Genomic DNA, 121,896 nt, shown 5'->3' with positions numbered 1-121,896 from the left:
ACGCTCCACTCTGTGGAGGCCCTGCAGAGTGGTGGGCACTAGGTGGCAGTTATCCAGGAATACCCAATAGACCAAACAGGATGTTCAAAGCAAACCTGTGCCGCATTGTAGCAGGCGAGGTTCCCACAGGCACTTTCCCATCTGATGGCAGTGCTCCAGTACCTAGGACACTGAGGGGGCCCGGAGAGTAGTCTACTTTTTCCAGGTTGAGTGACGCTGGATTAAGTGACAACTTAATCCTGTTTACTCACCTCAGATGGATTTTGTTAAGCTCACACGAATCCTGTATGTGAAACACCTGATGTACAGCAGGCATATGGCAAATGTCAGTCCTTCAGTTCCCTGCTCTGACTTTGGATGCATCCCCAGCACACTGCCCTGAAGTCTGCACACAAGAGAGTGCCAGGAGCAGGTCAACTGCCTACCAAATATTTCAACAGGATCCTTTGTCCGTTTTTGTTTTTGAATTAGGATCCTTTCTTAATTTACCATTTCTGAAAAGTTATGTGCAATGATATATTCGGGGGCATTTGCATTGCTGTATGTCTCAGGGAACTCAAATAGGGGCCCTGTATCAACCTACAGGGGTGGGATGGGAAGGGAGATGGGAGGGAGGTTCAAGAGGGAGGGGACATATGTACACCTATGGCTGATTCATGTTGAGGTTTGACAGAAAACACAAAATTCTGTAAAGCAATTATCCTTCAATTAAAAATAAATAAATATATATATATATATAAAGATGCCTATTATCTTGAAAGTAACAGCAACACCTATCAAAGAGACCACAATAAGGCAGCAAATGTCCTAGCACTTGCTGTGCCTGGCTCTGGGTGATTTACATTTATTGATTCATTCAATCCTCACAACACTTTGCCCAAAGCACAGTTACCTCTACTTCATACCTAAGGAAACTGAGGCAGAAAGGTTACATGGCTTGCCGAGGTCACCATGCCAGTGGCAGGGAGAGCCGGTGGGGTGGAGGGGGGCAGGGGAGACGGTCTGGCTCTAAACTCATCATTACTACTTTTTGATTAAGCAATTAGTTACCTTCTACCTTTTGTTTAATGTTTTCAGATATAGGAATGACTTAAAGCAGAATTCCTATGAAATTATTTCATATCAAAGAATCAACCTATGCTGGCCTTCAGCTAGAAAAAGGAAATGTTTGTAACACATTTACATTGGTTTGTAACACCAATGAAGCTTTAACATTCTATATCAAGAATCATTAATTTGTGAGTTAGTTTTATGAGAAAGAATAAACTTTATACCTCCTTGCCCTAAAGTCTAAGGCACACCTGAGGTTCACCATACCTATGGCAGCCTTCTGTCCTGACCATTATACGTGTAGGAATTTTAGGAAACAATTTTACTAGGACATTTATACTGCAGGAATTAGCCATGACTTCACCTCTTTTCAAAGTAATATGCATTACTTATATATATTCCTTATATATTTCAACATATTTCCATGTTGCCTAGCTTAATATTATAGGGTGGTTGGTTAAGAGTGTGAGTTCTAAGACTGATGTGGATTGAAATCCTGGTGCCACCACAAAGGTTAGACTGTGACTGTTTAAGTCATTTAACTTATTTGGGCCTCAGGTGCTTCATCTATAATACAGAAAGCCTTCATAAGGCAACCTGTGAGGATGTTTAGCACATACACAGTACTATTTTCCCCTCCATGCTGGCTTCATTTGTTCTCACTGCTGCTGTAATGGTAAGAGCCCAGTGTTGTCAGTAACACACACATAAAGAACTTGCTCTCTGAAAGGTTCTGTGGCATGGAAAAATGAGCACCAATTTTTGAGTCATTTAATCTTGAATCCTAGGTTTGACTCTGAGCCTTTGTTTCCTCAAATGAATATGAAACAGTGCCACCCTTGTCCCCTAAGGCTGCCATAAGGATAAACTATGTAGGAGGCCCTACACTGGCCCACAAAATGTGCTAATGAGCATTCTTTTTACATGAGTTGTAGGTATTGTTGTTGTTGTTCAGTTGCTAAGTTGTGGTCAACTCTTTGCGACCCCATAGACTGCAGCACGCCAGGCTTCTCTGTCCTTCACTATCTCCCAGAGTTTGCTCAAACTCATATCCATTGAGTCATGATGCCATCCAACCATCTCGTCCCCTGTTGTCCCCTTCTCCTGCCTTCTATCTTTCCCAGCATCAGGGTCTTTTCCAATGAGTGGGCTCTTTGCATCAGGTGACCAAAGTATTGGGAGTTTCAGTTTCAGCAATAGTCCTTCCAGTGAATATTCAGGCTTGATTTCTTTTAGGATTGACTGGTTTGATCTCCTTGCAGTCCAAGGGACTCTCAAGAGTCTTCTCCAACACCACTGTTCAAAAGTATCAATTCTTCACCACTCAGCTTTCTTTATGGTATTGGAATGAAAACTGGCCTTTTCCAGTCCTAAGGCCACTGCTGAGTTTTCCAAATTCACTGCCATACTGAGTGCAGCACTTTAATAGCATCATTTTAAGCATTTTAAATAGTTCAGCTGGAATTCCATCACCTCCGCTAGCTTTGTTCATAGTAATGGTTTCTAAGGCCCATTTGACATCACACTCCAGGATGTCTGGCTCTAGGTAAGTCACCACACTATCGTGGTTAGGTCTAGGTCATTAAGACCTTTTGTGTATAGTTCTGTGTATTCCTGTCATGTCTTCTTAATCTCTTCTGCTTCTGTTAGGTCCTTGCCATTTCTGTCCTTAATTGTGCCCATCTTTGCATAAAATGTTCCCTTGGTATCTCCCAATTTTGGAAGAATTCAAAGGGCAAGGGCAAAATGTTCTTTGTTCACCTTTAGGCAAGGTCCCCTTGAAAACCCAGCCTCAAAGAAATTCACCAGCACAAGGAGGCAGGTAACCAAGGCAGAGCTGGGAAGGGGCTGCTGGGACCAGACAGGAGACAGAACTGATGAGCCCTATTTCCCACTGTCAGACGGAGCCTGAACGTGCTTTTGTGCGTGATGCTTATACTGCCATACTGTGGGATGTAGGAGAAAAGGGCAAATGTGAACTGTGGGTGGGGTTGGGCTGAAAACACCATTTGTTGCCAAGGAAACACCAGGAACAATTCATAAGTTTACAGTACTGACTTCAGGAACTCTTTGAAAATGAAGCCTTTTCTCTCCTTGAGATTCTTTAGCCTCCACGGTGTTTAGACTATTTTTTACACACCAGCTCCACCAATGCAGAAGAAAACGTTTGCACTCATGTCAATACCACTCACTGTAAGAGGCAAGGAAGATACAAGCCATGTGGCTTCCAACCACACAATGCTATGGCACTGTGATTTCACTTGTTGAATAAAGAAACCTAGAAAGCTTGGCCACCCAAGGAAGAGATGTTATAAGAGTGGCAGCCACAGATACTCCTTCTCTTTGAAAAGCTCACTGCTCAAACAGAAGGCTACAATATGCCAGCATTCAACAGCAATCCCAGGACATTGATGAAGATCATCAGACCCTAGTCAGTATGACCATAAGGGTAAAATCCTCAGCTGACATGCTATCTGCACAATTCATTTATAACCCTGGGAGTTGGAAAGGTTTATTCTATTAACTTTGGGCCAGGATATTCCTAAAGCCAATCTAACCCCAAAATTAGATTTGACTTTCTCACAATATTTTTAGAAAGAAAGACTCCATTTCCTTAGAGATATAAAGCAGAAAAATACAAAGGCTTGACCACAGACAAAGAATGAAGCCCTGAAAAGAAAGTGAAGTTGCTCAGTTGTGTTTGACCCTTTGTGACCCCAGGGACTGTAGCCTACCAGGCTCCTCTGTCCATGGAATTTTCCAGGCAACAGTACTGGAGTGGGTTCCATTTCCTTCTCCAGAAGATCTTCCCGACCTAGGGATCAAACCCGGGTCTCTCGTATCGCAGGCAGATGCTTTACCATCTGAGCCACCAGGGAAGCCCTGAAGAGTGACCTATAATATGTAGTAGAGCTAAGTGTTCAATTTGGTCTGAGTGGTGGCTGATTTTGAAATAATTTGTTCTTTTACTACATACTCTATTAAAACTATTTTAAAGTGAATTAAAAGTCTGTTAAAACAACAAAAAGAATAGTGAACACACACATACAATTTGCTTGTCTCTTGGAAATCCAACAGCCTGGAATGGGTTCTTGGGTTACTCAGTAAATCTTGTAATAAAGGCCAAGTGTATGCCTTTTTGGTAGGTCGCTAACCTCAGGAGGAAGCACTTTTGTGACAGGAGGGTTAAAGGTTCATCTGACGAATCTGGTCTCTGTGGAGGCTTGACAAATCAGAATTCTAATGAGATTCCACACACAGTCCAAAAGAAATGGAGCTATGCATTTCTCCAGACTGGATTCCACTGTGAAAAAGACAATATTTAATACAAAACAAATGTGCTAACCCAGAGGTAGCAGATTCACTTTATATAAGTCATAAAATTACAAAACTGGGTAAAGGTTTTCCAAGTGTCAAGGCATTTGTCTTAAATGGATTTTCAAGCTTTAACACGGATACTTGCTTTTAGCTTAGGAGCAGAATTCTTATTGAAACAAAATCCTCTATTAAACACATAAAAAAAAGCCCTGAAATAAAAGCCTTTGAAAGCTGGTACAAAGTTGAGGATCCAAGGCACAATTGTAATATGGAAATGTGTATAAAACAACTGAGGATTTTGTTCTTTTAGCATTTCACAAGACCGCCAAGTGCAAACATTTTTACCTGAATTCATCAGGAAGACATCTTCTCTGAGAAACACATTCTGACTTTGGATATAAATCAAGGCAAAACTTGTTTTCCTTTTTCTAGCCTTGATTTTCAAGAAATTCAAGAATCAAATTTTATACTCAGTAACAGCAATGTGTTCACCCTTCCTTCCAGTCTCATTGGTTTTGCTTTTCTTCCCTTAATGTTCATATTTTATTACCATTATTGTGTATGTCCTTTTTGGATATGCTTCCCAAATTCTTTTGGCAAAGAGGCCAGGTATACTTCAAATACACACCCGAAAAAAGCAAGCAAATATTGCAAATACTTTTAGGATATAAAAGGGAGTGTCTTTGCCCTCATAAAACACCTTAATCAAAAGCAATGTTTCAGAATTACCTTAAGATAATATACACCTAGATACAATAGCGGGCTAAAGCTCATTATTTTAAGAAGTCCCCAGGACTTCAATTTTACCAAGAATAGACATATTTCCTAAATATAATCTTAGTTATCTTCATTAATATAATCTTAGCTACCTTCATTAGCCCAACCCTGGGCTAAGAGATTAGAAACTGTGTGTGCTTTGCTCTTGACCCTAGGTAAGTCCCTAACACCTGGCTATCATAGTGTCCTCTTTCCTATTGGGAAAATAGTACCTCCTCGACAGGAGAAGACTCATTATGATTAGGTAGGTGCTCTTAGAAGTAAAATTGCAATATAAACGCAATGTATCACCATCATACACATTAGAGGCCTAAGTGATTCTTTCTCAAGAGCTTAAAAACTTCTTTACATTCATGGCAAAAATTTATCTTTCTAAATTCATACTTTCTTTGGCAACAACATGACAGAGGCATGAAAGCTGTATAAACACGCAAAGATGCAGGCACCAAATAATGAAAGAAAACATTTCTATACATAAAACATTATTTATACCTGTTTTCATTTTTTACATTAAAATATAAACATCCCCTTATCCAAAATAGCTGGTGAAAAAACTAAATGAAAAACAAATGAAGCTTTTAAAGATAGCTGGTGAGTTTTCAAGTGTCCTTGCTTAATACCAAACATTATGACTCAATAATAAAAAGAACCAAACTGGTAAGAGAGCTATAAAGTATCAATATACAACAAAATCTCGATGAACCAGAATACTCCAATCTCCTGGTTAATCAACAATTTACAAGAAAACTCTTCTTGCTTTAACCGTTAGTTTCTAAAAAACTTTCTCAAGTTTTACTTTCTAAAGTAAAGTGAATCAAGTTAACTTTCTGGCTCGGTAACTACAAAACACCAAACATAAATCAATTTCATTTTGATGATTTAGGATCATGTGGTACCTTGGGATGGGTACATCTGAGAGATGGGTACATCTCTCAGAATATTCATAATTTCTTTGCAGTTTTGTTAGGGGCAGAAAATTGGAGGGAACTGGAGTTTCTTGTATTAAATAAATCCCCAAAATTATAAGTTTCACTGTCTTCTTTTGCCTCATTCTCCTAAAAAGGAGAGTGTAGCAAAAAGGTTGTAGTTAAGCAGGATTTCTCATTATAAGCATACCTATATAAACTGGTTCTGGAAACAATGCAGTTTGGTGACTTTACCCCTCTGGACAATTTTTTCTGCTTAATTAATATACCCAGTAACATGAATCACATGTAATGAGTCCACTGTTTTTCTGGATATCAAATTTCAAACCTTATGAATTCCTTAATTGGAATCTTTCCTCAAGAAAATCACTCATGAGGATGATTTCAAAACCAGAAAGTGAAAGTGTTAGCCTCTCAGTCCTTGTCTGACTCTGTGCAACCCCACGGACTATAACCCACCAGGCTCCTCCGTCCATGGAATTCTCCAGGCAAGAAATACTGGAGTGGGTGTCCACTCTCTTCTCCAGGGAATCTGCCCAACCCAGAGATCAAACGAGGTCTCCTACACTGCAGGCAGATTCTTTATCATCTGAGCCACCGGGAAGCCCTCAAAACCAGAAGAGTAGTAGATTTTGCTAAAAGAACTAAAATGTGCTTCCTCTAATAATTCACAACTGCTTAAACAATCTTTACAAAGTTATCGAAAAGCACCACTTAGACAGTAGGTGCTTAACTCCTCGAAGCCATGAAATAGTAAGAGGAATAATAAGAAGTGCTGAGAGAAGAGCTACCTTCTGATTCTTTTAGAACAACTCAGTGTTTCCACAGGGCAGGACCCAGATCACTTGGTGGCATGTGATATGACTTTAGGCGATACACAACACAGAATTAAATAATGTTGAATCACAGTGTGAATGTCATTCCCTTTGTAATTTTCTTTTACATTTCTGATAATTCCACAGAGAGAGCCCATTTGGGGCTAGGTAACGTCTCTTACCTCAACAAGAAGGAGTAGGCTTCTTGGATTCAGAGCCTTGGCAGTCATCAGCATCCAGTTAGAATCTAACAACATCCTGTTTTATTTTTAATTTATTCTGTAGTTCTCTTTTTTTAATGGCAAACTGATGCTGATTTTTCACTTGGAGTAGAGATTAGTTTCTTTTTAAAATATTTTAAAATTTAAAAGATAAGTATTAAGTAAATAATAGCATATGTAATACTTAAGTGATAGAAGTTTGGCAAATAATGGCTATAGCCCAATGACATATTTTTAAAAAGTGATTTCAAAAGAAGGTGTAAATGTGGTCTAGGAAAGAAACATGTTCACTGTGTTTTCAATACTTATGATGCTCCAGGGATGAGCTCACCACAGCCTTCTCCTACATCAGGTGATTTCCAGAGTTAACATTCAAGCAAAAATATAAAAGGAAAAAGAAACCATTCCACACCAATCTGGACTTCATAAACTCATGGTACAATGAATGTGCAAATGATCTAATATTTAGTAAGTCATTTGTTTTACACATAAGCTTTCCAATTCACTGCAGCATCTTTTATTTGGTCTATACTAATGCCTCACAAAGGCAAACTGGGGTTGTAGAGTTCCTGCTTGGTTCTCAGAGCAAGTCCCACACCTGCTTTTGGATTGAATTCTCCAGCCGTGATTCAGAGCTGTTGGCCCAGTCTTCCCGTGGCATCTGACTGTTCTTCCACTGCCACTGCCCTGTAGAGAGGTGTCCTCATCTTCTGAATGATAATCATGGCCAACATTCTGCTGAGAGGAATTTGCCTACCAGGTATTGCATGCTCACAGGCATGCCACGCTGACTTAAAAAGGGCAGCTGGAGAGAAAGAAAGCAGAGCTTCTCATTTGTGGTGAGCAGTTTCTTCAGCACAGTGGTAGTGTCCTTCCTTTTCCTCTGTAAGGCAAGGCAGTATGTCTGAAGGATGGTGTCAGACATCATAATCAGGAGCTTTGCCCTGGGCTTGCCTTAGCCAGATCTGTAGTGTAACAAATGCTCCCACAGTCACGTGAAAAAAAAGCTGCCAGAGATTGCGCAGTTCATAGAGATACATGTTGCATAGACAGATTAAACCAAAAGTCAAAAAAGATTTGACATTCCGCCAGCTGGTATAGTAGACAAGTAAATAACACTGTTGAAAATACAAAAATGAATGATGATTAGGGTTATAGGAAGAAGAAATAGATGCTGCAACTATAAAACTTTAACAAGCCACAGGGTGAAATATGAAAGTGGAGTAAGGGGATTTTTCAACTACAGATAACACAATGTAATATCTTTAAGACATTCAGCTATGAAAGCTCCAGCTTAAGAGGGAAATAGGTTTCTCCTTTTATGTTTTTCATTTTTCAAAAGGAAAAGCGTTTTGTATCATATTTAAAAGAGATAACTTCCATGCAAACAAGCTAAACAAATTCCTCAAGATGACAGGCAACTAAGAAGCAGTCTTAGGATCTTAAGGGTTCTTATCCCAGAAAAGTTAAAAAAACTCATACAAGTTATTCAGCAAAATGGGCTCATATAACCTGAATCTGTATATTAATGAAATCAGCAAATATTTACTTGAGTGCAAGGGGCTAAACTAGGACCTGAGAGAACACTTGAGGGAGAATTTATTCAATGGAAATTTATTTATCTGTTTAGCATTGTTCTTTGGTTTTAAGTAAACAAAGACCTCACTCAGATGGAGCTTACCTTCTACTAGAAGACAGATTATAAAGTTTATATATAAGTATATATATGTATTTATATATATACAATCAAGTAGTTATGTTCTAGAAAAGATTTTTAAAAATGGGACACAGGACACAATGAGTGGTGATTTAGAAGATAAAGTACTCCCCTGCACCTAAACCCTGGCATTCACCTTTCTGCCTTTATTTTTCTCTATATTACATTTATTAACATACTTCAAAAATATGCTTATTTTATTTGTCATCTGTAGTCTTCCAATGAAATCCAAGTTTCATGAGGGAGAGGTTTTTAACTGCCTTATTCACTCACTTTTCTCCATTGCCCCAAACAGTGCCTGGTATGTATATAATAAGTGCACAATAAAAATCTGTTGAATCAATGAACTGCTTTCCAAGTCTGGGATATATAGGAATTACATATGATCACAAAGTCTTAGGAAAGAGGTGCAGGTCTCTGTGTGACATTATATCCAGACTTCAGAACCAGAAGAACATTAGAGTGTTTGTGACAATACAGAAAGAATGTGATGTTCTGCTTAATGTGTTTAGTTCTTACACAAATCAGGACTGTGTTTGCTATCCAAGCAAAATTTAATTGGAAAAATTTATTTTATTGGAGTGTTTTGAATTTAAAAAGTTGAAAAACAAATATAAATTTTCTTTTGAAATAATTTTAAATGTCAGAAAAGTTGCAAAAGCTTTTTACCCCAACCAAATGTTATCGTCATATAACCACAGTATAATCATCAAAACAAGAAATTAACATTGATTTTAATACTATTAAGTAACCTAAAGACTTCACTTGAGTTTTGCTAGCTGTCCCATAAGACCCTTTTCCTGGTCCAGAATCCAGCCCAGGACTCCATATTTCATTTAGTTGTCAGGTCTCCTTGAATCTTTAACAGCTCAAGTCTTTCTTTGTTTTCCATGACCTTAACAGTTTAAAGAATACTGATAAGTTATTTTGTAAAATGGCCCTTAATTTTGGTTCACCTGATATTGTCTCAAAATTGAATAGAGGATATCCAATTTTGGAAAGAAGAATACCAAAGAGGTAATGTGTGATGTGTCAAATTACTTATTAACTTTGATCTTTTGGTAAGGTGGTATCCAACAGGTTTCTCCACTAGTTACTATTTTTCTCCTTGTAATCAGTATCCTGTAGGAGGATACTTTGAGATTATGTAGATTTCTATCCCATCATATTTTGCCCACTAATTTTAGTATCTATTGATGATTCCTGCCTGCCACAGGTGTTTGCCAAACAGTCGCTTTCAATTTCCATCATTCTCTACATTTATTAACTGGAAATTCTACTATGAAGAAGAGCTAGAGTACCTCGTATTTTTTTTAAATAAATATTTAATTTGTGGTTTTCAAAGGCTTTAAAGATAATGGTCTGTACCCCACAGATTACTTATTAATTACAAAGAGGAAAAAGATAATTTTGCAATGGAGATATCTGTTAGGCATCACTTAATCAAATGATCAAATTTATTACATGCCTCTTGACTTATGAAATTAGAGGTATACAGAATACTATACTACATAGTATGGTCACCAAAATAACTAACCTGAATCTAATCACAAGAGACACATCTAGATTATGGGGCATTCTATAAGGTATTTGCCTGGACTGTTAAAAAATGTCAGGGTTATGAAAGACCAAAACAAAATAGAACAACAAAAAGGCCAGGAGATGGCATTGTAGGTTAAAAGATACACAACAACCAAACACAATGCACAATTTGAAATCAGAGGAAAAGAGCTATAGAAAACATTTTGGAGACAACATAATCTGAATATGAATCCTATGTTAGGTAATATTGTATCAACGTTAAATTTCTTGGGTGTGATAAAGGTATCATGGCTATGTACAACAGAACGATGTCTCTGGTCTCAAAAGACACATGCTAAAGTTTCCAGAGGTGAAATATCTTGATGTTTGTAACTTACTTTAAAAAAAAAAAACTGCAGGAACCTCTGCTTCTGGGAAGATGGAGTCGATGCACTTTCCTCTATTCTTTCCACTAGATACAACTAAAAACCCTGGACATGATATATCAAACAAGTATCAGATGACTCTGGATGATAAAGAGAAGAAGGAAGACAGGCTAAGGACCTTAAGTCTCAAGGAATGACACATTGGTAAATTACCTAAGTTTGTTTGTTTGTTTTGCCTCATATACCCCACACTTGGAGCTGAAGAAGCTGACAAGTAGAAAACCACTGGACGCACACCAACAAAACAAACAAAACTCAATAAAATTTTGCTTTCTCTAGCCAAAAGACCAAGAGTGATGCGATTTTCCACTACAGAAACTTGTACACAACAACTATTCTTCTACAGCCAAATACCACCAGAACCAAACCAAAACAAACCAAAAAGCCAAACATACACACACACAAACTGTGACCACCCACATTCACCCCATCAAAGCCTATGTGGGGAGCCTATCATGCTCTAAGGCTCTAATGCTAATGTTCTAACTCTCCAGGGCTTCAGAGAAGGCAAGTGGGAAGCCAGAACTTTGATTTCCACTGGATGGTAGGAGTCCCTCAACCCCACCCCATGGTGTATCACTAGAGACTAAGAAGGACTGCAGAAATTCACCTCCACTTGGCATTAAAAAGGCAATGGATTTCTCATCAGAAGCTATGAAGTTCAGATAAGAGTGGAACAACGTTTTTCAAGTGTTGAAAGAAAATTAGCTATCAATCCAGAATCCTATATCCAACAAAAATATCCTTTAGGAATGAAGGAAAAATAAAGACATTCTCAGATGACAGAACCCACTCTAGTGTTCTTGCCTGGAGAATCCCAGGGACGGCGGAGCCTGGTGGGCTGCCGTCTATGGGGTCGCACAGAGTCGGACACAACTGAAGCAACTTAGCAGCAGCGGCAGCAGATGACAGAAGACGAAGAGAATTCATCACCTACAAATATACTCTAAAGGAATGGCTAAATGAAGTTCTCTAGACAGAAAGGAAACCAAAAAAAAAGGAACCTTGGAACACTGGATAGAAAAGGAATACAGCAAAAATACATGTTAATGACTAGCTTTGCCTTTTTAAGAATTTTCTAAATTATGTTTGATGATTGAAGTAAAAATTGTAACAGGGTCTGATATGTTTCTAAATATATGTAGAGGAAATATTTAAGACAATTATAAATAGAGGAGGACAAAGAGATATAAAGAGTTACAATTTCTATGCTTCACCTGAACTAGTAAAATGATGACACCAGTAAACTGAGTAAGTAAAATGTAGTACCTTAGAGCAATATTTAAAAAGTCATCCAAAGAAATACATTCAAAAACATTATAGATAAAACAAAATGGAGTTCTAAAAAAAATGTTCAAGTAATCTACAGGAAGACACAAACAATAAAACATAAAAATGAAAAAGCTGAAAACAAAATATAAGAAGGCAGACAAAAGCCTTAACATGTCAATAGCTACATTGGATATAAATGGCTTAAATATAGCAATTAAAAGATAGAGATTGGCAGGATGTATTAAAAAAACATAACAAACTCTATGTTATCTACTAGAAACTCACTTCAAATGATACAGGCAAGTTTAAAGTAAAAGGATTGAAAAAGATGTAGCATGCAAACACTAACCAAAGGTAAGCATGAGTGGCTATCCTACTATTAGATAAATATAAAAATATTTTGGGACTTTCCGGGTGGTCCAGACTCCACATTTCTACTGCAGGGTGCACAAGTTGCATCCCTGGTCGAGAAACTAAGAAACAGAAAGTGTGACCAAAAAATAAAAATGAATAAGTAAAAATATTTCAAAGAAAGCAAAAATAACCAGGGACAGAGAGGGATATAATGATAAACGGATCAATCAATTAAGAAGATGGAGCAATCCTAAATGTGTATGAACCAAACAACAGAGATGCAAAAACTGATAGAACTCAAATAAGAAATACACAAATACACAACTATAGTTGAAAATTTCAATACTCCTCTGAGTGTGCATGTATACTAAGTCGCTTCAGGCATGTCCAGCTCTTTGTGACCCCATGGACCCCATGGATCCCATACAGCCCACCAGGCTCCTCTGTCCATGGGATTCTCTAGGCAAAGATACTGGAATGGGTTGCCATTTCCTCCTCCAGGGATCTTCTTGAACCAGGGATCAAATCCGCATCTCTTATGTCTCCTGCATTGGCAGGTGGATTCTTTACCACTGGTGCCACCTGGGAAGCCCAGCAATTGATAGAACTAGCCAGAAAAATCAGCAAAGACATATAAAAACTGAGCAACACTATCAACCAACAGAAGCTAATCAACATTTACAGAACACTCACTTAACAACAACAGAATACACATTCTATTCAAGTGCCCATGAAATATATACCAAGACAAAACATATTCTGGGCCACAGAACAAACCTCAACAAATGTAAAATAACTGAAATCACACAGACTATGTTATCAAACTACAATGGAATCAAACTACAATAATGGAAAGAAAATGAAAATATCCAAACACCTGGAAACTAAGCAACACAACTCTAAATAATCCACAGGCCAAAGAGGAAACTGCAAGGAAAAAAATTTTAAATACACTGAATTAAATGAAAATACAACATCTCAAAGTATGGAATAGAACTAAAGAAGTACTAAGAGGGAAATCTGTAATATTAAATGTACACATTAAAAAAGAGAAAATTCTCAAATCAAATCATCTAAGCTCTCACCTCAAGAACCCTGGAAAAGAAGAGTCAAATAAACCCAGAGCAAACATGAGGAAAGAAACCAAGGAGGTAGTGCAGAAATCAATAAAATAGAAAATAGGAAAAAAAAACAATAAAACAAGGAACAGGCTCTGTGAGAAGATCAATGAAATTAATAAGAATGATCAAGAAAAGAGAAGATACAAATGATCAATATGAGGACTGAAATAAGAAATATCACTACATATCCTATAGACATCAAAAGGATAGTAAGGGAATACCACAACCATCCAACACACAAATTTGATAACTTAAGTGAAATGGACAATTTCCTCATAAAATGCAAACCATCCATTGTAAACAATTATGTGGATAGCTCTACAACTATTAAGAAAATTGTAAGACTTATTAGGGTTTTCCTGGTGGTCCAGTGGTTAAGAATCCACCTTGCAATGCAGGGGACACTGGTTCAATCCCTGGCCCAGGAAGATCCCACATGCTCTGGAGCAACTAAGCCTGTGTGCCACGACTACCGAGCCCACGTGCTACAGCTACTGAAGTCTGTACACCTAGAGCCTGTGCTCTGCAACAACAGAAGCCATCATAGTGAGAAGCCCACACACCAGTGAAGAGCAGCCCCTGCTCGCGGTAACTAGAGAAAGCCCATGTGCAGCAACAAAGACCCACCACAGCCAAAAAATAAAAATAATCTTTTTTTTTTTTTTTTTAAAGACTTACTAATAGCAGAAGTAATCAAAACTGTATGGTACTGGCAGAGGAACAGACACATAGATCAACAGAACAGAATAGAGGCTCCAGAAACAGATCCACATAAACATGCCCAACAGATTTTTTCAATGCAAAAGCAATTCAGTAGAGGGAAAAAAAGGAAAAACTGATAAATTAAACTTCATAAAAATTTAAAATACTTGAACTACAAAAGACTCTTAAGAGGATGAAAAGATAAGCAAAGACTGGGAGAAGATATTTGCTACATATCTGACAAAGGACTAATATCTAAAATATATAAAGAACTCTCAAACTCAACAGTAAAAGACAACAATCCCATTAGAAAATAGGCGAAAGACATGAACAGACATTTCACCCAAGATGATACATAGGTGGCAAACATGAAACTATTTTCAACATCATTAGCCCCTAGGAAAATGAAAATTAAAACCACAATGAGATTATCACTACACATTTATCAGAATGGCTAAAAAAAAAAAAATACAGACAACACCAAACGCTGACAAGGATGCAGAGAAACTAGGTCATTCACACAGTGCTGAATGTAAAATGGTACACTACTCTGGAAAACTGTTTGTTTCTTAATAAGCATGCAACTACCACGGCCAGTAATTGTCCTCCTGGGCACTGAGCTCAGAGAAATGAAGAATTTTTTCACACAAAATCCCAACCATGAAAGTTTATAGCACCTTTATTTATAATAGCCAAAAACTAGAAACAATTCAGATGTCCTTTAAATGAGTGAAAGATCAAACAAACTGTGGTACAGCCATACCATGGAATACAATTCAGCAATAAAAAGGAACAAACCACTGACACATGCACGGATAAGCCTTCAGAATATTATGCTGAATAAAAAATGCCAACCACAAAAGGTTATATATACTATGTGGGTCCATTCATATAACACATTCAAAATGAGAAAATTATATTAATGGAGAACACAGGAGTGGTTGCCAGAGATTAAAGAGGGGTTGGGGCTGGGGCAGGAGGGAACTATAAAGGGCAACATGAGGAGTCTTTATGGTAAGGACTGTTATATACTTGACAGCATCAATATGCACTGTGATGTTGTATTATAGCTTTCCAAGGTGGTTACATTGCGGGGAAATGGATAAATGTTACGTAAGCACGCTTTATGACTCCAAGTGAGTTTAATTATCTCAAAATAAAGAGTCTAATAAGAAAAACAACTTCACATATTCATTTTATCTGCAACTTACATTGTAAACAATGAGCATATACCCCATATACAAAAACATACAAAAAAAGAATGAGATTAAAGCAAATGTTGTGAAATGTTAACAACTGGTGATTCTAGGTGTACCAGTTTCTCAACTTTTCTATAAGTCTAAAGGTTTCCAAAATAAAACAGAAGGAAAAGCACAATCTCTAGTTTCTTCTGATTTCCTACTTTATGTTTTTGGTCATGCAATGCAGCTTGCAGGATGTTAGTGCCCAGATCAGGAATTGAGTCCATGCCCTCTGCTGTGGAAGCATGGAGTTCTAACCACTGAACTGCCAGGGAATTCCCAGATTTCCTATTGTAAATGTTCCATATCAAGATGATCTCTATCTGACTGAACCCTGTGATTCTGTAAGTATCCAGAGCCTGGAGGAAAAGGCAACAAACCATGCAGTAGCAGTCTTTGAGGTCTGATCTAAAGGAGATTAAAAAATATCCTGAAATTGGAGATACAGCATATCACATGGTAAAAGCTACTTAATTCTTCCTATGGGGAAATTATAGGAATATGCTAATCATATTTGGAAAGCATTCAGTTTCAAGCCTGTCAATATGAAGGACATTGTTTTTTTAATTTTCTTTTTTAAAGTATTTATCTGTTTACTTCTCAAGTTAAAAGAAGACCTGGGTGACATTGCTCCATCATGAGGCTACTCTTAAAACTATCAATACTTTCATCTGTTCTGAGAAAGTTACAGAGGTATGCCTATCCTTGGCAAGAGCACTGGTTCTAAGATCACTTAGCTTCAAGTCACTGACTGACTCTAAGAACGGTCTAGGCTGCTGTGAAAAATGGTGATAATAATAGGATTAGTGTGGGGCTTTCTTTGAGGATCAAATGGCATAAGGAATGTAAAGGGCTTACCACAAAGGAAGAGCTCAACACATTTTTGCATTATTATTAGCATTTAAAATTATTTCATTAAGGTAAAACAGCTAAAAGTATATTTTATAAGGATAATCATTCATGAGACTATTTTAAAGTTAATATTTACCTCACATTGTTTTAGAATATGAAATAGTGCATATGTTATTAAATTATACACTTACAGCATTATAAAAGTTATGCAAATATAGGAATTTTGCTTAGAGATAGCATGATATAGTGGAATGAATATGACATTTAAAATCTGAAGACCCAGTTCAGTTCTGACTCTACCACTTGCTGGCTATGTGATCTCAGGATAGTACTGAAACTGCTTCAGATTTCTCTTTTTCAAAAAAGTGAGGATAATATACCCTCTGTGATAGCCTGTAGAGATTAAAGAACGAAATCTGCACAAGAATATTTCATAAAATTAAAATACTTGTGACATCAATGAAGACAAGCTTTCATATCTCCTGCATGAAATGTCATTCATTATAACTCAATCTGTCAAATTTGACAGAAAAACAATTTCTAAAGCTAATATAAATGATTAAGAAAAACTAGGGGAATTTAAAAAATGGGGCCACTGAAACTAAAATTTCTAATGTCTTCACATAAAAGTCAAACGCATATATTTAATATATTTCCCTAAAGATTTCTTCTGAGTTTTAGGTACCCTTTTATTTGCAGGACTGAATCTAACATTTTTCTATGCAAGACAGAGAAATGTGACACCTATAAGTGTTAAGTCAAAAGGCCTTGCTTGCTCTAACATGTTTCAACAAAAACACTTGAATCTGGGTAATCAGCATGGTTAAATCTCCCTTCTCTAACACATCTGTGCCTCCTCTGGTCTTGGAAATAAGAGTATGTATCTCCCTATGATTCAGGTACAAAACCTCCTCTCTCCTGAAGTCTCAGATCTACCTGGTCTTCGAATCTCAGGGAGTCTTCCTTCTCAGCGTCCTTTCTTTTCCTATCCCTACTGCCATTACTTAGAGAAGGGGTAGGCTACCCACTCCAGTATTCTGGCCTGGAGAATTCCATGGACTGTGTAGTCCATGTGGTTGCAAAGAGCTGGAAACAACTGAGCCACTTTCACTTTCACTGCCATTACCATAGTTTAGGCTTTCATTACCTTCTGCCTCAAAACTAATATCATTACTTGTAGTCTCTCTGCTCTGACAATCTGCCCTATTCATCATTGCTAAATTAAATATCCTAAAATCCCGCTTTTGCTGTTCCCTCTTCACAGACCTCAAAAATACAAAATCCTCAACCTGGAGTAGAAGCAGAGGCTGCAAGTAGAATAATAAGTCACCAGAATATCTAGAAGTAGCCTTTACTGCCACAGGCTGATGACCTGCTGCCAATGAAGCCCCAGCACAGGAAGAGCGCTAACACTGAATTCACTGGGATCTATGTTCATTCAAAAGGGTCACAAAGCTAATAGAGGCTCAAACTGAAAAACGAGGCAAAGAACTCAGACATTATCTTATTTAAAGCGCCCAAGAAGTTAATTAGAAATGACACCTGAAGTGAGCAATAACAGGAAGGTATTTCTTAAAAATGAGAGAGAACCTACCTGGTAAAGGCAGGCTGCTGTTCCAAGAAAAAATGCAACAATGTAATTTAAGTCCTCACCATCACTCTGCAAAAATAAAATAAAAAGTTATTCTTTCTGTGGAAGCCCATTTCCAAAAACAATCCACTGGAATAGGATATGACCTTTATGCACAAATGGTCAAAATTTTCAAAAGTGGAATATAAAAATACTCAAGAGTCCTAAAAGAGAAACATAAAACACATCATAAGAACCTGAGAGTGTGAGGTAGGGGAAGACTACCAGTGTTCTTCGAGGTCTGGGCTTCCCCATCAATTATATCTTACCCAAGAGAAGATGAAAGCCAATGGAAACAAGTTTCCGCGTAACATTAAACGTGTCTCTACTTTCCACTAAAGAAACCATATGAAAATATACAATACCCCAGCAGCCTATAAAGCTAGGCCTGCTTATTGGGATTACTATTTGACTCAAATAAATACTGATAGTTTACATCTAGAACTAGCACATCACCGAACTGTCCAACGAAGTCATTTGACATGATTAAAATTTTTTAAAAAAGACAACTAAAATTGAAAAGCTACTGTCCACTAGAGTGTGCTAAATCCCAATGAGGAAATTCAGTGACATGTATTATGTTAAAATCACTCAGAGGAAAAACAGAGATAGATTATGCATAAGAGTATTTCTTTTAAAAGAAAACTAATAGAGACACGTAAAAACCCATTTTTTTCTACTCCTCTTTGGTTCCTTTTAAATATCTGTATTTCTCATGTCTTTTGATGGAGTAGAACATAAAGCCCAAGCAGGAGCATCAAATTTCTTTTCTTCTAGGTAGAAACATTAAATTTGGCCCTTATTTTAGAAAAAAAAAAAATCTCTCTATACAATAAAAATTTTCAGAAGACATGGGAGTGTCTCTCATGACCATGAGTTTTTGAAATAACATAAAGCGAACAATTCCTTTTCCATTTGCTATTGGGCAACAGAAGTGCCTGTAAGGCAGAGAGAAAATGGCTTATCCTAGTGAGAGGATCTTAAAATAGAAACCATTAATCTGTCTGGGATGGTTAGACCAGTTCTATACCAGAGACAAGGAAGGTCAAGAAAAAGCCCTTCTACTTTAATAATTCTAAGACTTTTAAATAAGTTCTGCTTGATTGTTTTTTCTTCTGTCCTTTCAATGATCTTTTTTGATTATAAAAGTTCATGTTCATTGTAGAGAACCTGAAACAAAATGTTACAAAGAAGAAACTCACATAGTACATAATATCACAATTTTGGGAGAATTACTGCTAACCATTTACGTACTTCCTTCTAATCCTTTCTGTACAAAAATATATGTACTTTGAAAAAATGGAATCATACTTTTATGTATTTTTTAGTACTTCACACTATATCATAAAACATGTTCTTAAGATACTAAATATTTCTCAACCATTTAATTTCTAATGATTACATAACCTTTAACTGTGGGGCTATACAATAATTTCATTATTGTCTTAAAATCGAATATTATATTTTCCCTAAATTTACACTATCACTTTATAACTCTCTTAATTGCCTTTGGAACACTTAACAGCATGTTTCTGGAGTAGATCAGAACTGGGTTCAAATCTTTATTTATTAGCTAGCTGTATGACCATGGACTATTATTAATATTTAACTCCAATTCCCTTTTTTGAAAATAAAAGTTGTACAGAGTCAATGAAATATCAATAATATTTGGAAACACAAAGAACAGTAATGGACACAGTAAGTATTCAAAAACATTCACTAATTTCTCCTTCTCAAAGGTTACTATATGCATCATTTATCAGATAATTAGGATTACCTTTCAATATTGTTTAAATCTCTAATGTGCTAGCCTTGTTTTCTCACTGAGATCCTAACCTTCCTTCAAGAAAGAAAATGAATCTTACTACTTGCAAGAAACTGTGCACAAAGTGGGAATTCAACAAATGAATGCCAAATTGAGTTGTGCTTTGGAAAATCTTTATTTCCACTTAGTAAAGAGAATATTTATAAACATATTCTTCTTTCAAAAAATAGTCATTCATTAAACACAGATGGCCCAAGTACTGTGTTATACAACCAAGGACAGAAAACAAGTCAACACAAAATGAGGAAGCTCAACTCTAATCAGGAAGGCAAATATAGAAAGTAACAATTTACATCCAAAGTGGTAACTGATGGGATAGGTGTATGTATAGGGTACTAAGGGAGCCTACTGGAGACACATTTAATTCTGGAGAAAAAAAGGATCAGGGAAGGTTTGTCACAGAAAGTAAAGCTTAATTTGCATCTTGAAGGATAAACCAGTAGGCAAGGTAGGACAAGAATTCCAGGCAAACGGAGTAGCTTGTACAGTTTTAAGAGGATAGGATGACTCCAAGGTCTCCTATTTAGGCAACATTTGAATGATACCATACACTAAGTTGGCCTTTCCTGGTGGTTCAGGTGCTGCAATGTGGGAGACCTGGGTTCGATTCCTGGGTTGGGAAGATCCCCTGGAGGAGGGCGTAGCAACCCACTCCAGTATTCTTGCCTGGAGAATCCCCATGGACAGAGGAGCCTGGCGGGCTACAGTCCATGGAGTCACAAAAACTCGGACACGACTGAGAGACTAAGCATGCACAAACACTAAGCTGGGAATATAGGAGGAAAAATGGGCTTGAGGGAAGAAAAAATGAGTTCATTCTGGACTCAGGTATTTTGGAGTTGCTCATGAGATATTCAAAAAATAAGTTTAGTAGCCATTTAAGTCAGCTTCAGGGAAGAGTTTAACCTAGAGATCTAGTTTAGTAGTCAAATATTTAAATAGTAGTTAAATGAAATAAAGGAGTATGACAACGAAATGCAAAATATATTTCTTGACTGGCTGATAGACTGTAGAGAGGAAAAAATATAAATATAAAGGATATTTGGGGTCAAATATGAATTGTGAAATCTAAAAATAGATTTTATTATTAGCTAATACTGCATTGGTCTTCTGGAGAAGGCAATGGCACCCCACTCCAGTACTCTGGCCTGGAAAATCCCATGGGCGGAGGAGCCTGGTAGGCTGCAGTCCATGGGGTTGCGAAGAGTCAGACACGACTGAGCGACTTCACTTTCACGCACTGGAGAAGGAAATGGCAACCCACTCCAGTATTCTTGCCTGGAGAATCCCAGGGACAGAGGAGCCTAGTGGGCTGCAGTCCATGGGGTTGCGAAGAGTCAGACACGACTGAGCGACTTCACTTTCACTTTTCACTTTGACGCATTGGAGAAGGAAATGGCAACCCACTCCAGTATTCTTGCCTGGAGAATCCCAGGGACAGAGGAGCCTAGTGGGCTGCCATCTATGGGGTTGCACAGAGTCGGACACGACTGAAGTGACTTAGCAGCAGCAGCAGCATTGGTCTTCAGTTTCTTTGGTTTAATAAAGGTATTGTGATTATGCAGGAGAATGTTCTAGTCCTAAAGACAGACATATTGAATAATTTTGGAATACATCTGTCATAATACTGACAATTTTACTTTCCAATGATTCAGAAAAAAAGAAAATAAAGAGAGAAAGGAAGAAAGAATGGCAGGTACGTAACAGTTCAGTTCAGTCACTCAGTCATGTCTGAATCTTTGTAACCCCATGGACTGCAGCATGCCAAGCTTCCCTGTCCATCAACAACTTCCGGAGCTTACTCAAATTCATGTCCATCAAGTCGGTGATTCCATCCAACTATCTAATCCTCTGTCGTCCCCTTCTTCTCCCGCTTTCAATCTTTCACAGCATCAGGGACTCTTCCAACGAGTCAGTACTTCACATCAGGTAAAGTATTGGAGCCAAAGTGTTGGAGCTTCAGCTTTAGCACCAGTCCTTCCAATGAATATTCAGGACTGATTTCCTTTAGGATGGACTGGTTGGATCTGCTTGCTGTCCAAGGAAGGCTCAAGAGTCTTCAACACCACAGTTTAAAAGCATCAATTCTTCAGTGCTCAGCTTTCTATATAGTCCAACTCTCACATCCATACATGACTACTGGAAAAACCGTAGCTTTGACTAGATAGATCTTTGTTGGCAAAGTAATGTCTTTGCTTTTTAATATGCTGTCTAGGTTGATCATAGCTTTTCTTCCAAGGAGTAAGTGTCTTTTAATTTCATAGCTTTCCTTCCAAGGAGCAAGTGTCTTTTAATTTCATGACTGCAGTCACCATCTGCAGTGAGCCCCCCCAAATTTTTGGAGCCCCCAAAAATAAAGTCTCTCACTGTTTCAACTGTTTCCTCATCTATTTGCCATGAAGTGATGGGACCAGATGCCATGATCTTAGTTTTCTGAATGTTGAGCTTTAAGCCAACATTTTCACTCTCCTCTTTCACTTTCATCAAGAGGCTCTTTAGTTCTTTTTTGCTTTCTGCCATAAGGGTGGTGTCATCTGCATATCTGAGGTTATTGATATTTTTCACAGTAATCTTGATTCCAGCTTATGCTTCATCCAGCCCGGCATTTCTCATGATGTACTCTACATATAAGTTAAATAAGCAGGGTGACAATATACAGCCTTGACATACTCCTTTCCTGATTTGGAACCAATCTGTTGTTCCATGTCCAGTTCTAACTGTTGCTTCTTGACTTGCATACAGATTTCTCAGGAGGCATATTCCATCCCTTTAAGAATTTTCCACAGTTTGTTGTGATCCACACAGTCAAAGGCTTTGGCAAAGTCAATAAAGCAGAAATAGATGTTTTTCTGGAACTCTCTGGCTTTTTCAATGATCCAACATATGTTGGCAATTACATCTCTGGTTCCTCTGCCTTTTCTAAAACCAGCTTGAACATCTGGAAGTTCATGGTTCACGTACTACTGAAGCCTGGCTTGGAGGATTTTGAGCATTACTTGGCTAGTGTGTGAGATGAGGGCAATTGTGGGGTAGCTTGAACATTCTTTGGCATTGCCTTTCTTTGGGATTGGAATGAAAACTGACCTTTTCCAGTCCTGGGGCCACTGCTGAGTTTTCCAAATTTGCTGGCATATTGAGTGCAGCACTTTCACAGCATCATCTTTTAGGATTTGAAATAGCTCAGCTGGAATTCCAACATCTCCACTAGCTTTGTTCGTAGTGATGCTTCCTAAGGCCCACTTGACTTTGCATTCCAGGAAGTCTGGCTATAGGTGAGTGATCACACCATCGTGGTTATCTGGGTCATGAAGATCTTTTTTGTATAATTCTTCTGTGTATTCTTGCCACCTCTTCTTAATATCTTTTGCCTATGTTAGGTCCGTAACATTTCTTTCCTTTATTGTGCCCTTCTTTGCATGAAAATTTTCCCTGGTATCTCTAATTTTCTTAAGAAATCTCTAGTCTTTCCCATTCTATTGTTTTCCTCTATTTCTTTGCATTGATCACTTATCTCTCCTTGCTATTCATTGGAACTCCACATTCGAATGGGTATATCTTTCGTTTTCTCCTTTGCCTTTAGCTTCTCTTCTTTTCTCAGCTATTTGTAAGGCCTCCTCATGCAACCATTTTGCCTTTTTGCATTTCTTTTTCTTGGAGATGGTCTTGATCACTGCCTCTTGTACAATGTCATGAACCTCCATCCATAGTTCTTCAGGCACTGTCTATCAGATCTAAACCCTTGAATCTATTTGTCACTTCCACTGTATAATTGTAAGGCATTTGATTTAGGTCATACCTGAATGGCCTAGTGGTTTTCCTTACTTTCTTCAATTTAAGTCTGAATTTGGCAATAAGAAGTTCATGATCTGAGCCACAGTCAGTTCCCGGTCTTGTTTTTGCTGACTGTATAGATTCTACATCTTTGGCTGAAAAGAATATAATCAATATGATTTCTATATTGACCATCTGCTGATGTCCATGGTAGTCTTCTCTTTCGCTGTTGGAAGAGGGTGTTTGCTATGACAAGTGCATTCTCTTGTCAAAACTCTGTTAGCCTTTGCCCTGCTTCATTCTGTATTCCAAGGCCAAATTTGCCTGTTACTCCAGGTGTTTCTTGACTTCCTACTTTTGCATTCCAGTCCCCTATAATGAAAAGGACATCTTTTCTGGGTGTTAGTTGTAAGTCTTCATAGAACCGTTCAACTCCAGCTTCGTCAGCATTACTGGTTGGGGCACAGACTTGGATTACTGTGGCATTGAATGGTTTGGTAGCTGTTAATTGTATTGCTTTTTAAAACCTTTCTGTAAGTCTGAATTCTTTCAAAATAAAATGGTGTGTGGTGGGGGAAACAGGGATACAAATGAAAAAAAAAATGCTTTTCAGTCACTAACAAGAATCTCTATATACTGCCATGAAATGATTTACATAGTTAGATGGAAAAAGATTCAAATAAATATGAATAATACACTGACATTTACAAAGGAATAATTTTAAAAGAATATATAAGTAAATCTATACATACGTATTAACATATATGGGCTCCCCTGGTGGCTCACTGGTAAAGAATCCACCTGCAATGCAGGAGACCTGGGTTCAATTCCTGGGTTGGGAAGATCCCCTGGAGAAGGGAACGGCTACCCACTCCAGTATTCTGGCCTAGAGAACTCCACGGACTGTATAGTCCATGGGGTTGCAAAGAGTCAGACACAACTGGGCAACTTTCACTTCATTTCACTAACATATGCACATAGTCTCTCTAGAAGGATACACCAGTGGTTGACTCTGGGGAGGAGAAATGGGAAGAGAATTGCCTATTATGAAAATTACAGGCTTGAAATTTACCATGTACATATTTTACTTGTGTATGCATGACTATTGATGTCTGTAAATATACACACATTAACTTTTTAAAAAGTCATTATGAAAATATCCAAGAAGATGTAGACTTAAAAGAATATAAAGCCAAGCACATGACACAAACCCTACAATTTAAAGGACAGGTGGAGGACAAAATTTACCAAATAAACTGAACAACAAGAAGAGAAAGGAAAAAAGATACAATAGGAAAAATTGTTTCATGGAAATGAAGGGATGAGATTATGTCAAGAATAAAGTAAACCATGAAACTATTAACAGTGATCTATTTTATTTGGTTCTAAGTTTTCTAAAATAAACATTATTTTTGAATTTAAACAATGAATTATTTTCAAAAGCAAGCACTGAACAACATGTGTGATAAGACAGGACACGTAAAACAAGACCTCTAGAGCGGCTGCAGTATCTGGTTACCCGAAGGACACAGGTGAACTTAATGGTCACTGAAAGAATTATAAGGGCAGAAAGGGATCATGGTCAACCAAGAGAACAGAGGTAAGGGAAGAGGGGCACAGTGTAGTCTATGTGTTCAAAATATTAGGAGGGAACATACATCTAGAAGTTTTTTAGGGGTGTTTTGTTTGTTTTTTTTAAGATCAGCAGGCTATAACATACTTATGAGCTGAGAGAACAGAGCCAGTAGAGAGGAAGCATATGAAAAACAGATGAATAGCTACAGGCTGGGGAAACATGGGGCAGAGGTTTAGAGAGAGACAAAAGTGGGAGTCAGTGGGGGCAGGGTGGACAGGAGATGGGATTAAGGGTGGGGCAGGGAAGAAAGGGCTGAAGTAAAGAGTTCAAATTTTTTAAAATCATATTCACCTTCAGAGGATGCTAGGATATCAATATACTGCTTGAGAAATAACTAATAAAAGGAAAGAATTTTTTAAAATGAGGATGTCAAGGTAAGCAGAAGCTTCCTATGATAGCCACAAAATGTATTAGAATGATACTATTTAAAGGTCTGTAATAATTGAGAAACATTCACTTTTTAAACTTCAGTGAAAAAAAGGACACAAAGTTACATAATGGTATGATATGTGTGTATATATATGGTAGATATTAATAAAATAAGAGAAAATTGGGAGATTTTTCTTTTCTTCTTTATACTTTTCCTTCCAACTCTTTATGCACAGAGCACATGAAAAATGCATTTATTTTTTTTAAGAAAGCAATCACTGCGTCTTAACATAGATATAATACTACTAAAGAAATAAAAACTTTCATTGAGCTTTAATAGGTACATAATTTGTTTAAAAGGTAGTAACAAATCTATGGGAAATAAAGAACTCCAGGAATAAAAGCAAGTTGACTTTTAGTTATAGTATCCATTACAAACAATTTGGGGTCGCAAAGAGTCGCACACGACTGAGCGACTGAACTGAACTGAACAAACAATTTTAGAATCAGAGCCGTAGTAATGAAGTGATCCTTGAGCCTATGTAGTCTAAAACTTTCCTCTAGCAAAATAGAAAAATGAGATCCAAGAAGGTAAAATAACCCATCCAAGGTCACAAAGTTTGCTATTGGCAAATGTGACCCAGGTATTCTGACTTCTAGGTCAGCATTTCCAATTCTGTATCAGAATACTCGTTTTTTTTTCTAGTGCACCACATGTGAATTACTTCTGGTTGGCATCAGCCTAATTAAGATCATCGTTCCAAGGCTGATCCTTAAAAGCACACAGGAAAAGTAAGCCCAATGTGATAAAAGCTTATGCATTCGTGAGGTGTCAATTCACAATAACATGTCTAAACCCAGAACAAAGTATGGAAATGAGCGAAAATAATCTAATTTACACGTTACTGTGAACACCAAATCAAATTTACCAACTTGAAAAAGAGCTGTACTCATCCTAAACCTCCCCAGTCTGAACTTAGATACCAAAGAAAAACTTCAGTACTGGGCATTGCACCCTAAGAATCAGTTATTAATCCAGAAGAAACAAACTTGTGCTGAACCTTCAAAGACATTAACTACACAGGAATGTTAATTCCTGTGGGTTCTCAAATTTAAATTGCCTCAGGCACCAAGTTACATACTAGAAGATAAATGTGGCAATCAGTTTTAATACTTAAGGAGAGTATTTAGAATTCACAGCCTTAAAAAGTCAAATTTGAAATTAATATCAATATATTGTTCACACTCAGGACACACACTATACATTTTCAGCTAGATCTAAAAATATGGCCCCCAAATAAAACCTTTGCTTTTAAATCAAGTATTAAAGAAATGCTGAGGCCACTTAATCTAGGTACTGTCTTGGCACTTCCTCTGTTACTACTATGATCTGCTGCTGCTAAGTTGCTTCAGTCATGTCCAACTCTGTGCGACCCCATAGACGGCAGCCCACCAGGCTCCCTCGTCCTTGGGATTCTCCAGGCAAGAACACTGGAGTGGGTTGCCATTTCCTTCTCCAATGCATGAAAGTAAAAAGTGAAAGTGAAGTCACTCAGTTGTGTCCAACCCTCAGCGACCCCATGGACTGCAGCCTACCAGGCTCCTCTGTCCATGGGATTTCCCAGGCAAGAGTACTAGAGTGGGTTGCCATTTCCTTCTCCAACTAGCGTGTGAGATGAGTGCAATTGTGCTGTAGTTTGAGCATTCTCTGGCATTGCCTTTCTTAGGGATTGGAATGAAAACTATTTCCAGTTCTGTGATAGCTATGTCTTTTTTTTCTTTAGCATCCTTGCATTTTAACTGGGGGCATGGCTGCTGAGCTTCATGTCCAGCTTCTCTTACAGATAGGTGCGGCCATATGACTAAGTCTGTACCAGTGGGGTGTGATTAGATACAGGTAAGTTCAGAACAGATAAAGGTTTAAGACCCATGTTCGGGACTTTGCACTCAAGTCTACACAGTGGACCACCTCAAAAAGATCTACTTTATTGATCAAAAATAATCTACAGCAACTGTAGAGATTATTCTGAACACAAAGTACAGTGATGAAGGAGAAAAGGCTAAGAAGTATGTCTTAAGTTCAGTGGCTTTAATGAGAATAAAAAGAACATTTTAACCAACACAAGTCACAAACAATGATAAAAGAGATGCTGAGGGAAGAGTAAAAGAGAGAGAACTCAGGTCCCTAATTTTGTATATATTTTCTTTCAGGTTAATTCAAGCTATAAAGGATGTACTGTTGAAGTTAATCTAGTTTGCATGCCTAAACTCATCCTGCTAAGAGCTCTAAGTTTATCACAGTGCTCTCTGCAATCACATTTTTCTCCATTTGTTAGCCTATTGTCCATTCCATCTTTCAGGAATCCAACACTACATAGCACTCCTTCATTATTTTCATAACAAGACAAAGAAACATATCTCCAAGTTCCAGTCACTTACCAGAACATTCTCTCTATACAGATGTAAAAACCCCAATAATTGGAACAATGGGAATCTCTACTTTTGGTCCAGTGAATTTCCAAAAGCAGTAATTCTCATTTAGGTGAGAGGATCAAAATTTGCTGGAAAATACCTTAAAACTACCAACGAGTGACAAAGTACCTGTAGATTACATTCCCCCAACTTTGTACTCTTTTGTTTCCTCACTCCTCTCTTAAAGCATCACTGTTTTAGGAACCTCAACTGTTGATGAGTGTATTTGGGTTATGGCAGAACAAAGACTTAAAACAATGCTAAGAGAGTAACATAACCAGGTGTCCCTAGCCTCCAGATAGCTAAAAACCCTACATGGAACAATTTACAGTTCCCCGGGTCAAGTGAGAAAGCAATGTTGTTGGGGTGAATTTAGTCTAGGACGACAGTGAAAAAGAATTCCATATCAACCATCAGAAAGACACATCTTCAAAGATATAAGCATCCCAAACTATAAAAGACCACTGTAACTTCCCATTCATAATTCACCCCATGCTGCTTTCATACCCCACCACCACAGTTTTAAGGAACCGTTTAAAATAAAAAACCCTGAAGCTCCTAGGGAAACTGTAGACTCTAAGAGACAATAAGAAGCTTCAAAAATGTAGGGAAAATGCTCAGCTTCCTCTTACCCTCCATGAAAACATATACCTTTACTCTGCCTGAAATTTCTGTTTCTTGAAAATCTACCTATTAATTTGGATTAAGAAAAGTGTTTTCCAGATTACATAATAGGTGCTAATAAATATTAATTTTTAGCATTTAAAATCTAAATGTCATATATTTATATGGTTCAAAAAGTAAAAATTAAGAAGATACATATTGTGAAGATTCCCAATCCTACTCTGCTTCTTATCTATCCAGTTCCCACTACATTTATTGATTTCTTATCTTTCCAGACTTTCCTTGTGCAAATTAATGCAAATTACAGTTATTTCCCAGGACATCTTGATGAGGGGAGCTGGGGGCCAAGCTGAGAGAGACTGGTGGGTACAATTTCAGAGAACCTGCTCTGTCTCTCAGTGGCTTTCTCAAAATGGCCATAGTTCTCAGACAGCAAAAATTTGTATATTTGACTATGAAATACAAATCAGACTCCTGAACCCAGGCTCCATTCTGGCTAGGGCTCTGGTGTCCCTACCTGGCCCGTGTGAAGGGGAACACTCTGCCACTCTGTTAGAAAAGAAAGCCCCATCCACCATTTCTTAAGAGCTGGCCAAGTGTAACAAGCTGTACTTTAACTAAGTAGAGCCACACCTAATGAAATATCAAAGTCGGAGAATGTGCCTCCAGTCTTTGCTTTAATTTGGTGGTAGTGGGGAGGTGTGTGTACGGATGAACAGACTGCTATCTTTAGAGCAGTTTCAGGTTTACAGAAAATTTAAGCAGATGGTACAGCGAGTTCCCATATATCCACTCTTTCCCCTACTCACTTTGCTCTATCATTAACATCATGCACTAACATTGCAACTGATGAACCAATAGTGACATACTATTATTAACTGAAGTCCATGGTTTACATTAGGGCCCACTCTTTGTGTTGTACATTCTACTGGTTTTGACAAATGTATAATGACATTGGGCTTCCCTGGCGGCTCAGACAGTAAAGAATCTGCTTGCAATGCAGGAGACCCAGGTTCGATCCCGGGGTTGGGAAGATTCCCTGGAGAAAAGAATGGCTACCCACTCCAGTATTCTTGCCTGGAGAATTCCATGGACAGAGCAGCCTGGTGGGCTACAGTCCTTGGAGTCGCAAATGGGTCAGACACGACTGAGCAACTAACACTATATGTGCACTATAAGGACATAACCACCATTATAATAAGAACAGTTTCACTGCCCGAAAATCCTCATGCTCCCTTCCTCCATCCCTCCAAATCTTTTCACTTATTGTCTTTAGAGTTTTGCCTTTTTCAAAATGTCGTATAGTTAAAATCACTTAGTATATAGTTTTTTTTTTTCAAACTGGCTTCTTTCATTAAGCAATATGAACTTAAGGTTTAGCCATGTCTTTTTGTAGCTTAATAGCTCACTTCTTTTTATTACTGAATAATATTCCACTGTATAGTTTGCTGAAATCTGTTTATCCATTCACCATTCACTTTTTTTTTTTTTAACATGATGGATTTATTTGGATGTGTTTTGCCTTTTTTTTTTTTTGGTTGTGCTGCACACCATGTGGAAACCTTAATTCCCTTACTGGGGATTGAACCCATGTCCCCTGCATTGGAGAGGACAGGGGTTCAATCCCCAGTAAGGAGTCTTATTAACCACTGGACTACCAGGGAAGTCTCCTTCATTTTATAAGAAATGAAACTGAGGAACCAGAAAGTAAGGTGAACAATTCAAGGTCACAGAGCTAATCAGCTCAGCTGGAGTCAACCCTCTCTCTCACTCTTCCACAAACAAAAATCAGCTCTCACACTTCTATGTGACTGTTCTTTCCACTATATCAAGTTTTTTTTTTTTTTTTTTAAGGCAAGAGAAGATCTTATTTATTAGCTTTTTCCAGTCAGCAGTCTCCAAATTGCCTTTGTTTCTTTCTGGCAGGTTGTTTAAGTGGTTTGAAATTGATGCCTTACTAGAATAAAGCTAAACAGCTCAGCAACCAGGGCAGGAATGCCCAGAGACAGCAGCCAGCTGCCCTGTGCCTGAAAGGGAACAGGGGCTTTACCTACAGGCCCGGATGTTCAGGAGAGGAGCTGGGAAGTCATAAGAAGACCCCCAATCCCCCTGGAGGGATAGCTCTGCTGCCTGAAAGCTGTGATGTCCTCTGCTCTTGGCTTCATATGGCTGAGGACTTTCAGAGGGTACTCAAGATGCCACTCTCTTGCGTATTCCCCAAACTAACAGCAACTTTAAAACAGAATATAAAGTGCCTTGACTGGGTTCTTACAAATGATATTTTTAGCATAATACTGGCCAAAAAAAAAAAGAACTAATTTACAATGTGTAAGTGTCAAAAACTCTTCAGAGAATGTGAGTAAAAACAGGGAAAGGAAAAGGGGAGATGTGTGTAACTTCAAGAAAGGAAGTTTCAAAAGTTTACAAAAAGTAAGAGAAAACGTATGTTCTGATAGCTATAGTCTCCGGAAGAAACTCCTCTGGAAAACAAATTAGTTGGCAATATCTGAAAAAATTAGCGATTTCAGAGGTAGCCATCAATAAAAAAGAAAAAAAGGAGATAACTAGGTAGGAAATCCAAAAGCAGGACGAAAACCTGCCTATGAGTGCTCTCCTCTTTCTTCTGCTTATCTCTGTCTACTCAGGTGCTTCCAGGTCCTGCTCACCGCCCCCCTCAGAGCTTCCTGCTCGTATCCTGACTCCTCCTTCAAACTCTCTGTACTTGTCATTTATTTGTGGACTTCTCTGCCTCCCAATTCAATTCCAGGGCCTGAGACTGCAAGGCCCTTGTCACACATATCTTGGTTTCTCCAGAATACCTCTAAGCAGTGCCTCCTGCAGAGCAGATAATAAATAAATATTTGTTAGTTAAGTCGAAGAAGCCAACTAGAAAGTAGTGTTTTTAAGGGGAGAGGAAACTAGAGTAGTATAAAGGATACAAAATCTGAGCACATTAAGTTGTACTAATAACCAAATCTAAATCAATTGTGTAACAAGTGGAATCAAAAGGCACAGTCATCTGAAATTGCAAAAATAGCACAGTACCTGCAGGAGACTTTCTATGGCATGAAAGCCTCGAATTAAATTCAGAGCAGCACATAAAAGACTAAGGATAAATGCCACAATCCCTGAAAGAGTTGCTGGTTCCAGTCTCTGGTGAGCTGAAAAATAAAAAAAAATGATCAGAAATGAACATCAATATCTCACATCAATACCTATACTTATATAAAATGAAATTCACTGCTTAATTTATATGGATCAAATATTGGTGAATCTTCAAAAAATTATTATGCCTTACAAATTACATATTTTTTAAAATGCAAAATGTCTGACATGACAGCTTCATTCCCTTGAACTCAAGTTAACTTTTTTTCTACATTTTTAACAAAGACACCTAATTTGCATTTGAGGTACATAGCGCTAAGGAGTTCTCACATTCGCCAGTAAACCATATAGGAAAAAAATCTTATTGCCTAAATATGTCTACCATTTACAAGTAGCTGCAAATATGTATATTTTTTTAGCTGCAAATATTTGCGAAGGTGACTTTGCTCAGAAATTCACTGCATAATTCCTATTTTTTCTGAAAATGCTTAGGAAACATTTTAAAGGACAAACATAGCTTGCTTTTAAGCAAAGCTCTTCCTTATTTGGGTCCCAGGGCTATAAATACCACAGGGTATATGCGAAAGCTCATCTATAACCACTGATTTGAACTCTGTAATAGAATGGACTCTTACAGTTATGAGGCTCCTGGTCTCTGAAGACCACTTGAAGATAAAACAACAGTTGATGAAGTGACCAGTTTATTTTACAGACACATGCCCTATCCATCGGGACTTTACGGTATAACACATTTAGATATACAATAGCTTCCCTTCATCATTCTGCAGTTAACAAAATTAACTATAGAGTCTAAATGAAAACACAAAACTAAATACATAATCATCTAGACCTCAAAAGGGAGAGAGAGGGAAAAAGAGGACAACAGAACTATATTTAGATCATTTTATTTTAAATCACTGAAGTGTAAAAGCCCTAACAATGAAGTTAATGAGGTAGAACATTAATATAAAGGCTTAAATCTTTGCAACTTATATTCAACCATTACAGCAGAAAAACATCCCTAAATAATTCATAAAAACACAAAAACCCACATGTCAAGAAAAAAAGTTATTCCTCAAATTCAGTAGGAATCCAAATATAGGATATATTTTCTTAAATTTCTTCTGTGCCAAAGCTAACTGCTTGTTCTCCCAGTTAATTTCCTTGAGATTAATATGAAAGCAAAAACTAAATGTCTTTGTAAAGTATTGGTACCAGATTTTCTATCACTAGAGAAAAAAATCGCACAACTTAAGAATCTATCCAATGGTCTAACAATTAGTCCTACTCTGCATCCCTCCTCCATCCTTCTCCACTCCCTCTGGGTAGTAAGGGGGAACTGACCTCCAAGTTAAAAAAAAATCCTTAGCAAGGACCTCAAGCACAAAGCTACTTGATAACTAAACAGGTTACAGAAATAACACTTCTAATGCCCATGGGATTTTCCAGGCAAGAGTACTGGAGTGGTTGCCATTGCCTTCTCCGAAAGTATACAAGTTTATCTTACCAAAAAACCAAACAGTAATCTATACTGTAATTAAGAACCATAGCCTTTTGTGGTCAAGTAAGGAATGGCCGTGCTTGAATGAAAAAATATTACCATTTTAATGTGTTGATTAATACCTATTTAAGAAATAAATAATAATATTTACCAAGTTTCTAAGACTTGCCTCTTAGGCCCTTGGAACACTCTCTTTATAATGATAGTATATGACTTAAAAATTATTTCAAATAACTAGAAACATTTTTAAAGGCATTAAAGCAAATGACAAGCCTCCTTTAACAAGGACAAGGCACAAATTATGCTAAAGGACAGGCTGGAAAGGTGCCAAATCACAAGAAAGAATATTCTCAAGTGGAGATTCCCCCACTCCCACCCCATCCCCTTCCTAAGACCTGTGGGAATGCTTACTAAGAAAAACTCCACCTGCACAGAATGTGAGGCTGACACTTTGTAAGGACACTTTCTCATTTTAATGAATTGAACGAGATATTTAATCACATTTCAATGAATTATATTACATATTTTTTATTTTATAAAACAGATTTTAGATGAATTATTATCCACAAATGCTTACTTCACATTTTAATTTGGCACCATGATACGTACTATTAGGTATAAAGCAGGTTTAGAACAGTAAGAAACAAAGAAATGAGAGGTAATATAGAAAATAATAGTTTTGTTTAATTCAAAATAACACTACCAGGTCACTTTTTATTTGTTTAGCTATTATTGTCTTCTGCTATGATGCTTTTTTTTTAGTCTCCTTGAGCCCAATAACTGCATTTTCACATGAAAATTAAAATTTTAATGTACCAATGATTAAAGGAAAGTTTAAAAAAATTCCTAAAGAAGTAAGAGCAAATCCCTTGGAACAAAAGGGCTATTAGCAGACTCAGTGGAAGAAACCCAGGTTTGATTGAGAATGGAGACATTTTAAACATATCAAACTTGAAGTGATGGTGAGATATGAGATATGTTTAATAAGCAACTGAAGAATGCAAGAAAGGTGAGTTGGAAAAACAGATGAGGTCTGCATCTGATGGGAAGGGCTTGGATGAGATTATACTGAAGGAAGTGAGCCAACAGCAAACCCTTGGTAAACACTGCCTTCACAGAAAGGAAGAGGAGGCAGGGAAGACAGATGTAAAACAAACAGAAGAAGAGGGAGCAACAGAAGCTCAGGAAAGGGAGACCATCAAGAAGACATGGATTACAATGTCTGTAAACAGGCCAAAGACAATGTGAACTGAAAAAGAAAAAAGATTCGATTTACTGACTAAGATGGTTCTGACTCTTCAGAAAGTATTCAATGGTGAAGGCAAAATTCAGACTGCAAGAAGTTAAATAACTAGTAAAGGTAAGAGACAGAAGCAGTAAGTGAACACTTCCGCAGTTACAGGAGAGGAAAACAGAACGACAGCCTGACAGATACAACAGGATTGAAAAATAATTATTTTTCCCCAGTAATGGGGTGGAAGAAAGAGACTTTAATAAATTTATAGGTGGAACAACAAATTCAGAGAAGAAGAAATAGAAGAATCAAGAGAAAAGAAAAATAATTGGTGAAACAGAGTACCAGAACAGTCATAGTGAGTATTCAAAAAGATGGTCCCATTCTAACCTCAAACCTCCTCATAATACTAGTGTCTATGCTGAGTCAAAGACAAAGTTCAGAAGTTGCAGTCATTCAATGATGTCCAAAACACCTGGAGACACAGGTTTTAAAATGCAGAGAAATTTCAAGTCAGTTCTATCTAAATAAGCATACCTTATTACTAAATTATGACTGAGACTAATTGTAAGGTACAAAAACACACTATTTTTTTCACTACAAGACCCTTTCTTATCATTACCACTTGTCAAAAATGTGCTTGTCCTTCAAGTTTCCAAGGTCTAAAAGTGTTACTTCCTTTTTATCTTAGAGCATGTATCACATTCTACCTTGTATTTTATTTATTGACTTTTACTTGCTTTTCCCATCTTGAAACCAGACATGTGCTTATTGTCTTTACAAAATGCCCTACAATATTTAAGCATAATACTTTGGAGGGAAAAAAGCAATAAATATTTGTTAGATTATGAGGGTGTGTGTGTGTGTGTGTGTGTGTATCAGAAAGAGATTGGGAAATCTACATGCATTGTGGGACAACAGCCAAATACAGTCACATTTGTAGGCAACTAATAAATTGTCTAGAAAATTACATAGATTGACAAAATGCTGATTAACCAAGTATTTATGCTAAAAACAGAGGTATTAAAGAAACTGAGAAACGTGTATTAAATTTAGGGTTTCATATATTTGTTTTGAAGGATATAAAATTTAAAAGAATAACAACATTAAATGTTGGTGAGGATAGAGGGCAATCAAAACTCTCATACATTGCTTGTGGGAATGTAAAATGGCACAACTACTTCCAAAAACTGGCAGTTTCATAAAGAGTTAAACATGCACCTAACCCGTGACCTATCAACTTGACTCCTAACACTTACTTGAGAGAAATGAAAACACATAGCAACAAAAGATGAATGTTTATAACAGGTTTATCTACACTAACCAAAAACTGGAAACAAGCTAATGTCCAATGTTTACCCACCCTGGATAAACAAAGTGTGGTATGCCCACACAGTGACTACTACTCAGCGATGGGAACAAACTACAGAGATGCAACATACACATATGACATTGGATTAAGCAAAAGAGGCTGAACACAAGAATTACACTATATAGTCTTGTTTATATAAAGCTCTAGAACAAATAAAACTAATTTAAAGTGAAAAAAATCTCAATAGTGGTTGTCTGGAGTGGGACAGAGATTGAGTGAGAAAGGTCATAAAGAAAACTTTCTAGGAAGATGGAAATGGTCCACACTGTGATAGGCGTATGTATTATCATGGTTTTTTACTCTGTATTTTTGATGCTTTGACATCTTGGGGCCTGGCAGACATCAAAGGACTGCCTCTCCCGGGACTATTTAATTCGTAGAGACGGCAAAAAACTCATCTGCAAGCACGTCTTCCATAAGCAAACCCCATATCCGGAGCCCACATTCCTAACTACAGGGTTCTCATACCGAAGGCCACTATTCCCCTGCCTGAAGCACTTCAGGGGCAGGTATCATACAAGTATTCAAACTAGCCAATCTTAAATGTACTTTCTGGGCCTCTCCCGTTCCTTCCTGGGGAAATCACAGCAAAGACTCTTAGCTCCTAATCTGTTGGCCGTGCCGTGCCATATGTGAATAAGAGTAAAGTCTATATTTTGAAACAGAGTGTGGTTTATACAACTGTATCCATTTGTTGAACCATACAACAAATATCTGTGCATTTTAGTATGTGCAAATTTCCCTTAAAAAAGAAAACTGTGGCAAACTATTGGGTATAAGATAGGCTCAGCAATGTGTTATACAACATGGGGAATATAGCCAATATTTTATAGTAACTGTAAATGGAAAATAACCTTTATAAATCATACAAAAACTTAATTTAAAAAGAAAAAGAGAAAGAACTGTAGAAATTATCAAGTGGATAAGTGGGTAGTGAGGGGAGGTATAGATTAAACAAGAATGTCAAAATATTGATATAGTTATAACAGTTGGATGATGGATACAAAAGTGTTAATTATAATATTCTATTTACTTGATATATGTTTAAATTTTTCTATAATAAAGTGTTTAAAAAAAAAAAAAGTAAAAGTAGGACATAGTATTTAACATATTGACCCCAGCAGAACATCTGTAGAAAAAAGATACCAAAAGCAAGAGAGACAAGGCCTGCAAAATAATGTTTATCAAATAACTATTAATCAGATTCTAAAATAAATTCATTTAGGAAAGACAACTGCAAAACAAGAAAGTATATTTAAACTGGGAGACTATACAGAAAATATTATGCAGGCCTGATCTGAATTAAAAACAAATTTAAAGTTAATATTATGATAATCTCCAACTGCCAATTATTTTAAAATTTTCTCTTTCTTATGATTTTTCTCTCCCTTTCTTAAAATAACAAATTCCAGATTTCTCCCTATTTTCCAAGTATCTCCTATTTGGTGATCCAAGATACCATTGCAATCTACACATCAGAGTAGAGACTTATGGAAGTCAAGTAATACAAGGAGTTTCTAATAAAGTCCTCCTCCTAGTAGGTCAAGTTGAACCCCTACCCCAAATTAAGGTAATTCTCCTGGATCCTGAGTGTATATTTTAATGAACATATATTCTTAGCAAGTGCCAGACCTATGGAATTAAAACTACTGGAGAAGGAAAGACCAATGGAAGTCTTGGAGCTCCCTCAATCCAAATATCATAAAAAAATTAATCCCTAGGCTAACGGCAGAGATTGGTGTGACCACCCGAGGCTTGCTTAAAAAGATGCATTGGTGATGATTCCTATCATACTCCTTTTTAACCTTCCAGTTTGTCTCCAACTAGGTGCATCATAGAGGATGACAACAGATTACTGTAGGTTCCAACAGCACATGCTTTTCCAGATGTGGTCTCCATGTGGAACAAACCAATTAACTCCCTGGCACACAGGTACTAACTTTTGTATACTTTTTTTTAATCTATCCTAAAACAGAAGACCAGAAGCATTTTGCTTTTACTTAATACAGATATCAGTAAATTTATCATATTGCCACTAGGTTTTATCAACTGTGTGCCACTGATTTGTCCATAGCAGGGGTTAGCAAACCATGACCCACGGACCAAATCCGGCCTAGCACCTATTTTTATAAATAAAGTTTTACTGCAAGACAGTGTCAGCTATTCTTTTACATACTGCATATAGCTGTTTTCATACTATACCAGCAGAGTTGAGTAGTTAAGTTGAGTAGGTATGAGAGAGACCACATGGCCTGTAAAATATGAAATATTTACTACCTGGCCTTTTACAGAAAAAGTTTGCTAAATCTTGGCTTACAAGCACTTAACATCTTAACACCTCATAGAATATTATATTAGTCTACTTCATTGAGGATCTCATGCTGACAGGACCTGAAGAACAGACAGTATATGCTTTGGGTTAGATACCTGGAGATGACATATATGCCAGAGGGTAAAAAATAATCTCAAGATTATAAAAGTCTACCACCTCAATCAAGTTTCTGGTGGTTAAAGGTCTAGAGAATATTGAAAGTAAAGATCAAATTGCAGCTTTCCACCCATACCACTAAGAAAACATATATTGCTTAATACGCCTTTCTAGATTTGTGTATGATGCTTCAACATGTTTACTAAATGACAATGGTTGAGGAGGGCCCAAAGCAACAGAAGGATCCAGACTTCAATACAGGACATTTTTCTACTCAGCACTTATGACCCAGGGATCCAATGTTGTTAAAAATATCTGTGGGACTTCCCTAGTGGTACAGAGGATAAGAATCCTCCCTGCTAATACAGGGGACACGGGTTCGACCTCTGGTCCAGGAAGATTCCATTTGCTGTGGAGTAACTAAGTCCACATGCCACAACTATGGAAGCCCACGTGCTCTTGGGCTCTTGAGCCACAACAAGAGCCCCTGTGTCACAACTACTCAAGTCCACATGCCCTAGAGCCCCCATGTCATAAATGCTAAACCCCTGTGCTGAGCTACTGAAGTGTGTGTGCCTAGAGCCTGTGCTCTGCAACAATTTCAAGAAGCCAAAGCAATGAGAAGCCCATGCACCACGACTACAGAGTAGCCCCCACTCTCCACAACTAGAGAAAGCTCATGTGCAGCAGTGAAGATGCAGTGCAGCCAAAAATTAACTAATTAATTACGTAAAATCTGTGGATAAGAGGATGATGTTTTGAGCCTGTAGTAAACCTGGAAAGAAAAATCATAAAAGAGGCTCCAGGTATTCTGAAGCAATGACACGCCCTTAGGCAAAAATTGTTTTCATTTTCAGAACTAGTTTTAGGCTTGCTTATTAGCTACCACAGGACCTAGTGTTCATACCACAAAATATCAGATATATATTAGTAATCTCTCTTCTCTTTTTTTGTCAAATAGGACAGTTAAGGCATGAGAAATTATATTTTCAATGACTGTCTTTTCTCAAGCAGAAGTTACCTTGTCAGCTTATCCATTGGAAAGAAAGACTATAAAACCCAAAAGAACCACAAAAACTGACAAATGAAATAAGGAGGTATAATAAGGCAACAAAGAATAGAAAATAGATCAAAAGTAATCAATACAAAAAGAGGCAGAAAAAGAGACGTGATCAAAATCCGAAAGAACAAAAACAAATAGCCAAGATGACAGGTTTAAACCCAAACATACCAATAAACACACTAAACATCAATGATCTGAATACATAGGTAAACAGGCAGATATTGTCAAATTGGATTTTTTTCCCAAAAGACCCAACTACATACCTAAAAAAAAAAAAAAACACTCTTTAAATATAAAAATACAACAGTCTCCCAAGGCAATATAAATAAAAGCAAAAATAAACAAATGGAATCTAATCAAACTTACAAGCTTTTGTACAGCAAAGGAAATAATAAACAAAACAAACAGGCTACAGAGGGAGAAAATATCTGCAAATGTTTTAACCGACAAAGGCTTAAACTCCAAAAATACACAAATAGTTCACACAACTTAATAATAAGAACAAGGAAAAAACCCAATCAAAAAATGAGCAGAAGATGTTCTCCAAAGAAGACACACAGATGGTCAACAGGCATGTGAAAAATGCTCAACATCATTAATTATTAGAGAAAAGCAAGTCAAAACTATAATGGGGTACCACCTCACACTGGTCAGAACAGCCATCATTAAAAAGTCTATAAATATCAAGTGCTGCAAAGGGTATGAAGAAAAGGGGACCCTTCTACACCTTGGTGGGGATGTAAGTTGGTACAGTCACTATGGAGAACAGTATAGAAGTTCCTCAGAAAACTAGAGTTGGCATATGGTCCAGCAATCCCACTTTGGGGCATATATCCGGACAAAACTATAATTCAAAAATGCTCATTGCAGCACTATTTACTAGACATGGAAGCAACATAAATGTCCATTGACAGATGAATGGATAAAGATGTGGCACATATATACAATGGCATACAACAGCATGGACTTTGAGATTATCATACTAGGTAAGTCAGAAAGAGAAAGACAAATACCATGCAATATCATTTATATGTGGAGTCTAAAATATGACATAAACATATCTATAAAACAGAAACAAACCCACAGACACAGAGAACAGACTTGTAGTGGCCAAGGCGCAAGCAGGGAGGGGAGATGGACTGGGAGCTTGGGATTAGCAGATGCAAACTATTGTATATAAAATGGAAAACAATGTCCTACTGTATAGCACATGGAACTACAGTCAACATCCTGTGATAAACCATAATGGAAAAGACCATGAAAGAGAATGTGTAATATAGATAGATATGTATAACTCAATCACTTTGCTGTAAATAGAAATTAACACAACATTGCAAATCAACTATATTTCATTTAAAAATATATAAGTAAATGTATATATTTTAAATTATATAAATGTATTTATTTAAATTAACTAATTTATTTAAATATTAAAATAAGTATTTTTAAAAATACATTTACCTATTTAAAAATATGTTAAAAACAAATGTTAAAAAAAAAAAAGATGGTAAAATATACACTAATTTTAAAAAAGAAGATTATCATTGCTCTATTAATAAAGTAGACTGCAGAGCCAAGAATATTGCTGGATATAAAGAAAGTAATTTCAAAGGACAAAGGAGTACATAACACCAAGAGAACAATCCTAAATATTTAACAAGATTTAAAATACACAAGATAAAAACAATAGACCTAAAAGGAAAAAAACATAAATTTGAAAATACAGTGAGAGATTTGAACACCCCTTTCTCAATAATTAACAGAAATAGACAGAAAACCAGAAAGGTATAAAAGACTTGAACACCATCAACTAGCTTGACCTAAATGATATTGATCACCAATATTGATATATTATCATCTAGCCAGTAACAGTAGAATACATATTCTTTTCAAATGAACACAGAAAAATTACTAAGATATACTATACTTGGAGAAAATAAAACAAGTTCAATAAATGTAAAAGGATTAAAATTATACAAAATTTGCTATCTGGCTACAATGAAATTAAATTTGAAATCAGTAACAGAAAGGCATCTGAAAAATCTCTATATTTTGAAACATGTAACATATTTCTAACAAATCCATGGATCATGAAAGAAATCAAAAGGGAAATTAAAAAGCATTCTGAATAGAATGAAAGCAAAAATGCAATAGATTATAATTTAAATTCACAAAATATAGCTAAAGCAATATTTAGTGGGAAATACACAGTACTAACTGTCTGTATTAAAAAAGAAAGTTCCGAAGTAAACTACCTCAACTTCTACCTTCAGATCAGATCCGATCAGATCAGTCGCTCAGTCGTGTCTGACTCTTTGCGACCCCATGAATCACAGCACGCCAGGCCTCCCTGTCCATCACCAACTCCTGGAGTTCACTGAGACTCACGTCCATCGAGTCAGTGATGTCATCCAGCCATCTCATCCTCTGTCGTCCCCTTCTCCTCTTGCCCCCAATCCCTCCCAGCACCAGAGTCTTTTCCAATGAGTCAACTCTTCACATGAGGTGGCCAAAGTACTGAAGTTTCAGCTTTAGCATCATTCCTTCCAAAGAAATCCCAGGGCTGATCTCCTTCAGAATGGACTGGTTGGATCTCCTTGCAGTCCAAGGGACTCTCAAGAGTCTTCTCCAACACCACAGTTCAAAAGCATCAATTCTTCAGCACTCAGCCTTCTTCACAGTCCAACTCTCACATCCATACATGACCACAGGAAAAACCATAGCCTTGACTAGATGAACCTTTGTTGGCAAAGTAATGTCTCTGCTCTTGAATATGCTATCTAGGTTGGTCATAACTTTCCTTCCAAGGAGTAAGCTTTTAATTTCATGGCTGCAGTCACCCAACTTCTACCTTAATAACCTACAAAAAGAAAACTCAACTAAACTCTGCTGCTGCTGCTGAGTCGCTTCAGTCGTGTCTGACTCTGTGCGACCCCATAGACGGCAGCCCACCAGGCTGCCCTGTCCCTGGGATTCTCAAGGCAAGAACACTGGAGTGGGCTGCCATTTCCTTCTCCAATGCATAAGAGTGAAAAGTGAAAGTGAAGTCGCTCAGTTGTGTCCGACTCTCAGCGACCCCATGGACTGTAACCCACCAGGCTCCTCCATCCATGGGATTTTCCAGGCAAGAGTACTGGAGTGGGGTGCCATTGCCTTCTGTGAACTAAACTCTAAGGAAGCAAAAGATAGGAAGTAATAAACACCAAAACATAAATCATGAAACAGAAAACAAAACAATAAAAAGTCAAAGTAAGCAAAAGCTAGTTTTTTAAGGAAATTGATAAAAATTATAAACTCTATGGGGGAGAATGGATACATGTATATGTGTGGTTGAGTCCCTTTGCTGTTCACCATGAAACAATCACAACATTGTTATCAGCTATACCCCAATACAAAATATATTCTTTTTTAAAAAAAAGAAAAATTATAAACTCTAAGAAGACTGATGTCAAACTTTATGCCCCAAAATTCAATAACTTAGGTGAAATGGACAGAATTCTTAAAAGGAACAAACTACTAAAACTCACTCAAGAAGATAACTCGAATAACTACATTCACTAAAGAAACTGATCTGTAGATAAAAATCTTATCACAAAAACCAGAAGCTCGAAAGGCTTCACCTACTAAATGCTTAAAGAAATAACTTCTACAGCAACATTTCTCAAATTTTGAAGACGAGAGAATACCTTTCCATTTATTCTCTGAGGCCAGTTTTTTTGTGTTAGCAAAACCAGACAACCCCTCCCCCCAAAAAAAAAATCACAAAAGAGGAAAACTACAAACCAATTCCCTGATGAATACAAGTACAATATCTTAATAAAATTTTAGCAAATTGGATCTGAGTATATAAACAGGATAATACAGGATAAACCTCAGTGGGGTTTATCACAGAACCACCAGATTGATTTAACATTTGAAAAGCTACAATCATCTCAATAAATGCAGACAAAGCACTTGACAGAATACAACTTCAGTTCCTGATAAAAACTGGGAATATAAGGGAATTTTCTCAACCTGGTAAAAAGGCATAAAATATAAACCCTACGTTAATATCGTATTATAAGTATTTAACTGTTTAGACTGAGCTTTTCCTGGTAAGATCAAAATCAGGAACAAAGCTATTTTATTCTTTCAGGATATCTTTGTTAACCACAGAATTCTACATTTGCAGTTATCCTCTTTTTTAAAAGATATTATTAAGTTGCCTTCTGGCCTCCACGGTTTCTGTGAGAGGGACAGAGAGAGAGAGAGAGTGTGTGTGTGTGTCTAATGGTTTGCATTCACATAGTCTAGTCTCCTCAAGGAGTCTGGTTATTTTTGATTGCTGGCCAATCTATTTTCAAAATCGTATTGTAGACATTAAAAGCTTGTGAGACTTTTTCTTAGGAAATTTGTTTGTTTCTGCCAGGATCTTTGGAGCAAAGCACAGTGTAATCAGCTCAATTCAGTTTTAGAGACCAATATGGTTCAAAACTAAGCTGCAGTCCTGATAAAGCCTATCTACTTCATACATAAAGCCTGCCTACTTCATACTCCTTCCTGTCTATCCTTTTCTTAGAGTGCAGACATGCAAAATCCTAACCCAAAGCTGAAGAGTTGCTCATGAGGTTCACCACCTTGGTGGGTTCTGCTCTCTAATCCCTGTCTCCCAAGTCTTGAGAGGTTATCAGTAGTTCCCTCCAGAACTGGAAAAAGCCTCCCCACCGAAAAAGTAGTTCCAAACATTGGGTTCATTTTCCTGAGCCTCCATTTTCCCCTGTAACCTAGTAATTCTTAGTAATCTTGTTGGGTCTCCAAAGACATCAGGAACATTATGTTTTAAAATAAATTCTATATTAGACCTATTATTCTATATAATATATACATTCCATTTAGCTTGTCCACATGTATTTCATGGGACTACTGGTCTGAATGTCTTCCCTGGGGGCTCAGATAGTAAAGAATCCACCAGCAATGCAGGAGACCCAGGTTCAATCCCTGGGTCAGGAAGATGCCCTGGAGAAGGAAATGGCAACCCACTCCATTATTCTTGCCTGGAGAATTCCATGGACAGAGGAGCCTGGCAGGCCATAGTTCATGGGGTCATAAAGAGTCAGACATGACTGAGCAACTCACACGATTGGTCTCAATTACCTATTCCATCATTACTGGAAGTCTTTAAAGTAATAACCCCTTCATTTATTACTGATTTTAATAATTGAATATAATCCAAATATAATAAAATTCATCATTTTAAAGTGTACAATTCAGAAATTTTAATATATTCACAGACTTGTATCATCATTATCAACTAATTCCACAACATTTTTATTACCTTAAAAAGAAACCTCATAACAATTAGTAGTTATTATGCCTATTTCCCTCCAGCTCCTATCAACAGCAAATATACTTTTCTATCTCTGTAGATCTGCCTACTCTGGACATATGGAATAAATGAATTATAAATATGTGACCTTTTGTACCTGGCTTCTCTCAATTAGCATGTTTTAAAGTTCATATGGTACCATGTAACATCAATACTTCATTCTTTTTCTATTACTTAGTAATATTGCAGAAGCTCTATACAGTCAGCAAAAATAAGACCAGGAGCTGACTGTGGCTCAGATCATGAACTCCTTATTGCCAAATTCAGACTGAAATTGAAGAAAGTGGGGAAAACCACCAGACCATTTAGATATGACCTAAATCAAATCCCTTATGATTATACAGTGGAAGTGAGAAATAGATTTAAGGGACTAGATCTGATAGAGTGACTGATGAACTATGGATGGAGGTTCATGACATTGTACAGGAGACAGGGATCAAGACCATCCCCAAGAAAAAGAAATGCAAAAAAGCAAAATGGCTGTCTGAGGAGGCCTTACAAATAGCTGTGAAAAGAAGAGAAGCGAAAAGCAAAGGAGAAAAGGAAAGATATACCCACTTGAATGCAGAGTTCCAAAGAATAGCAAGGAGAGATAAGAAAGCCTTCCTCAGCGATCAATGCAAAGAAATAGAGGAAAACAATAGAATAGGAAAGACTAGAGATCTCTTCAAGAAAATTAGAGATACCAAGGGAACATTTCATGCAAAGATGGGCTCGATAAAGGACAGAAATGCTATGGACCTAACAGAAGCAGAAGATATTAAGAAGAGGTGGCAAGAATACACAGAAAAACTATACAAAAAAGATCTTCATGACCCAGATAAACATGATGGTGTGATCACTCACCTAGAGCCAGATATCCTGGAATGCAAAGTCAAGTGGGCCTTAGGAAGTATCATTACGAACAAAGCTAGTGGAGATGATGGAATTCCAGTTGAACTATTTCAAATCCTAAAAGATGATGCTGTGAAAATGCTGCACTCGATATGTCAGCAAATTTGGAAAACTCAGCAGTGGCCCCAGGACTGGAAAAGGTCAGTTTTCATTCCAATCCCAAAGAAAGGCAATGCCAAAGAATGCTCAAACTACTACATGATTGCATTCATCTCACACGCTAGTCAAGTAATGTTCAAAATTCTTCAACCCAGGCTTCAGCAATATGAACAGTGAACCTCTAGATCTTCAAGCTGGTTTTAGAAAAGGCAGAGGAACCAGAGATCAAATTGCCAATATTCGCTGGATCATCAAAAAAGCAAGAGAGTTCCAGAAAAACAACTATTTTTGCTTTATTGATTATGCCAAAGCTTTTGTGTGGATCATAACAAACTGTGATAAATTCTTAAAGAGATGGGAATACCAGACCACCTGATCTGCCTCTTGAGAAATCTGTATGCAGGTCAGGAAGCAACAGTTAGAACTGGACATGGAACAACAGACTGGTTCCAAATAGGAAAAGGAGTACGTCAAGCCTGTATATTGTCACCCTGCTTATTTAACTTATATGCAGAGTACATCATGAGAAACACTGGGCTGGAAGAAACACAAGCTGGAATCAAGATTGCTGGGAGAAAGATCAATAACCTCAGATATGCAGATGACACCACCTTTATGGCAGAAAGTGAAGAACTAAAGAGCCTCTTGATGAAAGTGAAAGAGGAGAGTGAAAAAGTTGGCTTAAAGCTCAACATTCAGAAAACGAAGATCATGGCATCCGGTCCCACCACTTCATGGGAAATAGATGGGGAAATAGTGGAAACAGTGGCTGACTTTATTTTTGGGGGGCTCCAAAATCACTGCAGATGGTGATTGCAGCCATGAAATTAAAAGACGCTTATTCCTTGGAAGCAAAGTTATGAGCAACCTAGACAGCATATTAAAAAGCAGAACCATTACTTTGTCAACAAAGGTCCATCTAGTCAAGGCTATGGTTTTTCCAGTAGTCATATATGGATGTGAGAGTTGGACTATAAAGAAAGCTGAACGCCGAAGAATTGATGCTTTTGAACAGTGGTGTTGGAGAAGACTTAAGAATCCCTTGGACTGCAAGGAGATCCAACCAGTCAATCCTAAAGGAAGTCAGTCCAGGGTGTTCATTGGAATGACTGATGTTGAGACTGAAACTCCAATATTTTGGCCACCTGATGTGAAGATCTGACTCATTTGAAAAGGCCCTGATGCTGGGAAAGATTGAAGGCAGGAGGAAAAGGGGACAACAGAGGATGAGAGGGTTAGATGGCATCACCAACTTAATGGACATGAGTTTGGGTAAACTCAGGGAGTTGGTGATGGACCGGGAGGCCTGGCATGCTATGGTTCATGGGGTCACAAAGAGTCGGACATGACTGAGAGACTGAACTGAACTGAATATTCTATTGCGTGAATATGCCATACTTTATTCATTCATTAATTGATGGACATTTGGGTTATTTCTACTTTTTAACTGGTATGCATATTCATGTACACATTTTTGTTTAGACATACACTTTCAATTTCTGCGGTTGTACCAAGAACTAGAATTGCTGGGTCATATGATAACTCTGTTTACTCTTCTGAGAACTTTCAAACTATTTTCCAAAGCAGCTGCACCATTTTACAATCCTATTAACAACATAAGAATGCTCCAAATTCTCCACATCCTTGCCAACACTTGTTATTGTCTATGTTGTTATAGTCATCCCAGTGGGTATGAAGTGGTATCTTAACACCTTGCTTTGCTTTTTTCTAATGACTAACAATGTAACAGTGAAAGAGGAGAGTGAAAAAGCTGGCTTGAAACTCAACATTCAAAAAAACTAAGATCATGGCATCGGGCCCCATCAATTCATGGCAAATAGATGAGGAAACAATGGAATTTTCTTTAACAAACAATTTATTTTCTTGGGCTCCAAAATCACTGTAGATGGTGACTGCAGCCATGAAATCAAAAGATGCTTGCTCCTTGGAAGAAAAGCTATGACTAACCTGCTGCTGCTGCTAAGTTGCTTCAGTCATGTCCGACGCTGTGCGACCCCATAGATGGCAGCCCACCAGGCTCCCCTGTCCTTGGGATTCTCCAGGCAAGAATACTGGAGTGGGCTGCCATTTCCTTCTCCAGTCTAGACAGCATATTAAAAAGCAGAGACATTACTTTGTTGACAAAGGTTCATCCAAAGCTATGTTTCTTCCAGTAGTCATGTATGGATATGAGAGTTGGACCATAAAGAAAGTTGAGTGCTGAAGAATTGATGCTTTTGAACTGTGGTGTTGGAGAAGACTCTTGAGAGTCCCTTAGACTGCAAGATCAAACCAGTGAATCTTAAAGGAAATCAGTCCTAAATATTCATTGGAGGACTGATGCTGAAGTTCCAATACTTTGGCCACCTGATATGAAGAACTGACTCACTGGAAAAGATCCTGATGCTGGGAAAGCAGAAGGAGAAGGGGACCACAGAGGAGATGGTCGGATGGCATCACCAACTCGATAGACATGAGTTTGAGGAAGCTCCGGGAACTGGTGATGGACAAGGAAACCTGGAGTGCTGCAGTCCATGCGGTCACAAAGAGTTAGACATGACTGAGCGACTGAAGGATGTTCAGCACTTTTTTACGTGCTAATTAGCCAGCTGCAGATTTTCTTTGTAGAACTGTAAGTTTTCTCCTAAGAATCTCACAGTTTTAGCTGTTAAATTTAGATCTTTGATTCATTCTGAGTCAGTTTCAACACATTTTATAAGGTAGAAGTCTAACTTTATTCTTTTGAAAGTTGGTATCCACTTGTCCCAGAATTATTTGTTGAAAAGACTATTCTTACACCATTGTCTTGGCATTTGTCTTAAAAATGAATTGACTATAAGGATTTCTTTCTGTACTCTCAATTCTAGTCTGTTGATCTGTACTTTACACCAGAACTACAGTCCTGACTATCTAGCCTGGTAGTAAGCTGGGAAGTGTGAGTCCCCCGACTTTATTCTTTTTCAAGATTATTTTGACTATTCTTAGTTCCTTGCATTTCCATACGAATTTTAGGATCAGTTTGTCAATTTCTGCACATACACACAAAAGCTGGAATTTTCATAGAGACTTCACTGAAGCTGTGTATCAATTTAGGAGTATGAAATGAAAACGATACTGTCTTTGAATCCATGAACAAAGGACTACTTTATTTTCCATGAATTTAGGTCTTGTTTAATTTCTTCTTATGTTTGGTACTTTTCAGCATATGGGATTTTCTTTCTAACTGCAAACAGTAAAATACGTACGTGTCTGTCTTGTTTTGGCCAATAGTTGCTAGGATCTTCTTAATGTCCGTTTCAGACTGTCCATTGCTATTATTTAGAACACAAATGACTTTTCTATTTTGGTCTTGTACCCTACAACCTTGCTTGATGCATTAGTTTAACAGTTTTTTGGTGAATTCTTTAGGATTTTCTCTGTTGAGAAATGCATATGTATTTATAACTGTTATACCTTATATTGTTATAAGAATCAATAAAGTATATTGATTCTTTTATCATTATATAATGTCCTTTGTTTCTAGTAGCGGTTTCTATTTAAATTCCATTTTTATCAAAATAGCCATTCCAGCTCTCTTTTGGTTGTCGTTTGCAATATATATATTTTTTCTTCCTTTTACTTTCAATCTACCTGTATCTTTGAATTTTGTTTTTTTAATCCAATTTTAAAATCTCTAACCTTTGAATGGAATGTTTCATCCATTCACATTAAAAAAAATGCATTCACATATGATGTGATTATTGAGACAGAAGATTTACACTTGCCATTTTTACTCATTTTGATATCCCTCATACTTTTTGCTCTATTCCTTATTTACTGCTATACTTACAATAAGTGAATACTGCAGTGTTTTCTTCAATGATATTTCACTATTTGAGTTATTTGCTTAGTGTCTGCTCTAGAATTTACCATATACATCTTAATTTATCAGAAACAGCTTCAGATTTATACTAACCTAATTCAAATGAGCTACAGAAAACATTAGTCTTAATGGCATTATTCCCTTTCTCCTGTTTTTGTGGCATTGCTCTATGTGTATGTCTTTTAAAGACATTAAGAGGAAAAAGGACTGCAATTATATTTTTGCAGGTTTTTGTTAATATGAATTCTTATCATTTCTGGCTTTCTTCATTTACTCCTGTAGAATCAAATTACTACCTGGGGTATCAAATTATCATCTGGGGTCATTTCTTTAACCCAGTGGAGCTTTGCTACCATCTACCTTCTTTGTACTATAAAAACAGAAAATATATTACATTTCTATATGTCATAGGTAGCAAAATACATACATTGTTTTATTTTTTATTAATTTTTATTAGAGTACAGTTGATTTTCAAATTGAGGTACTGGAGAAGACTCTTGAAAGCCCCTTGGTCAGCAAGGAGATCAAACCAATCAATCCTAAAGGAAATTAACCCTGAATAATCATTGGAAAGACTGACACTGAAGCTGAAGCTCCAATACTTTGGCCACCCGATGCGAACAGCCAACTCATTGGAAAAGACCCTGATGCTTGGAAAGATTGAAGGCAAAAGGAGAACAGGGTGGCAGACAATAAGATGATTGGGCAGCATCACTGATTTGAAGGATATGAACTTGGGCAAACTCTAGGAGATAGTGAGGGACAGGGAGGCCTGGGGTGCTGCAGTCCATGGGTTCGCAGAGTTTGACCCAGCTTAGCGACCGAGCAACAACTAGCTGCCTTACAATGTTGTGTTGGTTTCTTACTGTACAGCAAAGTTAATCAGCCATACATATACATATATCCACTCTTTTATAGATTTCCTTCCCATTTAAGTCACCACAGAGCACTGAGGAGAATTCCCTGTGCTCATTAACTATCTATTTTATATATAGTGGTGGTTTAGTGGCTAAGTCGTGTCCAACCCTTGCAAACCCATGGACTGTATGTAGCCTGCCAGGCTCTTCTGTCCATGGGATTATCCCGGCAAGAATACTAGAGTGGGTTGCCATTTCCTACTCCAGATTTTATACATAGTAGTGTACATACGTCAGTCCCAATCACCCAATTCTTCCCACTCTCTCTCTCTCCCATCCCTTGGTGGCCATACATTTGTTCTCTATGTCAGTGTCTTTATTTCTGTTTTGCAAACAGGTTCATCTCTACCATTTTTCTAAATCCACATATAAAGTGCTGGTTACTGCTCCTCTGTCCATGGAATTTTCCAGACAAGAATACTGGAGTGGGTTGCCATTTCCTTCTCCAGGAGATCTTCCCAACCTAGGGATCGAATCCAGGTCTCCTGCATTGCAGGCAGATTCTTTACCATCTGAACCACCAGGAAAGCTGCAATATTATACAATATCTTTTTCTGAGATACTTCACCTGTTATGATAATCTCTAGGTCCATCCACATCTCTGCAAATGGCATTGTTTCATTCCTTTTTATGACCAAGCAATATTCTACTGTGTATACGTACAGGAGCAAGAATAAAGAAGCTATTCTTTATCCGTTCCTCTGTCAATGGACATTTGCATTGCCCGCTGTGCTGCAATGAACAATGGAGTACATGCATCCTTTAGAAATATGGTTTTCTCCAAATATACGCCCAGGAATGGGATTGCTGAGTCATATGATAGCTCTGCTTTTAGTCTTTTAAGAAATCTCCATACTATTCTCCATAGTGGCTGTACCAATTTACACTCCTATCAACAGTGTAGGAAGGTTCCCTTTTCAGCATTTATTGTTTGTAGAATTTTTGATGATGGCCATGCTGACTGGTGTGAGGTGATACCTCATTGTAGTTTTGATTTGCATTTCTCTAATAATAATGTTGAGCATCCTTTTATGTGTCTGTTGGCCATCTGTATGTCTTCTTTGAAGAAATGTCTATTTAGGTCTTCCACACTTCTTTTGATTGGGTTGTTCATTTTCTTTCTATATTGATCTGCATGAGGTGTTTGTATATTTTGGAGATTAATCCCTGCTGTTGCTTCGTTGGCAAATATTTTCTCCCATGTGATGGTTGTCTTTTTGTTTTATGGTTTCCTTTGCCGTGTAAAGCTTTTAAATTTAATTAGGTCCCATTTGTTTATTTTTGTCTTTTTTCCCATCACTCTAGGCAGCAGATCAAAAAATATCTTGCTGTGATTTATGTCAGAGAATATTCTGTCTAATTTTCCTCTAAGAGTTTTATGGTATCCAGCATTTAGGTCTTTAATCCATTTTGAGTTTTGTGTGTGTGTATGGTATTAGGGAATGTTCTAATTTCATTCTTTTACATGCAGTTGTTCAGTTTTACCAGCACCATTTATTGAAGAGACTGTCTTTTTTCCATTGTATATTCTTGCCTCCTTTTTCATAAACAGAAATATCTTGCTTTCCTATACACTAATAATGAAAGATCAGAAATAGAGATTAAGGAAATAATCCCATTTACCATTGCATTAAAAAGAATAAAATACCTAGGAATAAACTGATCTAAGAAAGTAAAAGACCTGTACTCAGAAAACTATAAGATACTGATGAAAGAAGTGCAAGATAACAAAAATAAATGGAAAGATATACTGTGTTCTTGGATTGGCCACAGGTGGCCACAGGTGCATGGGTTTACCTCTGGCCTTTCTATCCTGTTACACTGATCTATATTTCTGTTCTTGTGCCAGTACCATATTGTTTTGATTACTGCAAATTTGTAGTATATTAGGAAGTCAGGGAGCCTGATTCCTCCAGCCCATTCTTCTTTCTCAAGATTGCTTTTGCTATTCAGAGTCTTTTTTGTTTCCATACAAATTGTAAAATTTTTTCTTTTAATTCTTTGAAAAATGCCCTTGAATAGCGATTGCATTAAATCTATAGATTGCTTTTGGGTAGTATAGTCATTTTGCCAATAGTGATTCTTCCAATCCAAGAACACGGTATATCTTTCCATCTATTTTTGTTTATCTTGAGTCTTTTCAAGTGAGTCAGTTCTTTGCATCAGGTGACCAAAGTATTGGAGTTTCAGCTTCAGCACCAGTCCTTCCAATGAATATTCAGGACTGATTTCCTTAAGGATGGACTGGTTGGATCTCCTTGATGGACTGGTTGGATCTCCTTGCAGTCCAAGGGACTCTCAAGAGTCTTCTCCAACACCACAGTTCAAAAGCATCAATTCTTCAGTGCTCAGCTGTCTTTACAGTCCAACTCTCACATCCATACATGACTACTGGAAAAACCATAGCCTTGACTAGATGGACCCTTATTGGCAAAGTAATGTCTCTGCTTTTTAATATGCTATCTAGGTTGGTCATAACTTTCCTTCCAAGGAGTAAGTGTCTTTTAATTTCATGGCTGCAATCACCATCTGCAATGATTTTGGAGCCCCAAAAAATAGTCTGTTGCTGTTTTCACAGTTTCCCCATCTATTTCCCATGAAGTGATGGGACCAGATGCCATGATCTTCATTTTCTGAATGTTGAGTTTTAAGCCAACTTTTTCACTCTCCTCTTTCACTTTCATCAAGAGGCTTTTTAGTTCCTCTTTGCTTTCTGCCATAAGGGTGGTGTCATCTGCATACCTGAGGTTATTGATATTTCTCCTGGCAATCTTGATGCCAGCTTGTGCTTCCTCCAGCCCAGTGTTTCTCATGATGTACTCTGCATATAAGTTAAACAAGCAGGGGGACAATATACAGCCTTGACATATTCCTTTCCCTATTTGAAACCAATCTGTTGTTCCATGTCCAGTTCTAACTGTTGCTTCCTGACCTGCATACAGATTTCTCAGGAGGCAGGTCAGGTGGTCTGGTATTCCTATCTCTTTAAGAATTTTCCACAGTTTGTTGTGATCCACACAGTCAAAGGCTTTGGCATCATCAATAAAGCAGAAATAGATGTTTTTCTGGAACTCTCTTGCTTTTTCAATGATCCAACATATGTTGGCAATTTGATCTCTGGTTCCTCTGCCTCCAGTCCAGGTTCGATGCACAATACTGAATGCTTGGGGCTGGTGCACTGGGATGACCCAGAGGGAGGGTATGGGGAGGGAGGAGTGAGGAGGGTTCAGGATGCGGAACACAGGTATACCTGTGGCGGATTCATTTTGATATTTGGCAAAACTAATACAATATTGTAAGTTTAAAAATAAAATAAAATTTAAAAAAAATAAATAAATAAAATAAAACCAGCTTGAACATCTAGAAGGTCACAGTTCAGGTACTACTGAAGCCTGGCTTGGAGAATTTTGAGCATTACTTTACTAGCGTGTGAGATGAATGCAATTGTGTGGTAGTGTGAGCATTCTTTAGCATTGCCTTTCTTTGGGATTGGAATGAAAACTGACGTTTTCCAGTCCTGTGGCCACTGCTGAGTTTTCCAAATTTGCTGACATATTGAGTGCAGCATTTTCACAGCATCATCTTTTAGCATTTGAAATAGTTCAACTGGAATTCCATCACCTCCACTAGCTTTGTTCGTAGTGATACTTCCTAAGGCCCACTTGACTTTGCATTCCAGGATGTCTGGCTCTAGGTGAGTGATCAAACCACTGTGATTATCTGGGTTGTGAAGATCTTTTTTGTACAGTTCTTTGGTGTATTCTTGCCACCTCTTCTTACTATCTTCTGCTTGTGTTAGCTCCATACCATCTGTCCTTTATTGTGCCCATCTTTGCATGAATAAATGAAGAGATGGAGCCAAAGCAAAACCAACACCCAGTTGTGGATGTGACTGGCGATAGAAGCAAAGACTGATACTGTAAAGAGCAATATTGCGTAGGATCCTGGAATGTTAGTTCCATGAATCAAGGCAAATTGGAAGTGGTCAAACAGGAGATGGCAAGAGTGAATGTCGACATTTTAGGAATCAGTGAACTAAAATGGACGGAATGGGTGAATTTAACTCAGATAACCATTTTATCTATTACTGTAGGCAAGAATCCCTTAGAAGAAATAGAGTAGCCATCATAGTCAACAAAAGATCCCGAAATGCAGTACTTGGATGCAATCTCAAAAACAACAGGATGATCTCTGTTCATTTCCAAGGCAAACCATTCAATATCACGGTAATCCAAGTCTATGCCCCAACCAGTAATGCTGAAGAACCTGAAGTTGAATGGTTCTATGAAGACCTACAAGACCTTCTAGAACTAACACCCAAAAAAGATGTCCTTTTCATTATAGGGGCCTGGAATGCAAAAGTAGGAAGTCAAGAAACACCTGGAGTATCATGCAAATTTGATCTTGGAGTACAGAATGAAGCAGGGCAAAGGCTAATGTAGTTTTGTCAAGAGAATGCACTTGTCATAGCAAACACCCTCTTCCAACAACACAAGAGGTTTGTCATATATGGTTTTTATTATGTTGAGGCAGGTTGCCTCTAAGCCTACTTTCTGGAGAGCTTTCATCACAAATGTTTGTTGAACTTTGTCAAAAGCTTTTTCCACCATCTATTGAGATTATATATATATACATATATAGCTTTATAATATTGCTTTTAACTGACTTAGAAAAGAAGAAAATACATTTTATTGTCTAACTACCTTTATGATTGCTCTTTGCTTTTTTTTCTTTCAGTATGGATTCAAATTATTGTCTGGGTCTTGCTTTCAAATATGAAGAACTTGCATCAGTATTTCTTTAAGGTGAGTCCACCAGTAACAAATTCTCTCATCTTCTGCTTATCTGCAAATATCTTTATTTCACCTTCATTTTTGAAAGACAGCCTTGCTATATATAGGATTCTTGGTTGAGTTTTTGTTTCCCTTTGAGTTTTTTGAGCATATTATCCCATCACCTTCTTGTCCCCACTGTTTCTGTTGAGAAGGCAGTTGTTAATTTTGTTGTGGTTAACCCTGCAAATGACAAATTGTTTTTCTCTTGCTGTTTTAAAATTTTTTCCTTGTCTTTCAGCATTTTTAATGATTCATCTATTTGTGACTCTCTTGCATGTATCCTGTTTGGAATTCCTTGAGCTTCCTGGAGGAGCAGATTAACATATTTGACTAAGTGGAAACTTTTCAGCTTTTATTTCTTCAATGCTTCTTCTGCTCCCCTCTCTCTCCTTTCCTTCTGGTTCTCCCATCATGCATATGTTAGTGTGCTTAATAGGGCCCCATATTTTTCTGAAGTTCTGTTCATTTTTCTTCATTTTTCTCTCTGTTCTTTGGACTACATAATCTCTATTGATCTTTTTTCTGCCTGTTCAAATCTACTGTTGAGCCCAACTAGCAAGTTTTTTATTTCAGCTGTATTTGTCAATTCCAGAATTTCCACTTGGTTCCTTTACTTTAAAATTTCTTTCTTTTATTAATACTGTCTATTTGATGTGACATCACCATCATATTCTTTAATCATGGCCTCCTTTAGTTCTTTGAAGAAAATTATAATGGCCACTTTGAAGTCTTTGTCTGTTAAATCTGACATCAGGTCATTCTCACAGGCAGTTTCTATTGCCTGCCTTCCCTACCATACCCTGTTTCCAGTGTATGAATTATACTTTCCTTTTCTTTTGAATGTCTTGTAATTGTTTTCATTGGAAACTAGGCATTTTAGAAACTATATTTTAACAACTCTGGGTACTGAGCCACCTCCTCTCCCCCAGGGTTTGTTACTATTATTTGTTTGTTTACTTGTTTTCTGACTAGCTGGATTATTTTAGTGAAATCTGCTTCCTCTCTCTCCCATAATTTGTATTAATCAAACCAAACATGAAATGTTGTGTTCAACCTTGAATGCCACATCTGAAGAATACTAACAAACGTAAGCATATAAAGAGGAAGCTTCCAGGATGAGGAGGGTTTCAAAATACAATAGACAAAAAGGGTAAGGAAATTGGGGATATTTCACATGAAGTCAATCAGACTAACAGGATAAAAAGGACACAAAGCTGCTGATTTCAAAGTTGTGGTACAGCCGAAGCCAGGGAGGGAGAGGTCACAGAACTTAGACAAATGTAGGCATTATAGGGAACAGATTTTAGCTCAAAAATACAAGAAAGAATTTTTAAAATAAGCAATTCAACAGTGGCATATACTACCTTATAAAATAACAAGGGTTTTACTTTTAAGCAGAAATTTTCAACATGTCATAACTGTTGAGAATGACACTCCTTGTTTGAGAGGGACGTCTGAGTAGATGATCATATTTCCCATGACAGTCAAGAACCTTGACCTCAAATGTAGTCATTTTTACACAATGCAAAGCACTTTACATGCCTATAGGTATACATTGCAAATAAACATTTTCTTTTCAAGAAAAATGTGTACAAAGAAACCTTCTTAAATGTTTCTCTAGCAAACAGTTCCTTTGAGATTGCTGTTTAAAAGTATTTTTCTGATCAGACATATATCTGAGAGATAACTATATAAAACATTGGGGGAAATGATTAATTACTTTGAGCTTCTACATTCTCTCATGTACTTGCTTTAAAATTTTAGAATAAATTAATTCATTTTTTAAGAGTCCCTCAGTTCTTAGAAAATACTTTTTTAATGAAGTAATTGAGATCCAGAACTCACCAGAAGAAATCTTACCAGCACCTTTATAGTCAACAGAAAATGCAGATGTGACTCCATTGGCTGACCCCAGCTCACCCATGGAAATTTGATAAGGGGGCCTCAGCTTGATTTCCATCTGCATGTCAGACAGATTTATCTTTGTTGAAAGAGACCTGGGATTATTATATCGCTGCTTGGTCCTCTGAATGAAGTTATCTATGTAAAATAAAAAATAAATTTCCTTGCAGTCATTTGTTAATTAAATCATTTGAAAGTGTGATGTTTACAGACAGTAAATTTGGTGATAAACAGTTTGTTATCCTAAATGTCCAACCTGTCATGGAATGCCCTAATATTATTTGTGTTTAATGGTTAATATATCCTGGCATCATCAGTTTTTCTCACTAGAAATTATACTCTAGAAACTAGTAATTATAAATAAACTAAGGATTTAATATCACATGGTTGTGAGAATACTTCTACAATTATATCCACTTCAAGGAATTACTCTGAACCTCTGAAAAAAAAAAAATGAAAACAGCTCCCTTTAAATTTAAACCAAAGCCTTAATTTGTACAGGGATTCAGATCTCATAAAGTATTACCTGTAAGTATTACCAGTTGTAATTACATTAAAACATACACTGTAAATTGCATGTTCATATAAATCTGTTTTCTTATTTATTGCTTATACCATTAGAACATATGCTTTAAAGAACACATTTAATGAAGTCAATAAAAAACATTTCCTAAATTTCTCCCAATTTTATTTCCACTATTTGCATCTTGAATTTACCCTTTTTGCCCCTTCTGCATCAGGAGTCAAGCAAACTAATGTCCACAGGCCAAATCTAGCCTGTTGATTCTATTTGTGAATAAAATGTTACTGGAATATAAGTATACTCATTCATTTATGCATTGCCTATGGCTGTTTTCAAGCTATAATAGCAAGGGCTGAGACTGAGAAAATAATCCTTAAAGCCTAAATTTGTACTATCTGGTCCTTTATAATAAATGTTTGCCAACTTCTGTTCTACATTAAGCAGTCTAAAAATACTATCACATAAACACAAAGCTCTGAATCTCTAGTTTATAAATTTCTCACTGAGAAATTATCTTCTGGGATTAATTCTTTGAGCCAATAATCATGATCCTCTACAGGGTTCAAACAGAACCTTTACCAATTGGCATTCAAGTGAAGAAGTTGCCATAATTTATAGACTGTCAAACTATTCTGTCAAAAGCAAGTTAGTAGAATTTTCTGAGTTTTCTCTCTGTCCCTTAGTATTAGATGAAAAATCATTTATGACTGAATAGAGACAGGATAATGAAAAGGGAAAAAAAAAATCAGGCCCTTACCAAATTCAATGAAACAGTACGGTCTGACAGCAGTATTTGTCTTCATCATGTTATAAGTAGTAATGAACTCCTTCTGAAGCTCATCCAGGAAAGAGAAGGCCAGAACATTTGGGTAATTTTCAGTGCACAACATCATGTAGCTCACTCCCATAGAACTAATAAAACTACAGTGTAAAAAACATCGGATTTAAAATTTCAAATTAAATCAAGGTAATTCGTTACTTCACAAGACTGGCTCTATATACCATACTCTGCTGCTACAGAGGCATTGATGTTACTAATACTTATTAAATATTTTAGCAAAAAATTAAAGGAATTGAAATATAATGCTAGTTTCAGTTGCGGTTTAAAAACAATAGACAAAAAAGTGAATGTATTCACTTTGCTGTATAGCAGAAACTAACACAACATTGTAAATCAACTATACTCAATTAAGATTCATTTTTAAAAAGTGGAGAGGGACATATACTGTGATTCGAACACTTCAGTTACTTATCACTTGGGGTAGAAAGCAGGAAAGACTATGCAAATAAATAAGGGTCACAGATAGTTTAACATTTCAATCGTTCAACCTAGAGGAATTTAACACTATTTGAATCAAGAACTTTTTAGAGGTTCTGATGAAAGTTATGGACACTCTTTGCAGAAACAACACAGAATTTGGCAGACAGTTTCAAGGTGATAACTGACCTCCTAAAGTTATCCACTGACTCCAAAATCAAATCCTCTACTTCACAAAATGAATTATGTATCAGTGGGGGAAAAAGAGAATTTATGAGTTCATAACAACAAATAAAAGGGAAGAAAGGAAGACTCTCGTTCACAGCAGAATGCTGAATACCACCTGGTACATGTGGAGATAGTGGTAGAACTGGAAAACTTAGCACTCTGCAGCCTACACAGTAAAGACTGAATCCATTTATAAACAGTGGATGCTAAATCTAGGTAGGTACTTTGGTAAGGAGAAGGAAATTGTGCATGGCTTTAAAATGTCTTCTCATGGATTGCTTATTGGCTGCAGGGGAATTCTATTGTATTTATAAAACAGTAGAAACTAGACAACACCTTAACCAAGTACTCTAATATGGCCTTGCCATGCCTCCAGATGTGATCCTCAGTCAGACATATCAGTTCTGGCTGAGAATGCATAATCTGAATCTAATCATGAAGGAACACCAGAATAATGAACATTCTATTTCCTTTAAAAGGGTGTGGGGTGGGGAGCTATATTCTTCAGAAAACTCAATGTTGTAAAAAAAAAAGAAAGAAAGAAAGGCTTTGGAAACGTTTCTGATCACAGGAGGTTAAAGAGACACAACTAAATGCAATACCTAACCCTAGTCTGGGAGGCCTGGCATGCTGCTATTCATGGGGTCGCAAAGTCGGACACGACTGAGCGACTGAACTGAACTGAACTGAACCCTAGTCTGGATCCTGTGCTACAGAAGGGGAAAAGTTCTACAGAGGACATTCCTTGGTCAACTGACAAAAACAGAAAACAGGCAGTACAGTAGTTTAGGTAAAACTATGGTATCCGTATTAAATATACTAGATCTGATAACTGTACTATAATTAAGTCTAGGAATATCTCTAACCTTAGAAAATACACTCTGAAGTAGTTAGGAATAAAAGGGTATGGTATTTTTGTTTCTCTCAAATGGTTTGGACAAAAATAAATCAGATAGATGAAACAATAAAGTAAATGGGGTAAAATGTTAACAAAATGTGACTCTGGGTTCAAGTATTATTTGTAATTTTCATACTTGTACAACTTTTCTGAAAGTTTGAAATTATTTCTAAATAAGTTAAAATTTAAAACAAAAATGTTTAAATTAACCATCTTCTATTGGAAAAAAAATTTCTGAAACAAAGTATACATTGCCCTATAACATGCATAGGATGGGACAGAAATTGATGGTTTTTAATGAGTCATTAAACGTTCTTGCATGGTATTGTCAACACAGTTCTGGTCTAGATCAAGGGAAGCAAACAGCGTAGAGGCTGTAACCTCACCACTCCCATGCCAGACACTGCTAATCTGTCACAGCAATTTTTACTACCGAACCCTGATCCACATCAGAGTTCCTCTCTCTCCCTTTTTCTCTACTATTATAGAAGCAGAATTTATTTATTAATATCATTTTAAATTTAACTTTTAAAATATTCACATGACTCAAATTTTAAAAGAATGAAAAATGAAAGGAAATATATACTTGAAGTATTTTATCCCCACCGCTGCTCTCAGATACTCAGTTCTCTGTCCCTCAAGCAACTCATGTTACTATTAATTTCATATGCATCCTTCCAGTGAGAGTTATGCATATGAAAACAAATATACATCTATCTTTTTTAAAAGACCACCCAAGGCAGCCAAATGATGTGGGGTTGGCACCTATTCATCACCTATTATTAACAGTGTGAGATATACTACTAGGGAAACTGTGCTGATCTTGTGCTTCTGGAATAACCTGAAATTCCTTTCTGAAGTTCCACTTAACATAAAGCCATTTGACGCAATGTTTTTCAAGCTGCAAGTTGGCACCCCTCCCCAGTAGACCATAAAATTAATGAATTACACACAGCATTTTCTTAAAAACTGAAATAGAATATTACAGAAAATGCTGGAATGCAATTGTTTCATAAAACTTTGGTTTATCCTATTTGTATGCTAAGTGACAGTCACAAAGTAAAATGTATCTCTTCTTACGGGTCACAGTCAAAAAAGTTTAACCATAATGTACTGTACTTTTCTACAAAATTGTCAAGTAAATTGAAAAATCAAAGTATGATTTTCCCAAATACTTTTCCCTGTCCAAAAAAATCTTCACTGTCACTATCAAAATTCTTCAACATGTTGTTAGCATTCAAATATATCTCACAATAACTTGAATTGCGATAGAACAAAATTGGTGATTAGCTTCTAAACACTTGGAACTTTCAAGTAGCTGCTGAGGCGTTACTTCACTATCCTTCAATAATATGATGGAAGCTTTTACACTCCAGCTTTTGTGCTATAACAGGGTTTTACTATACTTCCATATTAATAACAGAGTGAACCATAGACACCTACATGTGTTTATCCCAAATGGTTTCTCTTCCTTGCACTCAATTTACCTGGCAAATTATTTGTGAAATAAAAAAAGTCCTGTTTTTAAGATGGTATATTAATGTTTTCAAGTCTTTATTACAAAGTCTTTATTTTATTATAAATGCTAGATATTCTCCAAAAATGCTATTGACTTTTCATAGTGAATTTACCCTTACAATGCTATATTTTTTTGAAATGCAAAGCTGGTTTTCCAAAATTAGATACAACTCTGTTATCAAAGGTTCTACTTTTTCATATTACTGGGACAAACTGAGACTCCTACCATGGCACTGAGGACAACTTGCAATGAAATAGTCTAAAGCCACTAGAGGCAAGCAAGTCTGTGCAGGCTTTAGCCTGTCCATCGAGCTCATTTGGCTCACTTGTTACAGACAATCTGGCTGTTGTTCTTCTGCCTTGATGAGGAGGAAGAAGAGAAGTAGTAGTAACAGTAATAGTACGGTTTAATAATAGTAATGGTAATAGCAGGTACGGTTTACTGATCACTTGGAATGAACCAGGCCCTTTGCTAAGTATTTTACATATTTTATCTAATTTAATTCTTACTTTATGTAAATAAAGCACATGTTATCTATCTTCACGTAATTAACCCAGTTTATACTTACCTATTTGTATGTTTGTTCTCATGTCTCTCTCACTAATATTTATGCTCCATGAGAGCAGAGATGATTCTTTACAGTTCACCACTGTATTCTTAATATCTAGAATATTATGTCCAGTACACAATAAGTGCTCAATAAATTTGTAAATAAATAAGTGCATAGATGGCATCATTCATTTATTCATTTATACCTAGTTGGTTTAGATACTATGCACAGATAATTGCACAGCTCAGTGGCATCTACACCAAGAAGCTAAATAAACACCTGACTAATGACAGAAGGGAATAGAACTTCACATACTCTCCCAGGTCATTGTTCCCAGAAGGCCTGAGTTCAAATCACTAAGTCTTCAACATCCCCCTATTTAAAAGACAGCTGTGCTCAGAGATCATGTAGAACTACTCACCTGTGCCCTGAGTACCCCCAGATGGTTATAAAGGGCTAACAAGCTTGTCGGCTTTCCTCTTATCACAGTCATTACTAATCCTCACAACAACAACAAAAAGTCCTCTTTTCTCCACCTTGAGCACAATTCTTAAATTGCCACTGTTTTTTTCCTACTTCACTTTAATTTCCTTTTCCTTTTTTATTTCCTTCCACTTCTGGACTTTGGGATCCATGGGATTTGATCTCTATAGCTATTGCCTTCCTTCTGACCCAGGAATTTATCTAACCTCATTACATCTTTGGTTCCTCTCCATGGCACATATACTAGAAACTTCTTTAGGGAATCCAAGGTCAAGAGTGTCTGGGGCAAGTAAGGCTGGCTGAAGTTCCAACTACAGATAAGGAGGCTTTACCACTTTCAGTCATTTTGTTTAAAAGCTAATTTTAACATGTATCCAAGCAGGCCACACCTCAAGTGATTCCTAAAGTCCAACAAAATGAATAAGTGGTTTTAGACATTAAACTTTTCCTAGTACCTAATTTTATTTATTAAATGCCAAAAAAATTTTTTTAGACATCACCAATTAAACATCAACATTATTAGGACTTGCTGGCTTGTTCTACCAAACTAAAATGATAAGTGAAGACTATGATCTTTCTCACAGCAAATAATAAAGCACCCAGTGCATATCCAGCATTCTACTCTACAAGCTTTAATGTCAAAGACCAAATGCCTGCCCACCAGGAACCTGTAGATAGGTACTGGGAATATACTTAAAATGATATACAAAACAAGATTAAAGAAACAAAACTGAACTTTTTAGCATGCTAAATGAAAAAGTAATTGAAATAGCAATAATATTTGTATTACATATAGTTTTCAGCCACAGGACTGGAGAAGGTCAGTTTTCATTCCAACCCTAAAGAAAGGCAATGCCAAAGAATGTTCAAACTACTGCACAATTGCACTCATCTCACACGCTAGCAAAGTAATGGTCAAAATTCTCCAAGCCAGGCTTCAACAGTACGTGAACCATGAACTTCCAGATGTTCAACATGGATTTAGAAAAGGCAAAGGATCAAATTGCCAACATCTGTTGGATCATAGAAAAAGCAACAGAATTCCAGAAAAATATCTACTTCTGCTTTATTGACTACACTAAAGCCTTTGACTGTGTGGATCACAAGAAACTGTGGAAAATTCTTAAAGAGATGGGAATACCAGACCACCTGACCTGTCTCTTGAGAAATCTGTATGCAGATCAGGAAGCAACAGTTAGAACAGGACATGGAACAACAGACTGGTTCCAAATCGGGAAAGGAGTACATCAAGGCTGTATTTTGTCATCCTGCTTATTTAACTTACATGCAGAGTACATCATGCGAAATACCAGGCTGGATGAAGCACAAGCTGGAATCAAGATTGCCAGGAGAAATATCAATAACCTCAATACGCAGATGACACTACCCTAATGGCAGAAAGCAAAGAAGAACTAAAGAGCCTCTTGATCAAAGTGAAAGAGGAAAGTGAAAAAGTTGGCTTAAAACTCAACATTTAAAAAACTAAGATCATAGCATCTGGTCCAATTACTTCATGGTCAATAGATGGGGAAACAGTGCAAACAGTGACAGACTTTATTTTGAGGGGCTCCAAAATCACTGCAGATGGTGACTGCAGCCATGAAATTAAAAGACGCTTGCTCCTTGGAAGAAAAGCTATGACCAACCTAGACAGCATACTAAAAAGAAGAGACATTACTTTGCCAACAAAGGTTTGTTTAGTCAAAGCTATGGCTTTTTGAGTAGTCACGTATGGATGTGAGAGTTGGACCATAAAGAAAGCTGAGTGCCAAAGAATTGATGCTTTTGAACTATGGTGTTGGAGAAGACTCTCAAGAGTCCCTTGGACTGCAAGGAGATCCAACCAGTCCATCCTAAAGGAAATCAGTCCTGAATATTCATTGGAAGGACTGATGCTGAGGCTGAAACTCCAATAATTTGGCTATCTGATACGAAGAACTGACTCACTGGAAAAGACCCTGACACTGGGAAAGATTGAAGGTAGGAGGAGAAGGGGAAGACAGAGGATGAGATGGTTGGATGGCATCACCAACTTGATGGACATGAGTTTGAGAAAGCTCCAGGAGCTGGTGAGGAACAGGAAAGCCTGGCGTGCTGCGGCCATAGGGTCGCAAAGAGTCATACAGGACTGAGCGACAGAACTGAACTGAACTGATAATTTTCATTCTGCAATTGTACCACTGCACATAGAAAATCTGCTCATCCTTTGTAGCCATGTTTACCAAGTAAACAGCTTTCCTGGGTGAAGAAAAGTTCTCCAGTTGGACATGAAATCTCTAATCTACTCCTAAGAAAAAAAACTTCAAACTGCATTCCATTTCCTAAACTAATGATTTTAAAGTTTTAAACATAAAAAATGGTTTGATGTTATGAAATTGAGTATACCTTATGAATTTGTTATCACCAAATATATATGGTAAGAAACAAAGTGAAAACAAGACTTTACCACCAGAGGGACCGTACAGTGACAGTACAATGACAAGAACCAGAAAGAGAACTAAGTAACAATGAGCGTCTGCCATGCTCCACATTCTATCAGGAATTTCATATTTTATCATTTATTCCTCTCTTACGTAGCCAACCTTTAATTATCCTCCAATGGTGAAGAGCTAAATCATAAATACATTATCCCATAAATAAAAGACCCATTTTCATTACTAACTTAAACCTCATTATATAAGAAAATATGTATTAATATGTAATATGTCAGGTGATAGCAACTTATAACAGTAAGCTAAAGAAGAAGTGGGCTTTCCTGGTGGCTCAGTGGTAAAGAATCCACCTGACAGTGCAGGAGACAGGTTCAATCTCTGGGTCAGGAAGATCCCCTGGAGAAAGTAAGTGAAAGCATTAGACACTCAGTCGTGTCTGACTCTTTGTGATCCTATGGACTGTAAATTGCTAAGCTCCTCTATCCATGGAATTCCCCATGCAAAAATACTGGAGTGGGTTGCTATTCCCTTCTTGGATCTTGCTGATCCAGGGGGTCATCTTGCAAGTCTATGGGGTCACAGAAGAGTTGGACACGACTTAGCAACTAAACAAAAAGAAAAGGAGAATCAGATGATTTTAAGTGACTGAAGATGATTACACCATCAGAACCCTGGATACAAACTTTGCCTTTGACAGCCTTCATTTTCTTTTTCTGCAAAGTTAATCTATCTCCTGATTTACCTGTTCCCATTAACCCTATTCCTTTACACCTTCACATTCCAGGGAATAAAGATCCTAACTTCTTTTAGATAACCAACCATTGACAGCCTCTTATTTGCCTGTTAGCTGTATTTCAGAGGTTTACTACACCTACAAAAACTGCATTGTAAGAATAACTAGATTTCTAGATCAGTTCATAAGAGCCTATTTAACATACATGGAGCTGAAAAGCTGTGGATCTTACCATAATAAACAATAGAAAAGTAATACGATGCTAGTAATGAGACAAAACACAGGTTATCTTCTTCCCCCAAGTGGCCTGGTAACTACTGGTGGGTTGCATTACCCTGGTACATCCCCCGCCCCCACCAAACACCTCGTCTCCAGTGTTTTCTCATCAATTTTAGACTTCATATATACTCTATTCCTCATTGTTTTTCAACCAAAAAGAGGGAGGAGGGATAGTTTCACTTAACACTCTTCCCTAGTTAATTTCATAAAATGAAAAGAATTAGGAAGGCACTTTGTCAGCAAAGAGGCTAAGGGTAAAGAGAGGTAACTCCCTCTTTTACCAGAGATTAACGTGAATAAAAAAAAGAAAAAGAAAGACAGTGAAGTCGCTCAGTAGTGTCCAACTCTTTGTGACTCCATGGACTGTAGCCTACCAGGCTTCTCCGTACATGGGATTTTCCAGGCAAGAGTACTGGAGTGGGTTGCCATTTCCTTCTCCAGGGGATCTTCTTGACCCAGGGATCAAACCTGGGTCTCCCGCATTGCAGGCAGACGCTTTACCCTCTGAACCACCCTACAGACTGTACGTCAGATATACGATTTATTAGCTCTGTGTCTTTGAATAAGTTTCTTTACACCCCTAAGTCTCAGTCCCCTCATCTGTACAATAGGAGTGGTAGTACTATAACAGCTATCTGCCCAGCATCCCTTCACCTCTTTCCTTTGGGGAACTACCTCCAGCCCCACTACCTATTCCATATGGCTTTGATAAAGCTCCCCACCAACTAGATGGGTATGTACCAGGTCAGGACAACTAAGAGTACCTCCAAGCACAAAGTTAGTCCAGAAATGGGCCATGACACAACAAGGCCAATTGAGGTCCTTTTCTTGAAACATGGAGGGGGCAGGGTTGCCCAGCTGTAATGAAGTAAGCCTGAAGCCACCATACAGTGTTTTCCAATATGTGCAGAACATCTATCTGCAAAAGAAAAGACTGAAGAAATGAGAGAAGAATTCCTGGTAACATCTAAGTCCCTGGCTCCACCCAACTAGGAATCTGGCCTATCCTTCAGAATACCCTTTTTTGCTTAAGCAAGTGTGAGTTGTGTTTTTGCCCTTGACAATGGGCAAAGTTCTATTTAATAGCCATTCACAGAGTAGCTGCAAAATTTAATGAAAAGCACAGTAAGTGCCCTACATACAAACCTTCAAGTTGCAAACTTTCAAAGATGCAAACGTGTTTGCATGTCTAATCACGTAAGTTAGTTCACACGTCTGGCACACAATGTCACGTGCATGCATCCTCTACAAGTGGGTCGGCTTCTGTGTAGTTTAGAGTACAGTATTATAGTATCTTTACTTCAAGCTGAGGATGTCCAGAAGCAAGCATAAAAGCAGTGGTATATAGCTGATTGTGTTAGCTGGGTACCTAGGCTAACTTTACTGGACTTACAAACATGCTCTCAGAATGCAACTCATTCACGTGTAGGGGAGCTACTGTAACTAACGCGCCTGGCAACTGCAGGTACTTACTAACTGGTTCATTGATGAAGTTGTTACTCCTATAATCAGAAAGTACAACCAAAGTATGAAAGGAATCCCGGAAATAAAAACAAAAAGGTAGATAAGTCTAAGACAGCATTCCTGGTTGGTAGCAGCAGTTTGGGGACAAATATGAAGAAAGTGACTCCACAGGTAAGGAGAGAACCTATGAAGTTCACAGCCAATATCAGACTTCAAATGAATTTGCTATGAAAGAACTAAGGAATTTCACTTCTTGCACTAAACTCACCTCAGAGTATGACTGACTTTCCAAAGGTTTGTCTTTTCATGAGATCAGTGTCTCAATGTTTAAAGAGATTTCAAAATGTACAACTATACTTTTTAAACATCTAAAGCCAATTTCAAAGTTTCGAGATTTCATAAAATACAACTTAATTTCCATATGGTTAATAATTATTGTGTGAGTCACTGTTGTTCCCTAAGTAGTAATATAAGTTTATCTATTAAACACTATAATTTAAGGAAGGTATCCTTCAATTAATAAAACAGATGAATTCCTTAAAATTTTATACAGAGAATTATACTATCACTATGCAATGGGAAAAGAAATCACAAAACTGGGTTATACACTCCCCACCCCACCCTGATCAGTCAAGTTGAAGAATTAAAAGAAAATGAAGACTTAACTCCACTGCACTCTGACTGCTGCCATACTGCACAACCACCCCTTATGTAGCAGCTACTATGATATATGCATGGCACTGTGTCACCACAAGCCAGGCTCCACAGAACGTGCACCATTAGCTGAACTGCATTATTCAGGTACTACAATCTGTTGAAATTTATCTTTTATCCAATACATAGGGGGAGAAAATTAAAATAATTTTCTCATTTTAAATGTTACTCACCTACTTTTCTTCCTTAAAACTTTGAACTTCCTCTACCTATTCAACTAGAATCTAAGGTGAGGTACCATCTGATTTAGCACATTATTTGACACTTAGTTTGGCTTCTCAGGGGTATTCTGCAAAGAGCACTTCAATTTCTGTACAAATCTAAAAACCACAATGCTTAAAGGTGAGGAATCAAAAATAATACAAGCCAGGGCAGGTCAATTATCTCAGTGAGTTACAACCTAGTTTTAGAGAGTGGATATAGAAATTCTAAAAAATATTAATAAAAAAAATGCTGAAAAGGTCAGTCAACAAGTTCTACAGGCAATCTGTGAAGGGAGTGAGGTTACTAGAGAAATCAAACGGTAGTAATGAGGCAGGTGACTCAAAAGACACAGGCTATAGGCGGAGCTTTGAAAGAAAGAGAAGTATTTAGAAATACGGCTAAGAAACTGCAGAGTGTTGCCAGTTTCACGTTGTGCTGCAACTACTACTATAGATCTTTGGGTTTTACCTGGCAAACTCATGGAGGTTAGAAAAAGAGGTGTCATGTGAGAATTTTAAATATGTCGGGTAACACAGCAATTTCCAATTTTATGTATTTCAGGCTAAATTTGTTGTCATACTGTATAAAAACCTCAATGAACTAGAAACCAACTAACAAGACTTCTAATCAGTGAAAGAAAATATATGAAATCCAGGCTGTTAGGAACTAGAACTAAAAATTCTCTGTTATTAAAACCTTTCTTAAAACTTGGCTATAAAAATACACAAAGAGGTTTTTCTATATGTGGTTCTGGGGGCCATGTAACATATTTATTCCTTTAGACATTTCTAAATTATATTCTTAGATCAGGCTGATTAGACCTCTGCTGATTCACCTGACTCCTAAACTCGCTAATAAATTGCTTTTTGCATCAAGCTATTTGCTTACACTAAGGAATATTATAAGAAAAATCATAGAAAGCTCATGGTATGGCTGCTGGAAGAATACTACCCAAATTCTGTCTCTCTTTATGTACATCAGGTTTCAATAACATGAGAAGCAATGTTTTTACGCAATGGAACCTGTGAATCCCATAAATGACCCATTATCCCCCTTTGTTTTGGCCTCAAAGAAGTTCAGAACAATGTTTGTAGCCTTTTTCTAAAAAAATTAATGGACTATGTAGCTTGCATCTCTAGAAGGATACATTACTTCAGTTTATTACTCTATCTTTATTTTTTCTTTCATATGATTCTTTTACCTGTACTCTTGAATTTTTTTTAATTGCCTCACATCCTTTGTGGAATAACATGGGTGCAAATAAATAATACAAAATCTAGAATTCACAACAATTAAACAGCATTGAGCACTGGAAGAATGCTAAAATTTCACCACATTCTACTCTCCTTTTAAGCCAACAAGGTAGAGGAACAAAAAACATTTGCAAACAAGCCTTTGGTTTCTTTAGAGTCCAGGATATCTGCCAGAATTAATACATATTCAAACCAATCTGTCTTGGCAGTATACAACAACTGGAACTCAGGATGATAAACCCAGGGCACTAAAAGAGCCTATGAAATATTGTAAGGTTTCAGGCTTTTTCTTCAAAATATAGAAGTAGACTAAGATATCATTTTAGATATATTTTAACCACCATGACCACCACATTTTCTAGCTAAAACTCTAAGAAAGACCAAGTAAAGACAATGCTTATTATCCCAGTTAACCCAAGCAAATATGGACCTTCTTTAAGGTTCTCTTCTGGGCCTCTCTGAAACTCAGTGGGCATGTCTACCCTCACAGTTTCAGTTTCTATGTAAATAACAAAAAAAAATCTCTCTACCACTTCAACTGAATGCCTTGTTATAACCTCAAGTAAAATGATCAAAATGGAGCTTTACTGTCTCCCTCTTCTTCCTCACCACATAAGCAACCCTTTTCAAAGATCTCATTTTGTCCTATTCCAAGTCAACTTCGTCCCTTTCTTCTCTTCCTCTCTGATATTCTATCTTATCAGGCTTAACCATTTCTTCTTCTGAAGTATCTTTCTGGTTGGCATTTTCTTTTTCATTTGCACTTTTATGTTACTAGTTCAGGCCCTAATTACAAGTTGACTTCTCTCCTCTGCTCAGACTTTCCATTTCACCCTATATTTCACTGTCTCAGCATTGTTTTTTATAAAGCCATTTTCCTCAAACTTGCAATAAGTTTCCTAAACTTATTACATCATCAAAGTGACATCCCTAGACCTGAACTTTCAGGGAAATCTAGGATATGGCCCCATACTAATTATCTCACATTTCCCGTAACTATCCCTAAATCACCATTCACTATTCCAGGCCAGGTTAATGCACCTACCACACTTTGATCTTCATCCCCAGCATTCATAAGACTGTCGTCTTTCTTGTCTTCTAGATCTCTGTTCAAATGTCACCCTCTCAGAGAGGCCCTTGACCACCAAAAAGTCACTATCCCTCTGCTCATTATTTATTGGGCACTACGTCAATAAATAATAATGATGAGCACTATCTCCTATCACTAGGATATAAATCTTGTAAGTTCTTTGAGGGCTGCTATTGGGTATGATTTTTTTATATTTCCCATGAAAGTTTTCCTGGACATGTAAGAACACCAATAAATACCTAATGATCAGTTTACAAGACAGAATATCTGCAATCTGTAAAAATATAAAATTTACTAAAGCCAGACATAAACACAGAGAAACTACAAAAATGGTAATGACATAATAAATATTATTTAGTATAAGTTCAGAATCACATCATTTTTGACTTGAAAAGTTTTCCTAAACTAATCAAACACTTAATTTCTATTTCAACAACTAAAATTTCATTAAAATGACAACCACTAAGCAAATGATTCTAAGGGAGCAAGCTAAAGTCTTACTTAATGTTATAACGTCCAGTTTTCAGTATACATCTATCAGGAAGCTGAGCCAGTTTTCTTGAGAGCATTTTAAAATACTTTCTGCACTCCTGCATGCCTGTGCCTTGTTCATAGTCAGTAGAAGCAGAAAGTGGCAGTCCATCTCTGACACGAATGACTGAGGCAGATAAAATCATAGACATTTCCACCAGCAGAGAAGATCTGAAACAAATTAACAATTTGGGTTAGGTAAGAAATTAAGCTCAAGGCTGATAAACAGTGCAAAAATATGCAACTCACTAATAATCAAAGACATACTAATTAAAGCAATGACATATCATACTTTCTTTCACAAATTAGTTGTTAAAAAAAAATCACTTGCTTCCTTCTGGAATTTCTGTAAGTATACATGGAAATAAATATTGGAATAAACAGCATTGTGAAAACAATTTGGTGATGCTCAACAAGAGTTTAGAAAGACATGCCCTTTGACCACAATAAATATACATCTCTCTCTCTCTCTCTCTCTCTCTCTCCTTATCCTAAAGAAAATAATCAGATTTAGAAAAAAATTTTAACAGAAAGACATTTTTCTCATAGAAAGAACTGAAAACAACCTAGACATTCAACAACAGGGGGATGGTTAAACAAATTACTAGTACACCCCATAATGGAATATAATGCAACTAAAAGTTATGTTTGTTAAGAACAGTTTAATGATATGGTAAAATGTTTATATGTTAGGTATTAAAAAAGCAGGATCAAAACTGTATATGTTGTTTTCCATAAAGACAAAGAAAAGGAAGAAGGGAGGGATAAATGGCAAAACAGATAATGGAAGGAAACATGACAAAATCAGAATGCTCATTTCCAAGAAACAGTATTATGGGTAACAGTTACTTTATAATTTCCTAAGTCTCCGCAATATTCCACAATGGGAATATATTATTTTTATAATCAGATAAATGTTTTATAAAAATAAGTCTTAAAGCTAAAGGAATACTAATCAATGCTGTTCTCAATCTTTTTACCAGAAAGCAAATCACAATGTATGGATGTGAGAGTGATGTATGGATGTGAGAGTGGACTATAAAGAAAGCTGAGCACTGAAGAATTGATGCTTTTGAACTGTGGTGTTGGAGAAGACTCTTGAGAGTCCCTTGGACTGCAAGGAGATCCAACCAGTCCATCCTAAAGGAGATCAGTCCTGGGTGTTCATTGGAAGGACTGATGCTGAAGCTGAAACTCCAATATTTTCGCGATCTGATTCGAAGAACTGACTCACTTGAAAAGACCCTGATGCTGGGAAAGATGGACGGCGGGAGAAGGGGACGACAGAGGATGAGATGGTTGGATGGCATCACCAACTCAATGGACATGAGTCTGAGTAAACTCCGGGAGTTGGTGATGGACAGGGAGGCCTGGTGTGCTGCAGTCCATGGGGTCACAAAGAGTCGGACACAACTGAGCAACTGAACTGACTAAATCATAATGACCTGTTTTATTATATTCTAATCATGCTTTACAAAAATAAATAAAAGACCATAGGTTTATACAAGTCTGGAAGAAATCAGGTAAACAGTCAAACTTTGATAAAATACACACATACACAGTGGTTCTCAAATTTTAGCCTGTATCAAAACCACTTGAATTTTTATTAGAAATGCAGATTTCTGGGTCCTCCCCTCAAAAAATTCTAATCCACTGGAGTGCAGCTTGAGCATTTTCTATTTTAAGCAAATTTCCCAAGTAATTACTATGCTTATCTAAGGACCATACTTTGAAAAAAATTGAATTACAACATGTTCAGTTCAGTCGCTCAGTCGTGTCTGACTCTTTGCAACCCCATGATCTGCAGCACATAGGCCTCCCTGTCCATCACCAACTCCCAGAGTTCACTCAAACTCACGTTCATCGAGTCGGTGATGCCATTCAACTATCTCATCCTCTGTCGTCCCCTTCTCCTCCTGCCAATCCCTCCTAGCATCAGACTCTTTTCCAATGAGTCAACTCTTCACATGAGGTGGCCAAAGTACGGAAGTTTCAGCTTTAGCATCATTCCTTCCAAAGAACACCCAGGGATGATCTCCTTTAGAATGGACTGGTTGGATCTCCTTGCAGTCCAAGGGACTCTCAAGAGTCTTCTCCAACACCACAGTTCAAAAGCATCAATTCTTCGATGCTCAGCTTTCTTCACAGTCCAACTCTCACATCCTTACATATCCACTGGAAAAACCATAGCCTTGACTAGACAGACCTTTGTTGCCAAATTAATGTCTCTGCTTTTCAATATGCTATCTAGGTTGGTCATAACTTTCCTTCCAAGGAGTAAGCATCTTTTAATTTCATGGCTGCAGTCACCATCTGCAGTGATTTTGGAGCCCAGAAAACTAAAGTCTGACACTGTTTCCACTGTTTCCCCATCTATTTCCCATGAAGTGATGGGACCGGATGCCATGATCTTCGTTTTCTGAATGTTGAGCTTTAAGCCAACTTTTTCACTCTCCTCTTTCACTTTCATCAAGAGGCTTTTGAGTTCCTCTTCACTTTCTGCCATAAGGGTGGTGTCATCTGCATATCTGAGGTTATTGATATTTCTCCTGGCAATTTTGTTTCCAGCTTGTGCTTCCAGCCCAGCGTTTCTCATGATGTACTCTGCATAGAAGTTAAATAAGCAGGCTGACAATATACAGCCTTGACATACTCCTTTTCCTATTTGGAACCAGTCTGTTAGCAGTCTAAAATTAAGTGATAACTCTTTCTTGCCAGGTCATAGAGCATAATGCCACTAAATACGTCTCCTTCACTAGCAGCAGTAAAATTGAAAAATTTGGTAACAATGTCATAGGCTTTTTTCAAGATAATATATCTCAGAGACTAAATTAATCCTTACCTAATCAACTTAGTTCAATATTATCTCGCTCCAAAAATGAAAAACTGAGTTAGTAATATATCAAACAATGACAAAGAAAATCAATTGGTACCAAGTTTGGAAACCAGGGGCCCCTAATTTTTGTCGCTATGTCAAGTCGAAATCTGAGTGCCCAATCATGATGATAATTGATAACAAAACTTAACCCAAATAATAAAGTTAATACATTAAATTTACTTCCCCCTTTACCTCTATTCATGAGGGAATGAGAGGAAAAGCTAGGTATTAATATGTCATTATCCTTTAATATTTTTCTTTTCCATTTATTTGAAAAAAAAAAAAAAAAAACCAGCAGGAATTAAATTAGTCTTTACCATAATGGAATCTTCAAACAAAAGTTCCAACATGACATATCCAAATCATTTTTTGTCTTCCTATTCAACCAGCTCCTTTTTCCTTCTGAAGGCAGTAGCAAAAGAAAGCTGGGATCAAGGGATAATGTCTATACTATCAATCTCTTTTTAAAGTTGTTACATTTATTAAACCACAATTGTAACATTTAGCCTAAGTGTAAGAAATTAGGAAAATGGCTTACTTTATACCCTTACAATTTATGATTTAAACAGAAAATTTCATCTTTCCACAAGTATACTGAAACGCAAGGACCACTCTAGGAGTTAACATGAGGGCAGGATTGTGACTTACAGTTTCCAAACATCCATATTCTTAGTACTGTTTAAAAGAAACTGCATTCTTTATGTTTGCTCTTTCTAGATTCTCAACAGAAATATTAGGAATAAGCTTTACTATACAGTGCCAGGAGAAGGCAATAGCACCCCACTCCAGTACTCTTGCCTGGAAAATCCCATGGACAGAGGAGCCTGATGGGCTGCAGTCCATGGGGTCGCTGAGAGTCGGACACTACTGAGCGACTTCACTTTCACTTTTCACTTTCATGCATTGGAGAAGGAAATGGCAACCCATTCCAGTGTTCTTGCCTGGAGAATCCCAGGGATGGGGGAGCCTGGTGGGCTGCCGTCTCTGGGGTCGCACAGAGTCGGACATGACTGAAGCGACTTAGCAGCAGCAGCATACAGTGCCAACTTTCACATAATCTTCAAAGCTACTCTTTTCTTTTTTATGACTTAAAAGACAAAAATGTATGATTCATACTTCCTAAAAGAATACCAACCTAGTTAAGTTCCATTCATTTAACAAACATTTATTATTTATGCCAGGGGCTATGTTAGACATTAGAAATAGATAGTTCCTACCATGGAGAAGCAGCAGTCCAGAATTAAAGAAATTCAGATGGAAAGAGCAAACATAACAAAAGCTATATTGCCAACTGCCTTACTAACTAGAAAACTACAGTTACACAAACTTGCCTTTCAGATATTCCTAATATACAGTTTTAGGCTTGTAACCAAAAGCACAACAGCAGTGACATTCCCTTTCTAAATTCTTGAAAGGTTTTCAGAGAACTACTTCAATAGATCTACTGATAAGATTTCTCTGAGGAGAAAAAATTAAACCTCTTCCTTAAATTCTTCAAGAGATGGCAATACCAGACAACCTGAGCTGCCTCTTGAGAAAACTATATGCAGATCAGGAAGCAACAGTTAGAACTGGACATGAAACAACAGACTGGTTCCAAATAGGAAAAGGAGTACGTCAAGACTGCTTGAAGTATTTGTCAATATTGTCAGCCTGCTTATTTAACTTCTATGCAGAGTACATCATGAGAAACGCTGGGCTGGAAGAAGCACAAGCTGGAATCAAAATTGCCAGGAGAAATATCAATAACCTCAGATATGCAGATGACACCACCCTTATGGCAGAAAGTGAAGAGGAACTCAAAAGCCTCTTGATGAAAGTGAAAGAGGAGAGTGAAAAAGTTGGCTTAAAGCTCAACATTCAGAAAACGAAGATCATGGCATCCGGTCCCATCACTTCATGGGAAATAGATGGGGAAACAGTGGAAACAGTGTCAGACTTTAGTTTTCTGGGCTCCAAAATCACTGCAGATGGTGACTGCAGCCATGAAATTAAAAGATGCTTACTCCTTGGAAGAAAAGTTATGACCAACCTAGATAGCATATTGAAAAGCAGAGACATTACTTTGCCAACAAAGGTCTGTCTAGTCAAGGCTATGGTTTTTCCAGTGGATATGTAAGGATGTGAGAGTTGGACTGTGAAGAAAGCTGAGCATCGAAGAATTGATGCTTTTGAACTGTGGTGTTGGAGAAGACTCTTGAGAGTCCCTTGGACTGCAAGGAGATCCAACCAGTCCATTCTAAAGGAGATCATCCCTGGGTGTTCTTTGGAAGGAATGATGCTAAAGCTGAAACTCCCGTACTTTGGCCACCTTATGTGAAGAGTTGACTCATTGGAAAAGAGTCTGATGCTGGGAGGGATTGAGGGCAGGAGGAAAAGGGGACGACAGAGGATGAGATGGCTGGATGGCATCACCGACTCGATGGACGTTGAGTTTGAGTGAACTCTGGGAGATGGTGATGGACAGGGAGGCCTGGCGTGCTGCGATTCATGGGGTCACAAAGAGTCAGACACGACTGAGCAACTGAACTGAACTGAACTGAACTTCAGAGTCATTTAACCTAGCATTCAAACCAGCAAACTAACAAAAGAAATTGGGATGACTGTCAGTGAACAATACGAGGCCTGACTAATTTGTAGAGACTTTAGTCACCTTCAGTTCAGTTCAGTCACGTCCAACTCTTTGGATTAGCAATCTTTCCTTTATTACCTCAATAAATACACCCCACCTTTTTTCTTTTTACCTTGAATTCTTAATACAGTTCCTTAAACATACACACACTCCAATCTTAATCTGGACTGTAGCAGTAGAAAAAGGAATCTGTTCACACTAAGGCCAAGCTTGGGTTAGGATACCCTTAAAGTCTAGCAAAGTAGTGACTGGAGAAAACATGGAAAAGCTAGTGGGAACTGAGAAAAGGGAGAGGTTAAGACACTTGCATGGGAAGATTCAAGAGCAGTATTTTAATTGGGGTTATAGATACATTTTTAGGACACTGGTCCATTCTCCCTCACCTTTAACAGGAAAAAAACAAGTATCATATGCCTTTACACCGCATCAGAAAACTGATAGGAAATCTGAGTGCTGGCTTATATATTCTTTGCCCAATAGCAACTGCTAGAGGAAACATTTCCACAATACCAAACTCCTACAGCAGTGGTTAGCAAGCAGCCTTTTAGACCCAAAACAACAAGACACTGGCCTCTCTTCTTTAGAATGTTGTAGGGTAATGACTGTGGGTCCAAGGTTCCAGGAAGGCAATCTCTCAAAAGTAATAAACAAAACCCAACACGTAAGTATATTTTATATCTACTTTCCAGCAAGATGCTTTCAAAATGCCACTTTTAAGGAAAAAAAAAATTTCATAATAGATTAATCACTCATACTTTTAGTCTGTTATTTCCCAAACTTCTGTCATCCAAGTACCATTTTCAGAAGTCATATTACCATATCTGCATCCCACCTGTACTATTTTTTACCTAATACAGGTCTTTCAATTGATTTACTTTTTGCCCTATGCTTAGCAATAGCATCTATGAAATCAGTTTTGAGGTGTTAGGTTTTCCTCCTAATTTAAATTAAAATATATAAAGAACTTTTGTCTCATCAAACATATGTGGGAAAATTTTTACAGAATTTCTTTTATGTTTATCTGCTTATCATTCGAATTATCTTACCTATCTTAACTTACCAAAGTTTGGGAAACACTAATTTGGTACATACTGTTTTATTAAAAGTACTAGCTGAAGATCTGTCTCTCTCCTTTTGACTCCCCCTCTTCTCCTGGTCACCTCTATCTCCTTCCTCCCTCTTCTCTTCTCTATGTAACTGTGTGAACCTCTCTGGGTGTTCCAGGCTGTGGAGAGCACATAGGGAACTGATTACTGGCTAGCTTGCTCTCTCCCCTTTTGATTTCCCCTCTTCTCCTCCTGGTCACCTCTAGCTCCCTCCTCCCTCTTCTCTTCTCCATGTAATTCTGCAAACCTCTCTGGGTGTCCCTCACTGTGGAGAATCTTTTCTCCATTAACCTAGATGTTTTACCATCAGTGTGGTATGGATGGAGAAGTCTTGAGGCTACTGTAAGAATAAGACTGAAAAACCAGAGGCAGAAGGCTTGAATGCAAAACTTGAGAACACCAGAAAACTCCTGACTCCAGGGAACATTAATCGACAAGAGCTCATCCAAAAGCCTCCATGCCTACACTGAAACCAAGCTCCACCCAAGAGCCAACAAGCTTCAGAGCAAGACATACCATGCTAATTCTCCAGCAATGCAGGAACATAGCCCTGAGCATTAATATACAGGCTGCCCAAAGTCACACCAAACCCATAGACACCTCAAAACTCACTACTGGACACTTTATTGCACTCCAGAGAGAAGAAATCCAGCTCCACCCACCAGAACACCGACCCAAGCTTTCCTAATCAGGAAACCTTGACAAGCCACTCGTCCAACCCCACCCACAGGGAGGAACCACAAACTTCCAGCATACAGAAAGGCCACCCCAAACACAGCAATCTAAACAAGACGAAAAGGCAGAGAACTATTCAGCAGGTAAAGGAACATGATAAATGCCCACCAAACCAAACAAAAGAGGAGGAAATAGGGAGTCTACCTGAAAAAGAATTCAGAATAATGATAGTAAAAATGATCCAAATCGTGAAAACAAAATGGAGTTACAGATAAATAGCCTGGAGACAAGGATTCAGATGATGCAAGAAATGTTTAACAAGGACCTAGAAGAAATAAAAAAGAGTCAATCAATAATGAATAATGCAATAACTGAGATCAAAAACACTCTGGAGAGAACCAACAGTAGAATAACTGAGGCAGAAGATAGGATAAGTGAGGTGGAAGATAGAATGGTAGAAATAAATGAAGCAGAGAGGAAAAAAGAATTTTAAAAAATGAGGACAACTTCAGAGACCTCTGGGACAATGTCAAATGCCCCAACATTTGAATTATAGGAATCCCAGAAGAAGAAGACAAAAAGAAAGGCCATGAGAAAGTAGTTGAGGAGATAATAGTTGAAAACTTCCCTAAAATGGGGAAGGAAATAGCCACCCAAGTCCAAGAAACCGAGAGAGTCCCAAACAGGATAAACCCAAGGTGAAACACCCCAAGACACATATTAATCAAATTAATGAAAATCAAACACAATGAACAAATATTAAAAGTGGCAAGGGAAAAACAACAAATAACACACAAAGGGATTCCCATAAGGATAACAGCTGATCTTTCAATAGAAACTCTTCAGGCCAGAAGCGAATGGCAGGACATACTTAAAGTGATGAAAGAAAATAACCTACAACCCAGATTACTGTACCCAGCAAGGACCTCATTCAAATATGAAGGAAAAATCAAAAGTTTTACAGACAACCAAAAGCTGAGAGAATTCAGCACCACCAAACAAGCTCTTCAACAAATGCTAAAGGATCTTATCTAGACAGGAAACACAGAAAAAGTTTATAAACTCAAACCCCAAACAACAAAGTAAATAGCAATGGGATCATACTTATCAAGAATCACCTTAAATGTAAATGGGTTGAATCCCCCAACCAAAAGACAAAGACTGGCTGAATGGATACAAAAACAAGACCCCTATATATGCTGTATACAAGAGACCCACCTCAAAACAAGGGACACATACAGACTGAAAGTGAAGGACTGGAAAAAGATATTTCACACAAATCAAGACCAAAAGAAAGTAGGAGTAGCAATACTCAAAGTAGGAGTAGCAATACTCAGATAAAATAGACTTTGAAATAAAGGCTGTGAAAAGAGACAAAGGACACTACATAATAATCAAAGGGTCAATCCAAGAAGAAGATATAACAATTATAAATATATATGCACCCAACATAGGAGCACTGCACTATGTAAGGAAAATGCTAACAAGTATGAAAGGGGAAATTAACAACAACACAATAATAGTGGGAGACTTTAATACCCCACTCACACCTATGGATAGATCAACTAAACAGAAAATTAGCAAGGAAACACAAACTTTAAATGATATAATAGGCCAGTTAGACCTAATTGATATCTATAGGACATTTCACCCCAAATCAACGAATTTCACCTTTTTCTCAAGTGCACATGAAACCTTCTCCAGGACAGACCACATCCTGGGCCATAAATCTAGCCTTGGTAAATTAAAAAAAATGGAAATCATTCCAAGCATCTTTTCTGATCACAATGCAGTAAGATTAGATGTCAACTACAGGAAAAAAACTATTAAAAATACAACATATGGAGGCTAAACAACACGCTTCTGAAAAAACAACAAATCACAGAAGAAATCAAAATATGCATAGAAACGATGAAAATGAAAACACAACAACCCAAAACCTATGGAACTCAGTAAAAGCAGTGCCAAGGGGAAGGTTCACAGCAATATAAGCCTACCACAAGAAATAAGAGAAAAGTCAAATAAATAACCTAACTCTATCTGGTAGTCATATATGGATGTGAGAGCTGGACTATAAAGAAAGCTGAGCACCAAAGAACTTATGTTTTTCAACTGTGGTGTTGGAGAAGACTCTTGAGAGTCCCTTGGACTGCAAGGAGATCCAACCAGTCCATCCTAAAGGAGATCAGTCTTGGGTGTTCATTGGAAGGACTGATGTTCAAGCTGAAACTCCAATACTTTGGCCATCTGATGCGAACAGCTGACTCATTTGAAAAGGCCCTGATGCTGGGAAAGATTGAGGGCAGGAGGAGAAGGGGATGACAGAGGATGAGATGGTTGGATGGCATCACTGACTTGATGGACATGAATTTGAGTGAACTCCAGGAGTTGGTGATGGACAGGGAGGCCTGGTGTGCTGCGATTCATGGGGTCACAAACAGTCAGACATGACTGAGCGGAGCTGAACACCTAAAGCAACTAGAAAAGGAGGAAATCTGCCTCTTGAGAAATCTGTATGCAGGTCAGGAAGCAACAATTAGAACTGGACATGGAACAACAGATTAGTTCCAAATAGGAAAAGGAGTACGTCAAGACTGTATATTGTCACCCTGTTTATTTAACCTATATGCAGAGTACATCCTGAGAAACGCTGGACTGGAAGAAACACAAGCTGGAATCAAGATTGCCGGGAGAAATATCAATAACCTCAGATATGCAGATGACACCACCCTTATGGCAGAAAGTGAAGAGGAACTAAAAAGCCTCTTGATGAAGGTGAAAGTGGAGAGTGAAAAAGTTGGCTTAAAGCTCAACATTCAGAAAACAAAGATCATGGCATCCGGTCTCATCACTTCATGGGAAATAGATGGGGAAACAGTGGAAACAGTGTCAGACTTTAGTTTTCTGGGCTCCAAAATCACTGCAGATGGTGACTGCAGCCATGAAATTAAAAGACACTTACTCCTTGGGAGGAAAGTTATGACCAACCTAGATAGCATATTCAAAAGCAGAGACATTACTTTGCCAACAAAGGTTCGTCTAGTCAAGGCTATGGTTTTTCCTGTGGTCATGTATGGATGTGAGAGTTGGACTGTGAAGAAGGCTGAGCGCTGTAGAATTGATGCTTGTGAACTGTGGTGTTGGAGAAGACTCTTGAGAGTCCCTTGGACTGCAAGGAGATCCAACCAGTCCATTCTGAAGGAGATCAGCCCTGGGATTTCTTTGGAAGGAATGATGCTAAAGCTGAAACTCCAGTACTTTGGCCACCTCATGCGAAGAGTTGACTCATTGGAAAAGACTCTGATGCTGGGAGGGATTGGGGGCAAGAGGAGAAGGGGACGGCAGAGGATGAGATGGCTGGATGGCATCATTGACTTGATGGACGTGAGTCTGAGTGAACTCCAGGAGTTGGTGATGGACAGGGAGGCCTGGCGTGCTGCGATTCATGGGGTTGCAAAGAGTCGGACATGACTGAGCGACTGATCTGATCCGATCTGATCTGAGTTAGTAAAAGGAAAGAAATCATAAAAATTAGGGCAGAAATAAATGAAAAAGAAACAAAGGCGACCATAGCAAAAATCAACAAAGCTAAAAGCTGGTTATTTGAGAGGATAAATGAAATAGACAAACCATTAGCCAGACTCATCAAGAAAAAAAGGGAGAAGAATCAAATCAATAAAATTAGAAATGAAAATAGAGAAATCACAACAGACAACACAGAAATACAAAGGATCATAAGAGACTATTATCAGCAACTATATACTAATAAAATGGACAACTTGGAAGAAATGGAAAAATTCTTAGAAAAGTATAACTTTCCAAAACTGAACCAGGAAGAAATAGAAAATTTTAAACAGGTCCATCTCAAGCACGGAAATCAAAAGTGTAATCATAAATCTTCAAGCAAACAAAAGCCCAGGACCAGACAGCTTCACAGCTGAATTCTAACAAAAATTTAAAGAAGTGCTAACACCTACCCTATTCAAACTCTTCCAGAAAATTGCAGAGGAAGGTAAACTTCCAAACTCATTCTATGAGGCCACCATCACCCTAATACCAAAACCAGACAAAGAATGCCACAAAAAAAGGAAACTACAGGCCAATATCACTGATGAACATAGATGCAAAAATCCTTAACAAAATTCTAGCAAACAGAATCTAACAACATATTAAAAAGATCATACATCATGACCAAGTGGGGTTTATCCCAGGGATGCAAGGATTCTTTAAAATCCACAAATCAATCAACGTAATACACCACATTAACAAATTGAAAGATAAAAACCATATGATTATCTCAATAGATGCAGAGAAAGCCTTTGACAAAATTCAACATCCATTTATGATAAAAACTCTCCAGAAAGCAGGAATAGAAGGAACATACCTCAAGATAATAAAAGCCATATATGATAAACCCACAGCAAACATTATCCTCAATGGTGAAAAATTGAAAGCATTTCCCCTAAAGTCAGGAACAAGACAAGGGTGCCCACTCTCACCACAGTTTTGGAAGTTTTAGCCACAACAATCAGAGAAGAAAAAGAAATAAAAGGAATCCAGATTGGAAAAGAAGAAGTAAAACTCTCACTGTTTGCAGATGACATGATCCTCTACATAGAAAACCTAAAGACTCCATCAGAAAATTACTAGAGCTAATCAATGACTACAGTAAAGTTTCAAGATATAAAATTAACACAGAGAAATCCCTTGCATTCCTATACACTAACAATGAGAAAACAGAAAGAGGAATTAAGGAAACAATTCCATTCACCATTGTAACGAAAAGAATAAAATACTTAGGAATAAATCTACCTAAAGAAACAAAAGACCTATGCATAGAAAACTATAAACACTGATGAAAGAAATCAAAGGTGACACAAATAGATGGAGAAATATACCATGTTCATGGATCAGAAGAATCAATATAGTGAAAATGAGTATACTACCCAAAGGAATCTATAGATGCAATGCAATACCTATCAAGCTACCAACGGTATTTTTCACGGAGCTAGAACAAATAATTTCACAATTTGTATGGAAATACAAAAACCCTCAAATAGCCAAAGCAATCTTGAGAAAGAAGAATGGAACTGGAGGAATCAACCTCCAGCGGAAGTAGACTTCAGGCTCTACTACAAAGCCACAGTCATCAAGACAGTATGGTACTGGCACAAAGACAGAAATATAGATAAATGGAACAAAATAGAAAGCCCAGAGATAAATCCATGCACCTATGGACACCTCATCTTTGACAAAGGAGGCAAGAATATACACTAGAGAAAAGACAATCTCTTTAACAAGTAGTGCTGGGAAAACTGGTCAACCACTTGTAAAAGAATGAAACTAGAACACTTTCTAATGCCAAACACAAAAATAAACTCAAAATGGATTAAAGAGCTAAATGTAAGACCAGAAACTATAAAACTTTTAGATGAAAACATACAAGAATATACAATGGAGAAAAGACAATCTCTTTAACAAGTGGTGCTGAGCACAAGCTGGAATCCAGATTGCCAGGAGAAATATCAATAATCTCAGATATGCAGATGACACCACCCTTATGGCAGAAAGTGAAGAAGAACTAAAGACCCTCTTGAGAAGAGTGAAAAAGTTGGTTTAAAGCTCAACATTCAGAAAACTAAGACCATGGCAGCCAGTCCCATCACTTCATGGCAAATAGCTGGGGAAATAGTGGAAACAGTGGCTGACTTTATTTTGGGGGGCTCCAAAATCACTGCAGATGGTGAATGCAGCCATGAAATTAAAAGACGCTTGCTCCTTGGAAGGAAAGTTGTGACCAACCTAGATAGCATATTAAAAAGCAGAGATATTACTTTGCCAACAAAGGTCCGTCTAGTCAAGGCTATGGTTTCTCCAGTAGTCATGTATGGATGTGAGAGTTGGACTATAAAGAAAGCTGAGCACCGAAGAATTGATGCTTTTGAACTGTGGTGTTGGAGAAGACTCTTGAGAGTCCCTTGGACTGCAAGGAGATCCAACCAGTCCATCCTAAAGGAGATCAGTCCTGGGTGTTCATTGGAAGGACTGATGTTGAAGCTGAAATTCCAATACCTTGGCCACCTGATGTGAAGAGCTGACTCATTTGAAAAGAACCTGATTCTGGGAAAGATTGAGGGCAGAAGGAGAAGGGGATGACAGAGGATGAGATGGTTGGATGGCATCATCGGCTCAATGGACATGGGTTTGGGTAGACTCCGGGAGTTGGTGATGGATAGCGAGGCATGGCGTGCTGCGGTACATAGCGTTGCAGAGTCAGACACGACTGAGTGACTGAACTGAACTGAACTGAAGAGGAAGACATGGGCAAAACACTCTCTGACATAAATCACAGCAGATCCTTTATGACCCACCTCCCAGAGTAATGGAAATAAAAGCAAAAATAGACAAATGTGACCTAATTAAACTTAAAAGCTTTTGCACAATGAAGGAAACTATTAACAAGGTGAAAAGACAGCCTTAAGAATGGGAGAAAATAATAGCAAATGAAACAACTGACAAAGAATTAATCTCAAAAATATACAAGCAGTTCCTGCAGCTCAATTCCAGAAAAATAAACGACCCAATCAAAAAATGGGCCAAAGAACTAAACAGACATTTCTCCAAAGAAGACATACAGATGGCTAACAAATACATGAAAAGATGCTCAATATCACTCATTATCAGAGAAATGCAAATCAAATCCACTATGAGGTATCATCTCATGCCAGTCAGAATGGCTGCGATCCAAAAGTCTACAAGCAATAAATGCTGGAGAGGGTGTGGAGAAAAGGGAACCCTCTTACACTGTTGGTGGGAATGCAAACTAGTACAGTCACTATGGAGAACAGTGTGGAGATTCCTTAAAAAACTGGAAATAGAACTGCCATACGACCCAGCAATCCCACTGCTGGGCATACACACCAAGGAAACCAGAATTGAAAGAGACACGTGTACCCTACTGTTCATCACAGCACTGTTTACAATAGCCAGGACATGGAAGCAATCTAGATGTCCATCGTCAGACAAATAGATAAGAAAGCTGTGGTACATATACACAATGGAATATTACTCAGCCATTAAAAAGAATACATTTGAATCCATTCTAATGAGATGGATGAAACTGGAGCCTATCATACAGAGTGAAGTAAGCCAGATAGAAAAACACCAATACAGTATACTACTGTATATATATGGAATTTAGAAAGGTGGTAACGACAACCCTATATGCGAGACAGCAAAAGAGACACAGATGTAAAGAGCAGTCTTTTGGACTCTGTGGGAGAAGGCGAGGGTGGGATGATTTGAGAGGGTAGCGCTGAAATGTGTATATTATCATATGTGAAGCTGATCACCGGTCCAGGTTCAATGCATGAGACAGGGTGCTCAGGGCTGGTGCACTGGGATGACCCTGGGGGATGGGATGGGGAGGGAGGTGGGAAGGGGGTTCAGGATGGGGAATACATGTGCGCCCGTGGCTGATTCATGTTGATGTCTGGAAAAAACCACTACAATATTGTAAAGTAATTACCCTCCAATTAAAATAAATAAATTTTTTAAAAAGTACTAGCTGAGATCTGGGAACTGGGCTGTAGCTTTGGAGAAAGCTATACTAATTGTGATGCACTGAGTTGGGGGAAGATTGAGTGAAATGAGAAGGACTTCATGCAGCCATAGGTTAGCAGGAAGGCACTTGGGAGATAGAGCCTGAAAAGAGGTGGAAAGGGTACCAAAAACAACCAGAGTTTATTCTGCAACTTTACCTGTGCCCCCCACCTTATCAACAGCCTTTGGTATTTTTATTATAGGTACTTGTACTGCATAGTATGCATAGATCATACACGCATAGTATGCATAGATTATACACACATCTAGGAAGAAGGCCTTCAATACATACTCAATTGCATCAGTAATTTGTGTAACACCTCACAGTTAACAAAGAGTGAGGGAGGTATAACCTCCATTTTACAGATGAGGAAACCTTCCTCAGCGTCACACTGCTAATGCATGGCAGTATTTAAACCTAAGTCTCTTGTATATCTCTACATCACTGTGCTCCTCCTATAATCAACAAGGGGCAAGGAGCCAGTGATACTGGAATTAGCTACTCATTCTGAAATAACAATTTTTTAAAACCGCTTATATACTATATAGTATAGTATTATAGTTAACAGGGTGTACTATGGAACCAAATTGCCTGGATTCAAAAACTGGCTCTACCATTTAGTAATTGTGTAAACTTGGGCAAACTTTGTCTTTTTATGCTCAATATCCTCATCTATCAATTTTGACTACCAACAGCACCCATCTCATAGGACTGTTTAAAGATACTAATAGTATCTACCACATAAGAACATGTCAAGGACCTTGCAGACTGAAAGTGTAATATTAAGTGCTTGTTATTATTACTGACTGTCCTCTATTTACCACTTTATACACATTACCTCATTTAAGCCTTCCAATAACCTGTGAGGTAGTTATTATCCGTTCCATTTTATCTCTGAGGAAATTCAAGCCCAGAAAAGTAATCTATTCAATCCTGAAACAAGCAAGTGACAGAATTAAACTCAAGCATAATTCTAACCACACTCTGAAATGTTGCCTCTCAACATATTTAAGCTTCTTACTCAACTACATTGGAGAAGGAAATGGCAACCCACTCCAGTGTTCTTGCCTGGAGAATCCCGGGGACGGGGGAGCCTGGTGGGTTGCAGTCTATGGGGTCGCACAGGGTTGGACACAACTGAAGCGACTTAGCAGCAGCAGCAACTCGACTACATGGACAGGAAGGTCAAAAGTACCTGTTTGTTAAGACCTAGACTCATTGGAAAAGAGCCTGATGCTGGGAAAGATTGTAGGCAGGAGGAGAAAGGGACAACAGAGGATGAGATGGTTGGATGGCATCACTGACTCAATGGACATGAGTTTGATCAAGCTCTGGGAGTTGGTGATGGACAGGGAAGCCTGGTGTGCTGCAGTCCATGGAGTTGCAAAGAGTTGGACACAACTAAGCGGCTGAACTGAACTGCAGGCTCCATTAATACACCCAGTATAAAATAAACTAAAGATTTTTAAGAATCAATTACGTACACACGGGCTTTCCTAGTGGCTCAGATGGTAAATAATCTGTCTGCAATACAGGAGACCCAAGTTTGATCCTTGGGTGGGGAAGATCCCCTGAAGGAGGAATTGGCAACCCACTCCAGTATTCTTGCCTGGAGAATCCTATGGAGAGAAGAGCCTGGTGGGCTACAATCTGTGGGATCACAAAGAGTTAGACACGACTAACACTTTATAATCACTTTATACACACACACACACACAGACACACAAGCAGTAAACTAATTATGGTTCTCAATACAGGATGCCTAGATGCCCCTTAAGTTAGGGTTGTGTTGTGTGCTTGGTCGCTCAGTCCTGTCTGACTTTGCAACTCCATGGACTGCAGCCTGCCAGGCTCCTCTGCCTATGGAATTCTCCAGGCAAGAATACTGGAGTGGGTTGCCATTCCCTTCTCCAGGGGATCTTCCTGACCCAGGGACCAAACCCAAGTCTCCCACGTTGCAGGCAGATTCGTTACCATCTGAGCCACCAGGGAAACCATTATCTTAGCACCTGAACAAATGCAGTAACCTGCACAGGGACTCAGAGAGTTTTAAGAAGTGGCTTTTCCACCTGTTAGCTGGGATCCCATCATCTCCCTCCTGGTGGCTGACACTTCACCCCTAGGCTTTGCCTTGGCTGAAGCAAAGCTTAGAAGGAACTGATTCTCAAGCTCTCCCACTGCCCCAGGTAGATGATCCAGGAAAACTAAAAGGGGTGGGGCGGGGTGGGGGGCGGGCCAAAGCTGCTGTTTTCACTGTCAGAGAGATTAAAGGCAGCTGGGGCTCGGCCTCCTATTCCGGAACCCTCATCTACCTGTCGAGCCAATTGCTTAGGTCTCCCTTATGCCACATCGTTTCCTAAGTGCCATTAACAGGACCTTAGGTTTCTGTGAGCCAACGCGGGCAAATCTCTGGGTTCAATGGTTGAATTAGCACTGAGGTTGAATTACCTCACAAAAAAGCTAAATAACCCTGCCTAAAAGAAAATAGGAAGTGCCATGTCAAGCTCTCTGGGCCATCTAAACAGCCTAGGAGGGCCACCGTGTTTCTGACACCTGGGCGCCAGGGAATGCCGCTTAACCGCTGGCAGCTCAGAGCGACTGTCCCTCCCTCCTCGGCCCCCTGCCCAAGCTGCCCGATATCCCGGCAGGTCAGCCGAAGGGCAACCGCCGTTCGCGCGGCCCCAGTGATCCCTTAAGTTGAAGGGAAGGAAGTCCCAGCAATCCCACCCCTCCAAATCTCCACGACTCCGACGACTCCCGCTCCCACGCCACGAACTTAGTTCCCGCCCGGGGTAGGTAGGTCTGTAGTCCCAACGGCGAGAGTCAGGACCGTGGCAGGAGACCAGGAGAGAGAGGGGAGCGGCAGATCAGAGTTCGGGCGACCCCAAGAAGGGAGGAAGGAGGACTGGGAGGGGCCAGGTTGTACCTGTCGAGCCGAGACCCGCCGCTCCGAGTGACGCGCTTCGCAGTGCACTGTGGGGCCGGGGAGTGGCCTCTCCGCGGGGCAGCCCCGCGTGCAACGTGGCTGGCACCCAGCGGGATCAAGCCCCGCCCCCGTTCCTTGCTCAGGCCAATCAGGTTCTGGGGGAAGGACACACTTACCCCCGTCCCCCCGACCCCCGGCCCCGCTCCAGGGGAGATTGACAGCTTTTCACGCTTCTACGCCAAGAGAGTGGCAAGTCCTGGATTGACTGATTATACTGTCCCTGGCAAATTAGGCTGATCTCCCGTCTGCCGCCTGTACCTGCACGTAGTTTGTTTCTTAGCGACCCTGCAGGAAACACTTATCGAAGGAACATGAAAGTCCCCCTCTGAGTGAACAAGAAAAGGACCTGTCCCATTATTACCACGCCCGGGAAGGCATCCAACCTTGACAAAGAAATGCCAGATGCTGTTCCTGCAGTCCATCCCAGCTTTTGCATCGGTCATGCATTATTAAACAAGTACTTACTGACTGCATACTATGTGCCAAGCACAGTGTTAGGCATTGGGTTATAGGAGTGAATATAACTTTCGGTGGATATAATGTGTGATAGGAGCAAGAGATGTTAAAGCATAAACATTACGTAATTATAAATTGTGATCAGTACTATGAAGGAAAATTAGTGAGTGCAACGATAGATTAATCAGGACTATGGGGGAAGAATTCTTTGAAGAAGTGCCTTTGAAGCTCCAGGCACATGAAAGAGGCTTTAAGAATGTTGCAGGCATAGGGAATATTATGTTTGAGATTGTTGCGGCATGAAAGAATTTGATGTGTTCTAGGAACATGTCACTGAAAGGAAGTCAGTGGGGTTGAGGTGTAGGAGCAAACGAGTTGAAATGAATCAGAGGCCAGACTATGTAGGCTCTTCCTGGCCACATTATAAATTTTAGACTGTATTTTGGAATGTATCTTAAGGTCAATGGGCAGCTAACAGAGTGTTAAGTAGGGTCAGATTTATGTATTTATTAATAAACTCTCACTTAGGTTGTTTGTGGGGAATAGTTTGAAAGAGGAGAGAAGGGCTTACTGGAAGTCCAGTTTGGAGGCAGTTACATTAATTAAGGCCAGAGATGACGGTGGCTTGAACTAGGGTAATGACACTAGAGACAGAAAGATTTGGATAATTTTGAAATACTTATTTATAAATTAGAGGTGGAATCCAAAGGATGTAATAAAGAATTGGTTTGCCTAGGATGATAAAGAAAAATGGAGCATTAAGGATGACTTACTAGATGAATTAAGAACCCATTTACTGACTCAGGGAACCTAGAAGGAGGAGCAAATGGTCTTGGACATATTTAGTTGGACATGCTTGTATATGGAGATGTCAAACAGATTTGGAGATGTAAGTCTGAAGTCCAGAAGCAATGTCTGGACTAATTATATAAATTTGCTGGTTGTTGGAGTGGGTTGACCAAGCAATTCCATTCCTAGATATATATGCAACAGAAATGTATTCATATGTTTACCATAAACATATATAAGAATATACCACATATATAAGAATTCTCATAGGATAAATCAACTTTAGAATATTCACATAGTAGAACAGTATACAGGAAAGAGAATGAACAATCAACAACTACATACAAAACATGGATGATTCTCACAACTGTAAAACTGACTGATATAAGCCAGACACAGAAACTGTATACTACTTGATTCTACTTATATAACATTCAAACAGAGACAAAAATAATATATTTGGTAATAGAAGTTAGACTGTTGGTTACCCTTAGGTGGCATTAAGTTTTGGAAAGTGCCCGTAGGGGGCTTCTGGGGTTCTAGTAATGTTTGATCTGGATGTTAATTACACTAGTGTGTTTGATTAATGAAAATTCATGAGGTTGGGAATTCCATGGCAATCCAGTGGGAACTCTCCCTGCTTCTACTGCAGGGGGCACAGGTTCAATCCCTGATCAAGGAACTAAGACCCTGCATGCTACATGGAGCAGGCAAAAAAAAGAAAAGAAAATTCATCAAATTGAACACTTAAGATATACAATTTTTAGTACGCATCTTAGTATTCAGTAGAAATTTTATATTTTTAAAGTGTTATGGTGATCCAGCCATAAATAAGTGACTGGTACCAAACTAAACTAACTTTCCTACCACAAACAATAGAAAACTGAACCAAATCTATAAGACAAGTGTCTCTTCAGACATTGGGCAGTAGGCACAGTAGAACTGTGATCTTAGAAAGAAGGAAAGCAAATAAGATGAGCCCAAAGACGTCCCCAGATTTTCTTTCTGGTGGTATTTTCCAAAGCATAGGATTGAAGAAAGCTAAGCAGAATACAGTACTCTCTCTAACTGAGGAGAGTGAAATTTGAATTATGAGAGATGGAGGCAACTGAAATTTGCAGGGCAGAGAACCAGATTAAGAGTTTCAGAAATATACGTGAGTCTCCTTGAATCTTTGGCATAGCTTTAATGAGACTCCAGGAGGCTGGTTAAATAACAACTACTGTGGGAACTACAAGCTGAACAACTACTAGATCTTAAATAAGGTTTGGAAACATTGACATTCTGACTAACTGGAATGGAAAAACCTCATTAAACAAATAGGGCATTTGATAAGAAAACCTCAGAAAGGTCACAGTTTAGAGATAAGGCTAAATTAGCCCAAAAGTAAAGGCTATTCTAGACTCACTGAAACAAAACAGAAGACTTACATGCAAGTAAATTAAGTGCTTCATTGAATGAAACTTAATAATCTTTAAGGACAACAAAATCCAGGCACTAAACAATGTAGCACCCATAATGTCCAGTATCCAAAAGTCAGTTTTCATTCCAATCCCAAAGAAAAGCAATGCCAAAGAATGCTCAAACTACTGCACAATTGCACTCATCTCACATGCTAGCAAAGTAATGCTCAAAATTCTCCCAGCCAGGCTTCAGCAATACATGAACCGTGAACTTCTAGATGTTCAAGCTGGTTTTAGAAAAGGCCGAGAAACCGGAGATCAAATTGCCAACATCCGCTGGATCATAGAAAAAGCAAGAGAGCTCCAGAAAAACATCTATTTCTGCTTTATTGACTATGCCAAAGCCTTTGACTGTGTGGATCACAACAAACTGTGGAAAATTCTTCAAGAGATGGGAATACCAGACCACCTGACCTGCCTCTTTAGAAATCTGTATGCAGTTCAGGAAGCAATAGTTAGAACTAGACATGGAACAACAGACTGGTTCCAAATAGGAAAAGGAGTGCATCAAGACTGTGTATTGTCACCCTGCTTATTTAACTTATATGCAGAGTACATTATGAGAAACGCCAGGCTGAATGAAGCTGGAATCAAGATTGCCAGAAGAAATATCAATAACCTCAGATATGCAGATGACATCACCCTTAGGACAGAAAGTGAAGAAGCACTAAAAAACCTCTTGATGAAAGTAAAAGAGGAGAGTGAAAAAGTTGGCTTAAAGCTCAACATTCAGAAAACTAAGATCATGGCATCCAGTCCCATCACTTCATGGCAAATAGATGGGGAAACAGTGGCTGACTTTATTTTATTGGGCTCCAAAATCACTGCAGATGGTGACTGCAGCCATGAAATTAAAAGATGCTTGCTCCTTGGAAGAAAAGCTATGACCAACCTAGACAGCATATTAAAAAGCAGAGATATTACTTTGCCAATAAAGGTCCGTCTAGTCAAAGTTATGGTTTTTCCAGTAGTCATATATGGATGTGAGAGTTGGACTATAAAAAAATCTGAGCACCGAAGAAGTGATGCTTTTGAACTGTGGTGTTGGAGAAGACTCTTGAGAGTCCCTTGGACTGCAAGGAGATCCAACCAGTCCATCCTAAGGGAGATCAGTCCTGGGTGTTCATTGGAAGGACTGATGTTGAAGCTGAAACTCCGATACTTTGGCCACCTGATGCAAAGAACTAACTCATTTGAAAAGGCCCTGATGCTGGGAAAGATTGAAGGCATAAGGAGAAGGGGACGACAGAGGATGAGATGGTTGGATGGCATTATCCACTCAATGGACATCAGTTTGGGTAAACTCCGAGAGTTGGTGATGCATAGGGAAGCCTGACATACTGCAGTCCATGGGGCGCAAAGAGTTGGACATGACTGAACTGAACTGAATTATATGAAGAAGCAAGAAAATGGGAGTCATGAACAGGAGAAAAATTAGTCAATGGACCCAGAAATGACAATGATAATGAATTTATCAGAGGACTTAAAACAGCTGTTAAAAATGTAGCCAGGAATTTAAAGGAAAACACAAGAAATGAAAACTATAAAAATAACCAAATAGAACTTTTAGGGCAGAAAAATACAGTATCCAAAATGAAAACTTTACTGGATGGCCTTAAAAACAGCTTAGTTATACAGAAAAAAAGATCTGTGAATGAGAAAATAGTACAAAAAGAATTATCTATACCAGAGCACAAAGAGAATAAAAGTTGAAAAGAAAATGAAAAGAGACTTAGTGACCTACAGGACAATACCAAGTTACCTAGCACATGTATTATCAGAGACCCAGAAAGAGAAGAGAGGTGATTTTAAAATATTTGAAGAAATAACAGCCAAAACTTTTCTAAATTTAATGAAAAATAGAAATCCACAGTATCAAGAAATCAAACCAACCCTAAAGAGGATAAGCACAGAGAATCCTTATCAATGCACATTACACAAAACTGCTGAAAATAAATAATTAAAAGAAAATATTAGAAACAACCAGAGAAAAAGCCACCTTGTATACAGAGGAAAAGATAAGAATTACTACTAAGAATCAGAGAGACTGTAAGCCACAATTTTTTAAAATTTACTTATTTTTAATTGGAGGGTAATTGCTTTACAATGTTGTGTTGATATCTGCCATACATCAACATGGACCAGCCACAGGTATACATATGTCCCCTTCCTCTTGAACCTCCCTCCCACCTACCCCGTCATCCCACCCCTGTAGGTTGTCACAGAGCCCCAGATTGAGCTCCCTGTGTTATACATCAAATTCCTACTGTCTATCTATTTTACATATGGTGATGTATATGTTTCAGTGCTACGCTCTCAATTCACCCCATTCTCTCCTTGCTCGACTGTGTCCACACGTCTGTCCTCTATCGTCTGCATCTCTATTGCCGCCCTACAAATAGGTTCATCAGTACCATTTTTCTAGATTCCATACATATGTGTTAATATACAATATTTGTTTTTCTCTTTCTGACTTACTTCACTCTGTATAACAGGCTCTAGGTTCATCCACCTCACTAGAACTGACTCAGATTTGTTCCTTTTTATGGCTGAGTAATATCCCATTGTATATATATTATATATGTGTGTATGTGTATGTGTCTATCTTCTTTACCCATTCATCTGTTGATGGACATCTAGGTTGCTTCCATGTCCTGGCTATTGTAAATAGTGCTGCAATGAACACCGGGGTGCATGTGTATTTTAGAATTGTGGTTTTCTCAGGGTCTATGCCCAGTAGTAGGATTTCTGGGTCATATGGTAGGTTTATTCTTAGCTTTTAAAGAAATCTCCGTACTGTTCTCCATAGTGGCTGTATTTACACTCCCACCAACAGTGCAAGAGGGTTCCCTTTTTTCTACATCCTCTCCAGAATTTATTGTTTGTAGATTTTTTGATGATGGACATACTGACTGGTGTGAGGTGGTATCTCACTGTAGTTTTGAGTTGCATTTCTCTATTCATAATAAGTGATGTTGAGCACTTTGTAATGTTTATTAACCATCTGTATGTCTTCTTGGAGAAATGTCTGTTCAGGTCTTCTGCCCATTTTTTAATTGGGTTGTTTGTTTCTCTGATATTGAGTTGCCTGAGCTGCTTATAAATTTTGGAGATTAATCCTTTACCAGTTGTTTCATTTGTAATTATTTTCTTCCATTTTGAGGGTGGTCTTTTCATCTTGTTTATGGTTTCCTTTGCTGTGAAAAAACCTTTAAGTTTAATTAGATTCCCTTTGTTTTTATTTCCATTATTCTAGGAGGTGGGTTATAGAGGCTCTTGCTGTGATTTATGTCTAAGTGTGTTCTGCCTATATTTCCCTTTAAGAGTTTTAGAATTTCTGGTCTTACATTTAGGTCTTTAATCCATTTTGAGTTTATCTTTGTGTATGGTGTTAGGATGTGTACTAATTTCATTCTTTTACACATAACTGTCCAATTTTCCAAGCACAGCTTACTGAACAGACTACTTTTCCTCATATATTCTTGCCTCCTTCATCAAAGGTAAGAGGTCCATAGGTGCTTGGGTTTAATCGCTGGTCTTTCTAACTTGTTACATTGGTCTATATTTCTGTTTTTGTGCCACTACCACCCTGTCTTGATGACTGTAGTGTAAGCCAGAATATAATGGAATAAAATCTGAAAGAAAAATCTCTGTTCATCTAGAACTTTATATCCAGCAAAAATTCTTTCAAAGTATGAAGGTGAAATAATGGCAAATAACAGCAGGATATACATTTTTTTGAGTGCACATGTACTATTCATTAAGCTACACCATACTCTGGGGCATAAAAATAAGTTTTAAAATATTAGTGGAGCAAAAGAAACCAAATACTAAAAAGTATATTCTGTATCTTTCCATTTAAATGAGGATCTAAACAAATAAAAATAATATATAGTGAAAAGAAAATCAGAAAAATGCTTGCCTCTAGTGGTTGGGTTGACTAGAAAGCAATAGGAGGGACATTTTAGGGTGGTGATAAGGTTCTGTTATCTTGATAGGGATTTGGTTTTCACAGGCATATGAATTATTCAGAACTCACTAAATGATACACTTAAGATTTTTGCATCTCATTGCATGTAAATTTACCTAAAAAGAAAAAAGTGGCATATAAATATTGAAGTCTAACTAGCAATCTGAAATTATTTTTGTCTTTTCTAGGCTTGAACAAAGAAATCAATACACTGAGAAGGATGGAAAGCAGGTTACTCAAGTCAAGAAAGGGAGTTAAAAATAAGGAGTTATCTAATGTTATTTTAAAATAATGGAATTACCTAAAAATAAGAGAACAAAATGCCATTTCCACTAAAAGAGATCAGAAGTCTTTGGGAAAAGGTTGATCGCAGGCCTACAGCACAGAAAGAAAAATAGGCGCCTGGATCATATTGTGCCAGAAAACAAAGAAGTGTCAAAGAACGACAGAGACATATCCAAGACGTAGGAGCCAGCTTGAAGGATTTCCTTTGATCCGATCTAGGACAATATCATAGTCTCAAGCTAAACAATAGCTGTCATTTTTATATAATTCCCCTTGAGTAGAATAAATATCAGTGAAGCAAATAATCTGTGAATCTATGTGCTTAGTCATGTCTGACTCTTAGCGACCCCATACACTGTAGCCCGCCAGGCTCCTCTGTCCATAGGGATTCTCCAGACAAGAATACTGTAGTGGGTTGCCATGCCCTCCTCCAGGGGATCTTCCCAACCCAGGAATTGAACCAGGTCTCCAATACTGCAGATGGAGTCTTTACCAACTGAGCCACCAGGGAAGCTCAAGAATACTGGAGTGGGTAGCCTATCCCTCCTCCAAGGGATCTTCCTGACCCAGGAGTCAAACCAGGGTCTCCTGCATTGCAGGCAGATTCTTTACCAGCTGAACTACCAGGGATATCCGTGAGTCCATACTGATATAAATTTAAATCATAACTGGTTTTAGAAAAGGCAGAGGAACCAGAGATTAAATTACTAACATCCGCTGGATCATGGAAAAAGCAAGAGAGTTCCAGAAAAACATCTATTTCTGCTTTATTGACAATGCCAAAGCCTTTGACTGTGTGGATCACAACAAACTGTGGAAAATTCTGAAAGAGATGGAAATACCAGACCACCTGATCTGCCTCTTGAGAAATTTGTATGCAGGTCAGGAAGCAACAGTTAGAACTGGACATGGAACAACAGACTGGTTCCAAATAGGAAAAGGAGTTCGTCAAGGCTGTATATTGTCACCTTGTTTATTTAACTTACATGCAGAGTACATCATGAGAAATGCTGGACTGGAAGAAACACAAGCTGGAATCAAGATTGCTGGGAGAAATATCAATAACCTCAGATATGCAGATGACACCACACTTATGGCAGAAAGTGAAGAGGAACTAAAAAGCCTCTTGATGAAGGTGAAAGTGGAGAGTGAAAAAGTTGGCTTAAAGCTCAACATTCAGAAAACGAAGATCATGGCATCTGGTCCCATCACTTCATGGGAAATAGATGGGGAAACAGTGTCAGACTTTATGTTTCTGGGCTCCAAAATCACTGCAGATGGTGACTGCAGCCATGAAATTAAAAGACACTTACTCCTTGGAAGGAAAGTTATGACCAACCTAGATAGCATATTCAAAAGCAGAGACATTACTTTGCCAACAAAGGTTCGTCTAGTCAAGGCTATGGTTTTTCCTGTGGTCATGTATGGATGTGAAAGTTGGACTGTGAAGAAGGCTGAGCGCTGTAGAATTGATGCTTGTGAACTGTGGTGTTGGAGAAGACTCTTGAGAGTCCCTTGGACTGCAAGGAGATCCAACCAGTCCATTCTGAAGGAGATCAGCCCTGGGATTTCTTTGGAGGGAATGATGCTAAAGCTGAAACTCCAGTACTTTGGCCACCTCATGCAAAGAGTTGACTCATTGGAAAAGACTCTGATGCTGGGAGGGATTGGGGGCAAGAGGAGAAGGGGACAGCAGAGGATGAGATGGCTTGATGGCATCACTGACTCGATGGACATGAGTCTGAGTGAACTCCGGGAGTTGGTGATGGACAGGGAGGCCTGGCGTGCTGCGATTCATGGGGTCACAAAGAGTCGGACACGACTGAGCGACTGATCTGATCTAATCTGATATGATAGACAAATGAGGAGGGAAAGCTTTTCCTTACAGTAGAATGCCAAGTAACAAATACAGAAAGAATGAGAGACTTAGAAAATTATTAATGGAAGCCTATCCCAATCTAAGTAGACAGAAGTATAATGAGGAACAAGATATTTATATATCTTAAAACACATCCCCAAATTGCCTACTAAACAAAGGGAAAACCAGGTATTTTATAATGGAGAAACCTGGCAGATGCCACCAAATCACCAAGTGACTTTATATGCTTGCTTCCTAATGTAATGCACTGAAAAGGACACTGTCAGAAAGTGGGTTCTTTGGAGCCAGAGTCTGAAGTGTAAGATGTGTATTAGCGATTAACACCTACGAAGGAAAACAGAGTGGAGACGGGATTAAGAGTTTACACTACAATTCAGACCTAAGAAAGCCTCTCTCGATCCAATGGGTAGCTCTGGAGTGAGTGTTGCTTATCAGAGTGCCCTATGTGGGCCAAAATGACCACTTTTATAGTCCCACCTCGTTCAGGGACCAGAGGCAGGCTGCCCTGGGAAGGGTGTGACCCCAGACGAGGCCGTACTCTTGTAGCTGATGTGGACGCTGAAGGGTCTTCACTCACCAAAGATGGGCAGCGTTTTCTTCTTTGGTCAGGTGGGGAGAGGGGAGGTCTAGGCATCTTAGCTCTGTGTCTATCACAGTCAACACCTTGTTGTCAACCAACCCACTTCTCCAGGAACATGGTGGATCTCTTTCAGAGGGCAAACTTAGAGGAAGGAAGAGAGGGAGACAAGCTACAACTGATACATCACATCATCCCCCTCTGCTTTGCATTCTAATTGTCCTCATCTTCCATTCCAACTCTGCTGGCCTCAGTGCCTTACCAGTAGCATAACCCAGATTTTCATCCCCTGGTCATCATGCCCTGCTCCAGCTGTGGTTTTACAGTCACAGTTGGGCAATGGAGTACTCTGAGGCTCCCAAGTGGGAAGCCTTAATTCCACACACATTCGTCCCTGCCTCAGTTGTGTAAAAAGCAGCCCAACCTCCTCCTGATGCTCTGTGATCCCTTACAAGACAGTGACCCTCTTCTTGCCTGGTCCCTGGACACAGGAGTTCAAAGTGCTCAGGGAGCAGCCATAGTTCATAATCCCCTAGGACTCTTGTATCACCTGCTAAATATGTGGAGACCAAGAACTCAAACCTCTCAGAGCCCAGGGTTATGGAGATAAGAAATATGAAGTCCCTTGATGAGTCATTAAGAGTCATAATAAGAGATGCCAATCTGCTTCTACCCCTTGGTAACCAGACTTGTGTATTTTCCCTACTAGGGATACAAGGAATCATGATATTCATGATCAGGAATCATGAGTTTTTTATGGGATGAGTACACTCAGCCTCTCAGTTTTCTACTAGTGAAAGCTGAGTAGTATTTAGTTGCTGCCCATCTATTTTGCCCCAATGAAGGCCACATTCTATTAACCATTTTTTATAATTCTTTGCCATCAGGCCAGCATACTGCCACTCTAACTTTGCAGACGATTATAGTCATCATATCAATAACTTCAGCTATGCAGATGACACCACCCTTATGGCAGAAAGTGAAGAGGAACTAAAAAGCCTCCTGATGAAAATGAAAGAGGAGAGTGAAAAAGTTGGCTTAAAGCTCAACATTCAGAAAACGAAGATCATGGCATCTGGTCCCATCACTTCATGGGAAATAGATGGGGAAACAGTGGAAACAGTGTCAGACTTTATTTTGGGGGGCTCCAAAATCACTGCAGATGGTGATTGCAGCCATGTAATTAAAAGACGCTTACTCCTTGGAAGGAAAGTTATGACCAACCTAGATAGCATATTCAAAAGAAGAGACATTAATTTGCCAACAAAGGTCTGTCTAGTCAAGGCTATGGTTTTTCCAGTGGTCATGTATGGATGTGAGAGTTGGACTGTGAAGAAAGCTGAGCGCCAAAGAATTGATGCTTTTGAACTGTGGTGTTGGAGAAGACTCTTGAGAGTCCCTTGGACTGCAAGGAGATCCAACCAGTCCATTCTAAAGGAGATCAGTCCTGGGTGTACTTTGGAAGGAATGATGCTAAAGCTGAAACTCCAGTACTTTGGCCACCTCATGTGAAGAGTTGACTCATTGGAAAAGACTCTGATGCTGGGAGGGATTGGGGGCAAGAGGAGAAGGGGACGGCAGAGGATGAGATGGCTGGATGGCATCACCGACTCAATGGATGTGAGTTTGAGTGAACTCCAGGAGTTGGTAATGGACAGGGAGGCCTGGTGTGCTGCAATTCATGGGGTCACAAAGAGTCAGACACGACTGAGCGACTGAACTGAACTGATAGTCATCACAGTCTCACCCTGGCATTTGTCTATTAAACATCAACACTTCGCCTCTGTTTGCTCATATCAGGGAACCAAATTCTATTATGACTTCTGCTGCCATCAACCCTGGCTGACAGAGAGAGACCTGCTGAACCTCTGAACAGTGCCCCACAGCTCATTCCTCTGGGCCTTTCCAAGAACATACCATCTGGCAATTCTTACAGTCACACCTAGTGTAACCATTCCAGCATGCTCACTTCCACTTTCCATCCCGTCCTCTCCTGCCATTCTGGTGTTTCAACTGCACTGTGTGAACCACACTTGAAGGAGCCATCCAAGGGCTAAATGCTCACCTCCTGGCATTCTGGGTTCTTGCTGTGTGTTAAATCCTGAATCTCAGGAAGGTACTCCCGAGTCTAACTCTTCTCTATCCAATTTTATACTCTGACCCCTTAGATTAAGCAGCCTTAGAACCCAGTCACACATGGACTACCCCACTCCTTCGGATAAATGTTGGCTGGATCTTGCAGCTCCCTTAGTGTATAGCTCCTTTCCTTCCTTCCTAGGCTCACCATGTCCTCAGCTGGGCTATACCTTCACTGAAGCCTCATCATAGGCCTGGTGACTGATAGGTTAGGCCCAGGAGCACATATTGCCTTTGAGGGTCAGGTACCAACTCATAATGTGGAGGGTGGTGCACAGCCACTTACACAGGCTCAGAAGGTTCAGAAGAGACAGGAGTGGGATAGGGCTGCAAAAACTTTGGGGTCCTCTACATGTATGACCCCTTTCCCTGTGTCCTGTTTCCCAACCTGTGTTTCCTGACCAGGAATCTGACCTTGGCAAAGCAGTCCTGCCTTTATTGGCTTTTAACTTCTTAAATCCTTGGCTTTCTCCTGGGCTTTCTCTGTAGTCTTGCTAGAGATGAGATTTGTCTCTTTTTACATATGTAATCAAAGTGGTCCTCTAACTTTCACACCTGGTTTTCAATTGCCTGTTATTCAACTTTAGCTGTATATTATATTTCTATGTAGAACCTCAATGGCAGTCAGCAAGAGCCATCCAATGCACTACCCTCATAGCTTTTCTTTCTCCATATCTCTTGAATGTCTCATACATTGTACCTGCTTGTATATATTCCCTTCCACCTATATACCTCTCAATTTAGCACTGCTAAAGACTTTAACAAGTGGTACTGTCAAATTTTCCATCTATTAATATCCCCAGACAGGTGGTAAATGATTCCATTTCAAATACTCTTTATTATTGCCTTTTTTTCATTATCCCATTTCTGTTATCATCATGGGTTGGGTTCTTTGAAAGTAGGCACTAAGTAGAGTTTGGGGTATGAAATGTTTATTAAGGACCAACACCTGTGAAGGTATTATAGCCATGCGTTCCGGGAAACAAACTCACTCAGAAGCACAATGCAGATAGTGGAGTGCAGTTTATTACACCGGCAGGCCCAAGGCAGAGTCTCCTCTTAGCCAAGGACGCCAACCAGTTTTTCTGAAAACCTTATATACCCTAAGTGTACGTGCCCAAACCCACCTTCCCAAATTCCCTAAAACTAGTCTGAACAAAGGAAGAGAAAGATACAATCAAAGTTAACCCATGATTCATATGCCTTAAGCCTAGGTAGTTAACAGTGGACAATTATCAATAGGCCTGTGGTCGTACCCCAATAAACATGAAAGAATTTATGATTCTATTTGTTTACACAGATAATTAGGGTATTCTTTTAGGCAATGGAGAGTATAGGTACGACCCCGGGGGCTCTTCCATCCGGGGGCCCTGGCTTTCCAGTTGGTATGTCATTTCCATGGATAAGGGCATATAGCTCAAAGTCCACAGTCCGGCCCAAGATGGAGTCCTGCTTTCAAGATGGAGGCTGCTCTGTCTGTTTCCTCCCTCAAAGGGAAGAGAAAGAAACAGTATCGGCAGAGTAATAAGTTGAACTGTGATGCAGATCTAACAAAGGAGTGCTCAGTGAGTCTAGCAGGAGTTCTGGAACAAGTACCACCTATTATAGTGTCCTGTGTCAGATCAGATGGCCAGGCTTTGATATCCTTGCCTCACAAGTCACCATACGTGGACTTCTCGAGATGGACATGACATCACACAAGATTTCTCTCTGAAACTGAGGCTGACGATAGAGCATCTGTTGGCTAGAGCCTATCTTCTGACCATTCTCCCTGCAGGTACATGACGAGTCCTCTTGTCTTACTATGTCCTCGTAGAGTAAGAGAGTGAGCTCTGGTGTCTATTTCTTTTCTTATAAGGATAATAATCCCACCATGTGAGCACCACTCTCATGACTTTAACTAAACCTAAATACATCATCTCCTAATACCATTACATGTGGGGTAGGTCTTCAACAAAGGGAGACAAACATTTAGTCCATAAATTCAACAAGTCCTCCCTTGAGGCAGATTCTGGCAGGGAGTCCCTGTGTCTACAGCAAACACACAGATTTTCTGTGGGATGCTTACCAAAAATGCAACACATGAAAATAATCATATGGAAACATCAAACCCAAATTTAAGGACATTCTTCGTAGCAACTGGCCCATGTACTTCAAAGATCTCAATGTCTGGAAAGGCTGAGATTATTTTCCAGTTTCAAAGAAACTAAAGAATCATAACAACTAAATGTAATATATAATTCTAAATTAGATTCTGGACTGTTGTAAGAAATAGCCATGAAGAACATTATTTGAACAACCAATAATATTTGAATATGGAGAATGGATTAGATAGTATCAATAGTACTGTATCAATACGAAATAGATAATATCAATAGCATTGTATCAATACTAAATGTTCCAATTTTAACCTTTTTTATTTTACTTAACTTCAGTTAAATTTAAGTTTTTATTTTAAAATTGAAGCAACGTAGAACTTTAAAATTTATATGCACTGAAATCATAGTATGCTAATATGTGGATTAAAATATGTTATCATAGTTAATTTTACATTTCTTTTTCTTAAAGATGGCTACTAAATATTTAAAATTACATGGCTTGCATTCTATTTCTATTGGATAGCACTGTTGGATTCCATTACTTTTTCATAGTATAGAAATCAAGATCATCTCTAGTACTGTCATCATCCCATATTTTTAAACATTCTACATGCCCTAGTTTGAGACTGCTCTGTTGCTTTATGAGCCAGTTCTATGGAAGGCCTGGGTTTTTAAAAAACTGTTAACGAGGGACAGATAAACAGTGCTGACCCTCTACACAGCCAGCCACATAAGGGAGCCCCTTATACCTCAAGGCTCCAGGTAGACCTGGTGGGGAAGGAAGTGCAGATTTGCATTTGGGGGTAGTGTGTCTGAGTCTTGAGTGGCAGCACTGCAGAACCAAGAATAAAGAGCTGCAGGACAGAGGGGCTAGGGAAGCCAGACGACAAGGATTGCCCAGCATTGCAGTTGTGTCAGAAGCTTTGCCACTATGACATCATTTCTTTGTCACTAACACTGCACATCAAAAGCCATCCTTAACACACATACATGTCATAGTTATATGAAGTTATTTTTCTTTTAGGTTAGCGAAGTCTTTGATAGCCCTATTTCTTAGAAACGGAGGAGGGGAAGCATATTATATCTTGGAAATTCTGAAATGACTTTTCCACCACTCTGCAAAGGTGGTTTCCATCACTTTTGCAAACTGTTATCTGGTTTATTGTCCAAAACTGTATTTTCGTTAGCCTTTCACACATTCAACAAATTGTGTGCCCTCTGTGTGCTGGCAGTCACGATGGTAAATACGATACAGTCCTCCCCTTTAAGGCCCTCACAGTCAGGATGGGGAGAGAAATATGTATGAAGACAAGGGTAATCCAACAAGATAAATGTCAATAAAAATATGACCAAGAGGCTCTGGAGGATCACAAAGGGGTGACTAAGTAAGCTGCAGTGAAACACAGAAAGAGGTGATAAAGAGGAAGAAGAGAAATTAATCAGGCAAGCTGTGGGAGGTCATGGAGAAGGGACTCCGTATTTGTAAAGGCATAGACACATGGAAGAGCATTAACAATTCAGGGAACTGCAAGTGGCCTTCTGTTGCTAGAATGTAGATGGGAAATAAAGCCAAAGGAAAGGCCAGATTCCAAAGAGCTGATATGCCAAGTTGCCAGGTTTGACTTTTATCCTGCAGGCACTGAATGATTTTAAGCAGAGGAATAGTAAAACAAATGCATCCTAAATTTTTTTTTAAATGATGCTTTAAAAAATAAGCATATTTTATAGCTTTAAAAAAATAAACTATTAAAGCAGCTATATGAAGATAAAGGTGGATCTGGCTTTGGGATAGAAAAGGATTTCTAAGCATGAAAACCGTGAGGAAACCACAAAGAAAAAAGATTAAGAGACCAAATTAAATAAAAATATAAAATGTGTACCTGAAAGCAAGTAAAATTAAGAACCAGACAATAAACTGAGGAAAGTATATGCCAAGAGAATTAGGAACATTTTCATTGCAAATAGGCAATGAAAAGATCATTCACCAAAGAACTATTGTAAGTGGCAAACAAATATTTAAGGGATAATTAAAGGAAAAAAATGAAATATCTTACCTTTCTAGTGGTTGCATTTCAGAATAAACAAGTGGTCCCCGTTGATGAGAGAAAACTCTATTTAATAGAATAGTATTCCTCCGGTGCTCAAGGGCACCACACAGATTACTGTGCAGTTGCAAAAGGGAAATGGAAGGAGAAGGTTGCTGCTACTGTTATCAGGGGTCAACCTTAACAATCCTAATGACTGACCACAAGATGTTATTGGTCAGACTGCTAATATGATGCAATAAGAAATATACAACACTTGTGATGTATTCTTTCCAAAAATGTTTAGCTCAAATCTCATGCCTTTAAATCCAGCTCCTCATTTATAGAAAATACAGGGAATAGAGGATCAAAGTGAACAGCACTGCAGGGAAATAAGACAAATATGGAAAAATAAAACATCCTCCAGACAACTGACCAAATCTCTTCAAAAGTCAGTACATAAAAAGAGAGAGCGAGAAAGGAAGGAAACAAGAGGGGAAAAGCAAGAGAAATAAAGGAACTGTAGTAAAAAGGAATCTTAAGAGATGTAATATTCAGGTTCAACGTCTGGTCTTGGGTTGGATTTTGTTTTAAACAAACCAGAAAAGACATTTTTAAGACAAATGGTGCAATTTAACTATTAAACAATATTGATATAATATTAAAAAATTATAATTTTATGGAGGGAAATGTTCTTTTTTAAACTACAAACTGAAGTAAAATTTTTTTAATTTTTCCAACTATAAAAACAATCAAGTAAATACAAACTTTTAAAAGAAAAAAATTTTTGCCTGTCAAATCAATTCCTTCTTATTATTTTGGCTTCTTTTTATTTTCTATTTAAAGGAGAATTTAAGCTACTGGCCACAATGGGATGGTTGAAGTTTTATCACAGGTGCTCAGTCGAGTTTGACTCTTTGTGACCTCATGGACTGTAGGCCACCAGGCTCCTTTGTCCATGGGATTTTCCCAACAAGAGTACTGGAGTGGGTTGCCACCCTCCTCTAGGGGATCTTCCCAACTGAGGGATCGAACCCACGTCCCATGCCTCTCCTGCATTGGCAGACAGATTCTTTACCACTGAGCTAACTGGGAAGCTCATTCATTTTGATCTCCTTCTGGTAAAAGTGCAAATGAATTCAGTATTTCCAGGAACCAACTTGGCAATATGTGTCAAGCCAAGATTGCACTCCTCCTCCTTTTAGAAATTTATCCTGAAGAAGCAATCAAGAGATATAATGAAACGTATTTTATATGCATGTATACATATTCTTTACAATAGCAAAAAATAGAAACTATCAAATGTTCATTATGAAATAACTATTGGTATATCCATAATGTGGCATATTCTATAACTATTAACGTTATGCCAAATAATATAGATAAGCGCTCATAATAAAACATTAAGTTAAAAATCAGTACATAAGGGATTTCCTTGGTGGTCCAGTGGCTAAGACTTCGTGTCTCAATGCAGGGGGCCCAGGCTGGACCCTTGGTCAAGGAACTAGATCCCATATGCTACAATAAAGATCGAAGATCATGTGTTCTGCACCTAAGGCGCGGAGCACTTAAATAAATTTTAAAACAATTTTTTTAAATCAGTACATAAATAGAAATCAGTGTATGATACCACGTCTATAATTCTAATTTTTTAAGGATTTATTTTTAAAAGACTGCAATATAATACAGAAAAATATGTGTACCATTTATTTCTAGAGAGTGGGATTACCACTCACTGATATGGGCTCAGTAGTTGTGGCTCCTATGCTCTAGAGCACAGGCTCAGCAGGTGTGGCGCTCAGGCATAGCCACCCTGTGGCATGTGGGATCTTCCCAGATCAGGGGTCAAACCTGTGTCTCTTGCATTGGCAGGTAGATTCTTTACCTCGGAGCCACCAAAGAAGTGCTCTACAACTTGTTTTTTATGACAGTATTTCATGTACAGTCCCTCTTCCTACCCCAGTCAGTATCTGTGGATTTACGTCATTCTTTTTCACAGTGGCATATGGTAATATGGATTACTGTAAGTGATTGAATCACTTTCTACTAATGGATGTTTATCTTCCCTTTCCAGGCCATTACAACCACTGATGTTGTAAAGACTGTCATATATGAATATTTAGGTAGGACAGATTCCTTGAAGTAGAATTTCCTGGCCAAAGGGCACACGGATTGAAAATTACTATCAGATTGCTCTCAAAATTCCTGTACTCAGTTATACTCTCGCCAATATTGTGTGCATTTCCCCAATCCTCCACAAAGCTGCACTTGTATCAGCAGAGTGTTCAACTTTTTTCCAATTTGAAAAGTGAAAAAAAGTTACATTATTGTTTAGCTTTCAATTCTTACACAATTATTAGTGAAGATGTTAATCGTTTTATGTGTTTCTTGCTCAAATGCGTTTTGTCTTCGGATAGTTGCCCATTCATCTGTTTCTTTGGCTAAACAATGTGTGAGTACTATTACTCTGTTGATACCCTAGATTTAAAGCAGCATCTTCAAATATTACAAACTCTGTTCACCAAGGATAAAATATTTCAGGCTAAACAAGGATTCTAATTTCCCAGACCCTTGTTTTGAATGTTTGCCTGTTTGGATCCAAAAGCCCCAAAATATTTTTGGTGTTCTCTCTTTTTAAAAAATAGACTCTTATGCCATACTTTCCAGATAATTATATTACCATAATCTTCCAGGTGGAGAATCAGAGCATGAAGTGTTGTATTTAGAGTTACAAAATGATTCAGACATGCATCTCAAGTCCATCATTCCATCTTATTCTTCAATTATGTGCTCCACATTTTCCTTCTTCAATTCACTCCCCATCAGTCTCGTTTGTTGGAATAAAGAGCCAGTTAGTATTCATAGGTTTTATTCAAATACATAAAAATGTAAGTTCATGAAAGAATGAAACAATCACGCATAAGCTATAAATTACTTCTTGTTCCTGTTTATATATAGTGCTTTAATTACTGCATACTTCTTGGCTTAAGGAATAAATGACTTAGAAATAATTTTCACTCCACCCAAAATTCAGTAAGAAATATGGTTTAGTACAGTGGTGCTTGTTCAAAGAGAGACCTCAATGTGACATTGCTGCTGAGGTTTAAGAAAAAAAGTAAGGTAAGCTGCAAGGAAAGGACTTTAAACCTTTATTACAGGAGAGGGGTTTAGGTACAGGAAGTTCTTGAAATCCAAAATACGGTTTCCCTAACTGCTATAAATACATCCATCGTTTCTTCACCACCCCCATATGGCAGTGACCTTGTAGGAGAGATGGAGTGGAGAGAAAAGCCTATTTCAGGAATAAGGAGTTGCCTGTGGGCTGTAACAATGCCTCCTCTTTAACCATTTCCTGGGGACTAGGAAATGTTCTATTAACACTGATAAATATGATTAAAAATAACTATTCCCATTCCTTTATTTGGGGCTAATTACTTTGCACCTATCTCATCTGGTTTTTCTAGCAACTCTATGCCTTAAATATTATAATAATTATTATCTTATAGAACTAAGTCTCAGAAACTTGGCCAAGGTCCCACGGTGAGTAGATGTAAGAGCCAGGATTCAAATCCAAGCTTGCTAATTCCCACGCTGGCTCTTTTCACTGTGATCCTTTGCTGCCACTTGCAGTGGGTAGCTCTGAGGCCAGGAAGACAGACCAACTGCATTAGGCTTTTCATCTTAGGACACTCCGCATGTCTTAGGGATCCAGCCATGTCAGCGTGTGCCTCTCAACTTTGCAAGTTCAGAAAGCCAATGTTATGTATGTGTTGGCTCATCCTGGCATGAAGTAAACTGCTGGGCCACATGCATACCGAGGGAGGAAATCTAAGATCACATGAGGGGAATGTGCATACAGACAAAATCTGCAGGTCTGTGAAGGGGGTAAAGACCCGGAAAGTCACTGAGACTGGAGACAGGGATATACAAGCAGGACAAGAGATGTCCAGTCAATGCCAGGGATTCTAGTGGTCTATTGAGAGCCATATAATGAAGTGGATAAGCTTTTCCAGTAGCCAGACAGATGGCAGCCCGGGGCAGAAAGGCCTATAGGAGCATTGGCATCTCTCACTTGGGGAGAAAACAGCCTATGCAAGTCTGGAGGACAGCTGGGAGGTAAAGGCAAGCTAAGCTGGGGATGCAGAAGCAGAAGGCAGGCACAGCTCTTTGAGGTGCATTGACTGACCAGCCAGGCAACTGTACTAGAGACTTGGCCACAGATGATTGGACCATGTGACAAAAGGAGCTGGCCAACGATCAATCAGACTCTCTGAATTTTACCTAAGAAACATAAAGAGTGGGCTGGTCAGATGCCACATGCGTGTTACTATCTGAAAGGTTATTTAGCAGGTGGGTCAGAGAGTCTATAAGTGCCATGCTACTGCTGCTAAGTCACTTCCCCAATTTACAGGAGAGCAGATGTTTAGAATACAGCAAAGGAAGCCCAAAAGAAATGAACATGGCTCTATCTCCTCAGAGAGAGATGGGGCAGGTAACTCATATTATGATTCCCGTTGAGGATAGGTTATATCTTGCAGTTAAGTCTCTATTACATTCCTCTCAGTTTTGATATCAAATCCACTTTTTATGAGCTTCTTAAAGTAGATTTCTTTCTTACTAGCAACTTCTGACTCAGGTACTGATTTTTGAATAAGAGTGCCATTGTATTCATGAACAATAGAACAATCCTTTCCAACAAGAATTCTTCTGTCCACATATATGGAAAATTGACTTAGTAATCAGAATGTGGCTTTGCGATCAGGGTATCAGAGCCCAAGGTGTTGGTCATCTCACATTGGCTCAGGCTAAGGAAGCAGATGGAGAATGCTCCTTCCTCAGGAAACAGAGAAATGAACAATCTTTGAGCACCTACAAAGGGACTGTTAGTTGTTACATAGTATTACATCATTTAATTCTCACAATCCTATTATTTAGTTATAGAAAGAATCTGAAGCTCCAGGAGGTTAACTAAACTGCCCAAAGATCAAAAAGCTAAAAAGAAATTCAGCTGGGAATCAAAATCAGGACACTTTTCCTTTTGAGCACCTTATCTTCCAGGGACCAAAATATTAGCCGCTCGTGACGGCCCTGGACTCTTCAGGCAGGATGATGGCTAATGTTACGTGTCAGCTTAGCTGGACCAGTGTTTGATGGTTGAGCAAACATTATTTTGTGATGGTGTTTTTGCATGAGATTTGCATTTAAATCTGTGGACTTTAAGAAAAGCAGGTTGTCCTCCATGATGTGGGTAAGCCTTATCCAGTTAGTGGAAGGCTTAAATAGAATAAAGACTGATCTCTGAGCAAAAAACGAATTCTTCCAGCAGATAACCTTCACACTTGAGCCACAGCATTGGCTCTTTCCTGGGTCTCCAGCTTGGCAGCCCACCCTGCAGATATAACTGTATATACATAGCTATAGTTAAACTATGGAGAAGGCAATGACACCCCACTCCAGTACTCTTGCCTGGAAAATCCCATGAATGGAGGAGCCTGGTGGGCTGCAGTCCATGGGATTGCTAAGAGTCGGACACGACTGAGTGACTTCACTTTCACTTTTCACTTTCATGCATTGGAGAAGGAAATGGCAACCCACTCCAGTGTTCTTGCCTGGAGAATCCCAGGGATGGCGGAGCCTGGTGGGCTGCCGTCTATGGGGTCGCACAGAGTTGGACACGATTGAAGTGACTTAGCATAGCATAGCATAGTTAAACTACAGATATAGATATCGATCTATCTCTCCTATTGGTTACATGTGTCCGCACAACATAACTACCATGGCAATGATGAATAACTACTGCTTAGATTCACTTTTTAGTCTGTATGAGTTTGGCCATTTCTTCTACCATTTTTGGGCTTACAGAAAAGAGCACTCCAAACCACAAAACAGGATATGTTACAAAAATGCCCTTGCCTTGTATATTAAACCTCATTAGGTCCCATGTTAAAGAGTGACTTTCCTGACCTTGTCTTCAGATTCCAGCTTAGCTCAGTGTTTCGAATAGTGGGAATATATAAATTCTCCAGGATATTACTTGTCATACTTTAACACCAGCAATAATAAGTACTGATTCTGGACCCATATTCTTCAGCACCATCGCAAATCTCCATAACCTCTATCCACACACAAATGTCATTGATACCTGCAAGTGCCAGAGAGGAGATGCTAATTTGAAAACTTTTATTGGCCGTAATTTGTCTGAAGATGATGAGCTGAGTTACAAATCAACCTAAAGGTGTGCTTCAGCTCTCGTAAGTATACAAAACTGTTGGAAAGATATGGGGAAGGTGAACTGATCTGAAATCTTAGATCAGTCAGTTATATATATTCTATTTTGAAACATTATTTTCAGTCAACCAGTAACGGTTTTGGAGGGAAGACTGAAGAGTATATGGAAAATATTTATTAAAATTATATTGTGAATCTCACAACAGTGATATGATTTTTGACAGCGATATTATTTAGACTACAAGAATGCCCATGTTTTAATAATGTAAAATTAGTATTAATAATAATAAAATAATAATTTCATATATTTCAAAATAAAAGGCAAGCTTACAAAAACTTGAGTGATATAGTCAAACAGAACTAGAAGAAATACTGTACTATATGATGGTTTACATTGGGAAAAAAGAGAGGTGGTAAATAAATAACCAAAGTGTTTAAGAAGATAGAAAAAGGGTAATAGAATGAACACAAGAAAAGGGAAGAAAAAAAAATTAAAACAAAATCAGAAATTACTAAAAATAGAAAACATACAATAAAATGACCCACAAAACCAAAAGAGATTCTTTGAAAGGCTAATAAAAAGATAAACCTCTTGCAGTCTTAATCAAAGAAGTAAACAGAACAAGAAAAATCATCAATGAATATTACATCATAAATGAATATTATGTCATAAATGAATTAGTGAAAAGGATGCGTGCGCGCGTGCTTAGTCACTCAGTGTGTCTGATGCTTTGTGACCTCAAGGACTGTAGCTCACCAGGCTTCTCTGTCCATGGGATTCTCCAGACAAGAATGCTGGAGTGGGTTACCATTTCCTCTTCCAAGGGATCTTCCCAACCCAGGTATCAAACCCAGGTCTCCTGCATTGCAGATGTACTCTTTACCATTTGAGTCACTTGGAAAAGGGTGACCTAACTATAAATCCAATGTAGATTTCAAAACACATTGAGAAATAATATGAATGAGTATCATGCCAATAATCCTGAAAATACACTTGAAAGGGAAATTTTTTCCCAAAAAAAATGTCTAGATAAAGATTATAAATCCTAAGTAGACTAATAACACATTTTTAAAATTGTGTCAGTGATCAAAAATTGACCCCTCTAAAGGCATGAGGCCTAGATTTCTTTTAACTTTTACTTTGAAATAATCATGGATTGCAGAAAAGTTGTAAAAATTGACACAGTTCCTACATAATCTTCACTCAGCTTCCCCTACTGCTAACAATTTACATCACTACAGTATAATTATCAAAATCTAGAATTTAACATTAGTGCAATACCTAAAAAGGTATAGACTTATGGAGAACTTTATTAGTTTTCCCAGGAATATCTTTCTGTCTTGGGATTCAATCTAGTAGCCCATATTGCATTTCAGTTCAGTTCAGTTCAGTCATTCAGTCATGTTCAACTCTTTGCAACCCCATGGACTGCAGCATGCCAGGCCTCCCTGTCCATCACCAACTCCCAGAATTTACTCAAACTCATGAGTTGGTGATGCCATCCAACCATCTCATCCTCTGTCGTCCCTTTCTCCTCCTGTCTTCAGTCTTTCCCAGCATCAGGGTCTTTTCAAATGAATCAGTTCTTCACTTCAAATGGCCAAAGTATTGGAGTTTCAGCTTCAGCATCAGTCCTTCCAGTGAATATTCAGGACTGATTTCCTTTAGGATGGACTGGTTAGATCTCCTTGTAGTCCAAGGGACTCTCAAGAGTCTTCTCCAACACCACAGTTCAAAAGCATCAATTCTTCGGCACTCAGCTTTCTTCACAGTCCAACTCTCACATCCTTACATGTCCACTGGAAAAACCATAGCCTTGACTAGACGGACCTTTGTTGGTGAAATAATGTCTCTGCTTTTCAATATGCTATCTAAGTTGGTCATAACTTTTCTTCCAAGGAGTAAGCGTCTTTTAATTTCATGGCTGCAGTCACCATCTGCAGTGATTTTGGAACCCCCAACAATAAAGTCTGACACTGTTTCCACTGTTTCCCCATCTATTTCCCATGAAGGTTGGGATCGGCTGCCATGATCTTCATTTTCTGAATGTTGAGCTTTAAGCCAACTTTTTCACTCTCCTCTTTCACTTTCATCATGAGGCTCTTTAGTTCTTCTTTGCTTTCTGCCATAAGGGTGGTGTCATCTGCATATCTGAGGTTATTGATATTTCTCCCCGCAACTTTGATTCCAGCTTGTGCTTCATCCAGCCCAGTGTTTCTCATGATGTACTCTACATATAAGTTAAATAAGCAGGGTGACAATATACAGCCTTGACGTACTCCTTTCCCTATTTGGAACCAGTCTGTTGTTCCATGTCCAGTTCTGACTGTTGCTTCCTGACCTGCATACAGATTTCTCAAGAGGCAGGTCAGGTGGTCTGGTATTCCCATCTCTTTAAGAATTTTCCACATTTTGTTGTGATATATTGCATTTAGTAACCATATCTACTTAGTCTCCTCCATCTGTGACATTTTCTCTATCTTTTCTTGATTTTTATGACTTTGATATTCTTGAAAAGTACTGGTAAGCTATTTTGTAATATGTCCCTCAATTAGAGTTTGACTTGTGTTTTCTTGATCAGATTGAGCTAATGCTTTGGGGGCAAGAATATCCCAGAAGTCATGTTGTGTCTTTCTCAGTCTACCATACACTGAGGGATATGTAATATCAATACGTGTTATTGCTGGTGACTTATTACTTACTGTTGCTGGGACAGCTCTGGTCCTTGAAGCCTTCTTGATGGCTGCAGGATGTGGCATTCTGGTCCTGGCAGACTCTGAAAAAAGGCATTCTCACGATCACAGGATTTCCTTCTTCCCAGAACAAAGTGATAAATGCCACATCCTGCAGCCATCAAGAAGACTTCAAGGGCCAGAGGTGTCCCAGTGGAGTAAGGGTGCACTCAGAGGGAGAGAGACGATGAGTAGAAAGAGGTCAGTGCAGTGCCAAGATGCTGCTGATTGGCTGTGATTCAGGGGTCTTGTGCAAAAGGGCTGTCAACTGTTCTTCCAGAGGCTGCATCAAGAGCCTGGGTGCCAGAGTTAGAGATGGCAGTCAGAGGAACTGTGGCAGCCAAGGGGAACCAGAGAGAGTGTCACCTTCCATATGCTCAACCACCAACACAATGCCTGCCTTCATCAGGATACTTGTCCATGTGGCTGCAAGAGACAGAAGAGAGAGCTGTACCAGAAACAGAGTGAGCAAGAAGTCCAAGCAGGCCTAAGGGAGGGGGCACCGGATGCTGTAATTCCTTCACTCCCAAGCATCAACTCTCACGAAATGTTCTTATGTATACACAAGAGGACATGTTAAAGAACGTTCACATCAGTATCATTTGTCAGAGAAAAAATAAACTTTAGTCGTGTAATAAAAACAGATGGCACTGGTATTTGAATGAATTACAACTGCACATATTAACAGGAAAAAAAAAATCTCCAAAAAATTAAAATAAAAAGTAAGTTACAAAAGGATACTTAGAGTATGATGTTGATTATATAAAGTTTAAAATCTGCAAAATGATACTACTGTTTTGGATGCATATATGACGAGTAAAAGCATAAAGACTTTCCTGAGAATGATAGACATGAAATTCAGGATGATAGTGTTTTGGCAGAAGAAAAACAGAGGGGAATGGGGTCAGGAAGGTGCCAGCTGTTTGTAAGATTAAACCAAGAAATGGACATAGTGATGCTCTTCATATTCTTTTAATGCCTTTTTATATATATGAAATACATTATTTTTCAAAACAGAAATTTAAAGGTTTATAGTTTATTATTCTCTCTACTTTTCTGGAATTTGGAGTTTCTTCAAATTAATAAAATACCATATTTTAATACATACTCTATATGCATCACTTCCCCTTTCATGTCATCTGTATTTTATTACTATATGAATTGAAGGGAAAATGGAATTATTTCAAAAGTAGTGAACCAAGGCCTCCTCTGCTAAGAACCAGAACTTGAAATAAATTAGGTTTGGTTCAGTCTGGAGTATTAATTGAATTTAATTATTTATAAGCTAAGTGTCATATGGGTCCATGAACCTTAAAAGAACTAATCACATTTCAAAGGGCATTGAAAACCATATAAATGTAATAAAGTTGTACAGTCTAATTATCAGCACATTATCTGAGAGTCTGTGGAGAAAGTGGCCTATTTGACATTCTAGAAACTAGCCCAGACTTTTACATCAGACTTTGTGCAATGTCATTTAATACTCGTGGAGAAGAAACAAAGATTTTACACACACACACCACAACACATATTTCATAAGGATACATTCATACTTAAAGACAAATCAGATGCACTTGTGGATGATTATCTGGGGGTGAATAGAGATGAATGGGTAAAAATAAAATGATATAAATGATATAAAACTAGAAAGAGGCCTTATGTGGACTGGTAATAATTTGTTATGAATTGAGTAAAATTGATCCAGCTCTCAGCACTTGAGATAACTTTAAAAAACCCTAAAACACAACCAAAAAAAAAAAAACCCACAAAGAAACCTGGACCTTAAGTTATTTAAAATATTAGAGAAAAAAAGATTTCATAATATAAATGTGATAGCTTGTAAGGTGCTAAGCACTTCTGGATTCTCAAAGAAATAGTAATCGCTCATTACTATATGCTTCAATACTTTGGCCTCAGGTAGCGAAGGAAGCGGAGAAGGCAATGGCACCCCACTCCAGTACTCTTGCCTGGAAAATCCCATGGATGGAGGAGCCTGGCGGGCTACAGTCCATGGGGTCACAAAGAGTCAGACACGACTGAGCGACTTCACTTTCACTTTTCACTTTCCTGCATTGGAGAGGGAAATGGCAACCCACTCCAGTGTTCTTGCCTGGAGAATTCCAGGGACGGGGGAGCCTGGTGGGCTGCCGTCTATGGGGTCGCACAGAGTCGGACATGGCTGAAGCGACTTAGCAGCAGCAGCAGCAGCGAAGGAAGAGCTGATTCACTGGAAAAGACCTTGATGCTGGGAAAGATTGAGGGCAGGAGGAAAAGGGGTCAACAGAGGATGAGATGATTGGATGGCATCACTGACTCAATGGACATGAGTTTGAGTAAACACTGGAAGATAGTGAAGAACAGGGAAGGCTGGCGTGCTGCAGTCCATGGGGTCCATGGGGTTGCAAAGAGTCAGACATGACTTAGTGACTGAGCAGCAACAACAATTTCTCATTAATGCATTTGTTTACCCTAATGCATTTAGTAATTTGGTTACCAAACATTTTTTTTTCCAAAAAGGGGGAAAGACTATCATAACACATTCAGTGGAAGATATCTCATAGTTTATACCGTTCTTCATGCATTTATCTCTTTGGAATGTCACACTTGGCTCCAAGTGAAGAGCCAAGGCTCCCAGGTTAGACAGAAGCCATGGGGAGAAGAGTAAGCTTTGAGGAAGGGTGTTGCAGCCCTGGCATGAGTAAACAGGAACTCCTCTTTCATTTTGGGGTGAAAAGAATGTAAAGGTAAATATCCGAGTGATGCTACATGTGACATGTAAGGATACAGGTTGCATGAACACCTGATCCTAGTTATATTAATAAAACAGTATTTAAACCAAACCATTTGGTTAATGTGATATGACACTGACCATCTTATGGGATACTTTGGGGATTTCTGTGTTAAAATGTAGGTTTGTTTTCGACAAGACAGAACAGGCTCAATACAGTGAAGTTTTATTCATCACTTATAACATGGTCCGGGGGCTCGGGCTGTCCCTTAGCAGTTTCTCTCCAAAGGGGGACCCAGAGATCTTAATTTCTTCACCTAGAACACATGGTATCCAAGGGAAGAGAGAGCTGGAGGATTTTTGGAGGACATTTTAGGACCAAAACTGAAGGTGGCTTCCATTGCACCCCCTGCATTTTACTGGATAGAAGCCAGTCATAGACCCCACAGCATAACTGCAAGGAAGGCTGCATCCAAGAAGAGCAAACAGAATGAGGAATGCCCTTGCTACCTCTGCCAGACAAGTGGTATCAGGAAAATCATTGAAGAACTCAGAAATCGCTACCTTCGGATGCTTGTGACTGTATCCAATATGTGACCACTTATTTATAGACACCAATGCTAATCATTAAAACAATTAATCCTGATTTTTCAGGTTGATCTCGACAGCAAGTCTCAGTATAGAAAGAGCAAAAGTCCAGCCTAATTTCCCCTTAGTCGTGCAGAGGCTCAGGAAAATGGTAGAATTATTGGTGCTCCTAATGGGCCTGATCTGATAATAGTAAATAAACCTTATATTCCAGTAAGGTCCATTACTCTGTATCTCTCGAAGTGTAGTTTTGAACCCAACGAGGTAATCTCATTTAGCTGAAACAAATTCAAAATTCAACCATTTATTTTGATATGAATTTTAAAAAGAAGAAAGAAAAGGAGCAAAGTAATTTTATATAACAGCAAAACTGAAAAAAAAATACTGCCTGGCCTCTCTTTGGCCTCCATAAACCTCAGAGAAAAAAATAATCAGTATATTAGGAATTCAAAATGGCCAGAAAACCAAAAGAACGTTTATTTCAACATTATCTGTAAAAGCCCTGTGAGTCAGGGAAGTGCCCTCACAGCCCTCCTCACTTAGAACAACTGACCAACCTAGAGTCAGAGAGCCTTGCCTTTGAGGGTGGTGGTTCTTAACCATTTTGGCTTCACGGGATCCCTTAGTATTACCACTGCTGGAACTAATATCACTATAATTATGACTCCTATTCCCAGCTTGCATTTATTGACTGAGTGCACTCTGCTCTGCACTTACACAAACTCTCTGTGTTAATGCTCAAAACAGCCTAGTATGAAGAGATATCATGATGTCCTTTTTTTTAAATTGAAGGATAATTGCCCTACAGAATTTTGTGGTTTTCTGTCATACATCAGCAAGAATCAGCCATAGGTACACCTATGTCCCCTCTGTCCTGAACCTCCCTCCCATCTCCCTCCCCATCCCACCCTTCTAGATTGTCACAGAGCCCCTGTTTGAGTTCCCTGAGTCATACAGCAAATTCCCGGTGGCTATCTATTTTACATAAACTTCCATGTTACTCTCTCCATACATCTCATCCTCTCCCTCCTCCCCTCCCCCCCATGTCCATTGGTCTATTCTCTATGTCTGTTTTTCCATTGTTGCCCTGAAAATAAATTTGTCAGTACCATCTTTTTAGATTCCATATACAATATTTATCTTTCTCTTTCTGACTTGTTTCACTCTGTATAATAGGCTCTAGTTCCATCCATCTCATTAGAACTGACTCAAATGTGTTCCTTTTTATGGTTGAGTAGTATTCCATTATGGAGAAGGCAATGGCAACCCACTCCAGTACTCTTGCCTGGAAAATCCCATGGACGGAGGAGCCTGGAAGGCTGCAGTCCATTGGGTCGCTGGGAGTTGGATACGACTGAACAACTTCACTTTCACTTTTCACTTTCATGCATTGGAGAAGGAAATGGCAACCCACTCCAGTATTCTTGCCTGGAGAATCCCAGGAATTGGGGAACCTGGTGGGCTGCCGTCTATGCGGTTGCACAGAGTCGGACACGACCGAAGCGACTTAGCAGCAGCAGTATTCCATTGTATGTATGTACCACAGCTTCTTTATCCATTCATCTGTCGATGGACAGCTAGGTTGCTTTCATGTTTTAACTATTGTAAATAGTGTTGCAATGAACATTGGGGTACATGTGTCTTTTTCAATTTTGGTTTCCTCAGGGTATATGCCTAGGAGTGGGATTGCTGGGTCATATGGTGGTTTTATTCCTAGTTTTGGGGTTTTTTCTTTAAGATTTATTTTTATATTTTGGCTGTAGTGAGTCTTCATTGCTGCATGTGGCTTTCTCTAGTTGCAACAAAAGGGGGCTACTCCTCATTGCAGTATGTGGGCTTCTCATTGTGGTGGCTTCTCTTATTTCAGAGCAGGGACTCTAGCTGTGGGCTTCAGTAATTGCTGCATGTGGGTTCAACAGTTGCTGCTCAGGGGTGCTAAAGCACAAGCTCAACAGCTGTGGCTCAGGGACTTAGTTAATCCAAGGCATGTGGAATCTTCCCAGACAAGGGATTGAACCAGTGTCCCTTGAATTGCAAGGCAGACTCTTTAACCACTAGACCACCAGAAAAGCCGCTATTCCTAGTTTTTAAAGGAATCTCCATACTGTCTTCCATAGTGGCTATATCAGTTTACATTCCCACCAGCAAAGCAAGAGGGTTCCATTTTCTCCACACCCTCTCCAACATTTATTGTGTGTAAACTTTTTTGATGATGGCCATTCTGACTGGTGTGAGGTGGTATCTCATTGTAGTTTTGGTTTGCATTTATCTAATAATGAGTGATGTTGAGCATCTTTTCATGTGTTTGTTAGCCATCTGTATGTCTTCTTCATGATGTCCTTTGTGCAGAAGAAGAAACTAAGGCACAGAGAGGTCCAGGTGACTTGCCCAAGGTTGTACAACTAGTTATCAGCAGCCCGGAGCAAGGACTATGACCCAGGTCTGTCTGCTCCAGAGCTTGCTTAAGCTTTACTCAGTAATGCCTCACTGGCCCTCTGATAGTACATAACACTAATTACTGATATACTTTATTAGGCAATGCTTTATTATGAATACTGTCTAACACCAAAAAATAGGAAAAAAGTAAAAATCACCTGTCATAGGTAATGGCTACTGATTTATTGCCATATTTCCTTCAATCATTTCTTTAAACACCTTTAAGTCAAAATAGAGGTGTCATTCTTTTTTTTTAACTGCTTAGTTAAAATATAACTCACATACCACATAACTCACCCATTTTAAAGCCTATGGATTCATTGGTTTTAGTACCTGCACAGAGTTGTACAATCATTACTACTATCTCCGTCCATGGGATTTTCTAGGCAAGAGTACTGGAGTGGGTTGCCATTTCCTTCTCCAGGGGATCTTCCCAACCCAGGGATCGAACCCAGGTCTCCCGCATTGTAGACAGACGCTTTACCATCTGAGCCACCAGGGAAGTCCAATTTTTTAGATTATTTTTGTCTCTCCAAAAATGCTCCACAGGACTTACCTGGTAGTCCAGTGTTAAGAATCCACCTGCCAATGCTGGGGAAACAGGTACAATCCCTGGTCCGGGAAGATTCCACATACTGGGGCATCTGAGCCTGTGGGTTGCAACTGAGCCCTGACACCACAACCGCAGAAAGTCCACGCACAGCAACAAAGACCCAGCACGGCCAAAAATAATAAAATAAATTATAAATAAATAAAGCCAACCTTAAAAAATGCTCCACAACTCCCCCACCCTCCTACCTCCTGGCTATGGGCAACCGCTAATCTACTTTCTGTCCCTACAGATTTTCCTATTCTGGACATTTCATATAAATAGACTCATACAATATATGGTCCTTTGTGACTGGCTTCTTTCACTTGTCATGATGTTTCCAAGGTTCATCCCTGCTGTAGAATGTATCAGAACCTCGTTTCTTTGAGTCACATTTCATGATGTGCATATACTGCATTTTGTTATCTAGACATCTGTTGATGGACATTTAAGTTGTTTGTACTTTTTGCTCTTAAATATAATGCTGCTTTGAACATCCACATATGGTATTCTGTGTGAATACACATTTTCATTTCTCCCAGGAATGGAATTTTTGGCTTATAAGGTAAGTATGTAAGTAAGTGTTAGTCACTCAGTCGTGCCCGACTCTTTGCAACCCCATGGACTGCAGCCCACCAGGCTCCTCTGTCCATGAGATTTTCCAGGCAAGGATACTGGAGTGGGTTGCCATTTCCTTCTCCAGGGGATCTTCCCAACCCAGGGATTGAACTCAGGTCTCCTGCACTGCAGGTAGATTCTTTACTGACTGAGCTACAAGGGAAGAGGCCGGCTTATAAGGTAACTCTATGCTTAATTTTTGAGGAAATTCTAAACTATCTTTCAAATCGAGTGTACCATTTTACACTCTCACCACAACGAATAAGAGTTCTAATTGCATCACATCCTCAGCAGTGCTAATTGTTGTCTGTCTTTTGATTATAGCTGACTGAATGTAGCTCACTGTGGTTTTGATTTGCATTTCTGAATAACCAGTAAAGTTGAGCATCTTTTCATATCTTATTTGCAGAAATCTATTTAAATCCTTTGTCTGTTTTTAAAATTGGATTATTTCTTTTTATTACTGAGTTATGAGTTCCTTATATATTCTGGATACAGATCTTTTACCACATATCTGATTTGCAAATATTCTCTCTCATTTTATGCTTATTTTTTTCACTTTCTCAGTGGTATTTTTTAAAAAACAAAAGTTTTTCATTTCAGTGAAGTCCAATTTATCTTTTTTTTTCCTCTGGTTGCTTGTGCTCTTGTGCTTTTGATGTCATATACAAGAAGTTCTTGCCTTAATTTTTATAAAAATATTTTTAAACAAACCAGAATCATATTAGAGGAAGCATTTTATGTCCAGCTTTTTTTTCATATTATACTTTCTCATGTGCATTTTCACCTAAAATTTCCTCCCAAATTTACTTTCAGGTTATGCTATTAAGTTTTATCAAACCTTCAGAGATATTACGGGATTGGAGAAGATGCTGGAAAACATTCCAAAAAACACTTCAAACTAGCAAATCAAATCTCCAATACAAAAAGTTTAATAACATTTATTTTTAAAGTAATATAATTATGTTAAAAAATGTAGAAAGAAGAGAAAATAAAAATAGCCATATTCTTCTCACCCTAAC

At 38.4% G+C, this 121,896-nt stretch overlaps 1 protein-coding gene across 3 annotated transcripts; it reads right to left on the bottom strand.

Moving 5' to 3' along the window:
* Window positions 1-4,201: 4,201 nt before the first annotated feature.
* Window positions 4,202-89,273, bottom strand: SEC22A (SEC22 homolog A, vesicle trafficking protein). Of its 3 annotated transcripts, XM_070370216.1 has the most exons (8): window positions 89,217-89,256; window positions 87,129-87,223; window positions 71,367-71,567; window positions 58,518-58,681; window positions 57,181-57,375; window positions 31,706-31,821; window positions 17,928-17,993; window positions 4,202-8,225 (listed from the first exon to the last, which is right to left on the bottom strand). In XM_070370216.1, the coding sequence occupies exons 2-8, from the start codon at window positions 87,131-87,133 to the stop codon at window positions 8,025-8,027; spliced, it is 948 nt and encodes a 315-aa protein (XP_070226317.1). In that variant the 5' UTR covers window positions 87,134-87,223; window positions 89,217-89,256; the 3' UTR covers window positions 4,202-8,024. The 3 variants fall into 3 exon arrangements, with proteins under 3 accessions (XP_070226317.1, XP_070226325.1, XP_005893472.2); XM_070370224.1 differs by lacking the exons at window positions 87,129-87,223; window positions 89,217-89,256 and adding an exon at window positions 87,775-87,915; XM_005893410.2 differs by lacking the exon at window positions 87,129-87,223 and having other exon boundaries at window positions 4,203-8,225; window positions 89,217-89,273.
* Window positions 89,274-121,896: the final 32,623 nt, after the last annotated feature.

This window comes from Bos mutus, chromosome 1 (assembly GCF_027580195.1).
Source record: "Bos mutus isolate GX-2022 chromosome 1, NWIPB_WYAK_1.1, whole genome shotgun sequence".
In the NCBI taxonomy this organism is placed as follows: domain Eukaryota; kingdom Metazoa; phylum Chordata; class Mammalia; order Artiodactyla; family Bovidae; genus Bos; species Bos mutus.
The sequence above is the reverse complement of the archived record's forward strand: the minus strand, read 5'-3'. Positions and strand labels throughout refer to the sequence as shown.

Excerpts from the sequence above, each read along its gene's own strand:
- SEC22A (XM_070370216.1), bottom strand. Across the intron at positions 58,682-71,366 it reads ACTGGACGTTATAACATTAA|TTTTATTAGTTCTATGGGAG; the intron begins GTAAGACTTTAG and ends TTTACACTGTAG. Across the intron at positions 31,822-57,180 it reads TGCTGGTAAGATTTCTTCTG|CTCACCAGAGACTGGAACCA; the intron begins GTGAGTTCTGGA and ends TTTATTTTTCAG.